The following is a 117,653-nucleotide window of genomic DNA, read 5'->3' as shown; positions in this document are numbered from 1 at the left end:
GTAACCTATAAAACTCGGGCATAAACACGTGTAAGATTTGACTCAGTTCCTTCGCATGATGCACATTTTGCAACTTTATTGTTTACATTAGTTAATTAAACCTTCAACTTTTCACACTTTCAATCCGTAGTTTCTGCATTTGTAACTTCAGGCTCGGCAATAGCACATCTGACATGATACAAATTGACAAATGTAAAGTCTACAAGTTTGTCGAATTTTGACATGACCTTATATGGAAACAGTGACGTCACTGATCAAAAAAAGGCTAGCTGCAGGTAAAGGCATGCCGTAATCGCCGAAATAGGGACGGAATAAATAAAAAGAAAAATATTAGGTAAGCCTATAATTATATTATCTCTGGATAACAACATTTCATAGAGTATTATTTTTCGGAAAATAAAATTATGGGATTGGTGTACATTTTATCAAGAGAATGTATAAAAGATGCGAGTAAAGAATTCGATTGGCTTCAGATATCCCCTTAGAACTGAAAAAAATTTCATTTAATGACTTTGTTTGAATACACGTGTATAAAGATATATACGCATTTTTATTCATAGGCGTCTGAACCGGGAGGGGGGGCTTAGCCCCCCCCCCCCCCACTTTTTTGCCAAGTTAGACCTAACCATTAGGAACATAGCAACAGGGAGGATTCACCCCCCCCCCCTACTTTTTCATCGCAACAAACAAAATTGTTCCTTAAAAGACCTTAAAGAGAATGAAATATTAATAGTGATATTGAAAATTAGAGTCAAAGTAGGTATACTAGCACCCCCCCCCCCCCCCCCCCCCCACCACCACCACCACGGATTAGGAATTTCATGATTTGGGGGGAAAATTGGGCAGGTAAGATTGGAGTTATGGAGTTATTGGTATACCCTCCCCCACGGATTAGAATTTTCATGATTATGGGAATTCTTGTGAATATTTTTCATGATTAGTTTAGCCCCCCCCCCTTCAATTTGCTTCCGATGCCACTGTTATTAGAGTACATGCAACAAATTGTTAAAGTATAGGCCTCGGCTGAATTGAGAAAATATCTCCAAATGCATCCTTATCGCTACCAAAAAGTTGTGACAAGACCCCCCCCCCCCCCCCCCACGCGAAAAATTACACGGGGTCCGTCAGCTGAGTTGCAAAGTTATCGATAAGAAAAACAAACTATTTAAAGACATTGGTTTTGAGATTGTGATTACCCGGTAATATGAGACATAAGAAGCGACACCCTCTTTAAAAAAAATGAATAAAAATTCCAAAGATAAGGTTAACTGTCGTGAAATTAAAATGTGTATAAATTATTTTAAGAAATGTTTCTTTGCATTGTCGGCAATATATAGGGGAAAAAAGCCTATCATGCAGGTAAAAATTGACATTTTTTAAAAATTATTTTAAGCAATTATTACGGAATTGAGTATGACGTCCTGAATGTCGGTTCAATACAGACTCATTTTGTGAAGTTGGCTGATAAAAATTTTCTGGAGAGCTAGTATAATACAGCTTTACAGCCACTTGTGAACTAGCTGCAGGTCTGTAGCTCCCTGTCTAAAAATACAGATGGACGATGAGCTACAGTGCCTCCCATAGTAAAACTTCAATTTACGGCGCACAAAAAATATGCGCTAGTTTTTTTTTTTTATTATTATTGAAGATTGTGTTATTATTTATCTTTCACTTACACAACACAGGCACGTAGCATCGGGGGGGGGGGGGGGGGGGGGGGGGTATGGTCCCCCCCCCCCACTTTTTTGCGCAGCAAAGATTTTTCTTAAATTTAGGAGTTGCCCCCCCCCCCCACACTTTTATTGGACAATGTAAAAAATTGAATTGAAGGAAATAATCAGTGAAATTGTAGTTGAAGGTATTCTCTCCTATTTTAATTTATAAATTATCAGAAATCAAAATTCTAGCAATTTGCATACTTCTGATATATACGTGTAAATGATCTGCAAAAGAACAACTTCCTATCTTGAAACATGTTCGAGGAGTTATCGGTACAATAAGGGTACCTTTTTGACAGCCACTCGCCCGTCTGCAATTTTTACTATTTCAATAATCAGAAACCCAGTTAAAAATTCACTCTCAAAATTCTTAGAACTCAGAAGCAATGGAGTTACATGGGACCTCACGGCGGTCTCCGAACCCCATGCCGCTCAAAATGTATTTACCCCCTTAGGAAATTTCTTGATCCGTCTCATTTCTAGAAAAGAGTACGCATTTACTTATATTCTAGTTTATATTACATGTCAATTTTTTTTTATAGGTACATGTATAAGATATTAGGCATTTCCTTTCATAATACCATTAGAATTATATTACGGAAATTGGCGCATTCGTCACATCGGCAACGAGTTTTTTTTTCTACATGAACCTCTTCCTGTTTTGGTCCAGTTTCAATCATACCTCAATTTTTTTTCTAAAAATAAAACCGGTGTTTTCGATAGAAAAGGTGTCGTTCATTAAAAGCTTATTGCAACAGTTTAGCTGAATATTATGTTTATTTTTCGTTCATTCCGGTCCGGCGGTTACGGCATGCCTTTTCCCGCAGCAAGGCAGTTGCCATATAAGGTCATGTCAAAATTCGACAAACTTGTAGACTTTACATTTGTCAATTTGTATCATGTCAGATGTGCTTTTGTCGAGCCTGAAGTTACAAACGCAGAAACTACGGATTGAAAGTGTGAAAAGTTGAACTAATGTAAACAATAAAGTTGCAAAATGTGCATCATGCGAAGGAACTGAGTCAAATCTTACACGTGTTTATGCCCGAGTTTTATAGGTTACACATATTCATGCTCAGGCTCACACATCAACACGATTGCATATTCGGATTTACAAGTTTACATGTCTGGATTTTTGAACACGATTACCCTCCATAGATAACACATCTGTGACATTATTACTGTTAGATAACACATTATATGATATACCAATAAAAACAAAACTTACTGAACTTCATAACAGACATTGAAGCGCAAGATAATTTAAATCTATTTCTTGTTAGAATTTTCTCAAGGTGTCCCACAATATTTAGTCATTTTTTCCCATTAAAAAAGAGAATAAATGAGGGGTGTACAGATTTTCATAACGGCCCTTACATCTCAAAATCAAACAAAGACCAACAATACTTGTTTTCTTGAAAATGTTCAATTAGGAACGAACAATTTAAAAGACGGACAGACAAGAGACTTTATTAGCAAGACATAACATCACGTGACTAATAAGCAACGTTCTGTTCAGTTATCTTAATTTAAAGTAAAGGAAAAGACGTGATGTTATAAAAGACGATGCCAAAGTTTTAGGTCACCTTTATTTTGATAACCAAAAACAGATAGGCGTTGACGAGTGAAAATGAATAATTATTGAGGCACATATAGAAAAATAATCAGATTTTAACCACGATCCTCAAATGAAAGGCGGCATAAAAAATGGGTGGTATATGTGATCACGAAAGGTTTAGACCTAATGATGGATAGCCCGGCATGCAATTCATGTAAAATAAAAACACAATGAAGAAAGTTCTTTATCATGTTTCCATCTGTAAAAAACAACAATCGTAATATAGAAAAAATTATGCAATCTAGCAATATATTACCGGTCATTTATAAAACATATAAGATGTCTGGATGATTAACCAGGCAACCATCAGATCTATAGAAAATTTTATCATATAATTTGCTTAGCTATACACTATTATTTAGTGTGTATATATATATATATATATATATATATATATATATATATATATATATATATATATATATATATATATATATATATATATATATATAATCTTTTAAATCTGGGTGTTTTCCTATACATGTATGTTTATATATATCTCTTCTTCCAAAAGAGATCAATATAGTCTAGAAATGGCCACGGCATTCGAGCCGTCTTAAGCCTTAGCGCAAAAGGTTTCCAAATAAGCGAATATGGTGGATGGACAGCTATAGAAATTTAAAAAGTCGAAGAGGATTATGCATTGCAAACATCCTAAAGTATCTGGACAAAAATGTTCAAAAGTTATTCAAAAAAGTACCTAATGGATCGAAATTGCTAGTCCTCGGACAAACATGTTCAAAAATTGTACAAAAGAGTACCTACCGCTCTTTCTATTTTATATCAAGACACGTGTTTATGATTTCCGAGAATATGTTTTTCTTAAATTGATTTTCTCTGGTTATAATGAAGATATAATCGGGAACTGCAATGTGCCTATTTCCTCTAAAGGATAAGATCTTTGAAAAGAAAAAAAACCCACTAGACACACACTTTCCAGTTTTGATATGTCAAGCGATCAACTATATTTAAGAAAAAAAATAAATCTATAAATGATTAAATCAAATTCGTATGAAAATTAAAGCTGGAGAGGTTAAAGAAATATTGTCGTCAGTGCTTTAAATATTAATAATTATTGGCCTCTTGTTTTGTGGTTAATTAGAACTTCATATTTAACAAAAACTTTCATATATGTAACTCTCTCATTTTCAACATTTAAGAAATAATAGAGGTTTGCTTTATTTATTACGTCGTACTGAAAAAGTGAAAATTAATTCTACCTGTTTGTTTACATCCAACAACGTAGTTGTGTGTCTCCACATTGCAAAGAACATTCGGCAACGGGGATATTATTGAACTAATTTATCAACATTGTATCCCTTACAAACATAAAATAAATTGATCGGTTTTTAAATTTCATTGCAAAACAAAGCTTTCAAATTGGCTACATGTAAGTCTTTCTTTAACTACTAAATGTTTAGGTTTACGTTTTAATATTTACATCTACCGAGTATTATTCCCTCTATTTCTTATGGAAACTTAAATTTAATTCATAACTCTATAGAATCAGCCAGACTGAAATCTACACGCCCCGTTTATCGATTGGTCGAAATCTACAGCGGCTGAAACTGACAAGAAAGTGACAGGACAGAAATTGACACGCCCAGTTTATCGATTGGTCGAAATCTACAACTACCTAGGAAAAATCACGGACTGCACGCAATAACCATGATGATGTCAGATTCAAAGTTTCACAAGAGACGTTTTGGCTGTTTCTTTTAGCTAACATACTTATGTACATTAACAGTAATTTAGTGAATTTTACTTACTTTTTACTCTCAATTTCTTAATTAGTTAAAAGAAAGATGTTAATATAAACAATGAAATGCTTTCATTAATGATTCATGCGGGTTATGAAGGTAGCGGTCATTGCAGAAAAAATTTTACAAAACGCGCTTACGCGGGTTATGTATTTTTTCTACAATGTCGCTACCTTCATATCCCGAATGAATCACCAACGAAAGCATTTTATTGTTTAAATATTAACTTTCTATGATAATTTTATTATGTTTTCCACATATTCTTTTGAAAGAGGGCTGAGATGAATACGATGATTCGATCCTGTCGTTATAACACTCTCTAACGTTGAAACTCGTACAATGTATGTTGCGCTAGAACACTAAAATTCATTTACATCCTTGATGTTGCCAGTAAGGATTAGAGTTTCCATGGAGATTAATAAACCTAACACTTGTACAATTTCAAAAATTTGAAATCGAGCGCTCACTTAATTCTTTCGTTGATTAACGACGTTAGTGCTGATGAGACTAATTACCACAAAGGCCAAGGATGCACATTTTGAAGACGCTATAAAATAATTGTTTTGACGCACGATGCTAATGTTTTCCAGCACTATTAATTACTACTATAGTCTGTCCCAAGTTATTGCTTCCATCGCTTTTTGATGATTTTTAATAAAATTACACATACCTGTGAAAGAAATACAGTTGAAATCGTTAAAAGGGAATTTATCCAAGATATCTTCACTGAACAATTATCCCTTGCCACTCAGAAAAATTCACAGGAACGAAAACAGATTCCTTACGGAGATTTATAATGGGGAATGTTTACATCTTTTCTCCATTCGGAATACACTCGGAATACATCGCGCAATTTTTTAACGTTATCATCCGGGCTTATTAATGGCTGTTGCAATGCAAAATCTCCGTAGACTTTCAATTTCGGGATGTGTATTGAAACCTGAAGCGGTAGAGGGGGCGTTTCAAAACAGATAATCTGGACATTTTTTATATAAGTGGATGAACGTAGTTTGAGCACAAAGGTATTTACTATTATTGAAATATCATGCAAAAAGTGGTGGAAGCAAAAACTCGGGACAGAGTATAGACTTTGACCCGTGCGTGCACGGGTTGACATGGCATATGATATCGGATATTTACGAAATAGATACATCGACACACCGTATATTGTTGACATTTGCATAACCAAGCTTTAGGCCTACAATAATGCTATTAATTTTACTACACTTTGCATAACCAAGCTTTAGGCCTACAATAATGCTATTAATTTTACTACACTCTGCTGAGTTGGAATAATCTGTGTCACGGAAAAGGCCTTTACTTCAACACCTTCCATATACCCGTAATGTAGCAGAAAATTGCAGAATCGCTCCACAACGGTTTTGGAGAAAATTAATAAAGCTGCATAAAAAAAAACAGTAAAATTTTAAAGCTGTAAATACCTTTTTTCAAAAAGTTTTATTCTATAATTTCAGAATTTCAACATTTTTTCAACAACGATTTTTACACACCTTGTTGAAATACGAAACTCTCGGGATTTTTGTGATCGGCTTCAGCCGATCACAGTTGTGTCCATATGAGGCATCCGGCAAATTTAACTATTTGCGCACGCATTGCGCCTTGCACTATTTTATTTACTTTGCAATGACAGCTTTATTTAAATCTTTAATTAGACGTAGATTACTAAAACGGTAATCTAATCCGTTTCCCCTGAAAATAAAACATTTATAGAGTTACATACATAATGATTCAAATCACGTTATTTTCACATATGCGTAAGAATATTAGTCGGAAGTATAATTCGCTTACTAAAAGTAAAGCTCATTCATGCCTAACCATTTCAGAAATCAATTAAACGGTGCTATATAAAGTTTACTGCATGTAGCGTATATTATATAAACAGAATTGACCAATGATATTTCATGCCGATCATTCCTTTAAAAGGAATACTTGTTTATAGTTACTATAAATGCACTGTGTTCAAGTTATCTCCCGTATTTTCTTTGATGAACAGAAAAAAAATTTCGATGAAAATTTACACGCATTTGTTTTATCGTTTCTGAGTTTATCCATGCAAATGTGATATTGTGGTAATTAGCGTGAATGTGATGCGCATGCGCAAGATTGTAAATTCCAAAAAAATCAGATGATTTCCGGAATTTTTAAAGGAATTTTCGTTGATTATTAATTAGCGAAGCTTGATTGAGAAAAAATAAAAACAAACTGGCAATCTTCAAGTAACAATGATGGTTAAAATATATAAAACAAAAGACAGTTTTCTTCCGATTTATCGGTATTAAAGCCCAAAAATTTGAGTCTATTATTTTAATATAGTAATATAGATATATCGCATTTGGATAACATAGATGATTATAAATTTATAACTTGAAATATTCTTCAATATACTTGTGTCGCTTACAGCAAGCGGATCAAACACATGTATTATTAACATTTGGCATTCAAAAGGGTGTCTAGATCTGTAGGATGATCTTCAAAGCAATTAAACAAAACGTTATTAAACATCTATCACATGCCGTTGCATGTGAATCCAAGGCACTTTGATTGAATCTGATCATCGTAGTTTAGAAGTTGACTTAGGTCTTTAATATAAGAAAATAATATAGCAGCTGCGTGGGAAATTAAACAAAAAATCATTATCGTATGTCCCCTGATATGATTGAAAACTAACCTAATATTTAACCATTATCATGATCAGTTTGATTTTAAAAGACCCTATTGAAGTTCAGTAAGTATAATGTGATGGTCTATCATCTCGGGATTATGAAATAGATCTGGAACCCAACGACATTAAATTTGCATTTCAAAGCGCACTGACATCATAGGGAAGCATCTGCAACCGCTCCCCTTCTACACGACTTGTAAAGAGAATATGTGTGACAGCTGAGACAGACGTGACACATTTATTGTTCACTTCTAACCTTATTTTTGTTGCTTTACGTAATTATTACCCTTCATAAAACATGCCAGTTATTCCGTAAGTGCAGTCATCCATCCAAAAGTCAACGAACAATGGCCAAACGAGCATGACTTTAGATGTTGTTGAATTCCAGCTTAACTTTATTTTGCTCTACATGCTTTAATGGAAGAATGGGAGAGGTATGCCTTGGAGTCATATACAACCTATTCTCCAATACAAAATAAGTACGCTGAAAAGTCAAAGTCTTTCGTGTTATTTACTTTTTAAATAACATAGTTGTAGGTGTGAAATTTGTTTTTACTGTAAATTCCTTAATACAATCGATCTTTAATCGCAAAATTTGCGCAGTTTTTAATTAATTGCGAGAATATAAAATTGCGAGCACTATTTTACTGTCTGAAAAATAAAAGGAGATGTTGAAATCGATGAAGGGTGGTTTTCGCCATTTTATGCGAATATTAATTAACAAATGTCTCAAAGTACATGTATATCTTAACTTGAGGCATTCCTGTGACAATAGTTTCATAGTCTGAAGTAAAACAAAAACAATTTCAATAAGGCCTTATATCGGCCCTATTTTTTTATTCTCATATCATCACATCATAGTTAAATTCAATATATTCTTACATAAAACAAATATGTTGATAATTACAACAATCATAATGTGATTAAACATTGTTCACTTTATAATGTGCTTACATGTTTGACGTAAATCGAATGCATCAATTCTCGCTATTTCTGAAAATATGCAAAAAAATCCGGTGAATTTCTCATTAAAAATATATTTGCAAATTGCTTTTGGAAGAATATCGTACATAGTTGATACTGTGTTACTGTTCTTAGTTCTTAAATAACGTAACAAGAAATGTTGGAGAAAGGTTGTGTTCGAGTATGTCAAATTTCGCATGAACTGGCATACATGCTCTTTTATGAAATCAGAACATTCGGCAACTTATATTAAAAATTACTCATATAATTGCAGATTCTATGCTTAAATTGTACACGGTTTTACTTGTAATTTCTTTCGGCATGATTTAAATGATCTATGTTCTAATGTTTTGGTGCAGAATAATTATGTTTTATTATACCAAGTACTATTAGACCTTTAATTTGATCGTATTAATGTTTTACCAAGAAAAATATTAAAAGACAACGAAATACTGTTTTAAGAAAGTCGCTTGTCATTTATTATTTAGCCAATTTATAAATGAAAAGCAAATACATGAACATAAACCAATAATTTATCTTCGTCGATCGTAATGTAATTCGAATTGTTAAATCGGAATTTATATTTTAGAAACGTTTTAACAAGGCCTTGGACTTTCGTCAGGTCGTAGCTATCTATTTCTTGCGTAAAAACATGTTTAAAATGACGCTGGATTCAGGTGAAATATGCACCGATTGCGTAGTCTTAGCTCAAAAAGCCAGACATTCGTTTTGATTTCAATGAGCTTTTGCTGAATGGCCGACAATGAAATAGACAGGCCTACGTCCCATTGCTATTTGACACAACTACCCAAAGTCTTGTAAGCTCTTGTTAAAATGGTTCTATGCTGAAAAATTGCTAGCGATTCAAAATTTACATTGGTTACTTCCGTTATTTTATTTCAGATCAAGGTCAGATCATACCAACTGTACCACATCACTACATGTATAAAATTAAAACTCTTAATTATGGAGATGAATTTTCAAAATTTTCGAAACGCAGAACCATGGGTTGCCTTTAGATTTGTAGAATATCAAACAATTCATTGATTCAAGCCATGCCTTTCAGATAAGTATCGTTTTTGTTTATTTTTGAAGAACTGTGATGAGTGGATAAAATATAAAGTAAATTTTGTGGAGTCTTGAATCGCCAGACGAGTGTTTTGTAATATTTTCCTCTCAGACAAGTTAAGATTATTATGATTCCTCAAGGCTGTCTCAGCATACTTCCATGACATTGTGGAAGTCAAATCCGTTCGTAAACCAAGATTTGAAACGTCATCGCAGTCTCTAAGTCTCTAGCATGTTTAATTCGGTTTTTTGGGGGTCCATGATTATGCAGTTCTTTAGTAAGCTTTTGTGTTGTTATAAGTTGGTCACGACCGCTTCATTATTTGACTGCATTGTTGCACGGTGTTTTTCTCTGTTGCTGTTTTTTTTTTTAAATTATTGTTTAAATTATGAATTACATAGGTACTTGATGTGATTGATTTTCTTTTTATTCCGCTCTTTGGTACATGCCAATGAACTTTTTACCATATATATTGAATTATATGCCATAGCAAGACTCATTATATTTCAACATAGTATCTTTGGCCGATATTTTTAAAGCTTTTATTAATCTTTATAAAACATATTACATGTAATAATGTCAGAAATATGCAACAAATATGCAGTCCTTTCATCAAAGCAATAATTTTTCACTGTTTCCCAGATTTACAAGTTAAGGTAGGAATACATTGTTTATAACATTGCAACTAGAGAGATTCCCACCTTTTTAAAGGAATTATGAGAGGTCCGTGTTTGCTATGCTTTAAAATTTGTATCTCGCAATATGGATTTTTGAGACTGTTGACAATTTGTTATTGTCATTTTTTATTTGATGGATGAGCAGAAAATGTTTCTAAAAGCAGTGTTCTGTCGCTAGAATCAGACTTAGCTTTGTATGATAAGAGAAGCGAAAAAACATCGCAAACTCAAAATAAAGACTTATAATTGTATTTTTGTCCGTAATAAAGTAACATTCACTATCTCGAGAAACTTAAAATTTCTGTAACTGCTCTTGTAATAATTCAGAATAATAGTCTTCTGTTGGTTTCTACAGATTAAGTTTCTGGGTATTGTAACTTTACAGTCAATGCTACAATGTACCCACTGATCATTTTCAATTTCACAAACCGGTAGCATGATGTCGTTGCCAACAGGAAACACATATTGACACATCGTCTCATGTTTTATCTGGCATTATTGCATTTGAAAGAATAATTTTATCCATCGTATTTATTTATTATTTCTTCTCATTAATCTTTATTTCACTTGTTACCTGTATTTGAGCAATTGTTCAATGATGTTTGCATTTTTAATAAACGAAATAGTCTTATGTCTCATTACTAGTCAATCAAAAATCAAACATATGTAATTATTATTTTACTTGAAAATTTTAACACAGTGTTAGGAGCAGAAGATGTATTTAACACTGTGCCGGATAATTAGGCTAGTGCCAAGGTGGCATCTTTGCACCCTCTTAAGGTGCAGTTTCGGAAAAATCCATACATACCAAATGATAGACCATTGTCAAGAAAGTACTAATTTTGTTTTGAGTGTGTTTCAACTTACAGGTGAGATATTTACCTTTCAAAATTAATATCCCATAGGAAAATGATAATTGATAAATGAATTGATTCTCCTACAGGAAATATTGACAATCGTATAGGTTTTTTAAAAAGTCATTTAGAAATTATATTTCCTGTAGGAGAATGGTATTTCCTGTTGGAATTTGATTCAGGCATGTAGTTTTCCTATAGGACAATAAGTTTTCCTATCGGATTTTATCAAATCCCATCGGAATTGAAATTCCTATAGGAACTTCTTGTATTCCGATAGGAAATTTCAAAATAACTATAGGAATATTGTTTTTCCTATGGGAAATTTTTTTTTCTATAGGAATTTATTTTTGAAAGGTAAATATCTCACCTGACAGGTGAGATACAATGATAACAAAGGTGGTTGTTAACTCTTTAAGCAATGGACTCTCATATGACATATTTGAATTTTTCGATATATATATATGCAGCTTTGACGGATGCCAAAAATGATACCTTATAATTATCCGGCACAGTGTCATTTAATTCTTTTACAAAGTGTGATTATCAAATGTTTTTGTACGTTATTGGGATTTTGATAAAATCTTAGTTCAGCACAATCTGTGTTAAATGTATAAGTAAGTAAGTAAATCATTTATTATAGTGACATGTGTTTCAATTGAACATATACACATTGAAATATAACATATTATCACACCCGGCCCATCGGACCTATATGTCACTGTTTTAAATTCTAAAACAAATAAAAAAGTCAGCGTGAAAGTTTGGTTCGACTTGTCCTGAAAGCTTTAAATATGAATTGAGCACATTGTCGGGGAAAGTTACAGAGCAATGTTTTTAAAAAAATCGTTGACATTAAAATTTACGGAGCCTAGTGTGGTTTCTAAAAGAGAGTTGTGAAAGTCGTGATATAATGAGCATTTTAAAAGAAAGTGTTCTTCAGTTTCAATTTCGTTTAAGATGCCAATTCTAACGTCGAGAGGTTCACCATGAAACCGCCTTGTTTCCACACGGAGGGGGAGTATCCCACATCTAAGTTGCGCTATAGTCGATCTCATGTTTTTGGAATGTCCATCAGTGCATAGTTTTCAGAAGTGAAGTGTTGTTTTATTAGCTGGTTTGTTCTAAGTTTCGCTGATTTTTCGAGATCTGATAGCCACGTGTTTTCCAAAATGAAGTGTTAAATGACAATAAATTGTTGGATGTCGCAGATCCTTGTGTTTTGGTATATATTAATCATATTCGTCGATTCGAAGATAGATATCAGCTGATGGTTCCAACTTCTCTCGTTATTTAAATTTTTATCCCAAATGAAGACTTGTTTTATAATTCTGTTGTTATCCAATTATATTAACCTATTCCAGAGACGAATCATATTTGTTTTGTGTCGATAACTGGCAGGTGCCCATCCACATTCTCCTCGAATAGCTAATAACGGTGCTAATCTGTGAGTTCCAAGGAAATATCGTATAGCACGACCCTGAACTTGGTCAATTGAGTGAAAATGCTGGCACTACAGTAATCGAGGACTGGTGCAACACAGCTGTAAAAAAAAGTTTTTCGAAAGAAGAAAATCTCATATCTTTCAACTTATGAATTTTTTATATTAACGATCCTAAGGCTCGCCCTCCCGATTTGGATAAATCAGCGTTACTTTTGAAATCTCTGTTTTCGTTGAATAAAACACGAAGACATTTGTAGACTGAAACATATTCTAAGCTGGTGTTACCGACACGAAATGTAAATGTACTTCGTTTTATGTTTCTCTTTTGGAAATGTATAATTTTTTACTTGGCCAAATTGATTTGTAGGTGCCATCTTGTACACCACTTAGTCACGACGTTAAGAATTTCCTGCATATCTTGTTCATTTCTAGTAATGAGGGCTATATCATCCGCATTAAGAAGGATTCCAATATTTGTTTGGTTAATAGGGATTCCCTTGTTAAGCAATTTCACTTCATCAACAAGGCCGTTAATGAATTAAGCGAATAAAGTTGGTGAGAGGTTGTCCTTTGTCTTACACCTGAAGTACATTGAAACCATTCAGTATGTGGATCTCCTAAGCGAACACACGACTCCGTATTCTTATATAATGTTTTATTGTTATTGTAAAGATGACCGTCTACTCCGTTCCTGAATAGACTGTATTGTAGTAAATCTTGGTCAACCGTGTCAAATGCTTTCTGTAGGCCAATAAATGTAACGAATGTGGAATCTCTCTTTTGTATTCTACTGTTCAGAGTAAAAATATGGTCTTCACAACTTCGGTCTTTTCTAAATCAATTTTGTTCATCGACTTAAAGTTCATTATCGTCTAAGTAAATTGTTAAACTGGTGTTCAGCACTGCATTATATACCTTGGATATGACCGAGAAAAGACTAATGCCTCTGTAGTTAAGTGGAATCCTGTGAGTTAGGTTCTTTAAGTATAGGGAATATAAAGAGTTGATAGTTGGATTATATTTGATTCCGAATTTAGAATTAATATTTCTGTTTTAGGAACGCCGTGTCGGATGTCACCGTGCCATTGTCCATATAACATTCATTGGGAGTTTTTGCTTTTTCTTTGGCCCCGAATGCTTTATTTTGTCCCAGAATTTACGCGGGTCACGAACAGAAATTTCATCTAATTCTAAAGCTACTCCTCTGCGCCATCTTCGCTCGTAATATCGAATTCTTTTATCAAGACTATTTTGCGAGAGTTTATATATTCTCAGTAATTCTCGATTATCTCTATGATTAGATTTAGTTTTTAGAAATTGCTTTTCATTTTCTCTCATTGTCTTCCATAAGGATGTTAGTTCCTCGTTCCAGTAAGGTTTGTGATATTTGATTTTTTGCGGGGTTTTTTCAGTACAATCGAATTTCGGGATCACTTTCTCCATTTCGTTAATTATCGTATAGCAGAGGTCGTCATAGAGTTTGTCTGACTGGTTTTGTGTCGTTCTGCTGTGATCGATAATATCTATCAAACGTGTAATCGCAGTTATTGCTAAATCCGATTTCATGAAATCACGAGGAATTCGGCGTAGGTAATATCGCTGTCTGTTGTTACTGTTCTGAGATGGAACTCTGTTTGTAGTATGTGTGTTTGACAATTGTGCGAGATCGGTGTTTATTACGATGTCAAACCTGAGTAAAGTGCGTGATCCGGGCTTTTACATTTTTTTCCGAGAAAAAAAAATAGATCAAATTTTTCTATAATACTTTTGCAGCTAGTGATACAAATAAATTTTTTTAGAGTTTCAAACATCTTGGGGGACACAAATACAGTCAAGAACTGATTTTCCTCGAGTAAAATGAAAGGTGTACTCATTCGATCCATCCCAAAAACGGCCGTTTATGACACAACATCTACTGTCATTTAGGAATTCTAAAAGTGAATTTCATTGCTGGTTTTGGGTATTATCTGTAATAATTATAGGTGGCGTTCGTCCGTGCAATCCTTACAATCTTTCCTAATCGCGAGCTGAAACCCCCACAAATGATGATGGATTCAATATCACTGCATATATATTGGGGTTAACAGGTGCGTGAAAAAAGAAGACGAATCTCGGCTTCATGGAATTTTCCGGGGGCATATAACATGAAAATACAACATATTCAAAATCATTTAGCTTGTTTTTGAATTTCACGCCAAGAATTCCGTCATAGAGTTGTCTAGTGTGTCAATATACTCGAGCAACCACTTTTTAGCTCACATGAGCTGGTCACATTTTGTCTGTCGTCCGTCTGTCTGTCTGTAAACTTTTCACATTTTCAATATCTTCTCAAGAACCACTGGGCCAATTTCAACCAAACTTGGCACAAATCATCCTTAGGCCAAGAAGATTCAAAGTTTTTTTTGTTTTGTTTTTTTTAATTTTCCATAATTTGTTTCAATTTTCAACAGCAATACAATATCAAATATAGCTTAAACAATAGTATTTCACAAGATATAATGTATATATACAATCTTTTCCACAAAGACAAGAGACAAGGGATTCACACACATAGTCCAATCCGTAGTCCTTTGAACCCCTTGTCTTCCAACTGGAGGACTGCACCCCCCAGAATGTGGAATAAAAATTGATGAATGCATAAAGTTACAAAATATAATTACTTAAAGTAAAGTACATATCATCAGTACATGTAATACTTTCAGCTTTTTTAAGAACACAATTTTCCACAATTAAGTTATTTTTCACAAAATATTTTAAATTTTCTTTTGACATTCTTTCTTGATTTATTCTACAAGACATTTTGTATTTATAAATTAAAAAGCAGATAAATGACAAAATATTATTCAACCTTCTAGTTTTGACATTATTTTCATAATGGAACCCCAATACTATTATATTCCATGATATTCCAAAATTAAAGAAATTTCCCACCTCTTGCCATATATGTTTTACTAATTTACAACTAAGTAAAGGATGTTCACAGTCTTCGACTGTTTGACAACATTCACATTCGGCTGATACATCTTTGTTCCACAAAGTGTATTTTTAGCAAAAGAAAAATGAAATATTCTTTCAACAACCTATTCATGTTTTAAAAGATACCTACCATAGAGTGATATAACAGTTTATGATTAATAAATAAATGAATATATGATTTATAGCTATAATTATGTACTAATTGCCCAATTTAAAGAGATGTTACAGAGAGTAAAGAAATATAAAAACTGAAACATTTCCAGGTTAGTCCGTACGTATTACATAACTCCTGATGCAGATCCTTAGAACTTCGAATGCATATAATTACAATAAAAAATCATCAAATAAAATCCCAAGTAGAGGGCATACTGTTATGCAAATGTCGAATGCGATCATTATCTGAATATTACAATCGCCAAATTTTTAGTAATTAGTTAAGTGATATCAGATTAAAAGATATTTCGAGATTTGCTGGTTTTTATATAAATATTTTCTGACACTTGAAGCCAAAACATTGTACGTCAAGTATTATTACTTGTTATTTTTCCTCATTCTGATTTCTAGGTTGTATTAATAATATGCACATGGGAACATTATGTATACAAACCGTATCAAATTGTGTGCAAGCAAAGCGTTTTATCAAGGTCCGTGTAAATTATATTTTACCATGAAATTTGAAGCATTAAATTTTTATCCAGGTTAGTCCGGTAGAATGACACTCGGCTTCCACTAAAATACTACACAACTTTCAAGAACGTTTTTGTATATATGATTTTTATTGTAAACTCTAAATTGCAATGTAAGAGTTCTCATCAAAATCTATATGGTGACTTACAAATCAACATAGCACACTCTTTGCTAACGTGCAGGGTTCCAGCAAAATTAACCAAATCGTACTCTTCCAGATCTTAAACCATTCTCTTCATTCTCGTATATATCACTTATTTTCATTTATCGCATCAACAATTCTATATCATGTAATAACAGTTGTAAGTTTTGTATAACATTTCTATTTAATGGTAAAGACCTACATGTAGTAAGTTGTCATAACTTGTGTCCGAACCATTTGTGTATATATATATATATATATATATATATATATATATATATATATATATATATATATATATATATATATATATATATATATATACACACACACACACACACACACACACACATACAATAAATATATTCAAATCTTCTCTTTTTTCCTACTTTTTGACAGGCATTGGTTTCTTCCGATAACAATGTGATAACACTGGAATGTCAGAAAAATAAACATTTACATAAATAGCTGTTAAGATAATTCCAGAACTTCATTGTCCAGCAATTATTTAATTTGCTGGGAGATTAAGCTCAGAAGATATCAATGACTAGTGACAATGGGATTAACATTTTGTCACATTCCAGTTGTTTTCAAACTATTACGTAAATCAATCTAACTGAGACATAACTCATACTTACACATATGAACTCATACGTATGTTCTTATAGCAGCAGGTGAATTTTATTTCCATAACCTGTTGCATTAAAAGTTTAAAATAAAGGATTCTAAACTAATCTGTAACAATCTCTCTCACAGCCTTAATGAACTGTCAAAGAGTTCTACTTCTAAATAAAACTAAAGCTTTAACAACAATGTAAGCAAACCTACTCGACAAAATCACGATAGAAACTAATTCAAAGCCATTCAGCGTCTAATAAATTGCCACGCAGGCTGCACATTTGGATTGTCTTTGTAACAGGTTCTGTAATAAAAGTAACAGTCCACTCAGGTCTTTAAGATTTCTTGTGAACCAAAGTTTTTGTAAGTTCTCTCAACCTGAAATTTTCTTTTATTGTTTAAGATTGTTAGATATATGTTTAGAATGGTTGATTTTAAACCTTTAATGTAACACATATATTATGAAAACTCCTTGTTGCTGGTAGGTCAAAGGACGATTAAAATGCAACATAGTATTCAATAAGATGGTAAAACTACAAACGAACATACATGTACATGTTCCTGAGCTTTCATATCTGTATTAAAATAAATTATTTGTAACATTTTCAAGATAATGTTTTCACAACAGTGATCGTTGAACCTATACATATATTTTGACCTGTTTGATAAGACGCTCTTTGTTTAGATTTTTCTCGACAGACCAACGTCTCTTATCTTAAGATCAACAGTCACGAATAACAAAAAATATAAATGGTTTTGGTTTACTTCGCGTCACTAACAAAACATACTTTGAAACCCTTGTTATAGCTGTATGAGACGTGATTTAATTTTATCATGATTGGGGGAGGGCTCATTTTTATTTTGCGGTATGATATTTACGAATGAACTTTTTTCTCAATAGGAATATATAAAGCTATCTAAAATTTACATCCGGTTTGAAATTAGAATTTACTAAATATCTGTGTATGCGACCTCAGCATTTCATTGACTCCTATCACAGAGTTAATTCAACACAGTATAAATAAAGTTATTATGAATTTGAATTGTACAAAATTCTTTCTACGATTTCCACAACATAAGTAAGGATTGCATTAACTGCTTTTCTCTATTTTACACGAAATTCATAATCATATGAAGGAATATTTTTGCTTTCGAAACGATTCGGTTCTCCGACAAGTGCTACAGTTGGCAATTTTGAAATTGTTCTAATCGAAATTACATTTCATTTAACTGTTTTTGCATTAAACCAATTTAAAACAAATTGCTGACTCATCACTGAGTTTATTGAGTATGCATTATATACATGCATTTTAATACATCTTACGAACATTTTCTTTGATGATAAAGGCTATGTTTTATGCATTTGTTATAAAAGAAACAGAATTTTTTTAGTAGAATGATAAGAATGATAACTACATGTAACAAATCCATTATTCACGGATGCTATACGTTTTTGTGGTTTGTATTTTTCCTTGATGTTCAAGCATATCTAAACCCTTAAACATGCACGTATATTTCATGTAGGTAGCCATTAACAAGAAATTATTTCCCCAGTGCGTCAGATAATTCACTCACCAGGGTCTCGCTATTTGAATTGACCAAGAACAAATCAATTTTTCCCAAGTAATGCACTAATTCCTTATTTTAAAAATTTGCTCAATGGCCTTTACGGTCACCTCAGTATCATAATTCCCTCTAAAGATTTCACATTATATATTAAGTCCACAAATTAAAGCAAAAAAAGTACATGTACTACTAAAAATGTTACTTTATAAAGAAATCATATTGTGAACGAAGATCTAGAGAAATTTCCAATGTATATGTATGACTGTTATAACGGCCAACTTTCGCTGTGTGTGTGTTAGCTGCAGGTCTCTTTACTTGTCTCAGACTTTCTCCGGAACAAGCCACCGATCTTTGAAAGTCAAGTAGATTAAATTTACATCGAGATCGAGAGTCGACATCTTTACATGTAAACAAACTGCACCACTTCACTTTACGGGGCTGGTGAAAGTGTTTAAAAGATTATCAGAGGCAAGTGAAGAGACGATATCCGTAGTAAATTACCTGAAGTGTTTAATGGTTCTTATTGTTTTCACAGAATTTGCGTATAAATAAGATTAATTAGTCCAAATTTTTTCAGACCGGAAGCTACAGACCTGCAGCTATATGTGTTTTGGGTTTTTTTTTTTTTTTTTTGGGGGGGGGGGGCTAATTATGGTTACATAATAATTTGATAAGTTATTGGGGGGGGGGGGGGTGGCTCGATAATAACACGCCCGTGCCTAGAGGACTTGGGAATGGAAAGGACTATATTTGATATGATCAAATATATTACCCAAATTTTAAACAAATTTTGAAATGTAATCATATGAAAATCAAATATTCATAAAACATTATATTAATCTTGATATTAGTCATCATGGTCAATTGTTTGTGTATCTATGATGTCACCTAAAGGAACCAATTTCCGCAATTTAGCAAACAAATGAAAATATTGCCTTTGGAAGTATCGAGCGCAGGTAGGCTCAATTACGAATTTTGGTTTCATTCATATAATCATAATAATCCTTCACCTAGAGATGATTAGCCTCGTATAGTTTCAGGGCAGTTGTAATAATTTCATTGTACAGTCCATAGTCTCACTTCCCTGCAGTGTTATGAAATCTATTGGTTGCATATTTGATTTAGATATATACTTTAAACGTTCTATTTTCATCTAAGTGTATGGTTAGGATGAACATTGAAGACTGCTTCAGTGGTAAAACAGCGAACACCTCTCGTTTTATTTTTTGTAGCATTTGACAATGAAGCCATCCGTTCTAATATTTTGCACAGAATCATTTCATCTCAACCATGACGCTAAACTTTACAATTCGCTTAGGTACCATAAAAGACACTTGTTTTTTATTTATACATAGATTATATGCATGGAAAATAATCCAAAAAATCAAAGTCATCATGGTCATTTTTGATAACGGTAATAGGCTTGAAAACCAGGGGTATCTACCCCCGGAGATAGATTGAAGTTCGACATCCTCCGAGTCGATAGTTAAACCTTAATCATCGGAGATAAATGAAGCATTGGATTATTTGGGGGGTTTTTAAACCACAAGCGAGTTGACTTTGTAACGGTATTAAGAAATATTAACAACGTTCTCCTAGAGCAACCGTCGACAAATCAATTTGAAAACAACATACAACGTGTTATGATAAATATAATTTATCTTATGAAAAATGGGTTCAAAAACCTTGAAAGTACACTCACCAACTGTATGCCAAAATAAATTTAAAACCATTAGCCCTTGCAGACCAATATTAATTGGTAGTTAAAACTTTGACAAACAACGTTGTGAAAAAAGAGAAAAAATAAACTTTTTAAGTTTGTTTTAGCTTTTATTTTTCTTTTGTTCGATATCCACTCAAACAATCTCATTCCCTCTTCAGGAGGCTGGATGGTCAACAAGTTAACCATCAGATCTTCCTTGAACTTTAAAATATGATTTGTTTAGGTATACAATGCATAATATTATTTGGTTAAGATAAATTCCATTTACATAACCTTTAAATTTTGTGTATTTTCTTTTATCTTCAAACAGAGCTCTTCTTCTTTAGGAGATCAATACACTCTAAAAATGGCCACAACCATCTAGCACACTTAATCAAGGAAAGTACACTTTCCTGTATCTCCCATAATATAATACTTCGGAAGAATGGTTCCGCCATTCGCACTCATGACTTGGATTAAAACAATTAATTTCAGGATCTGCCTCTATCGCCGCCTTTTCATCTCACCTCTTAGAAATATGTTTTATGGGGAAAAATCATGTACATATGTAATGGAATAAGTAATGGCTTATAATTTTACAATTTAGTATTGAGGGTACCAGTAACGGCCGTTGCAAACGGCGCAAAGAAAGTAAGTGCATATGAAGCAAACTTAATCAACCATGCATTGTGACCTCGAAGTTAGCAACGTGCCTTCCATAAGCGCTGTGTGATAATTTGTTTGCATGGCCTGATAAGTAAGCATGCAATGCTTAGATATATAGTGATGTTTATTTGTATGAAATTTTTTTGTATCAGCACTTTAAAGCCATTATATACGCTCTTTGTTAGGGAAGTGAATAATATATGGAACAACCATTAAACATGTTTTTTTAGTTCGCTTCGCGACTTGAAATATAGTGCCAGAAACTTTGTCGAGAATTTTTTATTATATTGAATAAATATGCTTGAATGCAGTGTAAGTACATTTCAAATTGGTTATGTAAATTTAAACGTTTAAATTAATATTACAACATAATATATCACACGTTCATTGTTTGACAATTGCATTATTATAAACATAAAAACACGGTTAGTGCAGTATTTCTGAACGATTTGTCTTTCTCAAATGTAAAAATGATAAAGTGCTTTTAATTTTCTTAGAAGCCATCCGGTTAATATTCCAGTAAACGTTTCAACTTGTTCAAGTTGCTGTTTATTTCCGTATCATAATGGTATTACCAACAAAAAATGAAATAAAATAAAATTTGAACGTCATGAGCCGTGTTAACAAAAAGGGACCATTTGGTTTTGATTGCTTGGGTTTATTCTGTCAACATATTATGCAAGATTGTCAGAACAAAGTTCGGAAAGAATTATGCCAAAAAAAAAAAACAAAAAAAAAATTGAAAGCTAATTTACGTTATGTTTAGCAAATGACATAGTCGTAATACAATTATACCCGCCTCGACATCGGGACGAATCATTATATGAGGCAAAATCATGCGTTAACCTGTTATGTGCAATTTATTATTTCCATAGGTTGAAATATTACTTTTAAGATTGGGAGAATTACCGCTTTGCCTGTCATTATACATATACTTAACAAAGCCATCTTTTTACAAGGTAAATGAAAATTGATGGCATCAGACCAAGCAATTTTAAAAGTATTTTTTGCACGTGAATGTTTAAAATTTTTACTTAAATACATGCTTTTTGAGTTCGTGAATTTTTTTTTTAAATATAACATTTAACATTTAACAGCATATGTCCCAGAAGGAGAACAAAATTAAAGTATTAAAATTCATGTTGATTTATCTTTACGCTATTTCGACTAGTGGGCTGAATTTGATTGTAACTCAAGTAACGGATATCAGACACCACAGGAAATGAATGCAATCAAGCAGCGATTAATGTTTCTACAACAAATTTGCAAACTGATGAATTAGATTTTCGTGATTTCAATCCTTGTCAATGGTCTTTATGACTTGCTTTGATTAGAAAAAAGCGAAATTTAAATATTAATACATTTACGGTCGCTGAATGAGATGAAACCCTTACTAAAATGGGATTCTATTATCTATTACTGTCATTATGACTTTGGTTTAAGAACAAGGTGAGGACTCAAAGCAATCAGATAGTGAAGAAAATCCATCCCCTATTTTGCATGATTTTAATCCATCCTACCCATTAAATCAAACACAATTGCCTAATTACGCCATTATGTCGCTTCCTTTTTGAAGCAACAAGACATTATACTGATATTTCACCTCTTGATGTACATGTATGTTTATCTTTCTAAAAGGATGAGTTTGTCAAGATTAGAATTGCCCTTGAAACCATTTTTTAGGTTAGCAATTAACCCATGTTCTTGAAAAGTTTTTAAATAAACTCAAAATACTAGGCGTTGATTATATTACATAAAGTGTCAAAAATCATTTTTGTGTTAGGTAAATGCACGCACGTAACCAACAAAATCTCCGACAAACGACTTCAAATAGCATGTTTAATGTTTTCTTTAGTTTCTGATACATTTGTATTTTTGGCTGGGCTATTAAGTGTATTTTAATTCGTTTAATGGCCATTGGGATGCTTACATGTATTTATCGTTTAAATTATTATTTTCGTCATTAGAATTTTTGGTACAAAATTTTTAAATAACAACAACAACCGCTGCATTATTTTTGGTTTGCTGAAAAAGACGATTATTTTCAATGCATATATGTTTATAACTTTTTTTTAAATCTATACTGATTTATAAACATCGAAAGATAAGTAAGCATTGGGATGGCTATATCTGTACTTTAAAAATAAAGTAAAAATATATTTACAATACAAATTAAAATATGCATGATGATTCGTTTTCATCTAGACAAAGACTTCGATTTACAGAGTTCGCAAAAGTTCAAAAACATGTTTATATTTTAATTCTTTAAAAACAATATATAAAAAATAAACACATATACATATGTGTATTAAAGAAATTGCGTTATAGATATTTGTTTTAATCCTTTACATTATTCAGCTAATATTTCTCTGGCCATAGACTATTAAATGAAAAAGGATAAAAATACATTTTCTACAACTAAAATTCAATTTTAAATATTTTTTCTTTATATAAATACATTATAACAACTATTGGTGTTAGTGGTTTAAATCTTGCACATTGTTCCTTGAGAGAGATGCAAACTAATTGTTTTGTTAGAAATGCAATGTTTCACGTGTTTAACTTCATTTTAAGATATAAGCGGCGGTAAATAAACTTGATTGGTCACGTGGTTAGACCAACGCCCGAAGAAACCAAGTTCATTTGGAGTAAACAATATTACATCGCATTTTATGTATAATTCATTTTCATAGGGTCAACTCGTTTAAAACTATGAACATAACCTTGTTTTGTGTTTTTGACAATGCAGTCAGACGATTATCATGACATCATAAATATGGCCACCTGACCCGTTGAAATGAAAGTCTTTGCTCTTTTCTGCGTTCATATACAAATAAATATACTGTAGAATAATGAAAACGACTTTTATAATTTTTGCACACATTTATCTAAGGCGTCATTGATTTAAAAAAAATCAAGTACAGAACTACGTTTTCAATTTTCAAAACTCAAAAGTTTTTAATACAATGACGTGATTTTCATTCCTTATTAAAATATCGATTATCATATGCTCGAGTAAATGTTACTTCAAAATATACGAACTGTGTCGAACATAAACAAAATTGATATAAAATCGACATGTCATCAACGCAACACAACTTGACGATATCTATAATAAATATTTGTTTGTGATTTGACTGATCACAAATGCACCAAGATCCAAGCAGGGGCATAAAACAAGATGAGTTTTATCATTTTAGTGAATATGGGAATAATACCGGGCCAGGCGTAGAAGTTCGATATATCAGCAATTTTCCAGGATTAAATGGATTACCAAACACCAGACAGTAGGCAGATAATTAGAAGAAAACATTTCAAGGACAATACTTAATCTAACTTGTAAACAAATCTGAGAATCAGAAAATTGGTCCCACATTTCTGTGTCTATATTTAAGATCTAAGGTGTTATTTTGAAGGAATGCTTTTCCCGCCAATGTTTCATTTTTAGCATAAAACGGATTGTTTTCAAGCAGTTTTTCTTTCGAAAAAAATAGAGCGCATGCCTGAACAAAATTTTTTTTTAATCGATGTATCTAGCCAAGACTATTAAGTGACAACAGAATTTTCCCTGTCAAAGCTGCACTCTACATTTCCCATTCGTAAAATGTCAGTTTGATCGAATTATAAAAAAACATCACTTCTGATGTTACATACATGTACTGACAGTTGGTGCAAATAAATGAAATGGGTGAAAATATATATTTCATAACAATTCTTCTAAATATATTGTACTCGAAACACTTAAGAAATGGCGAATTATGGGGGCCAAATTTGACTCATATCATAGACAGTACTTTGTAACATCAAGAATCACAGCTTGCCAAGTCAGACAGGGTGCATATAGAGGATGTGAAACATTTTTGATCACTCCCTAATCTGTTGCAAAACTCTAATATTCTTATGGTTTCTTGAAGTATAAGATGCGTATTTTAGCTTTCGACGACTGAAAAACAGAAACACTACTTGTGTATCACATTACAGAATATGTATTTCAAAAATAATTCACGCATTTTAATACTCTTTCTTTCTCTGTCTCTGTATCTGTTGCTCTTATTGTTACAAACTCATATCAAGATTGCAACATCAAAATGTGTCAGGAAAACAAGCAGCTGGAACCATTAATGTATCCGTTTTCTTATTCATTTTGTGTGCAAAATGCTTTATTGTAAGAATGGGAGAAACACTGTTCTTTGAGGATTCTGATATGGAGAAGAACACAAGATAAAAAGGGAGATAACTAAAACTCCGTCATAAACCATTTCTTTATTTATAGTGGGTTAGCAATTACAATGCCAGGAAATGCCCCAATGGCTGAATAAGAAGCCATTTTTGAGGCCCAATACGGAAAATCTTAACATGAAATCAACAGCAAAATATGCATAATGTTCTCTTCAATTTCAATATAACCTAAGTAATAATCCTTTATAAGGGAACAAAGATATATAAATCTAATTTTTGAAGATATGATAAACTGTAAGCATGAAAATGGCGACTGCAAGAGACGATTCAGATACATAAGTACAATTATGGTAATTTCATGAAGGCTTCTTATTTAACTGTCTTTTCGTGTGGTTTCTTCTGAATAGCGAACAAACATTACAAATATATATCTAGCAATGGCATTCGCCAATGTATTGATAGATAAGTAAATCACGATCTACCAGTCGATAATATATATATATATATATATATATATATATATATATATATATATATATATATATATATATATATATATATATATATATATTATTACTTCATGTAAAATGGGAACAGTCGTCGGTGGATCAAGTTTTACAATACTAGGGAATGTAAATGAGATTCTTTTAAATCATACGTACAAACCCCGATTGCCAGATACTGTAGTTGATAAATTTGGTTCATACTAATACAACAAGTCTTGACCTATGTACGTGTATTTGCGGTAAGGTTTGACCCGTGGTATAATAACAACAGATGTCTAATGGGTTTTTTTATAGAATGGAATCTCAGAAACAAGTGATGCTATTAGATCTTCAAGATGAAATAATCATTAACCGCTTGAATTTCCACATTGTTTTTCATCAACTGAAAATGCAGTATGTAGGTAATATTGTTTCGGAATATGGATGAAATCATTTTCCAGTTATATCACAACGTTTCTTTAATAAAAGAAGCGGAGATATGCTTTGAATGATGAAATTTATCTACAAAATATTCACCCTTTGTGCCCCAGACATTTGATCTTATTAAACTTGTTCAGGCAGATAATTATAACCAGGTTCTTTACAGTTGCTTTTTAAAAGTTTAATGTTTAACTTAATGATTTGTTCAGAGTCAACATACTCAAGTATTACTACTTGTATTTGTAATAGTATATACCTGAGGATCGTTTATTCAAATTTGTTACAAGCATTTCCTTGTTTGGCACACGGTCCAAATTCCATCTGCTTCTCGGACCTCAGGGGCAATTTGGAGCGGCAGGTCTGAGAACCTGAGATTTAGTAAAACAGTTGATCTGTTGCTCTATAGGAAAATTTAGATTCTCAGACCTGTTTTGAAAATTACCACTTAAAGCAAATAGCAGAATAAAATTTTCCTTTTAAAACGTCTCTTGATGGATTATTTTGTAATGAAAATTGACGATTTTCCTTTGAAAGGTATGCGTAATCATATTTATTTTTCTGCAGTGGCATAGAATTCTGTAAACTTCATTCTGGAATGGACATTATTATCGGAGGACGTTATCAAAGTTGTATGCATGTATCAGATTTCTGATGACGGAGTTAAAAAAAAGATATAAAGTCTACGTGCTTTGCTACTCGTTAGCCATGTTGTTGTAAGAATAGCTGAACAAAACGTTACTTCGACATCAGAATAACATATCTCTAATTTGTTAAATAGTGGTTATGTTTCCTTTGTATATCATTTCTACCACATATGGCTTATATTTAATCAATATACTGCACGGTTTTAGATATATATCATATAAACAAAAAACTTAAAATTGAAAAACATGCAGTGATTCTAAATAAACAACAATAATCGTTTGTCCTTTATGTAGCTATATAAAACACAACGAGAAAGTTTTTATCCTGTGATTCGATTTTTCTGCAACTTCTATAACTTGATATGTTGAAAGAAAGCTGTAAAGCTTTAAGATATAAAAAGGTGAATCTAAATGTTTGTCCACGCTGTTTCAAACCTACCATTTCTTATAAGCAGTGGTGCAAAAAGAAAAATTCACAGTTGGATTGGCATTGCAAAAAAGTTACAGTTTAAGAAATTACAAGTACATGTATATGTGTTGTTATTTATCAAGGGTACTTTTTAATATTTAGGTGCACTGAAATATTTTATGACTGGTAACTGATGCAACATAATGTAAGTATAATCCCCAAAGACGAACATTTGCAACACGTTAATGTCTTTAGAAAGAAATTACACGTAAGTATGATCGTTATTTACAAAGCTCTTTTTAACATACAAGTATTACATAGACACATTTATGAAAGAAAATCTGGTCTAAGAATGTGTTAGCTATGTATAATCTTACTAAACCCCAAAATATGTTATGCTTACACTTGATAAGATAGTTTTAATGCATTTAAAAAAACATATTTTTTCAATCATTTGATTTGCAATTGTCAGAACTATAGAACATAAACATCGTTAACAATTTAGGCACAGCTGGATATTTTTACACTTTAGTTATTTTTATCACTTTTCATTAAATTATATTTAATTTAAATTAGTTCACATGCACATTCATTTGCATATCCACATGTTTTGGTTTTCTTCTTTCATTTTGGAAAGTTTCCTGACTGTAAAATAATTTGTTTCTGATTCTTCATTACTTAAAAGCGGCTATGAATCTTGAATATACCAACTAAAAAAATCATCTAAGTTCATATGTATAAGCAAAGAAGCTTGTATAGGCTAAATATTCATCGCCTTTCAGAAACAAAAATTAAACGTGTCACATTTAATGTCCAAACTGTTTCCCTTAGTTTTACCTATACATATATTTTAATTCAAACTGGATGTCAATAGAACTGTAACCGTGGGTTTGTCATCCAATAAACAAAACACAGACGTTAAGGTTAAAATTTGATATTTATGCTATAATCTATACAACCTACAAAATACATACAACATAATCAATATTTAGTAACAATAAGACACAATTTATCACATTTACAAATAATATATTCGGACATATTTGTCTAGCTGCAATAATGTAGCCCTCTCCCGATTTTTATTTTTTTTGGGGAGAGGGCTACAACTCCATAGGATCTCCGTAATGGTGCAAGTGCGGGAGTGATTCACTCCCGCAACGATTTCGTCTCAAATCGTACATAAATGACAATAACATTTGCATTTCTTACCTGAACTCAAACATTGTAGATGTCTATGGCATAAATTAATCCAAAAATATCAAGTATAGTCCATATATTGGTTATTTTTCGTGTATGTCAACAACAAAAGTTGAATTTGTCCGCCATGTTTACTGACCTTGACCGGTTTTATTTTGGGACAGCCAATGAGAATTCAGGAGCGGATCTTGAACTGAATATAGGATTTCCCCTATTTTAAACATAATTAACGCGGTAAATATGAATTATCCATTATTACCATTTCCTTAAAAGATGTTTTAGTGATATAACGAGGTAAGATCGATTATTTACACTGACATTCACGTTATCAAGCCCATCAAAACTCCAAGCGTACATCCCATAAAATCACGCGAGAACTGTCATGGCTGCTGAAAAAGACGACTGGTAAACATGCTGCTGTGTTTTATTTGGTTTTGGTTTATATACGGTTAATTTGTTCAACCTGAATTAAAAAATCATTTTATCTAAAGGAAGTCAAATATAAAATCGATCTTTTTAGACCGAAGTCAGCCGCATTAAAAAATTAATTTTGCACCATTACGGAGATCCTGTGGAATTGTAGCCCTCTCCAGTAAACATCAGATATGAAAAATCGGAGAGGGCTACATTATTGCAGCTAATATTTGTCATGAAGCAAAAAATCTAAAATATTTCACTGATAGCTAATTTACATGATTTTATTCTTCAAAAGGAAACAAGTCTTATTCAGCCAAATTATTAATCAATTTATATTAAAATATATATTTCAAAATCTCCATAAACACAAAAGATCAATAATTTCCGAATCGTGTACTCAGTTACTATTACTAATATTGACATTTTGTTCTCAGCAATTCTATACATTACAATGCTCTATACACAATGGCATATAAATAGCTATCCTGACAGATTCACATTAAACATATACAGCAGTTAATTATTGTTATAACTAAGCGTAATTTTTTTTAAAGAATTGATATTCTTTCCTACATCATTTGCTTATTTACTTCTCAAATACTTTTAAATATATATACTTTATATTTGATTTATCAATCACAAATTGCACACAACCTTTTCTGGAAATATTAATAAAAGAATTTACTATTTCAAGATCATTATTGTGTCGATTGAAAATAACCTGATTTATATGAAACCACTTTGAGACATTCACCATTTGAATGCAAGAGTTGAATTGAAAAAAATAAAATACAAACTGAACTCACTAGAAATTTGACACCAGGGTAACCAATAGAAATCACGAATACTTGTTATTACCAATAGAATGATACTAACCTCTAAACTGGATCTTATCTAAAACTGGTCCTTATGAATATTGAAATAAGCTAAGTAAAATATCTTTAATAATAAAATTCATCAACTTCATGCTTAGTTAAATCAGTAGTATATATATCTACTACATGTTTACTTTAACTTTTAAATTGGTTTATTTATTTCCAACTATTTACCAGATATTAAAATATTTTATTTCTTAAGTTTATTTACACTTTATAACCATCAAAATAACCGATATCACATAATATCCTCTGTTGAAAAAATGACGTCCTCGTCATTAGGAGTATTTGCATAAACAGAGTTAAAACACATTGTTCATAATATTTGCAATCAACTGAATAAAAACATTTTTTATACTTTTATCGGTGGTTGCCATGAGTTGCTGTAATGTAGACACCTTTCCTCACCAGTCATCTGATACTTTGTAACAATGGTAATCAGATATATGACTGGGTGGTTTACTTACCCGTTTATTTCTTCTGACTGATCTATGCGCCACTTCATCCTGATCTATATCAGTGTCATGTCCTTGAACATGATTTTCTACTTATTTAGGTTCGTCTGGTGGAGTAACTTCCGACTACTCCGGGGCTCCGGAGTTCCCAGTTTCCATCACCTGACTCTCCTCTCTAACCTCAGTACATCTACGCCTAATGTCATTTGGGACATTTTATATACATGTACTATCCTTACTAGCTGATTATCTGAATCTGAATCATCATCTTCTGAGTCATCTGAGTCAGTTTCTACAGCCTTCTCTCTAATAGGATGTGTTATCTGCCTTGGTCCTGGTATTCTTTGTCTTGGTCCTGGTTGTGGTTTTGGTTTACTGTAATGTTCTTTACATTCCTTTTCTATCGTCTCTTTCTACGACGTAGACTGGGATATCCTCATTTGGCTGTTCCGTCACTATATATGGTGTTTCCTCCCATCAATTCATTATCTAACGCTTTCCCTCAAATGCTAAAATTTGCACTAACACTCTATCCCCTTTATCTATCCTTGAACCTCTGGCCTTAAGATTATATCAATCCTTCTTTCGGCTTTTTCCTTGCTCTATCTAAAACATCTTTTGCTTTTCCAAAAGCATCCTTCATTCTGGTCTTCAAGTTCTTGAGATAATCATTTAAACCTTTAAAAAATTTTCTACTGACATTTAGAGCTAAATATATGGGTATTCTTGGATGACGTCCAAACATAAGAAAATATGGTGTTTAGCCTGTACTTCCATGTCTTGTACAATTGTGGACTGAAACTAATGGTGCTACATATTTCTTCAACTTGGTTTTCTTGTCTGAGTCTAAATGTCCTAACATGTCAAATAAGTGTCTATGAAAACGCTCCGTCATTCCTTTTCCAATCGGACGGTAAGGTGATGTCCTGGATTTCTGAGTACCTGCAATTTTACTAATTTCATGAATGATCTTACCTGTTAAATAAGCTTCTTGGTCTGAAGTCGATTAGGATATCCATACATGTATGGGTACATGTATCTAGTACAGTGATCCGTAATAATTAACATGTGTTGATACTGCTTTCTGCTTTCATCATCAATTTTGATTTCCTTGAAAAGAATATTGTTCTCAAAAAACAATTTATTAAAATTTCTGTTGAAAAGATGTGGCGAAAATTGCGCACAAATGTGTAGGGAACAATTTTCAGTGATGAAACACTGTCTTCCAGATTCTCAAAATTGTCAATACCAGACTCTCTACATACTTGTTTGTTATTACAGATTTTGTCAAATGGCTTTAATACAGCTTTAATATACCTGTATCCGATGAATCTATCTGTTTTGTGCCTGATTGTCGACTTAGTGTGTCTGCGTCTGAATTGTTCTTACCAGGTCTATAACAAATTTCCAAATCAAAATTGGACAACACTGCTTACCATCTATGTCTCGTTGAGTCCAACATGGCTGTTGTCAGAATGTAAGTCAAAGGATAATTGTCAGTAAACATTGTCGTTATCCGTCCATGAAGATAATCGGAATTTTTTTCAGTCATCGCCCATTTTAAAGCCAAAAATTCGAGTATGAGAGCTGGATAATTTTTCTCCGACCTACATAAGCTTCAACTGGCATAGCTTATAAAATAACTCTATTGTACTTACCTTGTTTTTATGTTAAAGAAAGGCCCCAAGCCATAATGATTTGGGTCTTAATGTTTTTCAGAAGGTTCGTACTAGTTTTGAAATCCTAGAATCGGAGGTTGAGCTTAGTGTTGTTTCAGTTGTTAAAAAGCCTCGTCTTCTGATGATTTCCACTTCTGTTCTTGAAACTTGTGGCCTGTCTTCTTTATATGATTGGGAAATAATGCCGTGAGTGGTTTTACAATTTTAAATTTTAAATTCGGTATAAACCTTCTATAATATCATATAAACCCTATAAATTTCCTTACAGCCTCGGATGATTTAGGTTTTGGCCAGTTTAGAACTTTCTCTGTTTTCTCTGTGCTGCTTCTATTCCCTTCTCTGACACCATGTGGCCTACATACTAAACCCCCTCTTTACAAAATACTTCTTACAAAATATTTCTTACACGTCACTATTTTTAAAACTTTTGAACTGGCCCGACTGGTTCCCGTGCTGTTGTGGTGAAGTAGGAAATTTAAAAGAACATGCTGTCCTGTACTAGAGTTTGTTCAACTTACTTAAAATACTTACAACAGAAACTGAGCATTATTTCAACCAGGTTCTTTTCACTTCTGAGGTAAGAGAGTTTTATTTTAAAGTTTGTTTATTGTTAGTTTTCAGATGCAATGGCAGCCAAGTTCCATTTTGTGTTTTGTTGACTTGTTCAATAAAGTTGTCTTAAACTTATCATATTATGTGAGTACATGAATACTGGTAATGTCATCAAAGTATACAAAGTAGTTATAAAGTAGCAATGCTACCTTCACTTTGTAATAAGTGTATAACAGTAATTGCATGAATTCATTGTTTAAATAAACATGCAATATGCGTACTATATACATGTGTAATGGTATGTGTTAAAGTGTAAGTATACATGTAAAAGTAAAGCTATATATTAAGCAACAATCTGAGTAAAAATGCAAGTATAATATAAGTAAATAAATGTAAAGTAATTGTGTAAAGTAATGTTTACATGTATGTAAATAGAAAAGCATATTATATAACCCAAATTTATGGTATATTTACAGTAATGATATGTATACAGTAATTATTTAATAGATCGAAGTATTTCAGAATCCCAGGATTGCAGTACTAAAGTATTCAAGACACCCAAGTATTCCAGGAACCCAGGATTCCTGCAACCCAGTATTCCGTGTACCAGTATCATAAAGACAATGAAACCACCCTAAATATAGAAAGATGAATTTTGAAAGAGTTGCGCCCCTGTTCCCTCTTTTTGGGGGAACATGTAAAATATTATAGCCGTTACAAAAGTAACATATAGATAATGCGCAATCCCCCAGTATTAGCTATCAACCTACGTGATTCGAAAATAAATATGTACTCCCAAACCACCCTTTTATAATAAGTGTACATGTATATATGCATAATTTGAATAGAAATGTGTACATATAAAAGTATGAAAAATGTGTCCACACAATGTATAGAAAAAGGTCCAATGGCAATGTGTAGTTGTGAGTGCCTGTAACGTTCTGCCAATACTTTGCCAATATTTTGCTAATAAAAACATTATCTCTGGTACGTGTTTCTTATATGAATATAAAAAGGAGTAAATCTTTTAAACAATGAATCATTTAATCATGCCAAACATTTTACTCTTAGTTGCTTTTGTATCAGACAGTTAGATAGTTTCGTGTAGTTTTTTTTAACTGCAGTTTAGCTTTGTCTCTTTACAGTTACATAAAATACATAACTGTCCGCTGATGTTGTGATATGACGGGGACCCAGAAAGCTGAAAGGTTGTGGATTCGACAATAAGTCCATGTTATTTCTAGTTGAAAACGAAACAATTATATTGGCAGACCCTTAACAATTATGTCCAACGAATCAAAGGTCAGCTATTTTCGTAGAAAACCAGGATCACCAGTACATGTTCATACAAGAAATAATATTAAATAATCTTTACGCCTCCTTATTTTGAACGGAAAATTTAATGTAAACATGCATGCAGTCTTAAAATGGATGGTGATGCTGTCAGCGGCTGTGCCAGTGGCACTACTTGTTATTCACCTTATAAAACATGCTTCTCAAACTTAACTCAGTTTAATAATCACTCTGTCTCTTTATCTTCTTAGAACGTTATTGTTACAATCTCAAAATAAAGCATGGTTCGTCAAAATATCGAAATCTTAGGGGAAAACTTCAAACATCAACGAATTCATTTTTCATAATTATTTTGTGTGCATTTTGCTTTACTGCTTGAAAAGGAAAAACATGATTCTATATTTGAAGCTCATGATAAAGAGAAGAGACTTAAGATGAAAGGGAGAAAAGTAATACACCATTATAAATGATTTCTTTGCTAATTACACTGGGGTCGGAAGCAAATTGAAAGGGGGGGGGGGGGTGGGGAGGGCCAGACTAATCCTCAGAAATATTGAGAAAAAAAACCTTAATTCCCAAAATCATCAAAATCCAAATAAATTATGAAATTAAACAGGTCAATGTCCTATTCACAGACTGAATAACCAATTTCAAGGTGATATTTTTAAAAATATTATCTAATCGTTATATCAATAGGATATTCTTAAACAGCGAAATACTTAATGATTACATTTAGGAAAAGCATACAAACGTTAAATCAATAACACGATCTCTCAGCTAATATACTGAGTTCACTTTCAAAAGAAAAGTTCTTACCTACCAAATTTTTTTTCCCCGAATCATGAAAATCCTAATCCGGGGGGGGGGGGGGGGGGGGGGGGGGTATACCTATAATGCTAATAAAAACAAATCTTACCTACCAAAATTCCTAATGGGGGGGGGGGGGGGGGGGGGCTATGACTCCAACTACTCAATCTTCCAAGGTAAATTAAGGAACAATTATATTTCCTGCCAAAAAAAAAGGGGGGGCTGAACCCTCTATTCTGCTATGTGCCTAATGGTTACATCTAACTTTGCAAAAAAAAAAAGTGGGTGGGCTAGCCCCCCCCCCCCCCCCCCCCCCCCGGTTCCGACGCCTATACATTATGATACAATTAGGAAATTAAACAGTTCAATGTCATTATTTTCCGAGAGTTGGGAACTATAAGAAATGTGGATGAATGTTCTCGCGATTTGATACAAACCAGCGGGATCGCGGAAATAAGTACTCGCGTAATATAAGGAATGTATAGTATTGTTTCTGTATGGAAATAGTTGGAACAATCCCTTAGTTGGATTGCAAATTGTTTATATTAAAGAATCATGCTTTAATTGATGAAAACAATCCACCTTAACGAAGGGCACAAGCTGAAAACTGTTGTATACTTAAGGGAGGTTCAGCTTGAAAGATTGGCAGTCCATATTTTAAACATATTAATTTGTTCGTAAAAGTAACCACATTTTTAATGTACATTATTCACAAAAAAGTTACTCAAGGGACCTAGACACAATTTGAGTTCAATATTTTATTCTTTATTGGTATAATGGTCTACCTGGGCATTTTCAATGACCATTGTTATGTAAACAAAATTCAAGTCTTACATTTGTTTACAAATAATGTAAACTAAGAAATTAACATATTTTTCTTTGACAAAATGATTTGTGGCAAACAATATCAACTAATGTAATGTGTTCATAAATACTATCGTCAACCATACAGGCATTATTTGATTGAAACGTACATCAATACAACACGTAAACAATAAAAAAAACTCGAGCTTTACAAAGAATTCTTAACTCTGTTTCTTGTTTTGTAACTCGATATTTGACTTTTTTAAGTTTTGACGAAGCATTAAAAATACCCATATTAACCATTTTAGACTATAAAAAATCAAAAAATAAAATTTGAACATTTTGAGCTCAAATCGTTGCTTGGTATCTCCAACCAATTTTCAGGGTTCAGGATAATATCATCACAATAGTATTAGAATGACCCTCCTATGGCACCTCACATTTGACTGCATTTATACCCTTTGTCATGTAGTAAATTTTGTATTTACTGCCACCCGGTAAATTCAAAATTTACAACAGTGCATTTAAGGATTTCCTTTGTCAAAAACAGTATAAATTTAGAGGACATTTAGGACTATTATGATGAATTACAATGACGACCTCTACATATAAGCCGCGCCAAGACATTGTCTCGCAAATAATTTTATATGTGTTATTTTATGGGATTGATTTCATTAAAGTTGCAAGGTACAGCTTGAATAACAGCTGAGTTAAGAGCTTTAATAAACTGTGCCCGGAGTTGTAAAGGTGATTACAGTTAAATACCTAATCAACGCATTCTATCCCAAGGATTGACTCAAACTATACAATTTTCTGTTTTTGTTTTCAGTCCTCTTAATGACAAGTATATTTGCAAACGATCTCGATCTTTTAGACATGTAAATAACGTGTTTGAATGGAATTATATTTGACAAGAATATTGTTGAATTTCCTTTTAAAGGTTATCACAACAACGGTGTTTTCAAACAGTGGCATATATTTCTGTAAACTCTGATTTAGACCATTATCGGCTTTGCAGACGTAATCGAGACTGTTTAAATCGGATATCTGGTGGAGGAGTTCCATTATATAGATAAAAAAAAAGTCTACGTGCATCGCTAGGTGTCAGTCATATATTCAGTTCGATTTCTGTGACGATTTTTGTTCAATAAAAAAACACACCGGAATTAATGGTTCAAAATGCTTATTTTTTGCTATATATAATTAAAAAAACGTGAACCTGAACGTATCTAAGAATTATTATTTTAAAAAAAACCACTTCTTTACGGACTTTCATAAATCATGTCAACAATATATTACGAAAGAAAAGATTAAAAATTATCTAGAACATTGTTATATAATAAGGATATGGACTGTCTTCAAATAGGGTACATACGGTCATCTTCCCATTTAGATTTTAATCGAAAATAGGCGGCAATCGTGTTTGATTTAAAGAAGAAAGCATAAAATTAACGTAAATTATGTGCTTTGCTTCAATACAGAACACATGTACATCTGGTCAAGTATATAGACAAAGCGGATAAACTCACTCTCAGTTGGAGTTATATTAGACTTGTATGATATTATATAGGTAAAAAGTATTAAGTTATATAACTGAAGTCGGTTATATTGGATATAAGTTGGGAAGATAAACCCAGCAGCTTTATAATATTATTTGAGTAACTAAAGAGAGATAATCGAATACATGTACATGAAAGTTTTCATAAATTTATACATGAATAAATATAAGTAATCACAGATTACAAAGCTAGGCTAGACGAGGCGTCACCTTCATGAGACCACTTTTATCATATTATCGGTATATGAAAATCATAGTTAATGATCTTTGATAAAGTGTTGGCGACTGTAGCGTTATTTGACACAGGATCGTATACCATATGATGCAAAATTGTATGAATATCATATGATATGTTTATTTCATATTGCATTGTATCATACAATATTTTTCGATACACTACTAAAATACAATATTGTATCATATGATATTATGTCAAATGATGTATCATATGATACAATATAATATTGTATAATATCATGATACAATATGATACAATATCATAATACAACATCATATCATATTATTCAAATTTTTGTGATGCAATTATATCATTTGATAATCAAGATCACTCTCTGTACATGTATCTGAAGCTACCTCAGTGATTCATTTATATAGTAATTATTAGTACTATTATTCAAATATTAACATGTGACCTGCTCAAAAATACTTAACTTCTTCGAATATCCTCCATTATCCGAAACCTATGGCTCAGATTCAGCATCCTTTCCTGTGAAGTGCATCATTATCAAAAGATGCATCTATTAGAATCTGATAAAGATTCAACCCATAATAACTAAGATTTGTCTATCAAAGGGCACCTGCTCCAAAAATTTGAACCAGCTCAAAAAGCCTTAACCTCGTTGTCACAATCAATTTTGAATTTGTTTGATGTTTTATCCCGTTTTGAGCCTCGATGTTGTACAGATACATGTTGAGTTGTTTGTATTTTAATTTTGATAAGTTTTTCTTATTCGTTTTTATCATACAAGAAATAATATTCAGCTTAAACGTTCACTTTAATCTACTGTAGTATTTCTATTTGTCAGCGTGTTCGAATTGTATACTTAAAATTTTTCCTGGTGCACTTGTCTTCAGTATCGGTAATAATGGTTACTTATTGCATGTTAATATATATGGTTTTATTTTTGCAGTGTGTTATTTATTGACGGTGTCCACATGTACTGTTTGTAATTTGCTTAAGCATTTTGCACAATGAACGGCAGCCTTTTGGTGTAAGTTTCTTTTGATTATAGATTGTCAACAAATTTGTTGAAAGTTTTTCTCGGTGTACATGTAGCTCTATGTGACGATAAAGTTTTGTTGACGGTCGTGGAGGACTTCCCGAGGCTAGCTAGCGTGTGAGCGATTCGACGTGACGTCTGAAATATGATGCTTTGAGGACCGGATGTCGGATCAACAGACGTTGTGACACTGGGGGCAGTACAATAGTCTGGACAACAGCGTACATTACGAATGCGGACCCACTTAGTGGGTACTAAGGATGTCGGGGATTACCGTAGACCTGAGGGAAGATTCCACCGAGGATATCGATACCTGGGCAACATGAACTATATCTCATTTCAATTTGTGCGTGTGTGTGTTATTTAAAATTTTAAAATTAAAAAAAAAATACTTGTACATGTGTTTTGTGTTTTACTGATCAAAGGGTGTCGTTACACTAATCCAGCATCCGAAACCTATGGCCCAGATTTAGCATTCAATCCTGCATGTCAAGTGCATAAGTATTCATAAGACGCACCATCCATGCAAGTTTGGTGAAGTTAGGACAAGCAATAACTAGAATATAGTCATCAAAGGGCACCTGCTCCCAAAACTTTCATTTGCTCAAAAAACCTTAACCTCATCGAGCATCCAAATCCTTTGGCTCAGATTAAGCATACAAGGCTGTCAAGTGCATCAGTATCATAAAACGCACCATCCATGCAAACTTTGTAGAGTTATGACCAGTAGTAACTAAGATACAGTCATCAAAGAGCATTTGCTCCAAAAACGATAACAAGCTCCAAAAACCTTAACCTCATCAAGCATCCAAAACCTATGACTCAAATTTAGCATTCAAGCCTACGAAGTGCACAAGTGTTATTAAGAAGCATCTTCAATGCACGTTTGAATTTAGGACCAATAGTAACTGAGATATGGACCTCAAAGGGCACCTGCTTCAAACACTTGAATAACCTGCTCCAAAAACCTTCACCTCCCCCCCCCCCCCCCAGGCATCCAATATTCCTGGCCCAGATTCAGCATCCAAGTCCCATAAGACCATAATTATGTGCAGATGCAGGTTTGGTGAAGGCAGGGCAAGTTATAACAGGACCTGTACCAAAAACTTAAACCAGGTTCGGACGCGGACGCCGGGGGTATAGCATATTATTTTCTATGTCACTTATGTAAGAGTTTGAGTATCATAGTAGAGGTCACAAGACGACATGACTAAGTGTTTTATCCGCTGTCTGCTGAACATAATCCTTGTACTGACCACAAAATGACTCCCTTACATCCGGGTGTGTTAGATGCCTTCATCTCGTATTTCATAAATACAGATTTAGATAAAAGGCATTGAGGTATTCAATGTATAATGAAGTGATATTAAACAATTTTGTATTGTTAGATGACAATGAAAGTGAAATGAACCAAACTCATATGACTGACAACGCATTTGGCACCTTAAACTTTTTAAAGAGTTATCTTCCCTTTATGAAAAGAAGAAATTTATTTTGTCAAAATAATTGCGGTAAATGTTTCATTTTATCTCATATTTTAATATAGAGAAAGTTTATATATTGCATATATTCACCAAGAGATTTGTATGAATTTCAGGTTACTTTTGAAAATATATCAATATAACATACGTTGCCCGCACAGACTTCAATGTAAAATTCAAGGTGCAATGTTTGTTTCAACCCACTTATAAAGGTCAACATCTGGACACCGAGTTTCTTCAACTGATTCATTTTTTTTTCTCTCAATCCATCCATAATTTGAAATTGGAAACTGCTTTTCCACCCCCAAGTCTACTTCAGGTTGCAATTTGACACATAAACCGTTATATTTTTCTTCCAATAATGATTCTCTACGCTCTCTTTGACTTTGATAAACAACTAAGGGTTCAGAAGTTTAATTTTTAAGTCGTTTCTTAAGGTAGTCCATCCATAACTAAGGTGAATTTAACAATTTTGATTGATCTATACTACATCAAATACATGTTTTGAAGCTATTATGAGGCTGACATAAACCAAACTTGGGTATATGTATGTAGTCAATTAAATAAACTTTTTGAACTTAAAACTTTTTTACAGAGTTGTCTGTCCTTTAGGAAAATTAAAAAAATCATTTTCTGAAAATATGTATGGTAAACTATAAATTATTTTAGCATATTCCAAGATGGAGAAAGCTTTTGTAACTTTTTACCAAGAGAAATGTGAAAAATTACTTGTACTAAAGAAATATATTTAAAAAAGCATTTTTCCCATAGACTTCAATGTTAACTTCAACATTTGATAAATTTATCAAAATTAATTTTTTTAAAGATTTCAAAGGTGAATCTTTATTATTTAATAAACTCCTTAAAATCACATTAAGATTTTTGTGATCAAAGTTGCAATCTATTAGATATGATATATGATAGTTATGGATGGACTACCTTAACTGTAAGGTGTAAATTATTCTAGTATTCACAAAGAATATTTGTATCTATTAGCTAATTCTCAAGCACGTTTTTCTATAGATTCTTGTACAAGTTATTACAGATTTGACGAGAAAGAATTTCTTACTATTTTCAGAAAGTTTAAATTTCATATTCAGAATTCGGAAATATCCCTCTCCTCTGTATACCGACAAAGGGGGTCGCCGAAGGCACACACACACACACACACACACACACACACACACACACACATGCAAAATGAACAGCAAATGCTTCTTTCAATCTCCATTGTAAATAAAAACAGAACAAAGTTCGTATTTCAGAATATTATTTATTTCACCTTTAATTACAGAAATGTCTTGCACGCACTTGTCACAAACTAAGCAGTGATATGGTATAGGGTTATTGAACAATGAGACACTTGGCTACTGTGTGTCTGCCATAGCACATGACCTGAAATCAAAACAAAAATGCATTCTATTTCATAGAAAAAACGCATTTTGACCCATAAATGCCCTTCCAGCAAGATCTCTATCTGTCCACTTTGAATCTTCGACGCAGATTTCGAGGATTCCATACCACATTACTGTTACAATGTAGACACAAGCTTTGTAATTATCAATTACCATTTTTTTTCTAATGGTGTATCAAAGAGAGGCCATGGGCCACTAAGCGCTTGCCTCTAAGGGATTCAGTACTTTCAAGGCTTTAAATTAAAATAAAATAAAGTTTTATAAAAACAATACCATCTATAAAAATTATTCCCAACAGAACAAAATATATGCGAGTTCCAGTACACTACTGTACATTCATTTTCTTGGAAAAATTTACCCCACACATACATCAGGATTAAATATACACACCTTTCCTCTGAAATTTGTAACCAATTTAATATTCATATATATAACAAAGGTAAAGTTTCAGGTTCTTCTAATCTGAACTGACAAAGACTTTTGACTGTAAAATTCAAATGTAAATTAACATTTTTCATTTACATTTAGCATGTAGCAGAAAGTTGCTGACATCTTACACAATATCTTGACTAAACAACTTTTATTTATATATCGCTTCGAAAATACAAAGAAAATATCAAATTTTAAATATTACAATTATTCAAAGGGGAACCAAAATTGACTGTCAGGGCAAAACTATTATGCGTAGCTTTGACCTATTTCATGATCAATCTTAATAGATTGTCTAACCAACTTTGGACCAAATACTGATAACAATTTCCAAAAACAACAAAATGATTCCAGAAAACAAGGATTTCCATCACCACATTGCACAACATATTTCATAAATATGGTCACAATTCTTTATAAAACAGGTTGTCATTGTGTGATTTGCTTTATATAATCATTAATGGCATTAATCAATTCATTCAATATCAATCATCGAAATCATGCAATGAAATAGAAGAAAAAAAGTTATGCAACATTAAGACATCAACCATGGGTTTCCAGCTCTTCCAACATAAAAATGTGGATCCATTGTGTATATAAAAACCTTTTCTTTGTTTCTGACAAAAAACATGGTCTGTATAGTGATAGTAAATTACAAATATGGAAATAGTATATAAGCTTGCAAAATTAGACTGACCAAAACAATCTAAACGTATTTCAAATTTCTATTTTCGTGTTCAGAAAGAGACCCTTTTTTTTTTATTATCCACAATGAATTTGGGTACATTAACCGCACAGAGCCATGTAAAGATAAACAAGACATGTAATAAATGAATAATAACATTGTAAACGTACATTCATGAATTTCCATAACACCTGATCCATATGGCATATAATAAATCTCAAATCAACATATTTGTATCAAACTTTATTTAGAGTTTTACTGCATGATCAGAACTAAAAGAGTTTTATTTTTAGTTGTTTCATTGAAAACAACAAAAAGCCACTGAAGAATGATTTACCGGGTATTATGAATCATGGAAAGTAAATGTCCTACTCCTTTTAGAATAAAGACAATTATCGTTAAGGTGTTCATAACTTCTGATCAGTGTGTCCCATTGAGACGCATTATATACTGTACTATTATCACATTTACACTACTTGCAAATCAATCACTAAATAAACGCAATGCAAATATACTGTTCAAAGCATTATGAAATCATTTCCTAACAGCTCAAAATCTATACTAATAAAATAAAAAAAATACTCCTGTTAATAGTCCAAAATAGAAATACCCCATTTTCTGTCCAATACAGTATTTGAAAAAAATATTTGACATACAGACTCTTTTAACCCCCTCCCCCCCCCAAAAAAACTTTCAACATATCTCGGAACTGAGCAGGTTTCATTTCTCAATAATATGCTGGATGTATACACACTCTGAAAAAAAAACATCATTCATTTTTTTCAGGCTTACCATACCAGTTCAATTTAATTTGAAAGAAAGACAGACTCTTAGAAGGATGTAATAACACAGCAGGAATGTCAACTTGTAAAATGAAGTGAAAGCTGTGCTATACTACCTTATGATGCACAAATACTTAATACATATACATCTTTTATGTACACAAAGCAAAACAAAACAATTCTATAAGTCTGAGATACATGAATGTACACTGTGCATTATTTATGAGAAAAATATAACAGAATGAAAAGTAAGGTGAATATGTATAAAATAAGTGAAAGACAAGAGTATGTACTGATTAACACTGACAATACATGTATGTGTACTTTATTTTCAATTATAAATATATACTTCACCTAACGTCAAACTGCATGTCCTAACTTTATTATGGGTATATTTCAATAAAAATGAGATGAAAATATCTTTAACAATGATTGTTGAAGCCAAAATTAAATACCTCAATAAATTTAAGAAGTTCATTTAAAAAGAATAAGATCCAATAACTTTGAACATTATCTTTCACTCTATTTTGTTTATTCAGTATATGAATACCATAACAATGAAAAAAAAAAATCAAGTTGAACATTATACAGTTCTCTCATTAAATTAGTGTCCCACATTTTCACCCACTTATCATTAATTTAGCTTATTTGCTAAAAGCTGCTATCACAGCCCACATGAGTTCATTTGCACCCTCCTTCATACTCTCAGCATCAAATTCAAGGTCAAGTAACTCTCTCACACGCTTCATTGCCACTTCATAATCATCATCTGATAACGGAGCGAAGGCATTTTCAAGGACGTCTGAGGCATGAGCCAGGTAGATGAGAGAAAGCATTCGCCTGTCCATCTTCTGTGCATTGTTAGTCCAGCGACTTAACACAGATTCCTGGACTTTTTTAATAAGTTTTTGCTTGATGCCACCATCAGTCAGTGGATGTGTTGTCATGTCAAACAAAAGAAAATTCTGTTTTTCTGTGGTACATACTCCTTTCTCCACTAAATTCTTGGCCAATCTCTCACGGACATTCCTCAGCTGATACCTTAGTTTCAGGGGATTCCAGGTCTCACCTGCTCATTCAAATAAAATATGCTATAATGAACATGTTCATGACAAAGAACTGTAAACTTAACCATGACAATTACTACTAGACTCGCTATCTTTTTAAAAAGTTTTTCATATCAATGACAAATAACCTACCACTGAGATACTCAATCCAGCTTTGGACAGTTTCTGCTGGGTCTGTTTCTTTTATGTGTTTCAGAGCTTCGTCCAGTAAGACATCTCCAGTTGGATTTGAGGACTTTAGTAAAACTTTTCGGTTAAGAAGACTTCTTCTGCGCATCCCAGCTTTTTCCAGTTCCAAACGCCCTCTGAGAGCTAGTTCTATTAGTATGCAACCTCGTAACCCTGATGAAATGCAATCATTCCAAAATGATGTGTAACCCTGAAACAGAAGATAATGGCAAGTTATAAAATTTGTAATAAATGTGACATATATAAATAATTCTATTCTATTCAACTTCTGGTGAACCTGTACCCGATTTATCTTTCTTTTTTTTTTACCTTCTTTTCCTAATTGTCTTTGATGGTTACTAAATCTTCATACTGGGCATAAAATGCATCTTTTAAATGCATCATTACAGTAAAATTTGCAATTCTGGGGGTACTTATTCCCCAGGGTACATTTCGTTCCCTTGAAAAATTTGTACCTGGTTACAAGTTCTCTAAGACATCCATGTTATGACATCTGTTACATGTCTTTTTTTATCTGCATAAGATTGATTGGGATATTGACATTTTATTGATGAGAGTTTGATTTTTGGTTTTAGATAGCATGCAGTACATTTTTACAGAAAAGTGCACAAGTGCCACTAACAAATGTTAGAGAGTTACAAATTTCAAAAAGGTGTATGCTTCTATGTATAGGCCTACATGGAAAGAAGAGAGTGTCTATGGAATCTTGAATTACTAAACATGAAACACATTTTACATTTTTTAATATACATTATCTCTTAGACATACACAGCACGTAAAGATTTGTTATATTCAAGCGAAATTTGCACCTCTCTGTCTTTAAGTCCGAGCAATAGAATTTCTTCCATTAGAGTCAATCTGGTTTCCTTCGATTCGTGGTCTTCTTCTTCGTCTGGGGTATACCCCTCGTCGTCTCGCTCTTCTGCTCCCCCATCCGCTCCGACATGTTGCACAGTTGCTGTTTTACGCTGAACGAGACCACTCGATCTATTTGTGAGCGACATTGCGTTTAAATAATGGTTTTTTACTTCTATACAAACCAATGTTTACGTTCACCTCCTGACCAGACTGTCTTGCAAAATGGCCGACTAGGAGTTGACGTAAACACGGAGATGGACACGAGACTTGAAGAAAATTTAAAATAAACAGGGTAATGGCATGTTTACTGTAGTTTTAAATGTTTTTACAATGAAATATATAGAAGAAAAAATTATTGGAAATATTTGCAATATTGCAAAAATGTTCACATACATATAATTGTAAAAACCAAGTATGATGGAACATATAATATCCGGAATAATGCCAATTTGTAAAGCGTCTTTTCAACCGATCCTTACTTAATTAATCTTTATGATGAATACTCATATATAAAGCCCAGAGAAAGAAAGAAGGGTGGTTCATTATATTTAGGAAAATATTCATGTAGATGTTTCACCCAACGCAAAATATTTTAATTTATTAAAAAAAACAAAAACAAATTTAGTTTGGCTCACCCATTATATTTCTGCACTTAAATTACACAAAATCTTTTTCTTATTTCATTAAAATGCATTCTGTTATAAATATTTTCCTTATAATATTCAGCCCCGCCTCCTTTCAATTTGCGATCGACACCTATATTTGAATTGAAATTTAAATTTTTTTTTAATAAATAAACTCACTTTAAAAAAAACCATCCCACAATCACAACTATTTGGTCATTGCATTATATAGTAACACTCTAAAAAAATCTAGTACATGACGATTCTTAAAAAAAAAAAATTCAATAAAATTGCACCTTCATCTTTCAATAGTGAGCCCCTCCCCCTTCAGTACTGTCTGTACTTCTTCATAATATTAAACGTAAAAGCAGGCACGTATATGTAGCATCGGGGGGGGGGGGGGGGGGGTGGGGGGTTCTCTCGCAACAAACACTTTTTTTAAATTAACATATAAAAAAAGTGGGTATAATCAGTGGAACCCCCCCCCCCCCACACACACACTCACACTTTTTGCGACCATGTAAAAAATTGAAGCAAAAATAAGGAAATAAATAATGAAATTGAAGTACTGTGGACTAGGTGTCCTACCATTCTGATTTTGAAGTTAATGTCTTTTGTTTATCCTTTTTAAATCATTATGTTAATTCTTTCTTTCATATTCGATTACCACGCGAGAAAAAGAATATTTCATTACTTTATTATACATGTGATTGATACAAGTAAAACAAACATATGAGATTTTACAGTTTATTGAATAATGCATCACTGATTTGTCAGCTCTATAAAAGCCTAGAGTTGTCTGAGAACTCCAACAGTTCAGTGCCCAATTCATTCCTCGCTCTCTCTATTAATGATGAACAAACAATGTCCAGGCCAAAAGTTCAACGTTTTGTGATGAGATATTAATTAATACTGCTTTTGATAACAAATCGGTTTTACTCTGCATGTACCGCCAGAGGTGAGAAGCGATCGATGCCGAAGAACGTGTCTTCAAAATTAACGAGCAGATTTCACATTATTATAGTACTAAATTAAATTAAAGTCTGTACTTAGTACATTATCATTAATCTATTATAATAATTCATTTTTTTCTGCATTATAGTCTCTAAAAACGCAACTTCTTAATATGTATGGATTATCCGATATAAATGTAATGCTTAATGTACAATGTTTATAGTTGTCTTGTTCGTTGCATGGAGAGGACATGCACAAGTTCATGTACCACTAATTCATCTCCTGCCGTTAAATTCCTCAATGTATTTGTTTTATACAATGTTCTAAATATCAGTAAATAAAGAACGTCTCAAATTATTGATTTATTATACCAAGTACTAATATGTAAGTTATACTGTATACATGTACATATATTTCATTGCACAGTAATTCAACGGGAATATAAACATGTGTATTTGCTGAGGAAAAATTAAATGAAGAAAGAAACATCGAAAATAATTTTTCGTTAAGTGTTTGGACTATATTTAAAGGAAGACGGCACATTTTCCATAAATTTTGTTCTATTGTCCAATTCCGTTTCTTGACGGATTTTTGATACTCGTCTCCACTTTCTGTAAACAATGATCACTTCAAGGATAAATGTGACGAGAACAATAGCCAAAATCCCGCCATACAGAGCGAATATTCCCGACAGGCTCTCGGTCTCCAGGGCTGTGGCGGTTTTTGGACTGCTTACACATTTGCTTTTTCTCCACCATTTGGCCTTGAACTTGGCAATGATTCCTGCCTCTATCATCTTTAGCATGCTGACAAAACATGAAATACATGAAAAAGCCTTATAATTATCAAACATGTTGGTAGGTAAAATCAGGCGATTATTTCAAACCTTCTATTGGTCAGGTGAAAACGGATCAATATATCAAACTTTCTATTAGGTAAAATCTAGCCATTATCTTTGATGACACTTCTATGAAACATTGTTATCTAGGTAGGTTTAAGAATACCAAACGCTTCTGTTTCACGTCGCTGAATAAAAGTTATATCGAATCATAGACCAGATGAAATATATACATGTTGGCGGTATAATAAGGTCATTATTAACATGTTCGGGTTTTTCTTACCGCCTGTAATATTCCAATGACGATTATGCATGTTTTAATTTTTGAAATACTCACTGATTATCGAATGCTCTCTTGAAGGGTGCCTTTTCTGGGATTATAAACGACAAGCTGATCTTGTGAAACGATTCCTGTGCTATTTCTAGAGATCCACAATCGTTATTTATCAAATACTCAAACTGGGAGTAATCCCAAAGGAGAGCAAACTGCCCCGTCTCCACCAGCTGGTACCCCTCCTCCACGGTTTTGATTTTTGGAATATCTGACATCAAGTCCCAAATCCTTTTATATAGACCAGTTGTGGCTCCCTTAAATGTTTAAGATTAAAAAAACAAGCAATCTCATCACTTGTCTAGGAATTTTGAAGTCATATAAAGTAAAAAACAAAGATAGAACAACAAGGAGTAAATTCGTAAAAAAATAATTATAAATAAAAAATTAAGACGAACATGTATTATATCTTTATAAAGATTTTGACGAAACTTGCAAAAGGTTGATATACGCACAAATTGTTTCGAAACAATCTTTAAAAATCCAACCAAAGGTTGTCTTAGTTCACATCAAAAAATCAAAAAAATATTATAAGAGATTACAAATCAATTTAATCACCTTAAACATTGCATGATGGTTGGTTTCCTGAACTATCAATGGTTTATAAATTGTCTGTGAAGCTAGTTCCTCCAAATTCTTTACTGGGGGTTTAGCCAAGGATATCGTCAAAAAAGCGGCCAAATTAGCTGTGTATGAAGCAGTTATAAGAATGGTGAAAACCCACCAGAATCCAAGAATGATTCGTCCTGCTCCAAAACTAGGACGTTGTCCGTCATCTGAAACAAATTTCGTTGAAAAAATAAAAAGGATAGCTCCATGTACATGCATCTCGAATGCATTCAAAAGTGAACGCAATACAAACATCGTGCATTTTAATCACATGCATTTAAAAGACCATGCATCGACGGAAACCTACGGAAGTCTCGCATACGCTTATTCTAGACTGATCGTGGGTTTCCGAAACAGAAAAGACCGCAACAGATAAAGTTAAAATCATGAAAGAAGATGGTTGAATAAGGCGTGTAAACTGCCTATGTGAGGATAGATAAGATACTATTAAATTAAAATATCAACAAATCTCATAGTTCTTTTCTTAATTATTAAAAACAATGTATATTTACCATAATATCGATTTATGGCCCTTGAATATGTTAAATAACGACTGAACCAAATGGGCATTTGTGCTATCTTATTTCCCCACCTTCTTACAGAAATATCATAATTAAAGAAACAACAGGAAATACCAGATAATGTTTGTACCTTGACCGTACACGGTTCCAACAATTAACCAAATGTTGTGACCCAGCTGCAGTTCCCGCTCTTTTGATTCCGGACTCAGTTTGGCTGCGACGTATAATACATACGCCGCTACCACCGTAGCCACCACCACTGCCCACCACGTAGTGTAGTGCAGAGGAAGAAAGATGCGGAAGAATTTCTGGACCTTGTTCTCTACTCTCTTCATGAGGATCCCCACACCATCTTCTTGGTACGGCAATACATAGTCTATGACTTGTTCACGGGTAGCTGTTACGGCAAACGGCGCCACACCAATGTCAACCTCCTGAAACCGGAAGTCAAAGGAACCAAATGTAAGAAAACGCTTCATTTCTATTGATGGCGAGTCCAGTTTTTTAAAATTTACCCAAGTAAATATTTGTGTAGTAGCATACCCCTCTCATAACCATTCCGACCATTCCTGAGGCATTGAGGCCATCTTCTGTAGGGTTTCCAAACAGTCCGCCATCACCATCGACTGACTCGTATCTGACGTAATAGTGAATGCAAGGATAATGGTGAATACCAACATCCAATCAAATGTATGCATAACATGTTTTCCTATTTCTATTATTCTTTTACAAAAATACTTAATAGCTATCATTTCTAAACTATTTCAAACATTTGTGAAATAGTCTTCGATATTACGTTACCGAAAATTGAAGGCTTTTGCGTAATCTTCCAAAATGTCATAACAGAAGCCGTAGTAATACGTCTCGCCATTTTCTTTTGTTCCCTTCATCACATAGGGAGCGTTCTTCAACATAGCATTAGTCTAAATCTTTAACATTTGTAGATAACTTTATAATTATATTTTAAAATATTTTTCTATTAGTCTTCTATCCAATAGCAATAAAAATATATTTTCAAAACTTTTCAAAACATGTAATTCAGACGGTAACCTATAATTCTTTTGGTAAAAAAAGGATATCTTTTTATTGTTTTCAATATTCAGAAAACTTAAAATAAGCAAGTTGACATGCGTTATTACCGGAACAGAAGCTACTTTCAGTACTCTGTTGCCAAAGTCCCTAAACTTGTTCTTGAAGAGTTCTTCATGACTATTCAGTCCTTCTTGGTTTGTGAAAAGAGCTACTTCCTCAAAATCGGACGTTTCTTTACAAGAGCTGTGAATCCTTAATGGGTAATGTTGTTGAACGGAAGTCCAATTGGTCTGGGAATAGAGACCATGTGGAATTTATCCTTACATATTATTTTTTGTTGTACAACGAAGAAGTCGTCATACAAACTATAAAAAGTTATCATCAGACATCTTTATAGAATAAAATACTCACGAGACAATTTTCTGTGGTGTTTTCAATTCCCGAGGCCCGTTGATGTAATATGGTCTTAATTATATCCTGCAATTCAAAAAGAGGTATTTAAAATAAAACTGGACTGAAATTGAACTTTATAATCTAAAACGGCAGGTTGTCTTTTTTTTTTAACAATGCTTGAATGGAATGCTTCCATTTCATAAAAAGGTGTCTTATAAAAGAAAAACTTTGTTACACTGTAGTAATCTTGCGATAAAAGAAAAACTTACACTGTAGTTTCCCCGGAGCCCCGTACTGAGTGTCAGGACAAAGCTGCGATGCAATGACCCATAGTGATCTGCATTTTGTAAATACTTAGGGTCAATATTCATAACCCAGTGAAGCTTTCGTTCGAATAAATCCAATGATATAGCCTGAAATGATTAAGCAAAAATACGAAAAACTCAATGCTGAGAATTCACATTCATTATTTCTCAAAAATTCGCAGCCGTCTTTTCATTTGTGTATGAATATCAATACATTATTGAAGAATGCTCGATCGGTTTCATATAACTACGAGTTAGAAAGACCCCGATTTCATAGCTTTTGTATTTGTACGAGTTTATGAAACTTGAAATAAAGACGTATTGGATTTGTAGGAACATAAGTATGCAATTTATTGAAACTTCATGTACATGTCATATAAAAATCAATGGTTCCGATCAATACTTATAATTACTTCTCTTGGTAAACAGTATTGTTAGGAGCATAAGTATGCAATTTATTGAAACTACATGTACATGTCATATAGAAATTAATGATTCCGATCAATACTTATAATTACTTCTCTTGGTAAACAGTATTGTTGCTTTTATTCTATAGAAACTCAAACATTAGTTCATTAAATCTAGGTGTATTTGCGTCGAATACTTGATTACTTCTGCCATACATCTTTGATGGTGTTCAGCGTGAGGTGGGGTTCCAAAGCTAGGTAGACATTTTCGTAGTGGTCTTCTCTCCTGATCATTGATAAAGTACCCTTAATAGTATTACCCTCAGTAGTCATCAAGATGGAACTGGTCGCCACGCCCATTGCACTCAGCCGGTGTACAAGATCCTGAATACAGTTGGAATCTAGAAGCAATTAAACCAACAATTCAATCTAAATTTAACCATTTGTTCAGTTTCAAAGACGTGATCAAAGGTTAAGTTTCTTGTAGATCATACAGGTTTGTCAGAATAATGATGACCTGTAAAAATATTAATCTTTCACGTAAGCAGACTTGTTAAAAAACGGTGAGGTACCATAATAATCATCATAAAAAAGATTGATATGGCTCCAATTTTCCCTCGTCACTATAGAAACAAATCCTTGATTTCGAAGCCAGCAATCAAATGGCAAACTTGAAGATGAGAAAAATATATCGCGCTGATTTGCTAGCAGTATCAAAGGCTGTGATGACACGTCCTGTCTCTGAAGAACCCACGCAGTCTCCCCGGAATTAATAACTACAATTACACATAGGCACTCCTCCGTTAGGTTCTTTACTGAAATAAAGACACATTTACTTAGTGAACCTAGATTCAAACTGTATAGAAATTTCTACTTTATCATTATCATTATTTTTTTTATAGAAAATTTCATGTACAAATAATTGAAATGATAATCTAGGATTTATGTGATTAAGACAATACCATTGTGCTTTACTTTTTAACAGGTTTTTCTCTGTAAGTAATTTCAATTAGTAAAATACACCTGTATTAGAATCCAGTGTGTGAAGTTCGAAAGTAAGCCGACTTACTCTTTTCAATGAGCGCAAAAGGTTCGTTTTCACCCATACCGTACGGAATATATACAATGCCCTTCTCTGTCTCTGTGTTGTTCAGATCCGTCCATGCTATTTTGGAATCATATAGGACCCCTGAAAATTGATGAACATTACGTAATGAAACACAGAAATCCATCGTATGCATCATTTAATGTATTTGTCATATCGGTAATTTCATTTCAGTGCTTCAAACTGATTTTCGAAGAAATTAACTACAAAATCAAAGTATTTCGTTTCAGATCATAGTAAACAGATATAAGTAAAAAACTTGTGCTTAATAATGAAAAGGAACTATTCGAACAGTACAAATATATCCGACAAAGATGAAATTGAAATAACTCTTTAAAAATACTTACCGATTTTATGTGTGGCTATTCCCACGCTTCTATGAATTACAACAAACGATATAAAAATGAGCACAAAATTCTCCATAGCGAGTATCTCAATTATTGCTATGTCAGTTCAGATTCCAATCAGGTGAGTGCTTTCAGTGGACTAAACGATTCGTTTCCCGGGTGTATTGATATATGGGAGAGACGTGGGTAAGAAACGGCGGAGATGAAATTGGCCATTTTAATTTCATGACAAACAATTTAGGATTGATTGAATAATAAAGTCATTATATAACTAATTAAAAGCTTCATTTGGTCAAGGTTCTTGCAAGTTTATTCACTCTAACCAAAAACTGATACTACACGAGAGACATACATAACAAATAAATACCGGTATACAAACTTAACATATTGTCAGGGGAAAATAGATGATTGATCTACTGCAAGAACTTTGACCAAAGGAAGCTGTTATATAATGACTTAATTATTCAATCGTAGTTATACTATAGAGATTGATTAATAACAATTTCATATAGGGGAGGGGATTAGAAGAACAAGAAAAATAGACAATGTCAAAAATATATAAAATAAGTGCAGATAGATTTATTTCTCACTAAGACATTAGTGTTAGACATAATGTCAAAAAATTGAAGAGATTTAAAACTCAGCAGTATTCGATGCTTACTTCCACCAAAGCCAAATTTTCAAACGTAGTGACTCACTGCCCTTGTGTTTCTTGTTACATTTATTCATAAAATTTAGTTCCACTATAGAAATTTGAGTGCATACCACAATAACAGACAAGGAACTCAAATTTGACAATTAAATATACTGTAACAGTACTTATTTTATCAATATGCCTGATAAATATTTTCTATAAAGTACAATAAATACAAGGAAAGACCGAAATATTAATTCTGCTTTCAATTAATCTATAGCGATTGGAAATTATTCATTTGGAAATGAATGTAAGATCAACTGTTTCCTGTAAAACGATACTTTGTGATATTATTATATGAACAATTCTATTAGGGTTTCGGAAATGAACAGTTCGCAATTTAATCATACAGGTATACTAGTATTTAATTTTCTATAAAATGTATATTTAACGTACATAAAATATGCTTTTCGTCTCTTTATTATAATAAAACATTTTGAAAAATAAGGAAGTGTCATTTTTTTTTTTTTTACATATTAAACATATCTGGAGTAACATTGCACATGTAAATAAGAAATAGTATGCTTATTATTAGTTATAAATCACCATATTATTTAAAAAATAAAATGTTAGTTCTCAATGAACACTTCCTACAAAATTACACATACAAAAGCAAGACTTGTTGTTCATCAAAAGCCTATCTAAACTCTGCATCAATATAAAGCTCATACTTCCAAACAACGAGGTTGTTTTCATAGGTAGGGGTCATATTAAAGTTTCTTTAATCTCCACAGGATAATGAGGACGCCCAATATATTTTACTGACTTACTACATAGTCAGCGCATGTTTATCTATTGTTATCCTTTTAATGATAGTTGTATATTTTAAACAAAAGCCTATATACATGTATATACTTTTTATAGCCTCTTTTGGGTAGTATGTGCTGAACTATATACCTAAATTCAAGTACGTATAGATGAGAGTAAATAAATATTAATATTTTTGTACAAAAAGCTTCGATTGACAAGAAGTTTGTTTACATTATAATTTATAAATGGTGAATTTTGTCCTTATGATTGTTTATTTAAAATAAATTGGGTGAGGCTTAATATTACTTTAGAAATATCGTTACATATAGTCAATATATTTTAGTAAAGAAGGGTTTTAATGGCCAATGTTATAATAACTATAGAAACAAGTGTAAAAAGTATAGTTATCCTTGTTGCAGAATATCCAAGGCAACAAAAACCAAAAGTTTGCAGACAATTTGTTGTTGAAGTCCCTTACAAAAACATTAACACGTACCAGTACTTTTAGTACTTTGATTAAAAGATAACCTTAAGTATCTGTATACAAAATTCGGTTTTTCAGTAGAGAGAATTAAAATTTGACGACACCGTTTCATACCGATAAGACTGATAATGTGGACATCGCAGTAATATACATGTACAATCCTGTAAACATATTTGAACCTTAAAATTTTGCAAATATAACATTTATTTTATTTTAACTAGATCCATGACTGACCATTCTAGAGGTCTGACATGTTCAATTTTAATTATGTCTGTCGTGGATATTCATAAAACACGCTATTACAAGAGGCATATGGGCCACATCGTTTATCTGATAAATATTTATCATTCAATTCACCAAAAAATCTAACTTATAATTTTAAATGCCTCATTAAAAGTGAAACTTTCCAAGGTGAATATTTTTAGTACTGCCTCAACTTGTCATGGCTAGAATGTCATGTTTAATCCTGAAAAATGCAATACGGTGGGCAGATAGTGTTTTGAGATAGCAAATATCTGAATCATGGGTACTTCATTCTAGAAGTCTTTAATTATAAAAGGACAAAATACCAAAAATAATTTATTAATAAAAAAGATTTTTATCCTCTTCAAAAGACAACATGTTTAACAACTGATAAAAATTACAATAATGTATACTAAACAATGTGGGAACTAGTACATATGAAATGATATACATGTATATGGTCATGTATATTAACATTTTTCTTGTTATATGTCACCAGCAACACCAATTCGTCAATGCTTAAAGGCCGAACATTTTACAAACACCCCCTTTTTTACATGTACAACTTCAAAATGATGACGCTTGTCAATCAAGTTTGAAACAATAGCACCCAGTTTGATTGACTTGATCGTCCGAGCGTGATCTTGCCAGGTCCGCGGATTTCTCTTTACTAGCAATTAACAACGTTATCTTTGATATCTTCCGTCATGTATTGAATTGAAAATTGATTTTTAAACATTACCAGTATTAGAATTGATTATGAAAAATAATTATTCAGTGATTGAAAATACGCACGATTTATATTTGAATTATGTTGAATGTGTGTGACCTAATAAATTCCACGAAAATGCATGGACAGCTCCAAAACATATAACATTTTCTTTTTACAACAAACGTACACTATGCTACTGAAGCTATATTTACTGGTGAGAAGTTCGTGCATGTAAACGTCACTCCATGGAAAACGAACTCCATTAATTGTCGACGTATAATGGCTGTTTTTACAATCCACATTCTTACTGATCGTATGGTTTTCTTATACTATTATAATTGTTAAAATTAATTTTTTAAACAATGTCAAGTGCTAAACACAGTGTACTGAGTTATACTTTTATAGCAGAATTAATTTACTGCATTTTTTTCAATTGTGCTTTACACACGTGTGCTTAGAGAAAATTCAGACGACACATACCATTTCCGTATAAATCGCTTCGTATGGTCATAGAACAATAAGATATTTAAGATCAATTCTGACTAATTCTTTATTTCCTGTGTATTAATTTGCCTCCTGTGTATAGCGATTAGCAGCGTTCACGACCACAGGTAGACTGCAAGCCCCGGAGGCTTTCACACCTCTAATAATTAAGCCCCGCCCTCACCTGAGATTTACCACCCGGTAAAAATGTTCGGCCTTTAAACATCTTAACATTGTACACCAACAGATGAAACAAAAACAAAAAAAGATTCAATAGATACATACATATAACAATATAAAAGAATCAAAAAATTAGTGGCACTTCATATATGTCATTATACATTTACTTAAACCATTTGTTAGTTTAAAAATAAAATATATATATAATATCTCTGCAAATTACAATGCACTATATATATTTGTTATTACAGCCTATATTTCACATTAAAACCTTACTTTATCATGAAAAACAATAATGAAGTTCCACAAATAGAAAGTCTTCATTTTCTAATTGTGTTTTTGATATTTTTTTTTATTTTGCCATAATTCTTCAATCAATGAAAACTACATGTATATCCTATATGCTACACTAATGAACAGCTACAATGAACACAATAACATGCAGTGAATTTACTGCAGTAAATGAACTTCAACATCAATGTAAACTGCACAACATGGAGCCCAAAATCATGAATACTAACATGTGAAAATGTGATGAGATGCCACACTTTTATCATTTATATCATTTTTTCATAACTATATATCAGCCAAATATACTCAAATTTATCATGAATCTTAACAAGATTATCAATTTCAACATAGAATATTTCTTACTTACAAATCATCATACTTTGCTTTAATGTTTTTGTAATGGAAAACAACTAAATGAACTGATATTTAATGTAAAAAAAATAACTATTGTATACAGGGTTATTTTCTCCCCAAGTTATATTCGCCCTGCAAATGGTTTCGCACCATCTTAAATTCGCCCAGACATGCTTGTGTACTAGAGTATTACTCAAAACATTGGAATTCGCCCAGTCTTAAATTCGTCTGCTGACAATGAGGGCAAAAGCGGCGAAAATAAAACAAGGGCGAATATTTCCCTGTATAAAGAACTCGCTTTTGGCATTCCTGTAGAATAAAAGGTCTCATTAGAAGTTCAAAATGTACATTCAAGTAGTTTGTAAATACTTATAAAGATTAACTAGCATTACAAAATAATACAACAGATCTACGGGTCACAATGCTCCCCTATAGGCAATGTTATTACATTGAACCACTAGTTAACTAATATTTTGTATTTCCTCTGAATATTACACATAAAACTATCATAATGTCAAATATAAAAAATTCAACAATACAGGGTACATGTACACATGTATGTTGTAATACTTTAAATAAAAGGCTAAAATATTTTGGTTAACCCAAAAATTTCTATCATTTTAAAAATCATTTGGTTTTAAAAATATATTTTGATTATTTATCTAAAAAATAATTTGTATACTCAGTTTATTGAACTGCCTGCACCAAAACTGTACAATATTGTATGATAATACAAATTTGTAAGCAAATAAAAATTTTTACAAAGAAATTCAAACACCAACATCTATACCTTCTACCATTGTAGAAACCCATGGTTGGTCTCACATCTGCTTTTTGACCTTGGCCTAACACATTGAACTTCCCTTGTTTTCATGAATATTCATTATTCTCAATTCACCAATTAGAAAGTGAAACAATTTAGTTTTTGGAGGTATGAAAATGACGATCATGTGATGAAAACAAGCTGTTGTTTATAGAATGATGCATGCGTAAGCATTAACAGTACTGGTGAGATTTCCTCCAAGAAAATGTGAAGGAATCCATTGGAATAGAGTACAAATTATTCATGAAATCGTGAAAATTTCAAAACATTGGTCCAAGCAATCAGTAAGTATGCGTAAGACTGGCCTTGGGTTTTTGACAATGACCTTCCACATAACATGTACAATATACAAAATAATGTGATTAGCGAAGTTGAATAAACATTCGAATTCAAAACAAATAAAGAACAGATCCCTGAAAAAATTCCTTGTGGACAACATATCTAATTAAAAAAATCATATTTAAACAACAGAAAAACAAATGATACAGCAACAGAATCTACAAATGTTTCATTGACATCATCATAATTACTGCCTTGATGTCATAAACCCCCTCTTTTAACAACTGTTCCTCTGAAAAATTTGTCATGCACTGGCCATGAACACTATGCCATACACATGTATGTCCCTCTGTCTGATTACAAATGCACACTATCATGTGTTTACCTTTTTATGATTATACATGTACATATAGTTGTACATGTATATGACCTCTGTTGAAAATATGTTTTATATATTGGTACATCAATGATACATAGTTTCAAATTTAGAGCATGTATCAAGTTAACCAAAAAATAATAAACTTACCCCCAAAATATTATCTCATCAACCTCAAATGAAAAAGGACGTAAAACTTTAATAAAATGCTTAACACTTAACTAAACCACCTAATAATCTCATCAAGAGTAGCCATTTTTGTCACTGAAGTCTTCATGCTCCATGGCCTCATTTTCAATGGGCTTCCACAGCTTTAGAACCGCCACCAGAGGGAGCCCCAAGTTGACTTGGACGATGTGAAGTTTATACTGTGGTGAAACAGCCTGATCTTCAGGGGCAAGTGCATATCTAATACCAACATCAATGACCAGATCCTCCTATAGAAAAAAGAAAACACAGCTATAATGAAAGGTTACGGAGCTCACTGAGACAAGGCATCACCTAAAGTGTATATTAGGCCATCATTATTATTAGTCCCCTACTGGTTTTCACCGGAGGGGACTATAGCTTTCCTCTGCATCCGTCAGTCCGTCTGTCCATCCGTCCGTCTGTCTGTTCCACTTCAGTTTTCCACACTTTTTTTCTTTAGGCGTTTGAGGAATAATATGAAATTTGCTGAATAGCTTCAAAATGTCAAACTACAGATCAAGTTTACACTTTTGTAGCCTCATGTTGACATATTTTCGAGAAAATTAATTTTTGATATTCAATTTTTTAAGGGTTCATTATCGGGCTCGGTGTGTATCAAATAAACGAAGAAAGTATGTTGTCAATAATAATATCATGCATTACTTGAACCATTCCTTTTATTCTTTCTAACAAACAAATAAGTTCTGTAAAATAGTGTCAAGCATTGTGTGGTAAATTTAATTGACAGTTTTTTTTTTATTATTACAATCGGGTTCGTAATCGGATTCGTCTGTTGAGACGGTAAGAAATGATATTCTGCATAAAAGTACATTGTTTTCACAAATTTCTACAAACCGGTAGGGGACGTGTATTGCTTATGCAATACTCTCAGAATGCTTGTTTTATATCAAAATTATATTTAGTATAAATTATATATTGTTCTATTGATCCAAGAATAAATATCAAAGTGATGTCATTTTATTAAAAAATCAAGATAATACTTCTCCTCTGATCTGCACTTACAGTTACTTTCTGTATCTCCTGCAGTGTGCTTTTGGTACGTGTCGGGTTATTTGAGGTCACTTTTGGGTTCATGTCCTTCAAAGACACAGCCTAACAAAACAGAAAAATTACTAATAAAGCATTGTTTAAATAAAAAAAAAAACCCCTGAACATCTTATACTCCATAAATGAATTTCATAATATACCAGTACTTAAGTATTTATTCAAGACAACAATATAATGAAAGAGACATGACAATTTCCTTTTAATCAATAAATTTCTATAAGCCTTTCTACAATCCAAAGTGTTTGGTGTTTGTAAGATTCAGGTTCCTAAAATGGCTCTGTATTTATCAGTGTTTTTTTTGTGGAGAGTAGCTTCCACTAGATCAAGTACATTGCTTAATGCCTTGAATACCGGTATGTGTTAAAGAAAAGGAACATTCAGAAATAGGCTTATTCAAATCCCCGCTAATTTGTTGAAAAATCTAATTCTGAAACATATAGTCACAGCATAACAATTGACTGAAATTAAGAAAAACACAAAACCATTTTTCCAATTCTGCATTTTTTTTAGCACACATGAAAATTGAAAATTAGTTGAAAGGCCTATTTATTGTGATACGAAGAGAATAGATTGACTAATTGAATGTACAAACCGAAGGGATTTTGCAGATGTAAGCCACTGCTTGGAGGGTAATTCCTGGATTTTTGACTGTGGTGATGACATGAAGAACATTAGAGAAGTCTGACTGAAATTCCATCTCGAGATCCATCTGAAGGTCTTGGATGTGTATTAACTTCTTCTCAGGTTTTTCTGTTAGAAATAACAGTTTCACAAGTTATTTTTCATTCATGCTACAACTGAAAATAATTGCAGCTGTTTATCTATCTTTTTACTTAATACCATGACATCTATAAAAGCAAGGTTAACACCAAAACATTGCACTGCCAAGTAGTTTTTATTCATTTCAATGAGTATTCATTTCAAAATACAGTTGAACTTCAATATCTCTAACACTGATATCTCAAATAAAATGGATATGTCGAATAGATTTGTAAGTCCCAACCGCTTATTTTTTAAAGGACTATACACTCGAATACTTCGAATACTCGGATATCTCGAAGTTTTTAAACAGTCCCATCTACTTCGAGATAACAAAGTTTGACTGTACATGTAATAAAAATTTTAACTCGCAAAGTTTTGGTGCACACCTCACTACATATGTACAGTGTACGAGGGTCAATCAAAAAATACGAAGACTTTTGTCATAGCTATGTTACTTAACGTCATATCATTACTAAATTTGGTAGACATAATTTAGCAATAGTTTCAAACAATTTGCAAGAAATTTTTTTAATAAATTCCTTAATTTCTAAGAATTATTTAGAATCTAATCCTGCAAAAATGAGGTCACGGCGCACGGTCAAAATTTGTTTTATGTCAACAATAAACCATATAATGTTGAAAGTAATATCTCTATAGATTGGGCTTAAAATCAAAAAATATTGAAACCTCAAATTAAGTATTGTCATGGTATTCTATGTTCCAAATAATGACGGGATATATTGTTTTGTCGAACAGATATTAGTAACTAAAGACAGATAGTCCTCTTTAGAATTGACTAAAAACATCGACGTCGACGGACGTCACGGCGCAACGAGAAGTACAATCAAAATGGATTTAACCCAAGAAAAAGCCGATACAAGCTATGAAAATGCTCAATGGTGCAAAAAATAAGTCAGCTATTATTTGCAAGTTTGTGTTTAACTGTAATGAATTTTGTGGGGGTGGTGGAAATTGTATTTTGAATATAAAACAGTCCGAAAGAGAGTAGAATATCTGTAAATATTTGGTAAAAAAAAAGTAACGTCAACCGACGTTCAGGGTTATCCTTACTGTAAACTAATAGATACATGGTTAGAAAATGAAAACTTTGAAGAACTAACTTCTGATTCTTGAACAAATGTGTGCAAATAAGATGTTAAGTGGTTCAGTGCCATTTTAAATTGTAAGGAGAAAGGCACAAGAGACTAAGCGTGATATAAAGATGGGATATATCTATAAATTGTGCGTGTTTAATCTTGACGTTATGTTTTGAACGTTACCGTGCGCCGTGGTGACTAAACATGTTGTTTTTAAAAAGGGGTAACAAAAATACCGTTTCACCAAATGGACTAAAACTTCGCATATCAATAACATAAGTGTAGGTGCACAGATTAATCTGTTAAGTATGACTTTAATGAAAAATATATGATAGACAGCCACATTGTCTTCGTATTTTTTGATTGACCCTCGTATGTATAAAATTTTAAATTATTTTTTCACACAGTTTGCAGATGTAGAAAATATCAGGTTCTAAAGTTTCTTTCCCTGTGTTCAATTTTTCATGTACATGTGTACTGCTAGAATTAAGCTTCTGATTTTTTTTTCGCCTTTCCCTTAACTATGACCTACATGTAAGTTTAAAGTAGATCAGGTTTTCTTTAACTTCACAAAACAGACTAAGAACTGTAACATTCACAATATAACACTCACGGTGACACTCCAGCCATCGTAGGGTGCGCTGCTGATACAATTTTGTGGCCCCCTTCGTGGAGATCTTGTCTGCCAGTGAGCGTTTTGGCTGAAGAAGATTGGATCTGATTTCTGGGATCTGTAGCTTGTAGTGTTTAGGCTCTTTTCCGATTGCTTCAAAGACATCCAAATTGTTTTTAAAAAGAATACACCAAAAGACCATTCTTACATTAAATTTTAATAGAACCTCTTTTTACATCTATTTAGTGAATAAATAATATTGTCAGCTTTCAATCAAATTTTAAATAACGTTAGTATTGAAAAAAAAGCACTAATTAATAATTGAAATAATGACTAACCCTCTTGCACTTGGGAGAAAATTTCGATTACAGATTTGTCTTGAACAATGAATTTTTGGAGATATTTCACCAGGATTCCATTGACAGCATCTTCATATGCAAACATTCCAAGGCTCCTGCAGTGTTCAATAATACATTCATATCCAGTAAGATACATGTGATAATAAAAATAAAAGTTTAATCAGATATGTAAAGCATTTTTAATTTAGTTTTCTTCTTATATAACAAATGTGAACATTTTAACCCTATGGAAACAGCGAAACTTCCCTCCCAAAATATGATTCTTGTGTACAATCATTCTGCATTTCAATCAAGTCAGGTTTGAAATTGAAAGAGCCAGTTGCCAAGCAAACATAAGCATTAACTGGATCATAAGAACTATTGATTGTGTAGCAATGCTCATGGTGTGTGATTAGTTCTCTATGTACCTATCTATATTTACTAGTACAGTACATGTAAAGGTTATTTGGCACAACATTCTTTGAAATTTCCCTTTGTTCTTACGTGGCATAACAAAAGACTGTGTTTCCTCTCTGCTGAATATTAATCATATCTGCTGCATGGGAACTCTCCACCCGGTTCCTAAAACATAAAATGGTATATATTGGTATCCACAATATGAGAGAATCAATACTAATTGGCATATATACATGTACATTTAGTTTAAATAGCTTATACTGTAAGGTTTACTCCTGAATGCATTTTTTAAAAATCTGATAGTCTTTTCATTAGAAGAATGTGTTTCTGGTTGTTTATTATACACCCAAGCACATGGGGAATTTAAGACAGGGCAATTCCAGTGTCTCAAATGATCTCTCTCTAAGCACAGCTAGGTCTGGGCAAATCCAAGACAGGGTGAAACCGTTTGCAATTGAAGAAGGGCAAAAATAAAAAATTCCAAGGAGCATAACTCTGTCAAACTGTCAAACACCCAAAATCAAATATGACCTAGATATTAATATGATTAATCAGAATACCAAATTTCATTTCAGTATCATGTGCAACCTCTGCAAAGAAAATGAATGGAAACTGCAAATAATTAGAATTTTTTCAAGTCAAAGCAGCATAACTTTTCCAAGTCCATGGGGCATAACTCTGTCAAACACCCAAAATCAAATTATTATGATAAATCAGAATACCAAATTTCATTTCAGTATCATGTGCAACCTCTGCAAAGAAAATGAACGGAAACTGCAAATAATTAGAATTTTTTCAAGTCAAAGAATATTCAATAACTTTGTCAAAATTGCTCAATTGCACCCAAAATCAAACTTGATCTAGATATTATTATGATAAACCTGTATACCAAAGGACTATGTGCGGTTTGGACAAATATCTTCCCCCGATTTTAACCAATTTTTAAATAGTATTGTATAAAAATCAAATCTTCAAAAATCATTGCACAGTGGACACCTATCACTTTAATCTTGATTTTAGTCGTCATTGCGCATTTGCTATTACGTCATCCAAATGACCTAATTCTCGCAAATGTGCAAACAAACAAAAATATTTTTTCGTTTCATTTTTGCTTTATATTTTGCATTCGGAAATATAGGGCGCAGGTCTGCTCAAGTACGATTTTAACATATGTTTTTCTTCAGATAATTATACACGTTATACTAAAAAATGGTACTTGAGCAAGCCTGCGCTCGATGTTTCCCAGTCGAAAAACCATCGGAAAACACCCACATTTTGCTACAAAACATCAATTTATCAAAACAAGGCAATCTTCATGACGTCATTTCTACATTATGACGTCACCTTGGTAATAAACCTTTACACCCTTATTTTCAAACCGATTTTAACTATCTTCCATTTTATTTTTAAAGCTTGTAATAAAACTTTAATTTTGGGGGCAAAAAATGCATAATACGGCACATAGTCATTCATTTAGTGGGTGCAACCTTGCAAAGAAAATGAACAGAAGCTGTTGGTGAACAACAGACCAATTTTAACTGACCAACCAAAGGAGGGCATAATTGAAGAGAGTATGAATCAATAATTAAATAAGAAACTTTAAACCACTTAAACGGATAATTAAACCAAACAGATTTTCAGAAATTTCTACAGATATAAACAGCTATTTCACTTCTAGTACTCATAAAAAGTCAAAGTAAATTTATGTAAACATGTATTGATTTTATGCATCAAATCCTATGTTTAGATACATGAGTCTACAGAATACCTGATTCTACAAATATCCAAAATCAGCACAATGAGGTCAGGGTCTGGCTTCTGCATCCTACTCAACACATTTTCTGCACTAACACAGTCTTCTATTGTATAGCCAGCCTTGGCATCTGGTGGCACAAAATAACACTTTCCATCCTCCTCAAAGCCATGCCCACAGAAGTAGAACACAGCATACACACCTTTCCCAAGAAGTTCTGAAAAATAGTCCACAGCGGACAACATTTCTGTTTTGGTCAGGTTGAGTAAGGTCACGACCTTAAAGTCAAGGTGTCTGAAAAGCTGGGCTAGTGTGGAGACATCAGTTTCCGGGGCCTTTAGCTCTGTCTCATTTTTGTAGTCGTAATTTCCTATCAATAGCGCAACTTTGTCGGTGGCTGAAAAGGTAAAGCTAAGCAATTAATCCACCTTTCAAAAATTTCAACAACTCTTTCTTGGTACATGTATTGGCATTGTTATGACTTTAAATAACATCTTTTTGGTACCATACACATTAAAATATTCCGTCAAAAAACTATTATTTATATGAATACATGTTAATGTTTAAATTTTGCTAGAGGAGGATTTATAATTTGAATTTGAGTTGGGGGAGCAAGAAAAAAATATGTATTGATTTATTAGATTTACAACATGTCAGCAATGCCTTACGATTGAACTCTGGACGTTTGAGGGGGTCCATTTTAATGGTGAGACAAGCTATCTTGGAATGGCGACTGAGATTGAGTTCTGGCACAGACACCATACACATGTAGTTCCCTTGTTGTTCCATGTCCTGCAGCCGGTCCAGTCTCATCTCACTGCTACAATGACCTGTAAAACATGGGATAATCAATAATTCAATTCCGGTTGTAACAGGTACAGTACAAGTGAAAAGCTGTCAATGTGACAGCAAACCGGGTTTTCTTTTATGTAAACTGTATCCATAATCCATGTCAACCCTTATCCAGTGAAATGGAGTACCCTACATGTATATGCAACATTTTGCCAAAAAATGACTAAGTTCAAAAGCTGGTATTTTTTCGATAAATTATCGGAAATCAAAATCCTACCAATATGCACATCTCTGATATATGTACAATTGATCTGCAAAAGAACAACTTCCTATCTTGAGAACTGTAGGAGGAGTTATCCGTACAATGAGGGTACCCTATATGCAATATTTTGCCAAAAAATGACTAAGTTCAAAAGCTGGTATTTTTTCGATAAATTATCGGAAATCAAAATTCTAGTAATATGCACACCTCTGATATATGTACAATTGATCTGCAAAAGAACAACTTCCTATCTTGAGAACTGTAGGAGGAGTTATCCGTACAATGAGGGTACCCTATATGCAATATTTTGCCAAAAAATGACTAAGTTCAAAAGCTGGTATTTTTTCGATAAATTATGGGAAATCAAAATCCTACCAATATGCACACCTCTGATATATGTACAATTGATCTGCAAAAGAACAACTTCCTATCTTGAGAACTGTAGGAGGAGTTATCCGTACAATGAGGGTACCCTATATGCAATATTTTGCCAAAAAATGACTAAGTTCAAAAGCTGGTATTTTTTCGATAAATAATCGGAAATCAAAATTCTAGCAATATGCACACCTCTGATATATGTACAATTGATCTGCAAAAGAACAACTTCCTATCTTGAGAACTGTAGGAGGAGTTATCCGTACAATGAGGGTACCCTATATGCAATATTTTGCCAAAAAATGACTAAGTTCAAAAGCTGGTATTTTTTCGATAAATTATCGGAAATCAAAATCCTACCAATATGCACATCTCTGATATATGTACAATTGATCTGCAAAAGAACAACTTCCTATCTTGAGAACTGTAGGAGGAGTTATCCGTACAATGAGGGTACCCTATATGCAATATTTTGCCAAAAAATGACTAAGTTCAAAAGCTGGTATTTTTTCGATTAATTATCGGAAATCAAAATCCTAGCAATATGCACACCTCTGATATATGTACAATTGATCTGCAAAAGAACAACTTCCTATCTTGAAAACTGTAGGAGGAGTTATCCGTACAATGAGGGTACCCTTTTGGCAGCCGCCCGCCCGCCCGCCATCCGCCCGCCCGCCCGCCATTTTCACCATTTTAATAACCGGATTTTTCTGTTGGAAAACCCGGTTAAAAACTTGTTTATTATGAACACGGATATAGCGAATTCTCGGATATAGTGAAGTTTAATTGAGTCCCCGATTAAATTTTTAACAAATATTTGCAAAATTTTAAGGTTATAAGAAATTCGAATATAACGAATTTACTGATATAGCGAACTGATTTTAAGTCCCGCAGGGTTGAATAATAACGAAATTTAACACTTTTATAACGAATTTCATTACAGTTTAAAAAAAGTTTGCACTACCATTTAACCATTTAGTTTGAAGTAATTTATTTTCATATAAACTCTACGACTCACAATCCGATTATTAAAATATCAAAGAAACATGTTTTTATTCTAAGCCTCAATTAGCAAAAATTAAATTCTGGTGAAAGAAAACAGGTATATAGTGAATTCACTATAGCTATTACTACGAATTCGGATATAATGAATTACGGATATAACAAAGTAAATTCATTGGTTCCTAGGAATTCGCTATAACCAAGTTTTACTGTAATTTCATTGGCTGGAACAAATAATCAAATAGTATAGTCTGCCTTTATATTAGTATATTACAATGTGATTAGTGACATTTAAAATATCAACATCATCTACTGTTATATATGTATGCAAATTATCACCTTTTTAAGAGTTTATAGTCATTCATAGACACACTGTTTTATTTCCAGCTTTAAGTGCTGAAAAGTTATTTGAAAACAATGAACAAATTTGTTCCCATTTTAGAAGAGTACAACCATTTTTAAGAAATTTTTATCTGATGTTTTAAGTTAAGGGATGCCCTAGACATAAACATTTGTAATGTTTCAAATTTAAGTTCCAAGAATTATCCCTGATGCAGATGATCCACTGTACATATTGTATATATGATATAAAACTAGACAAAAAATGGATCAGCAGAAAATGAAATTGAGACCAGTACACGCATACCGGTAATAATATAAATCGAAATTTGAATTTTAAGCTTAATTTAATCTAATGCAGCTTTTTCAAACCAAACTAACGAACTAAGATCATAAAAAAACCCACCAGGGCTCAGTGAAGGAACCTGAATATTACCTTGCAACTTTCTTCCATCTTTATACCATTCATAACACAGTTGTAAACCCCTGCAGCGGGCCTCACAGCTAAAAATACAGCTTCCTCCATATTCAACAGTGCATGACTTCGGATTACTAATGATCTCAATTTCTGCAAGAAAAGTTTGACAACTAGATATTAAATAAATCTAAAAGAACATTTTTCATAATTTCAATATATACGTACTTGAATGTACATACATGTAATTCAAAATACCACTAGACTATTATAAATCATAAAGCATCTTTTAGAAGTAGAGGTGCTTTATTTCATAGGTGAAATATTCAATTTTTAATTATGCAAAGTTAACACAACTATTCATTTATATTGAAACATGAAATGTACAGCTGATCTACAAGCTCATAATGTTATATAAAAGAAAATGCATAATTTTGTAAATTGCACAAACTTCACTTACCTGCTTGTACAACTGGCTCAGGTACATTTTCTACAAACAATTATAAAAAATTAATATTAATACCATCCAGTACTTATGCAAATTGAAAGAAGGAACCTATAGGTTTGCATACTGTTACAATGATGTATTGGTTTTCAGAAAATCATAAATCAGAAAGTCTGGGACATTAAATGGCATTCAACAACATTAAGTGATTATCATCTGAGATGAGAATAATGAATTAGAATTTGATCCTTGGCTGTAGAAGATGCATTACATTATTAAAGATAAGAAAGAAGTAGTTCCGTATTTACCTGACACTGTCACTATGGCTTCTTTACTTTTGACTTCTCCGAAGGCATTTTTCACCAGACAAAAATAAGCACCAATCTGACTGCTTAATGCGGGAATCTATAGGTCAGAGGTAGGAAAATATTTCAAGATAAATTAAAATTTTGTAAGATTCAATTTACTTTGAAATTGATTTCATGGGTATGTATACAGTCAAATGCATAATGTACATATTCCAGCCATTCTTGTATGGTAATGACATTCCATTATTACATACATTAATTTTATATATGAATGAAACTAAACCACTGCAAACTTGAAAAGAGTCAAATTTTGGTTAGAATGAAGTCATATATAAAATGTAGCATAGTACATTTATTTAGGTTTAAAATAATGAAGTTTTCTTTGTAGAGATACATGTGATTCAATCAGTACCCATAAAGCTTTACTGACCTTTATGAAGCTCTCGTCTGTGGTGGTGAAGAACTGTCCGTTCTTGTACCACTGATAAATCAGTGGCGGCTTTCCCAGCGCCTGACAGTTCATAATCAGAGTGGATCCCTTCATGATCTGCTGACTCTTGGGGTGCTCCAGGATATATGGAAGAACAGCTGCGGGGCAGGAAAAAATATGTCTTTACTCTACATTAAATTTTTAAAAAAAGTGCTTTATAAACATCATTTCGGAGAAATTTCAATTCAAAATGATTAACAAAGCTTGAAAATATTAAGACATAATTCATTTAGTTCACTTATGTACGAGTAGAAGAAATAACTAAATAAGGATTACAATATGTGTTGCTATCAAATACATCTTAACTCTCAAAAACTTAATATGCAATTTAAATGAAAATTTGCCTGGAACTTATGTCAATATTGGTTCATTTAGAAAAAAAACTGCATCAACCAATAAAACATTGATTCAGTTCTAGAAGGTTTTGTCTGTGTGGTTAATTGTGAATATATGTTAATTCTCCACAAACCAAACAAAATCAAAACTTCTGGGAGAAAAATCTAAAATTTCTTCATCTAAGTGAAATTAACAAAAATAATTTTGATACTGATAAGACAAAGACCTTTTTCCGGCATGACATCTTTTTGGCGATAGAACGGGGTTCTATCTAAAGCAGTGGAGTAGTTATAAGGCACCTCATGGTGGTTTGTATCTGTGGTACATGCACTAGTATCTGAAAGGGAAAACATCTGACAGTCTACTAACAACACCAGGAACCACAGATGAAAATACTACAGGTCACAAGGGTTCAAAGTACAACTGTCTGAGATACTGGGAAAGAATTGGGGTTATTTTTAGTACATGTAGTACAACAAACACGAATAGATCTCAACATAGATAGTGAATGGAGATTTCATAATGGATTCAACTCTCATTACATCTACCGGGCATAAATTATGTATGATGTTAATCAACTTTTATTCATGATGACTCTGTTTCGAGATTTAGTGGAGAAATACTAGTTCGCAAAAACTAATTTTTTGAAACAATTTGTAGATTATCTGGAAAGGAAAAAGGTAGCCGCCTAAGCGGCATTTGAGACTGGTTTGCTGCGATCAAGTTTCCCTTTGCTAGGCTCTTGCAAACCTCGAGAAAATTTCTCTCATTTAAAAAGTTGGTTCAAAGTATAAACTCTTGTAAATCAAAGTATAAACTCTTGTAAATCAAAGTATAAACTCTTGTAAATCAAAGTATTTTGGAACTAAATATCATTAAAACAAACTTTAAGGAAGAATGGTGGAAATTTTAGGTTGGGTAATAAGTTGATAAAAATTAATGTATTTCCATGACCTATTACCAGTAAACATGCAGATTACAATTAAGGAACAATTATGAAAATGTATGTCTTCTAGATATGAATGCATGAACATGTCATTAGAAAATTAATATGTCTACAAAAACACAAAATGACAAAATCTACAGTACATGTACTATTACTTGTGAGATTAGTACATGTACAATGATATAATTTTAAAACTGATTAAAAAAGGATAGAAAACCCACAAACAAATAGTACTGCTGTTATATCTTTTACCTTCTTCATATCCTGCTTTTTTCAATGGACGACTTTTAACAACTACAACTGACTCTCCGCTGAAATGGACCTGGGTATCTCCCTTGCCATTGTGTAGACGACAGCAATATGTGCCAGAATCATCAAATCTAAATACATTTAGTACATACAATACATTGCATAACTGGGCTAGTTTGCATATGTGGGTAAGAATACCAAATTCACACAAAGCTTTTTCTGGTGATCTGAAGTTATAATACATCATTATTGACTTTTTATATTGGTTTACATGGTCAGCTCTTAGCTGTTTTGAATGTCTAAAAAGTTAGTTTGAATGACCTGGACCTCACTGGTCAACAAAACTTAATCACTTCTGAGTAATATCATGCCAACCGCTTCACCTGACTGACTCAAGAATCAAATGATATACATTTATCATAATTATTTGAAGCATGTCCATGAGATGATGTAATTCTTTTATTTCCTTGAAAATCAAACATATTAGTACACTGTATCCTTAAACTGCTTTTGTATTCTTAGAGTAAAATGTATTTCTATGCAGCTCAAAATATATTTAATATATATGTACCTGCACTTATCAATCTTTAGAACTTTGAGATTCTGCCCATGCACCTCTTGGTATTTGGAAGTGGATGGGTTTAACCTGAACCACTGATATCGGGGGTAAGGGAAGCCCACCCCTTCAACCTCCAGTCTCAGCAAATCACCCTCAGTCAACTCTAAGGTCTCGGCAGGCTGGCTCGTGATCTTGATTTGATCTGGAATAAAAATTATAATTTTTAAGGTAAGGGACATGGTCATAACAACACATATTAATAAATATGCATCATACATGTATCATCTTTGAGATCAATTCAGTCACATAATTATCAAAAATCTGTAAAAATTAAATGTGACCATCCTGAACTGTTAAGTTTACTTTGCTACATGTAGAGAAATAAATTGCTTAATATATAGAATTATTGTTTGTAAAATTCTTATAGACTTCCCTGTTCCCTTTGATCTGCTCTAAGGCTTTATTTCTTTAAAACCTTCCTTAGAACAGATATTATCAAGTTGTGAACAGAGACTTTTCATTCTTTCCCTTAATTTCTTAACAGAACAGATAAAAAAATATGACCTTGGGGCTACATGTACATGTAGCTCTCGTCACAATCACATTCACCTAAAAAACTGTTAGAAACCAAAGCTGCATACCATATTTCTTTATGTACATGAGGATTTTTTCCAATTTGAGCTGATCTAGGACTCGAGCAAGTTCTTCTGCTGTCATGTTCAGGGCCCCAAGCTCGTTAATCAGGGCCTTACTAGGACTATCCCTATGTACCCGGCTGGCAATCCTCTCGATGTCTTGATAACTGTAAGACATATTAAGAAAAATAAAACGATATCATACTAGAAACTAGTTCTGAGAATTTCATTATAAATAGTTTTCAAATGGAAAATTTTATTTGCTTCCTGTAATTTTTAAACTGCTTCTACCTTTATAGACAAAATTGATTTCTTTTATTCATAAGGGACATTTAAAATTCTTTCCACATAGTCAAATTCCTTATGACTAATGTATTGGTCTAACCAATTGTTATTGCTTTGAAATTTTTAAAATTGCATTTTTTTGGTCCTTTAAAGTTTTGTTCATATTCCAGATAACCTTAATATCATTTCTTAATTTAAAGTTCATTATGACCTGATAATCATAAATTTAATATCCTGAACGGCCATAGACCCTTCATCAATAAATCTTCAAGATTTCAAACCTAAAGGTGTATTTTCTGTACAGTCTGGCAGTAGCCGAAACAAAGGCCCTCCAGTTAGATGTCTCTGGTCCATTGTCCAGATACTCTCTAAGGTCGAGCATGAGTTTGGACGACAGATCACAGATGTTTGTGTCCGGGTCCACCGTCAGGTTTCTACATTGCTGTTTACTTAACATCCTTCAAGCATATGTCTATGCCTTAAGGTTCAACACCTTCTCCTCTGAAAATCAGATAAAAGGAAGCAAATGTATTGCATGAGTGATAAAAAGGAGAGAAAGGAGAGAAAATTTTAACATTTTACTCTTTAGGTTATAATGACTATTTTCTCTGCAATGCCTACAACTACTGTAACAGTACACGTAAAGCAACAAAGAGAAAATTTTCAAAAGTAATTAAGTTATAGTCTGTCCCAAGATATTTTTGCCGCATATTTTCTTAAATTATTCAATATTTATAAATACCTCTTGGTTCAGACGATGTTCATTCAATAGTATGAAAAAATCCCAAGATTTCCCCTTTGAAACGCCCCCTCTAGCTTGTCTGGTATCAGTACACGGCTAAAAATAGAAAGTCTACGAGGTTTTTCATTGCCAAGGAGATGAAGACGCCCGTATGATAACGTTGAAAAATTGCGCGAGGTGTCCCGAGTATTTCCGAATGGAGAAAAGATGTCAACATTCCCCATTATAATTCTCCGTAGGAAGTCTGTTTTCGTTCCTGTGAATTTTTACGAGGGAAAAATGATAATGTGTGAATGAAGTTATCTTGGGAATTTTCCCTTTCATCGATTTTAATTGCACTTCAGTCACAGGTATGTGTATTTTTATTAAAAATCGTTCAAATATGCAGCATAAATATCTTGGGACAGACTATAGTTATTACCACCAAATAGTTGGTGTTCAATCAGCAAAAATATAACAATACTACAGTATAGAATCTACTATTAGACCCAACAGTGTACTGTTCTATAACTAAATCATAAAATTTGTCCTTGCAGGGTCCAATTTCTAGGGCTAATTGAAAATTAAGACACTGCATGCTCTGAAATTTAAATATCTGTTGAATTGAAGCAGGTTGTACTTATATTGGTCTAAAATTCTTTTTAAAAAATTGTAGAATCTTAATCTAAAGCAATTGATGAAAGGAAAGTCAATTAATGCAAGATACTACAGTAATTAATTGATTTGTAATGTTCCAGCCAGCACAATGTGGAGAAACCATAATTATTCATGTCCCAATTCATGTAAGATGGTGTGCAGTAACCCTAAAAAATCGAAACATACTTTCTGCTTAAAATTCTTTGATTTAATTTGCTTTTACATACTATAGTACAAATATTACTATACAGTATATTCTTTAAAAATATTTTTAATCATATCATGCATACTGACTGCAGTATACCTTTATCAAGTGATTTTGAGTGGCGTTGTAAATCTATAAAGATACAGTGTAACGTTATATATCAAAATAAATTGAGCCAAACATGTTACATGTAACTTGATGTTAACACTGGTTGTATAATCAGTGACAGTGTTGATTATCACGACAATTAAGTTGCACACAAAAAATTGTGGATCCGTATTTTACCACATGGCCAAATCCTCTTTCGTACAGATATTATGAGATTAATAAGACTTACTCATTCAATCAAGCAATGTTCTACGTCTCAATATCTTCAAATAATAAACTTCTCGTAGGCTAAAGATGCCATGGTACATGCAAGTCTGTTAATAAATAACCGGAAGTATTTTTCGAGTGCAAAAATAGATTGTGTGACGTCGACCAATAGAATTGTTCAAGGCTTACTCTGTTGTCAAGACCAATGAGCGTCTGTGTCCGCGACATCAACTTTAAAGATAAATGAAAATTCAATACAATACTCAATTTAAGAGAGCAATTTTATAAATAAATTGTAACAAATGACAATAATCAATGAATATTATTGGAACTATTAAGGGTAGATAAAAATCAATAATATCTACAAATGTTGCGAATCGAGTACGACATTGCATAATAAGGGACTTCCCTTCTGCTGTTCGAAGTTGATATACTTTCACTTCAGTTTAAATTGATCGTACGTTTTCGGGTAACTACCCAAGGGAAAATCCTAAATTTAGGAGTATACAATATCAAAGGTCTGAAACTTTCCACATGTATTGAAATTATTGCATGAAATGTATTTCAGTACTGCCAATACTACTGTACAGTATAGCTATACATATGTACGTGCAGGCTACCTGATGATGATGTATATGATTATATATACACATGCAGTACATTTGGAGCTGTGTATGGGATGGGTCGGACCCTCTCTGTAAAATTCAAATTTTGGTGAACTATGTGATCCCAGTGTGAAGAATTTAAAGCATGGTTTTATAATTATACATCTCTGCATGGGTATATATCGATCATTAAATTTTATAGATTGTACATGAGCATTAATTGCGGATTATATATATTTAAAGGCATATGCAGCTATTCTTGGCTGATATGTACCCAGTCTAATATTATATAGAAAAAAGAATCAGCCATTATATAGCATTTATAAATACATGTATATGTCTCTCTTTGTAAAAAAAAAAAAGGTTTAAGTTTTAACTAATATAATTGATTCGATCACGAAAATAATTCATGGACTAAATAGCTGTACATCATACCGAGAATATTACGACACCGTTTCACTCTCTGTAACTACTCAAAAGCAGATATATATCGTGTAGAACTGCATACTTTAACTTTGGTCAGTAACAATTAAAAGTAATTTTATATTTTTTTCTTAAAAGACGATCAAGACTTACATGTATGATAAAGGGGGGAAAATGGTTTTAAAGAAAAGCTGTACTTTTAACAGAGGATCTATAAATACATGCCAATTAATCATTGACTAATTAAATTTTCAATTTGGTGACAGAAAAATTATGATTAAAGAAATAAAAATGAAAATGAATTTAATTTAGTTAATGGTTTATATATATATGAATCCTCTTCGTTAGTGGTTATTCAAAATTATTTCATATGACTGAAATTTCTTACGAATTTGTCGCAAGTAAAACAAAAACGTAATACGTTACACATGTATGACTGTCCGTTAATCTTATAAATATTTATTTTTATTAATGAAATTATTCATTTCAAACGTGAACTTCGATTATAAATACCAAGTTTCACTTAAAAGCTTTTGCTCAAATTCTATCTTTTTTTTTATTAATTACATGTGCAATGTTTTAGGAATGCATTTATAACGATCAAATGGAATTTGAGAGTCAGTTGCCGAGTTGTAAGCAAGATTTTTTGTCATGTAAACAAGGCTCGCGCCCTGTTTATATTTACATGGGTTAAATTAATATACATGTACTAGTAAAAATCTTTTTCAATGTGATTTGTCTATCTTTTAGTTCTTTTTAAGTATAAATAAACAGTTTTTTAACGTTAAAAACATTCATTAAAGATCTGAAACTGGAAGTTTCACTTCAACATTCAAAATGTAAACAAAAGCTTTGTTTACATAGCAAATAATTGAAAGTTATGACTCAACAAATGACACTAAAATTTTGATTGCCTTTTAAAAAGGCCTTACGGAAGCATTGGGAACATTAAAATTAGAAAAATAATTTTTGACCCAAATCACGACCACGCCCCTTTAAAGCAATAACTGGTATATATGACTGGTTGGTGCGAGAAAAAAATCTATTGAGAAAACGTTAACTTTGGGCATGATTTATAGATAAGTACAGGATTTGATCACGTCACTAAGCAACATGAATTTATATTCCGACGACGCTTTATTTCTTTGTTACACTGTACATAATTAATATTTTACAATATGATATTTGTAGTTTAATGAAAAACCATTGAAACACGATGTTTTACATGTACGTTTATTTTTTTTTTCATACACATTTTTTTACAGGGCACCATGACTTTGGGAGTAGTGTTGTTGTCAGACGATTTCGCTGAGAAGGACAGCGAGCAAGTTGCTCGTGTTTTGGACGAGGGGCAAAGCGTGAATGTAGATGTTTGCATCTTGTTAACTTCAGACACCGTCCCAGATTTCATTTCAAACATGTCCAGAGGCAAGTTCACAGAAAAAGTTATAGAAATATCAGACCAAGACTTTATTTCTGGGTTTCATGCAGCTAAAGACAAGCTTGACGAAGTTATGTGTCCAGAAATTAAGGTTATCTGTAAGCGTAAGCAAGAGATAACTTTTTTGTGTCAGGTCATGTTCACACCAGCAGTGCAGTGGAGCATTATGTCGATCGGTGAAGACAAGAGTTCGAAGAGCGAAACGCTGGTGAGCATTACTCAAAAGGTCAAAGACTATCTAAGAAAACTGAAGGCTTCAGACGAGGTGAAAATACTTCGGTCAACCCTGATACCTGATGACTTGTTTTATCATGGATTTAGCACAAGAACAGGGGGTCTTTCTTCCATTCCTGGTATGAAATCTTTAAACGTGCTTTATACGACGGCCAAACGAGACCCACTAGTTTTGATAGAAGAAAACAGGCGTCGTCTTGCATCTAAAGCGGGATTTGACGTAGAGACACTTTACATTGCAAAAGCCGTTCATGGGAATACGGTTTATGAAATAGGAACAGATCCTCCTGATGGAGGCTATGATGGCGTAATCAGCAATAAATCGAACGTCACATGCGCAGCCCCTGGCGCAGACTGCGTTATCATCCTCTTTGCAGACCCAATACAACACGTCTTTGCTGCCATTCATTCAGGGTGGAAAGGCACAGTAGCAAAGATCCCATCAGTGACAGTGAGAAGTATGCACGGGAAGTTTGGAAGTAAACTAGAAGATATAGTAGTTGTAATGGGGCCATCAATTTGCAAGAACTGTTTTGAGTTTGGTAAAGACGACATCCAACAATTTGAGGACATCAACCCTCAATGTGTCCTTCACAAAGGCTTGGATGGAAATCCCACGATAGATCTTAAGCTTGCTATTCGTACTCTGTTAGAAGAAGAAGGTGTTCTGCCGGAACACATTGATGACACGACCACTTGCCCATGTACGGTGGAGAACCCGAATCAGCTCTACTCTTATCGAAGAGACGGGCGGCCATTCGGAAACCAGATTGGTTTCATTGGACTAAGGTCAAACTAAAGATTTAGTTGAAATACTGACTAATGTAACAGTGTCTTTTAGAATTTTGAAAAAATGTGCAACACATTTTTGGTTTTTATATTCCAACAGAGAAAGATTCGTTTTCATGTTTATTGTTATAATCCTTCAAATTACATAATGTATGTTATCATGCATGTACATGCACTGACATAACCTTAGCTATGTTGTATTCAGAAGCATATTTAAAATAACATTGTAGAAAAAAATCAATGGCTAGATAAACGTATATTTTTGATAAGTGCTATTATGATTAACGTTTTACATATTTTATTTTATACAGTTATATTCAGCTGTTTAAAAGACCTAATGTAGTCTTCATGATTCATAAGTTAATTATGGATTTATTAATAAACATTTTCCAAAAAAACAATTTTATAAAAGTCTTTTAAATTCCAATTTGAGTCTGTTGGTGGCGGCTTTAATTTTGCAGGTAAGATTCTACAATCTTAACTTTTTAAACAGGAAATACATGCAACAGCTTCATGAAACTGAGATAAAAACCTATTCAACAATTTGATTGAACACAACTAAATTAATCATTTACTCATTCACCGAATTTTCTAAAACCGGATTCAATGCATATGCTACTAAGACTTAGTTCTGTGATGGCTTCCAGGAATAAATCCGCAGAAAGAACGTCTTTGAGAGTTGATGCGGCTTGTTCGAATTTCTTCTTCATCTGAAATGTTGGTAACCTTAGACAAAAAGTGAACCTAAGATATAATCGAACATACGCTCATAAAATGATTATATATTTTCTTAGATTTTACAAATCTTATTTATAATATAAAATCATTAATGGAACATCTTTGAAAAATGCGTTTCCTTGCCACATGACTCCCACAGTTTTCCGTAAGAGGTTATTGTCTTTGTTTAAGTTGTAGCTGACAAATCCGTATCTAAATTCCTGTTTGGCCGATAAAGTTCTCAGGAAGTCTTGGTAAGGCTGATTTCCTTCTATGAAATATATATGTAACCACAACTTACTTTTATCGATGACGTAAAAAAGCTGATTTACTTGTTGAGATATGTAATACTAAATAATTGACTAATTAATTGTTAGTTTAATTTTTTTAAACTAATGATTGATATTAAAAAAATAAGTGAGACTACAGTACTAATAATCTTACTTTGCTCCCCACTTCAAACTGAATATCAAATTTTCTTATTTGAATATCAAATAATTTTAACAATTATTTACCTAAAACAAATAGCCTACAGTTGCAGGCAATATATATATATATATATATATATATATATATATATATATATATATATATATATATATATATATATATCATTCCTACGTTAACTCAATAAGACTGAATACAACGTACCTAAGTCGTAGAGTTGTTCAATATGTTCAATCACCAGCCGTTCACGATTAATCTTACATATCATGTAATTATATTTCCCTTTCTCTTTAATTTCTTTATGCATTTGTAGTACTTCGTCTGAAATATCGAAATATTGTCCAGCCTGAAAAGAAAGAAAGCCATAATCAACCGAATTTATACGATTCAATTAATGATGTCAATTTGTTTTGGCGGGTTTTTTTGCGAAAAAGACTACAATAGCAAAGCTTTTTATTTGTTTAACCATGTGTAATTTACACAAACATTAGTATATTTGCGAAATTTAAAGAAAATCGATCATCTGGTTCTTTTTATAAGCCATCCCAAAATACAGGTATATTTACTATAGGAATTAGGCAATTGTCATTTTTCGCACTTCCACGCAGATTTAAAAAATAATACTATAGCTATTTTCCTTACATTGTAATATGTGACTAGAAATATAATTTTCTACCTAATATAAAAAAACCTAAATTTTACTGTCTTTTTTCAGTTGGGCTCCATCTCAAAAAATCACCAAATTCTGCTACATGTTTGGAGCATTACAAATGTTGATTGATGTGATGGATTCATGCAAAAATTAAGAAAAATAACCCTGCGGATCGCATCATTCTGTGTAAAACATTTCAACGACGTACGATTTTTACTTTTTCTTTTCTTTTAATTCGTATAACATACTCCTAAAAAGCTTCATTTTATCATAATGTCATAAAAGCTCCAACAGGATGGCAACGTTCACCTACGGTACAACGGAATAAAATCTATATAGAAAATCATACTGAAGAAAAGTAGGTGGATGCTCGATTGTAATCATTGTGTATATAATATAACAACGTCGCGCACGGTGTTGGTGTTAACGCCAGAAACCAACGCCAAAAACGTCAAAAAAGTCATTTTCACTCATAACGTAATGATACATTTCATTAACCACAACATACAAATAAATTAAAAAATAAGACCTTTAAATTGATTTTTCTTCCACATGTAAGATATTTTTTATTTCAAAACTGTTATATAAATATATATATAATTTTGCTGTTCAGTCAACTTTCTTGATATTTAATGTTATATTCAGTTGACTGAATGACAGAGCTCTTTCCTGTGGGCCAGTCATTCCGATACAAAATTAAAAAAAACAACTAAAAAATCCCTATTAATTTGAGCCTAAAAAGTGCTGGTACAGTACAAGTAACCCTAATCTGAACGATAGCCCAAACTCGAAACCCATGGTCAAAACGCGGTCGACGCCTCAGTGTTATGAACAAATATCTTTGCTGGATGTTTAACAAAATCTATTCCAATTAGTTACATTTCAAGAACATGTACATTGTATATTGAGAGGAGGTATTCATATCGACCTTTTCGTACAATTTGTCATGTAATTATATAATATCACGTAACTGGGTTATAAGCTGCATTTTACAGTTTTCATTACAATCAATACTGTAGGAAAAATAAAACAATTGAACTTACCATGACGATGAAAAAATCACCTACACCATTTGTATCTCAAGTAGCTTCCGTGTTTTGTCAGCCATGCGACGGGAGAACACTCCTCTTTATATACATACCTATTGAATTTACACACTTAAGCGCGACATTGGATAGTGTAAACAAACATCCATTCATTAGTTAGTTTTCTCCTGTTTAAATTATTGTTCTTTTCGTCAAGTAGTTTCAGTATCTGGGAAGTCCTTCGTATGCGACAGAAAGTTCTGAACATGTCGAAAAACGCTTTAGTGTATTTGGAACTAATTGGTATGCACATTTCATTCTCATACTTCTTCTAAAGAAAATAACCCGATGTAGATATACATTTTGAAAGGTCACAAATCAAAATCAATGTGTGATTATTTATTTCATTTCTATTAAATGTTTAAATGATTGTACTTGTTCTTGTAAGCAAATATTAGGCAGAAGACTTCAATATCGGATAAATTTTAACTAGAATTTCCTGAGATGATGGGTTTTGTTGATGTCTCAAATTATTATTGAGAATTTTATTTAGTTTAATGTAAATCAAACCGATATTTTTATGATAGTAAATAGGTACTGTCCTTTAAAACAATGGTACACTGATATTTTTCTAATTTATGCTTGGAAAGTCTAGAATATGCATTTAAAACCCAGAAGAGCGTACTTTCACGTACAAACAAATAAAAAAAATACTCAAATAAAACTACAACAAGTTTATGGCAACGTTTATTTGTCTTAAATATCAATTTACAAAAAATCTTGGTTCTAAACAATGTATGTACAATGCTTTTATTTTTCAAAACACACAGAAGTAGACAAAATCTAGAGCTTTGTAGTTTCAATTTTATTTTGATTTTGTAGGCCACTATTCTTACTGTACCACACTTTTACCTCCAGTAGATTCTGAGGAAGTTCTACACCACGTGTTTCCGGCACAAACAAGATGATGAATGTCACTATGAAACACATTGCGGAAAATATAGTTCCTGGAGCCCAAGGAATTTCTTCGGCCTAAAAGAATGAAGTATACACCAGATGTTATTTGTTCTGTTATTCTCCATAAATTTTGTAAGACAATCAGCATGAAACAGACTACATACCAGTGTTCCCGCAAAAGGAGAAATGATAGCTCCTAACCGTGAAAATGCTGAAGAAAACCCGATGCCTGCATTTCTTATGAGAGAAAAGACATTTCAGTTCTTAGTAAATTTTGAAAATTGAACATTTCGTAAATCTGTACAAAGAAAAATTTGAGGAAAGAGACATTTGTTAAATTGGGATTTTTCATTTCACAGCATATGTACATATATGACATAATAGGTGATTGGAACATTTGTAGAAACAAATTACATAGTCTTTAGGCTATATCTACTTAATAGTACAATTTTGTATATTTCATATGAAGTGAAGTTGATTTTGAGAGAGAGAGAGAGAGAGAGAGAGAGAGAGAGAGAGAGAGAGAGAGAGAGAGAGAGAGAGAGAGAGAGAGATATTATGCCGGTGGATTAAAATACATGTATAGACTATGCTATACTGAGGACAATTGAAATGATATGAGGGTTCACAGAGATCAAAAAAACAAAAAAACAAAAAACCAGAAAAATTAAACTTGTCTATATAACTACAATTTTTCACAGATATTCTGCCAGTGGCGTAGGTATTCCTTATATTTACATCCTTTCAACAGTAAATATTTTTCAGTTAAGATTCTTTCTGTTATGACCTTTTTCAAGGCATCTATATTTGGCATCGGATTACTTTTATATTTACATGAAAAAACATAATGCTTCACAATAGGAGCTATCAGGTTAAAAAAATTATAACTTTCTTTATTTTTATATTTTCCAAAAAGAACTGATTGAATATCAGATGTAATCGAGATTTCAAGCTGTGTAAAAATCCACTCTTCAACATCACAACAAAATTCTTTTACTATATTACATATGTACATTCATAAAATAAATGACTAATACTTTCTTCATCTGTTTTACAAAAGGTGCAAACAGCAGACTCTGCTTTTTTTATATTTAAAAGATATTTATTTGTAGGGACAATCCTATGAAGTATTTGATCTTGCAGCCAATATAGTTTTGATTCCTGTGTACACTTAAAAGGGAATTCAAAAATTTTATTCCAAGAAGTTTGTGAATAGTTGTAACCCTTTTCTCTCCATTTTGATATAGATGTACATATTTCTCTTTTTTGTCTAATAGTATATTGTACATGGGTTTATAACCTTTACAAGTATTAATAAACAATAGAATATGATTAGATATAATTGGTCCATATAGTATTGTGTTCTGTAAGTTTGGTAATTATATATCTTGTGTATGCAGTCTGGTTGTAATTGCAGTTCTTAAACTTGCATACTCTATGACGTTTTTATTATATATTATATCAATTTTGTTAATAGACAATAAATGTATATGTACCTCAGGTTTGTTGGATATAACTCTGGAGTGTAAATGAAGAGAATGCTGAACGATCCTGTAATGGCCGATTTTCCAACAAATGTACTCACAACTGAGGCCAACTGTATACTGCTATCACCATCTGGAAAAATATCAACATTTCCCTGCTACTATATGTTTAGAAAATATTGTGTGATATTAACCTGCCCCTTACATTAACCTCCATCCATTATTAGTAAATTGCTTTTCAAAGTATCAATAATATTTTAAAAGAGAGAGCGAAACTTTTAATTTCATATAGAATTGTTATTTGTTAAACACAGGTATGCGGATATAAAGAATTTAGCGTAGAATATTAGTACTTTTTTTTTAAAAATATCATCAAATTATTATGATATCGTCTTTTTCCAAAGCACATAATTTGTCATATGATCTTACTATAAATTCCTTTTTCAAATATGACCGATATCTGGGAACAAAAAAAAAAGAAACCACATTATGCCAAATCCTAATACATACCTGAAAAATGATTCAATAAAGTAGCTAAAGCTAATGACACCCCGCAAACAGCATGAAATACGATTGTATTTGTTCTTCTACCAAGGCTAAAATGATGAAATCGCCATCATTACAAAGTTAAACGTATTATTATAATAGTAACATACTGCAGTACAGATACGTACACCCATTCATTCATCCATCCATCTATCCGTCTATCTATCTTAGTCAATCCGAAAATCACTTACTAAAGTAATGTTAAATGCTCTACTATCACTGCTATATATTCAACAACTGAAGACAGGAAAAAATTAAGAAATCGGTCCCCCGCCAAAGACGTTGATGTCAAGGTCAGTCCAAAATAGGTTACGGTATTGGTCACCCTAAATGCATAATAGTGCCATAATTATAAACGTGTCTAATCAAAGGAGTAAAAAGAGCTACGCAATGACTTACAGTGTCATTCATATTTATAGATTATGACTTAATGTAAAATTATATCTGTGAAAATAATTTCCCATTATTGTCTACTGCTAAAAATTGTGACAGTATCAGTAATATACATTACAAATTTTTATCAGTGTTCACTCACCATGTAAACCACATGACCATAGATATCAACAAAATGTTTCTATTCTTAAGAATTGTAAAAATGGAATATTTTTCCACAATTAGCTCCCTTGGTATTGTATCCTCTGCCGTCGGTTTGTTTGCATCTACATCATCGGTCTCCTTTTCGAAGACAGCCATCCTTTTATCAACTATTTTCTTAAGATCCTCGTAATTAATTTTATTCCATCTAGCCACTTTTTGTATGACCTTATCCGCGGCTTCCATTTTACCGTTTGCTGCCAGCCACCTTAATGATTCGTCTTGGACCCTAGATTTGATTACAGTTGACATCGTAATCATTATTTAAATAAATCTTATACTGTGGAATCATTTAAATTCGTGGGGGCCATTTTTCGTGGTTTGCTTAAATTTTACAGGTTCGTTGGGATGTAATTTCGAGTATTCTCTAAAACATACACAAGAAATATGACTTTATTACCCTAATTTATTAATTCATGGAGGATTTTAATTCGTGGATGAGAGGTACCCACGAATTCCACGAAAATTGAGCCACCACGAAATCTAATGATTCCACTATTAGCAAAAAATATTAATTTTACTCTCTAATGTCTTGTATTAAAATGACATAATAGAGATTTAAAAAAACCCACCAGCAATATATAAAACACACACACATTTTTGGACGTCTGAAAAAGCTCTGCATAATTACCAACTGTAATTCTGTTACTATCATGGTTAAGTATAAACTTGTATTGAAAGACTGTAAAGAAAATGAGAGAAAGAAAGCTTACCAAAATTGGATTAGACTAAACAGCGAGAAACAAGTCAGAACTATTTGAAGATATCTCCATGAGTAATTTCTCATCAGATATGCTATAGGAGCCATTAAAACCAGTCCCGTTGACCAAAAGAAAAGTCCTACTGATCCTCCATAGAAACGTGTTTTTTCTGGATATAACTCCAATCCCAGCACTGCATTGGACACAACCATACCCTTAAACAACCAAATGCGATATAACTTGTTATGGTTGTATGGGACACTTCCATGTTGTGACGATCAATTTATCGAAATAAACAATAAAATCAAATTTAATCTTATAACAAGTAATTGCCCCAAAGTTGTCACTAATCACCGTAGCGCAGTGGATGAGAGTGCTCACTACAAACCTGTAAGTCATGAATTCGAACCCCGCTGGGGATTCCAAAATTTTACCTTAAGTTTTCAATTAAAATTTAATGTATGTTTTGGTTAAATACTGTAAAATTGAATTTAAACCGGTTTAAGTATTTTAATTATAATGTATTTTGATTTACATTATTATCGACAGATGTCCCATACCACCTTGTTCATATAAGTAACAAAAACAGCGCAATGCCAAAATCAAACCAAAATCAACCAAAATCTTTTACACGACATTAACTTGCATGCAGTATGCATTACCTGTTGCAAAACACCAAGTATAAATTTCAGGATTGCCAGAACCATATAATTGGGTGAAAAGGCCACACCAAATCCAAAGGCTAACGTTAATAGATGAGATGCCAATAGAACAGTTTTTCTGCCAAATCTATCACTGAGCGACGATGCAATGGCTGCTCCAACCAACTGTCCTGCCATGATAAGGGTCTGCACCAGCTCACCAAGATACGCTTGGTCGCAGACAAGATCCATCTGAAAAAAGTAACGTATCATTATTATACTCTGTTCCAAGATATCCTGGATTCACATTTTGCTTAATTGCTTAATATTTATAAATACCTCATGGTTCAAAAACGATGTTTATTCAAAAGTATGAAAATTTTTCAAGATTTCTCAGTCGAAACGCCCCTGTTAGATTATCAGGTTTCAATACAATGCTAAAAAATGTTATGTCTACGGGGGATTTTGTATTGCAGCAAGCCCGGATGATAGCGTTCAAAAATAGCGCGATGTATTCCAAGTATATTCCGATTCGAGAAAAGATGTAAAAATTCCCCATTATAAATTTCCGTAAGGAATTTGATTTCGTTCCTGTGAATTTTTCCGAGTGAAAGATGATGTGTAAATGAAATTATCTTGGAAATTATCTTTTCCAATTATTTCAATTGCACTTTTTTCACAGGTATGTGCATTTTTATTAAAAATCGTCCAAATGTGCTGCATAAATATCTCGGGACAAGCTATAAACAGTACTATTATTTCAAATTTTTGTGTAGGCAGACTATATTATTTAACATTTCATTAACTTTTATACTTATATTTCTTTGCTGAATTAATTCTGGACTATTAACAACTACGTAATGAATACTATCCTACAAAAATATAATATGTTTTGAAATATATCCTGAATCCCGTATCGAGAGATCAATTATCATATTATTCGATTTTTGTCCAACACAATACTGATAAACTCACGTTTGCAATATCTTATTAGTTCTCACATAAAAGAACAGGGTCACAGTGGATCCTTGATTAAGACTGAATAAATTGAGAATTACCTCTGTGACATAGGTACTGTATTTGTCAAGGCTGTACTGATACCCTTCAGTACATGCACCGTCTTTGACTAGTGTAATTCTGTTTTGACTTGAGTCATTATAAAACACTTTCATATGACATTTGTCATAAGTAACATAATAGGAGTTGTTTCTTGTAAAGGTTTCATTTTCGAAAGCACTGCTTGCTGAACACTGGAAGGAAGGTCTATACCCTAAAAGAGATGTAAAGTTTTAAAAATACAATTATTTGTACGTTAAAACTGATTAAAACTGATTGATCAATACTGAATAGAATTATAAAAGTAAAAATTATGTGAAGACCAATGAAAACTCCGATAAGTAACTGAAATGCTGTAGGCAATATGTTGTAGAAAACAATGGCAGCTTGGACTACTTGATAGATGCCCCAACGGCCGTAACTGTAAAAAAAAAACAACTTTCATGATGGCAGATCCCGATACAATAATAAATTGTAAATTAAAAATGTCATGCATCAGAGTAGTAGGTATCACGAATACAATTAAGCATTTAATGCTTATATTTATATATTTACATCTGCCAAGTTTTATTCCCTCTATTTCTTTCGGAAACGTATAGTTAATCCATAGCTCTATAGAAACAGCCAGACTGAAAATCAACACGCCCCGTTTATCGATTGGTCGAAATCTACAGCGGCTGAAACTGATAAGAAAGTGACAGGACTGAAATTGACACGCCCTGTTTATCGATTGGTCGAAACCTACAGCGACCTAAGAAAAATCACTGACCGCACGAATTAATTATGATAATGTCAGACTCAAAGCCTCACAGGAGACAATTTGGCTGTTTCACTTAGCTAACATACTTTTGTACATTATCAGTAATTTGGTAAATTTTACTCACTTTTCTTAATCAATTTATTAATTGGTTAAAAGAAAGATGTTAATATAAATAATAAAATGTGTTCTTTGATAATTCATGCAGGTTATGAATTGAGGTAGCGAACAGTGCAGAATTTTCTTTTACATAACCCGCTAACGCGGGTAATGTAATTTTTCTGCAATGTCGCTACCTTCATATCCAGAATGAATCACCAAAGAGAGCATTTTATTGTTTAAATTTTCAGAATGATGTCTTTTTGTATGAACTATTTATGTATTACCGCTTTGAAACCATTATATGCGCTCTTAGTCAGTGATATGAAACACAGATTGAACAGTCATACTAACATGTTATTTAGTTCTTTTCCTCGACTTAAAATAAAGTGCCACAAACTTTGTCAAAAATCTTGTCTAACAGCAATATAAAATCATGATGTCATTAATAGTTGTGGTCTTGGTTAAATGTATTCAATAAAATGCTTTCTTTGGTGATTCAAGGACCTTTATGCCTTTCAACATCAACCTATTTACCCAGAAAGATTATGAATAACATTCTAAGCATGTGAAATAATATAACACCTTTCAAGAAATATAAGTTATGGATTATAGCAAGTGCACCTCACCAACAAGAACCGCGTGCTCTAACGACATGGTCTGGGCGATGAAAGAAATTCAAACTACTGCTCCATTTGACATATTGAGTTTTCTGTCGTCAGAATCGTTCCTACAAGTCCTTGTAAATTGCATATTGCTACCAATTTCACTTTCTCGTGAGACCAGCTAAGAATGGATTTTAAATGATTTTTAGGAACTTCACGCATAAAATAGGTCAAATAAAACATTCTGCTACTGTAGTGATTTTTGAAATTAAACAAACCCAGACGACAACAAATCTAAAATGCCAACGTGATCCCTGACGTCACAATCACTTTCTAAAGAGGAGAAAGAACTGAACTGAACTGTATTGAAATAAACAAAGTCGAAATTAATCGTATCGACCTGCGATGCATGTCACGATTAAGCAAGTTCTCCTTTTTTCAATCGAAATATTATGATAAATGGTTTTATGCAAGAGCAAAAACAAAAAAATGTATGATTAATTATATAAAAAAGAATCGGACGAAAAAGTAATTTTACTTTTATTCAAAATCTTTATCACGTTTAAGCATCCATTTAGTACTTAATTAATTAAGCTTAATAGATCTGACTGAATAATAGATTAAGTTTTAAAGGCCTATATAAACTCTGAATACTTATTTCCAACCATTGACCCCATCAGTTTTAACAACACACTCGCTCATTCACTCACATATCTGATAAACATACTCATGAACAATGCAATTGATTAATTGATTTCATTATTCTAATAACAAAAAACGATAACGAATGGTACTCCTATAAAAAATGATTATCAAATTGTTAAGATTTGATTAAAAGAGATTTTCATAAGAGTTTTCCAGACATGATGAGCTCGGTGTCCGTATACAGGTTTCATTAAGAAAAAACATTGATAATATATAGAGGTACATTTACAAACAAAAATGACAAAATGGAAACTCCGTAGCAATATAAAAAAAGAAATAAAAAAGCAGCCTGTAAATTTATATTTAATGAGACTATTCAAAATGTTTTAAGATATATCACTCGTTTACTTTTACTGTGTTGGCGTACACTACCGATAAATAGCATGTATCTTAAAACAATGTCTCTCTAAACAGGTATACAAAATCTTTTAAATAAGAAAAAAAACAACAACAATTGAATAACACTTTTTTTACTTGGCACCATTAACATAAATCGTCTTTAATTTCATCAAATGGCTAAAATATTATCAACCCTCATGCTGCTCTTACAAAGTCATGTATAATTTCGAATAATAACAATCCTGAAAAACTCACATATAATTGTCATCCAGTTTCTTTGTGGTTTGCTTATTTGTGTTTTCGGTCGAATCCATTTCCAAGGAAAATCACCAAGGATTGAGAAATATCACGACGTTTGATGCCTTTAGAAATTGACACTATGTGATGTCTTCATTCTCTGTGCACTGACCTTACTAGAGAAACTGTGTCCTAGATGTTTTTATTAGCTTACCTCTTAAATTGTGCGGTAAAAAAATCATTGAAGCATGGTAAAATGCAGACAGGATGAAACGCACTGCTGCACCTGACAAACAGTGCATAATTTAAGCGAAATGAAACATTTAAAGGTCTAAAAACAAAACAATCTTCTGTTTAATAGAATAACTATGATAGGTCATAGTATCTCAAATTGTTCAATAAAGAAATCTACAATAAATAACTGGGCACTATGAAAAGCAAATGGTTTTAGAACATAAACTACTGCCTCAGTTCGTTTAAGGAATAAGGTCATTTAATGTCGCTTAATCTTTACTGTTCCATTGCGAGTTTTAATTGAGATAGTATAGTTACAATTTTGAAAAACAGAAAAAAATAAACTTTATCCACTGGCAGTTAATTTAGTATATATGAGTAGATATTGGGTAGCTATAACTGAATGCATGTCTTATATCTATTGTTGTTCTTTAACTTAGAGTTTGAGGCCACTTAGCCTTTCAAATAAAAACGTAACCATTTGTATTTTGCCAAATCAAGAAAATGCTTCTTTGAACTAGTGTCTTCAACTAGAGGGTAAGAAAGTAACCTAAACCAAGTTTATGGTCATCATTAATTGTATTCATGAAAAACTCTAGTCCACACCATACTTTCTCTTCCCTTGGCCTAATTTGGTTCATAGCTCGCCCTCAGAGAAACTTATGTTAAACAGTGTGCAGTAACATTGAACAAAGTTTGAGGATTAAAGTTTAAGGTAATATCAGACCTTTAAAAATATTCTTGTCCTAGACAAGAAAAATTGTAGTGCTTAAAGGGTGGGCAGTGCACCTTCAAACATTTTTGGTCAAAAAAACCAGACCAGAGGTAATCTATCTGAAATCAAATTCTGGACCATAATATTGCTTCTTGGTCAAATGTTACAAAAGGAAGTGCCGAAAAGATAAGGGTATGGAGTTATTTTGAACCAAAATTTAAGAGCAAGATCGCATCAGATTTATATGAGAAAAATCTTAGTCCGGAAATATTTCCTCTCCCAAATTACTTAATGTTACTCACATTTAATCAAATGACTGTCAATTGGTAAGGAAATTGCACTTACCTGTAATGAAAGATCTGTGTAAGATGTCATGATTTTTGTGGAAATTTGCGTTAAGCATAAAGTGCCCTTTGTACTCAGTCTCTTTTTCATCCAGCAGCCTTCTATGTCTTCTACTACACCATTTAGATTCTTGTCTGATAAAAGATGTGCATTAAGAACACATAATATTTTATTTTTTATTTGCCGCTCAAATTAACTCAGTAAAGCTGCATGCCAAAACCTGTATTCTTTCCTCATATATGTTTGGATCTGACTATTAGTCAGATCCAAACATATATAAGGTGGTTCTACCGTAAATGTTACCTCTAAGACAATGTTGTGCGAAAAAATACTGGGGAATCATTATCAGAGAATATTTCCGAAATGTTCAAATTATCCACTCAATATTATAATACAAATCAGGAAATTCCTATGAAAAATTTCCTAAAATTGCAGTTTATATCACCATTGGTATGATATTTAGTTGAATTTCTTGTGTTGTCAGCCATTGTTATAACATCTACTACACTGACTTAAGTTGGATGAAGATGAATGCCTGGATTCAGAAGGTGTTCATAAACATATGCTGGTAAAAGAAGAAAAATACAAATCAATGCAAACAGTCATCCACATGTCGAAAATCCACAAAGGGTCCAAATGCTTCGATAGAATAAGCAGAGATGGTCGGAGAAATCTTAAAATTTGAATTGCCAGAAGCAGGTATTTGAATACCTGAAATCAAGAATCAACAATCGATTCAAAAAAGTTTGCAAAATGGGTATATTCAAGATTGTCTAGAAGAAAAAAAAACCTGTCCACAACACAAATGGAAATGCAATGATTTGCAAAAATATGAAAATGGTCGAAGTGTTAATGAATATATTTTATCTTGTGTTTTTATAACCATATTAGTACTTTGGTTTTGTTCATGATTTTGAAAATCCAAAAAAATATATAAATTCTAACACATCTATCTATCTAGCTATCTATCTATCATCTATCTATCTATCTATCTATCTATCTATCTATCTATCTATCTATCTATCTATCTATCTATCTATCTATCTATCTATCTATCTATCTATCTATCTATCTATCTCTGCATATACATAATGCAAAGGAAACCCAACAGCACGGTTATATCGCAATGATTGTTAAGTTATAATCAGGGTGTAAGATTAAGACAGTTTTATAAGGTTTTTATAACGTTTTCAAAACCACTTCATAATTATCCGTTGATGCTTTGTGAGTAATACATTGACGCAAAACTTCTATCGAAAACGATTAAACACATTATAGCGACAGAGGATTTTACGATATATATATATATATATATATATATATATATATATATATATATATATATATATATATATATAAAGCGATGACTACATGTCATCTTTTGTAGCTTTGCAAGTGTCAATTGCTCATAAACGCTCATTATATTTCGGATTCAATGGGAAAATGTTTTCTTTATGATTTGTTATCACTTTTGCCTAGTGTTTTCGTAGTAAATAATTGTGGCATATTTCTGCATGAATGGAAAATAAACTATGCAAGAAGAATGTTACATATAACATGCATAATAATCATGGAAATATGTATCCCGTATATAATGTATAATGTATACATTGTCTTCACAGACCACCTTATCTAAGAATGAATATGCATGTTGCATATGCACTAAAAAGATTAAGCATAGGGATATCGACACTATTGTTATTTTCTTCTTAACTTACTTGTTTTTACTAAACCCAAACTCGCATTATATCTCTCCCTGTATTCTGTGGTATTACAGTGAAAGGTTTATTTGATAAAAGCATCAGGATAAAATAGAAGGCATAAATTTATTCTGTTTCTTAAAATAAATGGTTTCACAACTCAAGTAAGATTTAAGAACGCATGTTAGAGTTGATTTACTGATGGGTTTCATGTAATGTCGTTTAAAAAGAACACAAATTTATTTCAGTTCTGATTCCTTTTACCGCAGACGTTTCTATTTTTTTATTTTATCCTTTTGGTTGTATATTTACAAATCTGTGATTATTAAACTTTAAGGAAAAATTTAGTAATACGAATTTGTCAATATTGTGACATTGCTTACATGCTAACAATCATTATAACATTTGCAGTCTTTACCGAATATATCACAATTAAATATCAAATGTTTTTTTTAACTTCAATTGCTTATTACCTGCAAATTTTTCGATTTTCTTTTGAAATTCCCATTTCAGCTAGGGAAATACCATTAAAATAGTAATGTATTGAGTTATTATCCCGTAATTTTTTATGATTTTAAATGAAAACACACATACCCACCAAATAGGTACAACAAATCCACGATTTTTTTTATTGACATCTCATCTATTTTTACCCGGATAAGTCCACTCGAACAAAATTAAATTTTTTACGAAGAGTTTCAATGAGTGTTAATTGGACATCTTCTGGCATTCAAAAGTCACTCGGAACTACAAATACAAATTCAACAACGAAATACAAAGCAGAGCAACACGGACCTCCAAAAAGAAAGTGGTAGAATCAGGTGCCTAGGAGGAGTAAGCATCCTCTGCAAACCGGTCAAACCCGCCGTGTGCCCAATGTCATATCAGCAAAAATATCACTATCTGGAAAAATGTAATTTGCGGAAAATATCATGATCGGGAAAAACGGGAAAAAATCCGTGGACAATTCGGTACTCAATCAATAGTCGAAAGCAGAGCATTCACGGTTCTCTGGAAAACCTCAGAGGCAAGTTCAGCTGTCTAGGAGGAGTTAGCATCCTCTGCTGACCAGTTACACCTGCCGTGAGCTCCCGCCATGTGCTCATTGTCGTAATCGAAAAAAAACCTCGAAAAGTATGTAGACAATTAGGTGATTAATTATGGTCTAAAAATTAGTATGAAAAAGTCATTCAGCATGCGACCCAAGGGAAAAAGGAAAAAGAATTTACACATAAGAGAAGTTTAGATGAGAGTCAACTTACCATGTTAACCACATTATCAGATCAGAGATGTTATCAAAATGCGTCGGTGTTTAAGAATAATAACGATTGAATATTTTATAACAGCAAGCTTTTCCTGTGGAGTAATCTCAGTTGTCGTCTCCATTTGTTCTGTTCTGTACTAGCCATCTTTTTGTCAACAATTATTTTGAGGTCATCGTAGTTAATTTTATTCCATCTTGCCACTTTGCGTATGACTTATACATGTATATTCGTTTAAACAATGGTAGACTGATATTTTCTAATTTATGCTTGGAAATTCTAGAATATGCAATCAAAACCCATAGTAGCGTACTCTTATGTGCATAAAAATAAAATTACTCAAATAAATAAAACAAGTTTAAGGCAACGTTATTTGCTTTAAGTATCAATTTACAAACAATCTTGGTTTTAAACAATATTTAATTAATATATGTATAATACTTTTATTTTTCAAAACCAACGGAACTAGACAATATCTAGAGCTTTATCATTTCCATTTTTGTTTCGTTTTTGTAAGCCACTATTCTTACTGTACCACACTTTTACCTCCATTAAATTCTGAGGAAGTTCTACACCACGTGTTTCCGGCACAAACAAGAGGATGAATGTCACTATGAAACACATTGCGGAAAATATAGTTCCTGGAGCCCAAGGAATTTCTTCGGTCTAAAACAATCAAGTGTATTTCAAATATTATTTGTTCTGTTAGTAATTCTCAATAAATACCACTTTTTATGATTATCAGCGTAAAACAAACTACATACCAGTGTTCTCGCAAAAGGAGAAATGATTACTCCTAACCGTGAAAATGCTTGAGAATAACCGATGCCTGCATTTTTTTGTGAAAAATATATTTCAGTTATTAGTAACTTTTGAAAATTAAATATTTCTTAAATCTGTAAAAAGAAAAATTTGAGAAAATAGACATTTTTATTAAATATTATATTTGTTAATTGACAATAAATGTATGTGTACCTCAGGTTTGTTGGATATAACTCTGGTGTGTAAATGAAAAGAATGCTGAACGATCCCATTTTCCAACGTATGTACTTACAACTGAGGCAAACTGTATACTGCTATCACCGTCTGAAAAGTGTCAACATTCTCCTGCTACTATATGTTAAGAAAATATTGTGTGAAATTTACCTGCCCCATACATTACCTATCTGTCACGATATTAGTAAATTGCTTTTCAAAGTATCAATAATATTTTAAGGAGAAAGCAAAACTTTTAATATCATACAGAATTCTTATTTGTTAAACACAGGTATCTGGATAAAAAGAATTTTGCGGAGAATATTAAGAATAATATTTGGGTTTTTTTTTTAATATCAAATTTTAAAAATATCGTGTTTTTCCGAAGCATATGTTTGGTCACATTATCTTGTTATAAATTATTGGTCGGTATACTCTCACTAAAAAGGAATGAATTGACCTCATCAAAGGTTATAATTTATATCATAGGATATATACAACAAGCTTATTTTTTGCCGACATGCCAAATGTCATTTTTTTTCAATTTTTTTATAAGACCGATATCTGGGAACAAAAATGAAACGTTACCACATTTTGCCAAAACCTAATACAGGAATACATTACACAGTTCAGCATTTTATAGAAACAGATTGCAATACAGATCCGTTTACCACGTTATCTAAATAGATTTGATAAGCACATCCATCCATCCATCCATCCATTCATCCATCCATCCATCCATCCATCCATCTATCCATCCATCTATCTATCTCAGGCAAACGGAAAATGTTAATTGCTCTACTATCACTGTTATATATTCAACAACTGCAGATAGGAAAAAATCAAGAAATCGGTCTCCCGCCAAAGACTTTGATGTGAAGGTAAGTCCAAAATATGTTACGGCATTTGTTTACCCTAAATGCATATTGGTACCGTAATTATAAACGTGTCTAATCAACGGAATTAAAGGAGCTATACAATGACTTACAGGGTCATTCATATCTATAAATATGACTTAGTTCATACATGTATAAAATGATTTTTGTAAAAGTCATATCCCATTATTGTCCATTGCTAAAAATTAGGACATATCAGTAATATACATTACATATGTAAATCTAATCAGTGTTTACTCACCATGTAAACCACATGACCATTGATATCAACAAAAATGTTTCTATTTTTAAGAATTGTAACAATGGAATATTTTTCCACAATAAGCTCGCTTGGTATTGTATCCTCTGCCGTCGATTTCTTTGCATCTACATCATTGGTCTTCTGTTCGACGAAAGCCGTCCTTTTATCAACTATTTTCTTAAGATCCTCGTAGCTAATCCTATTCCATCGTGCTACTTTTTGTATGACCTTATCAGCGGCTTCCATTTTACCGTTTGCTGTCAGCCATCTTAATGATTCGTCTTGGACCCTAGATTTGATTACAGCTGACATTGTGATTATTATCTAAATCTTACGTTAAAGAAAAAAGGGAGTAATTTCACTCTTTAATGTTTTGCATTAAAATGACTTAATAAGGATTGAAAAAGACACATTTCTTAGCAATATATAAAAACACATACATTTTAGCACGTTTGAAAAGCTCTGCATAAATACCAACTGTAATTATGTAACATTTACTATCATGGTTAAGTATTAACTTTCATTAAAAGCCTGTATAGAAAATGAGAGGAAGAAAGCTTACCAATACTGGATTAGACTAAACAGTGAGAAACAAGTCGGAACTATTTGAAAATATCTCCAGGAGTAATGTCTCATCAGATATGCTATAGGAGCCATAAGAACTAATCCCGTTGCCCAAAAGAAATGTCCTACTACTCCTGTGTAGAAACGTTTATTTTCAGGAAATAACTCCAATCCCAGTACTGCATTGGACAAAACCATACCCTTAAACAACCAAAAGCGTTGTAACATGTTAAATGTTGATACACATGAAATCATTAGAGACTTGTTCACATAAAAAAGAAACGGTGCAATGCCTGCAACCAACACTATTTACACGGCATTAACTTGAATGCAGTATGCAATACCTATTGCAAAACACCAAATATAAATTTCAGGATTGCCAGAACCATGTAATTGGGTGAAAAGGACACACCAAATCCAGAAGCAAGCGTTAATAAATGAGACGTCAATTGAACAGTTTTTCTGTCCAATCTATCACTGAGAGACGATGAAAAGGCTGCTCCAACTAAATGTAATGCCATGATAAGGGTCTGCACCAGCTCACCAAGATACGCTTGGTCGCAGACAAGATCCATCTGAAAATAGTAACGTATCGTTTATTAGGGTCTTCCGTTTTAAACGGAAGACCCTCTTGTTATTCTACGGTTTCTTTTTCTTTATTATTATGTTTTTTTCTTTCTCTGACTTTTTGGAGCGTTATTTCTCAAAAACTATTCAACAGATTTTTACCAAATTTTTGGGACTTATAGAGCATCATATTCGCTACAGATTATTAAATTTTTAAATGATGAAGTGACTTCCGGTTTCAGATATAGACGATTTTGTAAATTTTTAAGAGTGATTTTGTCCACGCATCTCCTCCTTAACTTTTAAGGATTGTAGATGAATGTCTGTAGATGTCCCACCATGCTTCTAATTATGAAAATTGCGCAAGGCCTTGAAGCTCGCCCGAACCTGAAAATTTGCACCAAATTTTTTAACGAAATATTCGCACATTTTCTTTAATATCTTTTGATGTATACATATTTTGTTAAAACATGTAATGCAAAAGTTGTTTCAATTTTTACGGGATTTTATTTGATATCAATAAAAAGGAGCTGACTCCTCACATGATGGACCAAGGTGGCTCTAAAGTCTTTTTTAAACAACTTTTTACTGACCAATAATTTGTTATCAATTATAGAAGCAAAAATGTTTATTTCACAGCTGTTTATCTATACAGCACCCTACTAAAGTCATATGTTACGTAATTAGGGATTTCAAGGGGGAAAAAGTCAGAAACTTTGATCATTAATATCTAGAAAAGGAGAAATATTTTAATAAGTTTTGTAGAACAAAAAATGCTTACAATAATGTTCTTAACAATATGCTACCTAAATAATTTTTGTTGGTGACCCCAGTAAGGAGTTAAATGGTCTGCCCCTAAAACACATTTGTTCAGATCTTTAGAACGGTCAACAATTTCTGAACACTTGTTGAACAAAATGTGTTTATATTTACAAGACCTTTTATTTGATATCAAGAAATAAGGGCTGGTCCCTCAAACTAGGGGCCAAGAGGGTTCTAAAGTCTTTTTATAATAACTCTTTACTGAAAAATAATTTGTTATCTATCATAGAAGCAAAATTGTTCACTGTACAGTTGTTTATCTACACGGTACCATACCTAAGTCATATGTTACGTAATTAGGGGTTTCAAGGGGCCAGAGGTCCAAAACTCTGATCATAAATATCTAGAAAATGAGAAATATTTTGAAAAGCATTGTAGAAGAAAAGTTCTCAAAATAATGTTTTTAACAATATGGGACCTAAATTTTTTTTGTTGGTGGCCCTGGTAAGGAGTTTAAGGGTCGGCCCCTAAAACACAGTTGTTCCGATATCTTTAGAACTGTTAACAATTCTTGAATACTTATTAAAGAAAATATGTTGATTTATTTTAGGCTTTTCATTTGATATCAAGAAAAAGGAGCTGACCCCTCAAATTAGGGGCCGAAAGGTCTACAAAGTTTTTTCATAATAACTTAATTTTTAGGATAATTTGTTATTAATCATAAAGCAAAAACTAAGAGCTTATTAATCATGATTTAAAACTGAAATCCGTTTTAAAATCGGACGATGCATTACATAGATATAGGGGTTTAAAATTAATTTTTCCAGAAATTTTGATTCCACATTCTTGGTTAAGAAAATATTTTTTTGTTCAAAGTTAAATTAAGTCGTACCTTAAATTATTCATAAATTGTTAAATCGTCCTTTTACACATTCGGATGTGTATTTGCTAGGTCGTTCTTCAAATTGATAAGGATTGTTAATTGTACTTAGAATCATTCGGATTTTGTTAACTCGTACCAAAAATATTCTTCGATTTTTTGTTTATTTGTCTTAATTACTTATGTTTATTAGTTTCAGAACTCTGCTTCTTTCAGGAACTTCTAGCTTTACTTTCGACGTTAACGGAAGACCCACTCGTTGCTTTGCAACGAGCTTTGCTCTAGTTTTATTTATAACTGATAAACTCGTGTGTGCAGTATGTTTATTAGTTCTTAAATAAAAGGAAAGTGGCACAGTGCATCCTTGATTAAACCTGACTGAATTGAAAATTACCTCTGTGACATAGGTACTGTATTTGTCAAGGCTGTACTGATATCCTTCAGTACAGGTGCTGTCTTTGACTAGTGTAATTTTGTTTTCACTTGAGTCATTAAACAACACTTTCATATGACATTTGTCATAAGTAACATAATAGGAGTTGTTTCTTGTAAAGGTTTCATTTTCAAAAGCACTAACTGCTGAACACTGAAAGGAAGGTCTATACCCTGAGGAGATTAAAAAAAACAATTTTTTGTACGTTAAAACTAATTAAAATTGATTAATCAATGCTTACGATAATTATAAAAGTAAAAATCTGTAAACACCAATGAAAACTCCGATAAGTAACTGAAATGCTGTTGCCAATATGTTGTAGAAGACAATGGCAGCATGGACTACTTGATAGATGCCCCGACGGCCGTAGCTGTAAAAAAAAACTTTTATGATAGCAGATCCCAATACAATAGTAAATTGTAAATCAAAAATGTCATGTATCAAAGTAGTATGCGTCACGAATAAAATTAAGCATTTAATGCTTATATTTATATATTCAGACTGATGTCTTTTTGTATGAACTTTTTGAGTATTATCACTTTAAAGCCATTATATAGGCTCTTAATAATGGATATGACACATAAAGGAAACAGCCAAATTACATGTTATTAAGGTCTTCCGTTGGAAACGGAAGACCTTATTGTTATTGCTTTGTTTCTTTTTCCCTTTTATTATTTTTTTCTTACGCTTTTTTGTACAAGCGATTTCTTAAAAACGACTCAACCGATTTTCGTGAAAATTTCAGATCTTGTAGATATTGATAAAAACCTTATGTACAATTTTTTTATTTTGATGACGTCATTTCCGTTCGGGGGATATTGACGTTTAGCGATTTTTAGAGGGTCGGTTTGTCCTGCTATCTCCTAAACGAAAAAAGATATTGAATTTAAATTTTCAGGGATTGTAGACGAAAGATTATAGATGTGTTTAAAGGCATTTATGGTTGTCTGGCTTCAAAGGCGACGAAAGGCGTCGAAGCTCGCCTGGACCCGAAAATCGAATTTGAAAAAACGACGTGATTTTGAATAGTTTTCGTTCTTTATCTAATTTCCTGAAAATATTTTAACATTATATATAAGCAAATAAAATTTATATTTACAAGAGCTTTCGTTTGATATCAAGAAAAGGGGGCTGGTTCCTCAAATTCTGGCCCCTGAAAACTCCTAATTACGTAACGCATGATAAATAAAATTATAATGTATAGTTTTATAAGTGAAAGTTGAACATTTTCGCTTTTTAAACATATTACAAAATAATTCTCAGTAAAGTGCTATGGAAAAAAGACTTTAGAGCCCTTTTGGTCCCTAAATTGAAGGACCAGTCCCTTTTTCTTGATATGAAAGTTCTTTTGATATTAAACATATTTTGTTCAAGAAGTGTTTAGAAATTTGTTGCCGTTTTTAAGCTATCTGGGATAGGACGTTTTAGGGGCCGACCCCTTATCTAATTATTGGGGCCAGATAACGAAACTTTTATGATTGAATATTGTTTTAAACATCATTATAAGCATCTTTTATAGATATTGCTTTTCAAAATATTTGTCCTTTTTGAGATATAATTGATCGAAGTTTTGGATTTCTGGCCCCTTAAAACCCCTAATTACGTTACGCATAATAAAAATTTTAAAATGTATGGTTTTATAAGTGAAATATGAACATTTTTGCTTCTTAAACCTTTTGCAAAATAAAGTGAAGTAAAGTACTATGGAAAAAAGACTTTAGAGCCCTTTTGGCCCCTAAATTGAGGGACAGGCCCCTTTTCCTTGATATCAAACGAAAGCTCTTGTAAATATGAATTTTATTTGCTATATATATCATGTTAAAATATTTTCAGAAAAGGAGACAAAGAACGAAAAGCATTCAAAATCACGTCGTTTTTTCAAACTCGAATTTCGGGTCCAGGCGAGCTTCGACGCCTTTGAAGCCAGACAACCATAAATGCCTTTAAACACATCTACAATCCCTGAAAAATTAAATTCAATATCTTTCTTTGTTAAGGAGGAGATAGCAGGACTGCTGAGAATGATGTTCCTAACAATATTAAACCATCAAATGTTTTTTTGTTGCCCCGATAAGGAGATAAAGGGTCATATGCCAAAGTCAAGGTCATATAACCTATAAAAAAATCTCACAGAATACCTCCTCGTTGCTTGCAACGAGATCGTATCTAGTTATTATTATAGTTTATCATATTAAACATCCCACTCGTTCATCCACTCATATACTCTCTCATAATGTTGTAAAAAATGCATTTGATTGTTTGATTTCATTATTCAATTATGAATAAGAGGCCCATGAGCCACATCGCTCACCAGAGAAACAATAGACTTAATAAAATTAGCTGTACGGAGTCATATACAAAATATCTCAACAATGTCGTATAATAGATAATGTATAAAAATTTTCTTGTGTTTATCATTGAGCCTTTGTTATAAAATGATTTTATAGTCATTTCACATATTGAGCATTGCAGTGCTCAAGAAGATGATCATTCTTATACAAGTGTATGGATTTTAAACCCACAACAAACTTTAAACCCCTTATTAGGCTGAAGAATTGTCAAGAATTGTCAAGAGGTTAAAGTCTGAACAATTTTAAAGAATAAACAATATGTCAAAATGTGTGCAAAAAGTAAAATCATATACCGTATAATGACATTAGAGTTTTTAATAGAGTAAATAATTAAAATTGTTTTTCCTTTTTAAAATTGGACCCCAGGCCTTCTCCTGAAGATTATGATTTTGACAAATTTAATCTACACTATTTGAACTCACTAAAATTTCAATTTTTTAAAGACAAATTGTGTTTGATGTGATTTTTAAAAAAAAATTCCCTATATATTCCTATATAAAAACTTTACACCCCCCCCCCCAATAGGGCCCAACCCTACTTTTAGGGATCATGATTTAAACAAACTTGAATCTTCCCTACCTTAGGATGCTTCCACACAAGTTGAGGCTTTTCTTACCGATCGGTTTCTGAGAAGATCTTTAAAGATTTTTCTCTATATATTCCCATAAAAAGTTCGACCCCCCCCCCCATTGTGGCCCTACCCTACCACTGGGGATCAGGATTTGAAGAAACTTGAATCTACACTACCTGAAGATGATTCCACACAAGTTACACATTTTCTGGCTGATCAGTTTTAGTAGAGAAAATGGTTAAGATATATTCCTAATATTCAAAAATATGGCCCCCATTTTAGGTTCACACTACCCCTGGGGATCGGGAATTGAGCAAACTTAAATCTACACAACCTGAGAATGCTTCCACACAGGTAATAGCTTTTCTGGCTGATCAGTTTCAGAGAAGAAGGTTTTTAAAGATTTACTCTATATATTCCAAATATATAAAAACTCGACCCCACATTGTGGCCCCACCCTACCCCGGGACCATGATTTGAATAGACTTGAATCTACACTACCTGAGGATGCCTCCACACACTTTTCAGTTTTTCTGGCCAAATGGTTTCTGAGAAGATAATTTTTGAAAAATACCAATTAATTTTCAATGATTTTTGATTATCTATCTCCCTTTGAAAGGAGACGTGGCCCTTTTTAAACAAACTTGACTCCCCTCTACCGATGTTTTGTGCTAAGTTGAAATCGGCGCAGTGATTCTGGAGAAGAAGTCGATAATGTAAAAAGTTTACGGACAGACGAACGGACGTCGGACAAACAGTGATAAGAAAAGCTCACTTTAGCTTTCAGCTCAAAGGAGCTAAAAACGATAACAAAGTAGTATCTTCTATAATAAGAATGATTATCAAATTATTTAAGCTGCTTAAGCTTGTTCCGATTTGTTTTGTTTTTATAGTATCAAAAAATTTTTCATACAAACCAAATTACTTAGAAAGTTATGGAGTTTCTCCTATTTACCCCAGCAGAATCGGTCTCCCTTCACAGTTAGAAATATCTAAAGTAAATAAAATAATTTCTTTTGGGCAAACGAAAAAACAAACCAAAATGCATCATGGGAATGTTTAGAAAAGGAAACCGTTTTTTTTTTGTCCCCCGGATGATTGAGTTTATTCAACCAGCATGTTATGCATAGATTGTAAACAAAGCAAACTTCAGAAAAATTAGCGAACAAATTGTACACATTTTTTTTAAAATTTACCTGAACATTATTACCTTTATTTAAAGCGATTTCAAAGTCGGGCCCGAATTAAAACATGAGGCGAAAAAACGCGATTCCCTTTTTTGTCGCTTGTTTTGTTAACAAATTTTGTACATAATTTTTATTCATGGAAATGTGGCTTGATTTACCGGGGAAATTACTGCAATGGCTATCACTATACACATAACCATCGTTTAAAAGCGTAAACAAAATTTGATATAAAATCGGACAAAGTAGCTTTAAGATTTGATATAAAGACAGGACAGGACACTATGAGCTCGGTATCCGTATACAGGTTTCATTAGGAAAGAACATTGATTATATATAGACGTACATTAACACACTAAAAAGACACAATGAGAACAGTGTAGCAAAATGAAAAAGAAATAAAAACAACCTTTACTGTAAATGTATATTTTATGAAACTATTCAAAATGTTTTTAGATATATCACTAGTTTACTTTTACTGCATTGGCGTACACTACCGATTAACAACATGCATCTTAAAACAGGTATACAAAAATCTTTTGAATAAGAAAAAAAATAATTGAATAACACTATTTTTACATGTGCGGCAACCAATGGCACCATTAACATATTTCTTCTTTAAATTCATCAAATTGCTAAAATATATCCTGCACTTACATATGTAATTATAATTTCGAATAATAACAATCCTGAAAAACTCACATATAATTGTCATCCAGTTTTTTTGCGGTTTGATTATTTGCGTTTTCGGTCGAACCCATTTTCAAGCAAAATCACCAAAGATTGAGAAATATAATGTTTGATGCCTTCAGAAATTGCCACTGTGTGAGGTCTTCATTCTCTGTGCACTGTTTGACTTCTCTGAGGTATTATCATTGGTATGTTTTATTACCTTTTACATTCTAGTTTTCTTAGAAAAATCCAACCACGGACTCGAGAAAAATTTGTCTTAGTTTTTTTCTTATGTGCTAACCCCTAAAATCATGTGGTAAAAAAATCATTGAAGCATGGAAAAATGCTGACTGGATTAGATGGAATGTTGCCCCTGAGAAACAGGACATAATTTAAACGAATATAAACATTTGAAGATCTACACACAAAACAATCTTCTGTTTTATAGAATATATTATTTACCTATGATCGCTTATAGGCAACTCAAATCATTCAATAAAGAAAACTACAATGAATAATTGTGCACTATGAAGACTTTTAGAACATAAACTACTGTCACAGTTCGCTTAAAGAATAAAGTCACTAAGTGTCACTTAAATTTTTGGAGAAGGCTTACACAGGCATTGCCTGCAGCCTAATCCATTTATGAAAATGTATATTTGCATAATAAAATATTTTCAAATCAAATCAAATTTTACGATCGCGAGTTTGAGATGGTGTAGTTCACGATTTGTAAACTGCAAAGAGTAAACTTTATTCATTTACAGTTAATCTTGTTTTTTATGAGCAGATATTGGGTAGCTATAACTGCATTCATGTCTTATAACTACTGTTGTTCTTAATTTAGAGCTTAAGTCCATTTAGCCTTAAAAAAACCGTCACCATTTTTACTTTGCCAAATCAAGAAAATGATGCTTCTTTCCACAAGTGTCCTCGATTAGAGGGTAAGAAAGTAACCTAAACCAAGTTTATGGTTCTAATTGTATTCATGAAAAACTCTAGTCCACACCATCCTTTATCTTCCCTTAACCAAATTTGGTTCATACCTCGCCCTCAGAGAGACTTTTGCAAACAAAGTTAAAAAAAGGGTAATATCAGGCCTTTGACAATATTTTTGTTGTAGCTGTGTATTCTTTACCCTCAATTAAGTTCGCTTATATTTAATGTAAAGAAAAATGGCAGTGCTTAAAGGGTGGGCTAGTTAGTCAAATATCCAGGCCACAGTTAATCTCTTTGAAATCAAGTTTAGGACAATAATATTGCTTCTTTTGGTCCAATTTTGGTCAAATTTTACAAAATTACTGACAAAATGATAAGGATATGAAGTTGTTTTGAACCAAGATTAAAGAACAAGGTCGAATCAGGTTTCTGTGAGAAAAGACATAGTCCGAAAATATTTCCTCTCCCAAATGACTTAATGTTACATGTAGCCAGATTTAACCAAATGACTCTGTATTAAAGACATATAAAACTTTAGTTCAACAGTTATCTGAAAATCTGAAACCAAGAATCAACAATCGATTCAAAATAGTTTGCAAAATTCGTACATTCAAGATCGTCCAGAAGAAAAAATCTATCTAGAATAGTACTGGAAATTCACTGATATGCAAAGAAAACTTCAAATGATTAAAGAGTTAATAAATATATTTTATCTTGTATTTTTTATAACAATATAAGTACTTTGTTTTTGTTCTGATTTTGATAAATAAATAAAAAAGTATTCTAACACATCAAAGTTGTGCCGTCTACGACACCGTTATCTTAGTAGAATTATGTGCACGTGTTTATTTATAACGTCTTTCACCTGCATGTTATCGGAAATCAACCAACTTTGCACCAAAACCATTTCTTCCACCTGTCATCCTAAAGAGCTAATATTTTTATTTTTGTATGCCTGTACACGTAATGGTCAGATAACGTGGTATATACGTAGTAGCGGTATACACACTGTTATGTATAAATCCTTTATCATCCATTTGATATCTTAACCGATTTCTTAACATGCTTTCTTAAGTCTTACTTGAGTTGTAAAACCCTTTGTTCTAAGAAACGGAATAAATTTATGGCTGCTAATTTATCATGATGGTTTTATCAAATAAATATTTCACTGTAATACCACAGAACACAGAGATAAAATGTGAGTATGGGTTTATTGAAAATTAGTAAGTTATGGAAAAAATAACAATAATTGGTGGTGCCGTCTACGACACCGTTATCTTAGTAGAATTATGTGCACGTGTTTATTTATAACGTCTTTCACCTGCATGTTATCGGAAATCAACCAACGTAATCAATAACATGAAGGGTTGTTTTCAAAAACATTCTTTTGATTGTATATTTACAAATATTTGATTATTAAACTTAAGGAAAAATACAATAATACGAATATGTCGATATTGTGACATTGCTTACATGCTAACAATCATTATAACATTTGCAGTCTTCTACGAATATATCACATTCAAATGTGAAACGTTTTTTAGAACTTCAAATGCTTTTAACATGCAAATTTTTCGAGAAATCTTTGTGCTAGAGTTTCGTACTTTCCACCTTTTGTTGTTGTCGAAGACCACTTTTCTCCGTATACCACACTTTAACCTCTACCAAAGTCTGAGGAAGTTCTACACCACGTGTTTCCGGCACGTACAGGATTATTAACGTAACGGTGAGACACATTGCCGAAAATATAGTTCCAGGAGCCCAAGGAATTTCTTCCGCCTGAAAATGTTTTATTACCTATAAATCATATTTTCTTGAATATATGATACTTTAAAAAAAAAAACCTAGAATCTCAAACTACTTACCAATGTTCCAGCAAAGGGTGATATTATAGCTCCCAATCTAGAAAATGCAGAAGAAAACCCTATGCCAGCATTCCTGAAAGAAAATATTGTAAGTTTAAATAATCGTATATTTCATATAAAAATTAATTGAAAACCTAATTAAATGATTTTTAATTGTTAGTGTTTAAAAATAAAACAAATGAGCTCAATATTATTCCATACCTCAGATTTGTAGGATACAATTCTGGAGTGTACAAAAAAAGAGTACTAAATGACCCAGTTATGGCCGATTTTCCAGCAAACGTAGTTATAATGGAGGCCATCTTTGCACTGCTATCAGTCCCTAAAGAAAACAATATTTCTTTGCTAAAAAATTAAAAATTATCGATATACACTGAAAAATCTTCATTAAACGCAATTTATTTATCTGAGTAAAATAGCGAGAGAAGCACGTCCTGCAGCTTTTCAATCAATGTTTATTTGTTTCGGACATATGTAACAAAACTAAATAAAACTATGATTAAAAGTCGGCTTTTACGGTTCTTGTATTTTCACAATTTGCTGCTAAACCGGGAGCAGTTATTTTGTTGTTATTTGTTGTTTTATTGTCTATTATTGAACGTTGTCAGCTGATCTTTTTTTTCGAAAATCCATTGCACTATCTTTCATTTTCACTGTGAAAGAAAAAAGCAAATCTTATTGTAGAAAAGAAGACAAACACTGCTGAATGATGAACTTATTTGATTTTCTTTTAAAATTCCCATTGAAGCTAGGGAAATACCATCAAAAAGTAATGTATTGAAATCTATAGCATGTTTTCCCCGTATTTCTTACGATTTTAAACGAAAATACACATACCTGCTAAAGAGGTACAACTTTATTGGAAACAATTAAAGGTTTCTTTATTGACAACTCATCTAGTTTTACCCGGATAAGTCAACTCGAACAACGACGAAAGTTTATAATGAGTAAATATGATACCTTGTAGCATTCGAAAGTCACTCGGAACTCTTCGTAATTTTAACTAACGTTATTACTCGGATACGTTTATTTCTCTTGCACTACAAAATCATTGTAGATTTATTATTTATAGCTCTGAATTGAAATATAACATGCTAGGGGTTTCAAAGGAAATATTGAGAATTTTTCTTAGTATTAAACAACATTGTTTGAACCTTGACGTATTTATAAATATTGAATAATTGAATAAAGTGCAAATATGTCTAAATATGTTGACATAATACAGTTTACATTGCAACTTGCTGAAATATGTTGGATATAAAATGTTTGAATCCTTATTAACCATCACTATTTTGGATCATAAGTGAATGTGGAAATTGGCTTAAATAGTTCGGTGAATTCCAATACAAGTAATTCCTATTATACCTATCCAAAACCACTTCCATTTTTTTAGTGTTGAATTTTAGTCAATAAAGATTTTGAATCTGATACTTCATTATATTTATGGATGGTGTGTTATAACGCCCCTTGTGAATAAAAAGCAGCTTTATCAAACATGCATATCAAACTGTTAAAAACTGCAAATTAGCTAGCGAATTTCTCGGCCAATAAAACATATTCCTTTTAATCTAAAAAGGTAGAAATTACTTGGGAGATCAACTATAATTGCGTTCTATGTATATCTAATAAGGGCATTTAACATTAAGCTGTTTCAAAAATATAAGTTGGCAGGAAAAACCGGACTCGCATACGATATACATTGTCATGACATTAAAAATGAATATATAGTATACACAATTACAAAATTGTAAAACAAGTTTATATCATACCCGAAAAATGATTCAATAAAGTAGCAGAAGCTAACGATATTCCACAAACAGCATGAAACACAATTGTAATTGTTCTTCTACCAAGGCTGTAAGAAGAAAAAGAAAGCAACCGAAACATAATTATCAAAATGCTAATATTCAAATTGATGTGATTACAAATACACTCTCAAATCTAATAAACCACAAATTGCAGTTATTGATATAAAAAGTTAAAACGTAATTTGTTTATAACATAATTTGCAAATTCTTCTGATCCTGATAATTATCGAAAGAATAAGCCTACCAATATAACATTGGGTATTCAAACATGACAGCAATGTACTCAACGATTGCTGACAGGAAAAAATTAAAGAATCGGTCTCCTGCCAAGGATGTTGATGTCAAGGTCAGTCCAAAATATGTTACGGTATTGGTCACCCTTTAAACATAACATCATTTAAGATTAAAGCTTATTTAAAAGATTACATACACGGATGTACAAAGAATCAATTATTAAGGATAAGGTGCTAATAAAAAACGGTTATTTTTATAACATTTGTTCGGAATTAAAATTGAACGAATAGAATTTGTCCCTTTGTTGATAACAACAATTAACCCACTTTAATGTGCAAATTAAAAATATTGTATAAAGAAAATAAATTACACATAAGAGAAGTTTTGATGCGAGTCAACTTACCATGTAAACCACATTATCAGAGATGTTATCAAGATGCGTCGGTGTTTAAGAATGGTAACGATTGAATATTTTTCCACAGCAAGCTTTTCCTGTGGAGTATTCTCAGTGGTCGTCCCATTTTTGTCCGCCTTTTGTGTGTTCTGTTCCGTACTGGCCATTCTTTTGTCCACAATCATTTTGAGGTCATCGTAGTTAATTTTATTCCATCTTGCCACTTTGTGTATAACTTTATCAGCAGCTTCCTTTTTACCGTTTGCTACAAGCCATCTTAACGATTCATCTTGAACCCTAAAATGTATAGCTATGTCCTTCATGTATATTGTACATACCGGGGTATATAATTTAATCTGAGTTTGTCTAACAAATGTCTTGCATTTAGTGTGCAATGCATATTATGCATAATTTTAAAGTATTTATAATGCATCTTGCTCCAAAAAAACTTCCTATTTGCTTTTATTTTCATGGCTGATCGGGGGTAATTTGAACATTTATTGTATTTTTAATCATATACGAATGGTTTACACATTTTTAGGGGGGGGGGGGGGATTAGAATGGGGATATATTTTACAACATGTCTGTCAAAGATTATGATGTGTACAAAATTTACTTTTGATTATCTTTAGTTTTTATAGAATTAGTTATTGGTGGTAACTTAATTTTTTTTTTTGGATTTTAATCATTAATTTGAATTTTGGGTACGAAATGACCTGGGTAGGAGTATGTCAGGTTACGATTTGAGCTGAAACCTAAAAAACGAAACTTCAAATTGAAAGTAGGAGAAAAAACGTCTTTGGTGTTTTCAAAAAGTAATCAGAGAGCAAATTCAATTAAAATGCATGATGCTATTTTAATAACAATGAAATAAAACTGCTTCACTGTCGAAACACGTTTTTTGTCCTATCAGATGTCTTGAAATTCATATGAACGGATCTAATGCAACTGTTGAAAGCTGTAGGAAACAAAAATTTGTTTTCTTAATTAGGAATTATTTTTTTCAAGAACACACTAGGTAAGTTTGAATGTATTTATCACTCATTAAACAAAGTTGATAAATTATCACCAAACGTGAAGTTAGTACGAGATTCAAATTCAACATGGATGCCGGTGATGTCACTGCGCGTGAAGTTATTCTTTTTTCCTCCATCTTGGAAAAGTTTTTCAACTTCATAGGTATAGAGTGTAATTTCTATTTCTAGATATATATACACGTGTTGTCTATAGGGAGAGCTTCGCTCTCACGGGCCCTTCGGGCCCGTGAGAGGGCTTCGCCCTCTATAAAGTTGTTTTTTTTTAAATTAAAAGTGTTCATAACATCTCTTTTTTCAATAAACTAGTAGCTGCTTTAACACCCTTGATAATGAATTAGAACATTCTACACGATTATAAATTAGTAAACATAAAACACTTTACCAATATTGGATCAAACTAAACAATGAAAAGCCCGTCAAAACAATTTGAAGGTATCTCCATGAGTAGTCTCTCATCAGATATCCTATTGGAGCCATTATAACGAGACTCGTAGTCCAACAAAACAGTCCTATTGCTTCTGCATAGAAACGTGTTTTTTCTGGAAATAACTCCAAAGTAAGAACAGCATCGGACATAACCATTCCCTTGAATAACGACAAGAATATCACAGTTAAATGCGACGATAAAATAGTTTAATTTTGTGGAGAGCATTTCTTTGATAAGATTTAAAAACATTTGACAGTAAATATTACAGAAGCACATGCATATCATAACGTTAATTATATATAAGCTGTGACATTTTTTGCAAAATAACTAAACAACTCTTAAATTCCTGTTGTATTACCTGTTGCAAAACACCGATAATGAATTTTAGGATAGCAAGAGTTATGTAGTTGGGTGAGAAAGCAACACCAATTCCAAACGCTAGCGTCAATAAATGGGACGTCAAATGAACCGTTTTTCTACCCCACTTGTCACTGAGAGACGATGCAATGGCTGCTCCAACCAACTGTCCTGCCATGATAAGGGTCTGCACCAGCTCACCAAGATACGCTTGGTCGCAGACAAGATCCATCTGTTAGCATAACATAAACTGATACAGGCACGTAGCATCAGGGGGGAGCAAAGATTTTTCTTAAATTAACATAAAAAAAATTGAATGAACATGGAGTCCCCCCCCCCTGCTTTTCTGTGACAATGTAAAAATTGAATTGAAAATAAGGAAATAAACAGTGAAATTGAAGTGAAAAGTAAGCTACGTGCCTGTGATATAGAAAAGTTGAATAAAGAGACCATGTATTCATGACATTTCTTATCAAGAGAGCTCTAGGCTAGATATTTTATTGCATTTCCCGTTGCAGATAATAGATAACATTTGATCCCTTTTTTTAAAAATATAATGTTGAAAAAAATTAAATTCAATCATTGAGTCAGTACTCATTTCGCAACCTAATGGGCTGATATCTGTCTGAAATAATTATTTGTCTATTTTTATGAAAAATAAGATGTGGCAAAACATCACTTAAACTGAAATTTGATGGCATACCTCCGTGACAAATGTACTGTATTTGTCAAGGCTATATTGGTATCCTTCAGTACAGAGGTCATCTTTGACCAACTCTGGTGCATCCCTGGTGGTATCATTGTAAAACACTTTGATATGGCATTTGTTATATGTGACAAAATAAGAGTTGTTCGTATACGTCTGATTCTCATAGGCACTACTTGATGAACATTGGTAAGTAGGCCTGTATCCTATTGAGGTACAAGTGAGAAAAGTTAAAATTCAAATACTGCGCAATCAAAACAAAGTTTTTAAAACTATAAATGCGATATTCAAAACCAGGACCATTTTGGGTCAGTACAATAAGCTAAAGTAAAGACACCTTTCTGACAAATGCGATAAAACATCGTTATTTACAGAGTATTGCGAGTGAGACGTATTGCGCGTGCGCGTAATCGTTTTTATTAATTCAACAAGCTTTCAGATCGTGATCTTGTTATTAACGTACTAAAACAAGCTTTTGAATTAAGCTTCGAAAGGAATGTTTAATATCCGACCCGAAATAAATAGGAAATGATCGTAATCACTTTCGAATGTGCAGGATTGATTAAAATGTACAACTTATTGATTTATATTGCATATTACTATAGGAACGGCATACAATGTTCTTACCGATGAAAACGCCTATTAGCAATTGAAATCCTGTAGGCAAAATGTTGTAGAATGCAATGGCTGATTGAAATACCTGATAGGCGCCCCATCGGCCGTATCTGTGTGATAAACAATATGCATAGGTACTGGTATATTATGATGAAGCCTTTAATGGTTAGCGGTTACAAGAGTTTTTAAATTCGAGACATTATTCGCCATGATATTAACATCTTACCAAAGAAGTAAATACTTTGTTCAGATGGGATTAGACTTTTTAAAAAACTTTTTAAAAAAATCAAATTAAGATAACAATATAATCAAGAGGCCCAGAGGCAACATCGCTTACCTGAGCAACAATAAATCGTCTGTTAGATGAGCATAATTGTATCAATTCAAAATATCATTCCTAATAAAATCCCCCTTTTGTGATCCCACTTTTCTCCAGGGAACCATGACCAAACTGCAATCTGCACATTATGTGTTTTCACACAAGTTTCAGTTTTGTAGGCTGAATGCTTTTCCAAATACTCAGTATATTATATTTGTACTTGCTAAGGGTATAATGTTTTTTACCTGTTCGTCATCAGTCAGTATGCCAGTCTGTTCTGGTTTTTGTTTGTTTTTTTGTAAGCGCAACTACTACTAAACCGCTGCACGGAAATTCATGAAACTTCCCGTATACGCATATACGTATTTAAAACACAATGTGTAAATGTGCATATTGCCAGGATTTCTGATTCCATTTCTTTTTTAAATTTCGGCCCTTTCAAACTTGGGATTTCGGCTATGCATTAAATATCATAATAAACAGTCTTTATTAGAGCAACTCCTCTTAAACCGCTGCATGAAATTAAGTAAAACTGTATAGGCATGTAGGATACAATGTGTAGATGTGCATATTACCAGAATATACCGATTCCATTATTTTCTGGAAATTTTGGCCCTTCTCAACTTAGAATTTCAGACATACTTGTATATTGAATATCGTAATAAAAAAAATTGTAAGCACCCCGCCCCCTATAAACTGCTGCATATAACTTTAGGGGTTTTCCCATGCCCCATCTAGATCCGCGCATGAATATTTTTAAAGCGCTTAGCATGTCATTGATATGAATTCAAAACAAGTTCATGAAATACCATTAAGTTTGTATAGCAAAATTTTCGTGACCTCAACTGCATTATGGCAGATCACACATCTTTAGGCAGAACATTTTATGTTAATGAAAGCAATGGTAACCTTTTGTCGCAATTTATCACATAAAGATAATAACAAAATATGTTTTATGTTTATAGTTTAGCATGAAGTACTTACATATAATTTTCATCTAGTTTCTTGACACCATTGATGATTGGTGAATCCATTTTGCACAGGAAGACACCTTAGATACAACACTGTCAATTTGTGAATTCTTCAGTGCACTGAATTGAGACAATTTTGACAGGTAAATGTTTTTTCTCTTTCCCCCTTTATTCCGTGTGCATGGTTTGTTCATTAATTATAAAGCCTTGCTACATTATTTGACTTCGTGTGGTGAACACATCCTGGAACTTGTTCACTTACTGTCCTTTACAGATTCAAATTTCTGCTTTTCATTCTGATTAATGTATGCCGAAAGGTAAACTGAGATTACTGTACCGTAGCACGGACAAAGCCTTCAAATGACGTGCAAATAGAACATTTATAAGAATTTTATGTCCAGATGAATCATTAAATTTGCTAAATATACCTAGTAAATGTCAATAATGCATCTTTTCCCTTTCTAATGATTATTTCTAATTTGCAGTAAGAAATGACAACAGAAGGGATATAATTTTTTGCAGACATACTATCTTGAACCCTCAATTCAATAAGAAATAAAAATATGAGTCGGATTCAATACTTAGCCTACATAATTGAACCCCTCTCGAATATAAAAAAAATGGATTGCACCAACAAATGTTCATATACAAACGTGCTATAACAACAAGAAAAAATATATAAATAACTTGGTATACGGATATAAAATCAAAAACTGCAAATGTATAAAAGATGTAATTAAAAGTCAAAAATCAATGGTTTATGTTTTAGAGTCATGGAATCAGCTTATTAAGAGAGAACTCCATTATCTCACAAGAGGTCGTGCTACGCAATATTTGCCGCCGTAGGAATATACACGACTACAAAAGTACTATCGAGATCGTTCCTACCGTATTAATATTAAAGTATAAATCAATAGATTTATAAAATGGAGAGTATATTAAGAGTAGTACAGTAATAGAGTTTTTCTGTTTATAAAAGTTACTAAACAAAGGGACAAATAGGTTTCTCCAAGTCGGCAGAACAGAAATCGATACATGTATAAGGATGAAATTTTCTTTTTCATCGATCATTCTTTCCAAATTTACCAAACTACCGCATTCTGAACTGCTATGTATCTTTTTATCCATTCGTTTTTCGATGAGAAAAAATCATGAATGCATTAATATTTATTTTAATACATTTTAATTACGCCGAACATGTCATGGTTTGTCTATTTTCATCATATTTTCAGTTAATCATATTAGTTAACTTTAACTAAGCCTTGAAAAATAATGTAATTATATATTAAAATATTGTTTGAAAATAATAGCTTCATTTTTCTAGTTTTTTTTTTTTTTAGGTTATATCAAGTATTTCCAATCTACACAATATGAAATTAAGGAAAGACAAAGAACGCTTGAGTTAGTGCTTATATTTGTAACTTCAGCTTCAAATTTTATGTCATTTGACATTAAAAAAATCTAAAATTTAAGTGGAAATAGTACTATTTTTTTTTCTTTTTTACATATCACCGAGACATGATACTCAATATATGTTAACATCGGTAAAATTGTAATTTTTCATGTATAAATTATACGCACGTTTTGTACTAAAGCTTTGTGTATATTACAGGTTTTTTTAAATATTATTTATTATTCAGTTTTTATACAGATAACAATAATTCATAAACAATACAGGAATAAGTTAAGAAAACATAAATTTAGATTTGACGATTAATACATAGATATCTTGTATATTAAGTCGAATATTATTTTGTTTTCAAACAATGAATATACATATATTGGATAAATTTTGTATTTTAACAAACAATTGCATTATATAAGTATATGTATAATATAGAAGTACTCTGATACTATTTGACAATTATGGTCCACCAGGGTCCTCACAACACAAAAAGTCACTCCCCAGTGGACGATGCTACATGAGACTGTTCTCTCAAAGTAGCTAAATACTTTATAGAATTATAAATAAAAAACATGTAAGTACATGTATATATCACAATGTATCAAATTTTGAGAAAAGACGTTGTTTGTCACATTTCATAAGACGTAACATAGAAGAATATTGAATAAGAGCATTTTTGACACATTTATTTTAGTTTCTTGCATAGATTCAATTCTACAGTACATTTTGTATTTATATATTTTATAAGCAATGAAAGAAATTAATAAATTCAAAGATTCAATCTTGTCGTTTTGTTCTAAATAAAAGCCTAGAATAATATGTTTCCATTTTATATCGATTAATAAAAAGTAACCTAATTTTCTCCAAATATGTTCAACATTTTTACATTCAAATAATAAATGTTTAGTGTTTTCAATTGTTTTACATATATTACAGTTATCCCCCTTGTCCCTTAACCATTTACTTAAATATGCATTGTTGCAGATAATATTATGGAGCATTTTGTAATTAAATTTAGCTATTTTATTGTCATTTACATCTTTAACTTTTCTCGTGTATATATTTTTCTATAGATTTGAATCATTTACCGGTATTGCAAACTCTTGAGAAAGTTTAGTTTGATAACATGGTTTAACAAATTTCTTGTGTATTAAGTTTTTATAAAAGAATTGGCATTTTTTATTATTTAAGCATGACACCCCTGTTGCAAAAACAAATTTCATTTCATTTTTAATGTTCAAATATTTAACATTTGTAAAATCATTTTTTTTACACAATGGTTTTATAACTGATAATAAAGTTTTATATTCACAAAGCCAGTTAGACTTTCTCTTAATAATAGTGGAAAGCACTTGTAGTGTTTTTATATTCCCGTTATCATCTATTAAGTCCTTTAAGTAAAGTACATTACTGTTAACCCAATTTTTAAAAAATAATGTTTCTCCTTTTATTTTGATGTTGTTATTATTCCAAATGGGTTGTTTTAAAATATCGTTAGGTGATATGTTATCGAAGTTCCACTTTTGTTTACATTCGTTAAATGAACTTAGAATTTGTTTGTAGAAAAGTGGAAGTTTGCCTATTCCATCCAGTCCATTTAAATTAGTTTCAGAAAACTGTAAGACGTAATGAAGATTTAAATTAGTTTTTTCCATAAAACTCTCAAAAATTTCAAATAGAGTGCCCTTAGAAGATAACAATCGCGGTATCCACGCTGCTTTTAGAGCCTTGAACTTACTTTCAATATCTATAATTGATAAACCTCCATCTGTTATATCGCCTATCAAGGTATTTCGTTTGATTCTTTCAGATTTGTTCCATATGAAATTAAATAAGAGTCTTTGGACCTTACAAATATATATTTTATCTGGTATACACAATATAGATGCAATATAAACTAGTTTTGAAGTTGCTAATGTTTTGATTATACATGATTTACCAAACACCATTAGTTTTCTACGTTTCCATGATTCAAATAACTTTTCCATGTCGTGATATATTTTCATCCAATTTTTATTATAACATTCTTCTTTATCATGTCCTATATAAATACCTAAACACCTGACAGCTTTATTTGTTGCTTTAAATGCCATTGATTTCATCATGCATATCTTTAAGCCCCCCTAAAAGAATACATTCGGTCTTGTTTATGTTGATTTTTGATCCGGCATGATTGCAAAACTCGTTTATAATTTTCAAACTCAAATCTAAAGAATTCTTGTCTTTAAGAGCAAGTGTTAAATCATCCACATGTTGTATATTAATGATTTCTTTATCATTGATGCTGATCCCCGATATATTTGGATCGTTTTTAACTTTTATGGACAAAATTTCGGCTACAAATAAGTATAATAAAGCAGATATTGGACATCCCTGTCTGATCCCTCTTGTAATACTACATGTTTTAGATAACCATCCATTATTTTTCATTTTAAATTTAGGGTTTTTATATAATATCCCTACCCATTTAAGAAATTGATCGCCAATATTAAATTTTGTCAGTGTTTCAAAAAGAAAGTTCCATTCTACAGAGTCAAAAGCCTTTTCAAAGTCAAGAAATAATAATATGCCGATTTTGTTCTCCGAATCACAATATTCAAATATATCTAATATTAGTCGAGCATTTTCACCTATGTATCTGCCTTTAACATAAGCTGTTTGATTTTTATCAATGGTATTTGCTAATATTTTTTGTAATCTTTTAGCTAAAACACAAGCTATAATTTTATAATCTGTATTTGTTTAGCTAATTGGTCTATAAGTTTTTAACAATTGTTTTTCGCCTTTCTTGTATATTAGTGATATCACAGAGAGCCTTTGAGATTCAGACATTTCTTTTTGTTTAAAAACTTCTTTAAGTGCGGCGTAGAAAATTGGTCCAATAATGTTCCAAAATCATTGGTAGAATTCACAGGGTATACCAGGAAATTGTTCTCCTTTCATATCAAGTACGGCGTTTTTGCATTCTTCGAAAGTAGGGAATTCATCTAACATAGATTTGTCTTTCTTGTTCAACATTGGTACCTCTATATTGTCTAGATAAGTCAAAATCTTGTCGGTTGGAATATTTGTGGTTTTAAACAGATTCGTATAGTGATGAATCATTTCTCCGATTATTGAATTTGTGGTATTTATCATATCTCCATTTGATGTTTTTAGTTCTTTGATTATATTAGATGTTTGATTTTGTTTTTCAAGATTTAGGAAATATTTCGTGTTTTTTTCGCCACTTTCTATCCATTTTGCTTTTGATCGTACTTGTGCCCACTTAATTTCTTTGTCATAAAGCTCATTCAAAGTGGTATGAAGTGCTTTTAGTTTACCATAATCAATATTGTTACCCTGGCTAATTTCAATCGTTTCTATCTCTCTTTC

At 32.3% G+C, this 117,653-nt stretch overlaps 6 protein-coding genes and 1 long non-coding RNA gene across 9 annotated transcripts; 1 reads left to right on the top strand and 6 right to left on the bottom strand.

The window, feature by feature from the left end:
• Nucleotides 1-42,995: 42,995 nt before the first annotated feature.
• Nucleotides 42,996-45,333, bottom strand: LOC105317568 (Golgi phosphoprotein 3 homolog sauron). Its single transcript, XM_011414248.4, has 3 exons — nucleotides 45,037-45,333; nucleotides 44,171-44,417; nucleotides 42,996-44,040 (listed from the first exon to the last, which is right to left on the bottom strand). Exons 1-3 carry the CDS (start codon nucleotides 45,229-45,231, stop codon nucleotides 43,616-43,618), a joined length of 867 nt encoding a protein of 288 aa, XP_011412550.1. The 5' UTR covers nucleotides 45,232-45,333; the 3' UTR covers nucleotides 42,996-43,615.
• Nucleotides 45,334-46,498: 1,165 nt separating this feature from the next.
• LOC105319333 (glutamate receptor ionotropic, kainate 2) lies at nucleotides 46,499-53,103 on the bottom strand. Its single transcript, XM_020063739.3, has 13 exons — nucleotides 52,551-53,103; nucleotides 52,168-52,287; nucleotides 51,671-51,913; nucleotides 51,315-51,499; nucleotides 50,656-50,799; nucleotides 50,405-50,470; nucleotides 50,101-50,283; nucleotides 49,763-49,866; nucleotides 49,505-49,598; nucleotides 49,092-49,395; nucleotides 48,390-48,607; nucleotides 47,838-48,088; nucleotides 46,499-47,468 (listed from the first exon to the last, which is right to left on the bottom strand). Exons 1-13 carry the CDS (start codon nucleotides 52,624-52,626, stop codon nucleotides 47,168-47,170), a joined length of 2,289 nt encoding a protein of 762 aa, XP_019919298.3. The 5' UTR covers nucleotides 52,627-53,103; the 3' UTR covers nucleotides 46,499-47,167.
• Nucleotides 53,104-55,044: 1,941 nt separating this feature from the next.
• Nucleotides 55,045-73,967, bottom strand: LOC105319332 (mucosa-associated lymphoid tissue lymphoma translocation protein 1). Its single transcript, XM_011416833.4, has 18 exons — nucleotides 73,818-73,967; nucleotides 72,179-72,398; nucleotides 71,619-71,779; nucleotides 70,990-71,179; nucleotides 70,422-70,549; nucleotides 69,450-69,560; nucleotides 68,828-68,985; nucleotides 68,398-68,494; nucleotides 68,105-68,134; nucleotides 67,666-67,797; nucleotides 65,125-65,286; nucleotides 64,472-64,853; nucleotides 62,791-62,868; nucleotides 62,287-62,402; nucleotides 61,949-62,101; nucleotides 60,069-60,226; nucleotides 59,432-59,521; nucleotides 55,045-58,656 (listed from the first exon to the last, which is right to left on the bottom strand). Exons 2-18 carry the CDS (start codon nucleotides 72,352-72,354, stop codon nucleotides 58,462-58,464), a joined length of 2,517 nt encoding a protein of 838 aa, XP_011415135.2. The 5' UTR covers nucleotides 72,355-72,398; nucleotides 73,818-73,967; the 3' UTR covers nucleotides 55,045-58,461.
• Nucleotides 73,968-74,161: 194 nt separating this feature from the next.
• Nucleotides 74,162-77,691, top strand: LOC105319329 (purine nucleoside phosphorylase LACC1). The gene is made up of 2 exons (XM_011416831.3): nucleotides 74,162-74,313; nucleotides 76,089-77,691. The coding sequence occupies exon 2, from the start codon at nucleotides 76,095-76,097 to the stop codon at nucleotides 77,295-77,297; it is 1,203 nt and encodes a 400-aa protein (XP_011415133.2). The 5' UTR covers nucleotides 74,162-74,313; nucleotides 76,089-76,094; the 3' UTR covers nucleotides 77,298-77,691.
• Nucleotides 77,395-80,258, bottom strand: LOC105319330 (uncharacterized). The gene is made up of 4 exons (XR_010715098.1): nucleotides 80,147-80,258; nucleotides 78,656-78,797; nucleotides 78,149-78,275; nucleotides 77,395-78,013 (listed from the first exon to the last, which is right to left on the bottom strand). It is a non-coding gene; the product is annotated as an uncharacterized lncRNA (long non-coding RNA).
• A 701-nt stretch (nucleotides 80,259-80,959) lies between these two features.
• On the bottom strand, nucleotides 80,960-91,032 carry LOC105327607 (organic cation/carnitine transporter 2). 2 transcript variants are annotated; one of them, XM_066088955.1, is made up of 12 exons: nucleotides 90,144-91,032; nucleotides 88,868-89,065; nucleotides 86,431-86,528; nucleotides 86,110-86,321; nucleotides 85,073-85,303; nucleotides 84,423-84,625; nucleotides 83,651-83,938; nucleotides 83,307-83,441; nucleotides 83,080-83,165; nucleotides 82,582-82,702; nucleotides 81,250-81,322; nucleotides 80,960-81,160 (listed from the first exon to the last, which is right to left on the bottom strand). In XM_066088955.1, the coding sequence occupies exons 2-12, from the start codon at nucleotides 88,924-88,926 to the stop codon at nucleotides 80,972-80,974; spliced, it is 1,695 nt and encodes a 564-aa protein (XP_065945027.1). In that variant the 5' UTR covers nucleotides 88,927-89,065; nucleotides 90,144-91,032; the 3' UTR covers nucleotides 80,960-80,971. The 2 variants fall into 2 exon arrangements, with proteins under 2 accessions (XP_065945027.1, XP_034326142.2); XM_034470251.2 differs by lacking the exon at nucleotides 90,144-91,032 and having other exon boundaries at nucleotides 88,868-90,090.
• Nucleotides 91,033-105,507: 14,475 nt separating this feature from the next.
• LOC105327598 (organic cation transporter protein) lies at nucleotides 105,508-113,050 on the bottom strand. Of its 2 annotated transcripts, XM_011428174.4 has the most exons (11): nucleotides 112,887-113,047; nucleotides 111,596-111,693; nucleotides 110,966-111,174; nucleotides 110,264-110,494; nucleotides 109,861-110,063; nucleotides 108,451-108,738; nucleotides 108,058-108,192; nucleotides 107,775-107,860; nucleotides 106,207-106,327; nucleotides 106,006-106,078; nucleotides 105,508-105,919 (listed from the first exon to the last, which is right to left on the bottom strand). In XM_011428174.4, exons 1-11 carry the CDS (start codon nucleotides 112,934-112,936, stop codon nucleotides 105,731-105,733), a joined length of 1,683 nt encoding a protein of 560 aa, XP_011426476.3. In that variant the 5' UTR covers nucleotides 112,937-113,047; the 3' UTR covers nucleotides 105,508-105,730. The 2 variants fall into 2 exon arrangements, with proteins under 2 accessions (XP_011426476.3, XP_065945028.1); XM_066088956.1 differs by lacking the exon at nucleotides 108,058-108,192 and having other exon boundaries at nucleotides 112,887-113,050.
• Nucleotides 113,051-117,653: the final 4,603 nt, after the last annotated feature.

Source organism: Magallana gigas, chromosome 6 (genome assembly GCF_963853765.1).
Source record: "Magallana gigas chromosome 6, xbMagGiga1.1, whole genome shotgun sequence".
NCBI lineage: Eukaryota > Metazoa > Mollusca > Bivalvia > Ostreida > Ostreidae > Magallana > Magallana gigas.
This window is presented reverse-complemented; position numbering and strand designations above follow the sequence as displayed.

Bases quoted from the DNA above. Each gene is read 5' to 3' on its own strand.
- LOC105319332 (XM_011416833.4), bottom strand. From the start codon at position 72,354: ATGTTAAGTAAACAGCAATGTAGAAACCTGACGGTGGACCCGGACACA. The intron at 68,135-68,397 runs GTAAATACGGAA...AATTGTTTGTAG, and splicing joins AGCCATAGTGACAGTGTCAG to AAAATGTACCTGAGCCAGTT. The intron at 62,403-62,790 runs GTAAGAACAAAG...TGAACACTGCAG, and splicing joins ACAGTCTTTTGTTATGCCAC to GAGCCTTGGAATGTTTGCAT.
- LOC105319329 (XM_011416831.3), top strand. From the start codon at position 76,095: ATGACTTTGGGAGTAGTGTTGTTGTCAGACGATTTCGCTGAGAAGGAC.
- LOC105327598 (XM_011428174.4), bottom strand. From the start codon at position 112,936: ATGGATTCACCAATCATCAATGGTGTCAAGAAACTAGATGAAAATTAT. The intron at 107,861-108,057 runs GTAGGCTTATTC...TTCTTCTTACAG, and splicing joins GAATACCCAATGTTATATTG to CCTTGGTAGAAGAACAATTA. The intron at 106,079-106,206 runs GTATGGAATAAT...ATTTTCTTTCAG, and splicing joins TTGTATCCTACAAATCTGAG to GAATGCTGGCATAGGGTTTT.
- LOC105317568 (XM_011414248.4), bottom strand. From the start codon at position 45,231: ATGTCGCTCACAAATAGATCGAGTGGTCTCGTTCAGCGTAAAACAGCA. The intron at 44,418-45,036 runs GTGCAAATTTCG...CTTCTGTTTCAG, and splicing joins TCGGACTTAAAGACAGAGAG to GGTTACACATCATTTTGGAA. The intron at 44,041-44,170 runs GTAGGTTATTTG...TTGAATGAGCAG, and splicing joins CTGGATTGAGTATCTCAGTG to GTGAGACCTGGAATCCCCTG.
- LOC105327607 (XM_066088955.1), bottom strand. From the start codon at position 88,926: ATGGATTCGACCGAAAACACAAATAAGCAAACCACAAAGAAACTGGAT. The intron at 84,626-85,072 runs GTAATGCATACT...TGGTTGTTTAAG, and splicing joins TACTTGGTGTTTTGCAACAG to GGTATGGTTGTGTCCAATGC. The intron at 83,442-83,650 runs GTGAGTGAACAC...TTATGCATTTAG, and splicing joins ATGGTCATGTGGTTTACATG to GGTGACCAATACCGTAACCT.
- LOC105319333 (XM_020063739.3), bottom strand. From the start codon at position 52,626: ATGGAGAATTTTGTGCTCATTTTTATATCGTTTGTTGTAATTCATAGA. The intron at 52,288-52,550 runs GTAAGTATTTTT...ATCAATTTTCAG, and splicing joins AATAGCCACACATAAAATCG to GGGTCCTATATGATTCCAAA. The intron at 49,867-50,100 runs GTAATAACGCAT...GCTATGTTGAAG, and splicing joins TGAAAGTAGCTTCTGTTCCG to AACGCTCCCTATGTGATGAA.